General features: G+C 40.7%; 2 protein-coding genes across 2 annotated transcripts in view; both read left to right on the top strand.

The window, feature by feature from the left end:
* Positions 1-7,117, top strand: part of ROR1 (receptor tyrosine kinase like orphan receptor 1) — a gene marked incomplete at both ends in the record, with an annotated part of 410,916 nt that extends 403,799 nt beyond the window's left edge. The window contains one exon of the mRNA XM_080800722.1: positions 5,690-7,117. Within this exon, the coding sequence (XP_080656848.1) occupies positions 5,690-7,117 (1,428 nt within the window). The remainder of the gene's footprint in view (positions 1-5,689) is intronic.
* Positions 7,118-23,446: 16,329 nt separating this feature from the next.
* On the top strand, positions 23,447-81,977 carry UBE2U (ubiquitin conjugating enzyme E2 U; the record flags this gene model as incomplete). Its single annotated transcript, XM_080802256.1, is given in 13 exon segments — positions 23,447-23,512; positions 25,251-25,332; positions 27,620-27,712; positions 32,362-32,459; positions 34,646-34,724; positions 34,727-34,749; positions 37,833-37,953; positions 53,137-53,185; positions 59,182-59,270; positions 66,351-66,432; positions 75,549-75,646; positions 77,500-77,571; positions 81,790-81,977. Coding segments are annotated over 13 exon segments (1,140 nt in total).
* Positions 81,978-144,179: the final 62,202 nt, after the last annotated feature.

The raw sequence follows: 144,179 nt of genomic DNA, 5'->3' as shown, positions 1-144,179 counted from the left end.
GACTGCTGCTTGAAGGGGTTTTATGATTTTTTAACTAGTTCAGGATTTATGTAAAATTTGAAAATGAGTCTGTAGTTAAGACACATTTGTATCGAGTAACTGGAGCATTTAAAAAATGCAAATCACTGTGTAAATTTTTCCCCTGAAACCAAGCTCCGAGCGGTTTTTCTGGGTACTTCTATGCTGGCTGCCGCACAGGTGTTCCAGGGAAAGGTTTTGTGAAGTCTGCTGTAGTCGTTGCCTTCCATGCTTCTTTCCAAAGCAAAATCCCCAAATTTGGGTATGACTCGCTGTACTGAGCTGCGACCACGTGCTGGAGGGCCCACCTGGTACAGCTGGGATCTGACAAGACACACTTGGGGTCAAAATGTCTTCTCCTGTGCCTGAACAGGGGATAAAGAACAGTTATAACTCCGTGGAGTGACCACACACTGAAGGCCTGAAGGCTGGCCTCGCAGCCCCGTAAGGTGTCAGGCCCCCCGGCTAAGCCTCCAGAGACCTCCTGTGTCAAACCGGCCTTGCCAGGCCAGGACGCTTCTCTGGTTTCAGACAGAATGGTGTGGCCCAAAGCAGAAGGCCTTGCAGCAAAGTACAGCTCTTTTTGGCTCTCCTAAAAATTCTTGATACTTCTCAAGTCTTGTTCTCCATCCGTAAAATGGTAAGAGCGAGAGTTCTTTTTTCCAAAGGCGAATAGAAGAGAACTAATTTGCTGACCTCAGTGGAGGGGAATGCAGCCGGGCTTTTTAGCCATGAAGCCCCAGGGGCCATGTGTCAGGTCCGTGCCAAGGTCCTGTCCACCCCTCTTCTCTTCCAGTCCCCAGAAGTTCGGCCAGCTCGCTTCCTTGTCCCATCTGCCACCATCTACTCTTCCACATGGGTTCTTACTCTCTCCACCCGTCTTCATCTCCCAGAATCCTAGAGGAGCAGCCATTCCAATTGGACCCACCTTCGGGATCCAAAACAAATTCTCTATTTTGAGATTGAAGATTTTTAAGATTTCAAGATTTTTGTTTTAAACCAACAACTATAAGAGAACAGGGAAAGATTAGTAGGAGGAGATGCAATTTTTTTTTTTTTTTCAAAAAAACGTAAAGGGAATTATACAAAACTGTCTAGAACTACTTAAGGCTGTAAAAGTATCTAAATCATTCTCGTTTACTCCACTTCCGGGATTACTTCCATAATAAGGATAATAAGATTGATGTGAAGATCACTTACTAGGTGGAAATTACGTTCCAACTTTGTTGAATTTAATCCCTGGTGTCACTGTGGAAGCTGCATATCATATTGTTTCATGGGTTTGGAAATAGAGGTTCAGAGACGTGAAGAAGCTCATCCAAGGTCAACCAACGAAGATATGGGACCTACCTCACAGGATTGTTGTCTTAAATGAGTCATATTTGTTAAGTGCTTAGAACAGTATCTAGCATGTAGTAAATGTTATATAAGTATTAACTAATACTGATAGAATGTAACAGGTCCAAGATGCAAATTCAGATTGGTATGACTCCAGAGATGACATAGTTTGAATATCCTTTACTGGCTGGCTATGCATTATTTTCAGCAGGGGCAGGAAAAAGTAGTCCTAACTTCCCATTACCTCAGTCTAATATTCCTTGAGTGTAGTTACTAATTCTGATTTTCCCTAAGAAAAAATTTTATTACTCAGTCACATAGGCTTCACTCTCAACCAAAGCCTGGGGATCCTACTTAGGTGGAAAGGTAAGTAAATACCTACTATTCCGTTCAAAGGACCCTCACATAAATTGGATTCTTTTAAATCATTAGGAAAAGGACGCTTGGGTGGCTCAGTCGGTTAAGTGTCTGCCTTCGGCTCGGGTCATGATCCCGGGATCCTGGGATCGAGCCCCCCTTAGGGCTCCCTGCTCAGCAAGGAGTCTGCCTCTCCCTCTCCCTTTGCCACTCCTCCTCCACTCGTGCTCTGTCTCTCGCTTTCTCTCAAATAAATAAAATCTTTAAAAAATTATATATATATATGTACATATATGTATATGTATGTATGTATGTATATATATATATATATATAAAATAAATTATTAGGAAATGTTGTGATAGAAATCCCTACCCTAACATCATGCAGGAGAAATTCACCTTGGATTAGTCTTTCCCCAAAATAAAAATCATCTGAGTGCCACAAGAGAAAAAGTAAGTTTGGTTCAATTGTTTCCTTTCCCATCACCTGCACGCAGCTCTCCCTGAGGAACAACGTAGCTCCCATAAGAATCCAATCCCTGTAAGCAAAAGGAAAAATAGTGGATGTACCTATGATTGCAAAAGAAATTTCCATATTCAGTCAGATAGAAAGATTGGTCGTATGTTTTTACTTTTTTATTTTTTCTTGGTTCAAAAAAGTTTAAAGTATAAAAAATCATGAAGTGAAAACTCTCCCAGCTCTGTCTCCTTCCTCCTAGTTTCCATCTCTGTACTCCCCCATAACTACTGCCGTTTCCTGAGTATCCTGTCAGAGTTTCTTTATATATATACAAATAAACATGAATATATTCCTTCTTTTTCACCTCCCCCTTCACACAAAAGCAGCATGCATCATTAACTGTTCTTTTGCTTTTTATTTTTGACTTAGCAGTAGGATTTTGGAGATCTTTCCATGTCGGTACATAGAAAACATCCTCTTTAATACTCTTTTTTTAGTTCTACCATAATTAACATAACAAGTCTCCTCTAGGTAGACCTTTATGTTGTTTCTTTTTTTTTTTTTTTTAAGATTTTATTTATTTATTTGATGGACAGAGATCACAAGTAGGCAGAGAGGCAGGCAGAGAGAGAGGGGGAAGCAGACTCCCTGCTGAGCAGAGAGCCCGATGCGGGGCTCCATCCCAGGACCCTGAGATCATGACCTGAGCCGAAGGCAGAGGCTTTAACCCACTGAGCCACCCAGGCGCCCCTGTTTCTTTTTTATTTTAAAGGAAGTTTTATTTTATTTTATTTTTTTAGAGAGCACAAGCACAGGCAGCAGAGGGGGGAAGGGTGCAGAAGGAGAGAGGGAGAGAGAATCTTAAGCAGGCTCCACTCACCCAGCATGGGGCCCAACACAGGACTCAATCTCACAACCTTGAGATTATGACCTGAGCTGAAATCAAGAGTCAGACGCTCAACCAACTAAACCACCCAGGTGCCCCATTTAGGTTGTTTCTACTCTTTTGCTCCTACAATACTATGATGAATAGGACTCAATCAACAAACTTTAATTTACTGAATGTTTCCTATTTCTAATAGGAAATATTATTTGCATGGAAAAATTAATGTTTCAAATTATCAATTTTATTTTATTTTATTTTTATTTTTTATTTTATCCTTTTAACTATTTTGCTGCATGTTTATTTACACTTATGTAATTAACTTAATGGGCATTTTGTCCTGGAAAATATCAGCCCAGAGCCAATCATCATGAATTTTAAACTAATAGAGTTTGGATTAGAGAAATATTTTACTTAATCTTCTAAACTTGTCTTAAACTCTGTACAGAGAATTCTGAATTCTATATGTATTTACAACATTGTCAGCTTTAATTGGAATAGTCAGAGCAGTATTCTTTTTCTTAAAAAAATTTAAAGTGCAGGGATTATTTTAAAAATTACTTTATGTACTTTATGTACAAATGCATTACTTTTATGATTTGCTTCTTAACAACCTTGTCTAGAATTCAGGCTAGATTTGAGGTGAGTTTCAAAAATTATTGCCAAGATGAAATGTGACAATTTAATATTTATTTTCATTGTGAGCTAGGTACGTTTTCCCATCTGTCTTAACATCAATTAGCAAATAAGCCACTTGTGAAGCTGTAGGGTTATCAGTTGGCATGAAGGGCAATGCCTCCCTTCAAGAAACTGAAATCTGTTTGAGAGGACAAAATATTCATTCAGAGAATGGCAACAGCAAAGTAACAACTAAAAGTTACACAGTACTTACCATGTACAAACCATCATGCTGAGTATTTTACAAATATTACTTTATTGCAAGTTCACAAAGAACCCTACAAGACAAGTACAATTATCCATCATAATCATCCCATTTTATAGATGGGGAAATGAGGCACAGGGTGGTTGAACACTGTAGCTAGAGTTACACAGCTGGAAGTGGCAAAAGCAGGATTCAGATTCAAATTGTCTCACTGTGGAGACCATGCATGTGACCAGCCCTCTTTTTTTTTTTTTTTCTTTTTCTGTTTTTTTTTTTTTTTTTTAGTTTCAATATTAAGGTTTATTTTTTTCCACAGTGAGATTAAGTATCAATTTAAATAATTATCAGGATGTATAAATGAACATTCATTCAGGTAAAATACTACTGCTTTAAAAGTGGCTATCTAATAAATATTTTGTATGTAATCAGCATATTTTATGTTTAGGTTAACAGGCACCATCTTGAGAGCAGAAAAGGTATTTTTAACCAATGAATAAATTACATTCAAGAAAACAAGATATTTATAGCTGAAGTATGATACATCCTTAAATGTTTTTCTTCATATAGCACCCAAACTTCCCAAATGTCTAGGAAGTATCTCCCAAAATATAACTCATACCTTAAGTCATTAAAATAAAGGCCAAGAAAAAGCCAATTTAAAACAAAATATACAGTTTATATTCTTAATTCCCCACTCAATAAAATATCAATTGCCCATTTATTAAATGTAAATGTAAATATATGTGCGATCTGTTAGTGCTGAAAATCTGAAATATAATATTTTTAAAAGTCAATCTTTCTCAAAGTACTTAGAATCTTGCATCTCTGGTTGCAAACCTGAGAACTAGCAAGCATTTTACTTCCGCAGTTTTCATTCTTCCACTCCCAAAACAAAGGATGGCTCACACCGCCCCTTGCGCGTGGTGGCAGTCAGACAGTGAAGCAGAAGGACTCCAGAGAAGGCAAAGACCTTAGCAGACAGGGAGAGTTTCAGAGGGAACAGGATTTGATAAGCATTGGGGAGCACATTCCAAACCTCCTGCCTCTACCATGAGCACCGCAGGAGGACAGCCTTTCAGTTGGGTTTCTCTGGCTTTTTGCACAATAAATACCCCAAAAATAAGAAAAACATTGCAGGAACAGTCGTTAGGCAAGAATGGCCATGGTGTTTAGGGCTGGGCACTGAGGAGACCTATGTCCGTAAAGCGATGCTAACATACAGAGAAGTAGCCAGGGTAGGCGGGTTAGAACCAAATCACACACGCTCTGTGTGCCAGGCTGAGAACTGAGGCTGTATGCTCTCCAGCAGCACCTTTCACACCTTTCACACTGTAATGTTTGCTGAAGTCACTGGGGTCTTGTTAAATGCACGTCCTCATCCAGGTGGTCAGAGGTGGGCCCCTAAGAGCCCTCATCCGTTGTAAGCTCTGAGTGATGTCGATGCTGCTGGTCTTGGGACCACAGCCGGAGTAGCAAGACTCTAGGCTCTGAGCGGCAAACCGGCTTGGAGCAGGGGATGTGGATGGGGGGAGAGGGGAGTGATCGAAAGCACACCACCCCCCCCCCCCCCCCCGCGTGTCACCTCCTCCAAGTCGTGGTGGACAATTTTAAAGACTTCCAGAACTGCGGTATTTTCTTCAGTCTGGTTTATAGAACCTCTCCCTGTATGCCCCACCCCTTCCTTCCGAGGCCAAGACGTCTTGCCTTAAGGAAGGTTTTAACCCACACTTTTCCCTTTTTTTTGATACAGAGCAAGGCTAAAGAGCTGCCCCTCTCGGCTGTACGTTTTATGGAAGAACTGGGTGAATGTGCCTTTGGAAAGATCTATAAGGGCCATCTCTATCTCCCGGGCATGGACCATGCTCAGCTGGTCGCCATAAAGACCTTGAAAGACTACAACAACCCCCAGCAGTGGACAGAGTTTCAGCAGGAAGCCTCCCTGATGGCCGAACTGCAGCACCCCAATATCGTCTGCCTTCTAGGCGCCGTCACTCAGGAGCAACCGGTGTGTATGCTTTTCGAGTACATGAATCAGGGGGATCTCCACGAGTTCCTCATCATGCGATCCCCTCATTCCGATGTCGGCTGTAGCAGCGACGAAGACGGGACCGTCAAATCCAGCCTGGATCACGGAGATTTTCTGCACATCGCAATCCAGATCGCAGCCGGCATGGAGTACCTGTCTAGTCACTTCTTCGTCCATAAGGACCTTGCGGCTCGCAATATCTTAATCGGGGAGCAGCTTCATGTAAAGGTTTCAGACCTCGGGCTTTCCAGAGAGATCTACTCTGCCGATTACTACAGGGTGCAGAGTAAGTCTCTGCTGCCCATTCGCTGGATGCCCCCTGAAGCCATCATGTATGGCAAATTCTCGTCTGATTCAGATATCTGGTCCTTTGGGGTCGTCTTGTGGGAGATTTTCAGTTTCGGACTGCAGCCCTACTACGGATTCAGCAACCAGGAAGTGATCGAGATGGTGAGGAAGCGACAGCTGTTGCCGTGCTCCGAAGACTGCCCGCCCAGAATGTACAGCCTCATGACGGAGTGCTGGAACGAGATTCCCTCCAGGAGACCCAGATTTAAAGACATTCACGTCCGGCTGCGCTCCTGGGAGGGACTGTCCAGTCACACCAGCTCTACGACCCCTTCGGGGGGAAATGCCACCACGCAGACCACCTCCCTCAGCGCCAGCCCAGTGAGTAATCTCAGTAACCCCAGATACCCCAATTACATGTTCCCGAGCCAGGGTATCACGCCACAGGGCCAGATTGCTGGTTTCATTGGCCCACCGATACCTCAGAACCAGCGATTCATCCCCATCAATGGATACCCAATACCTCCTGGATATGCGGCGTTTCCAGCCCCCCACTATCAGCCGGCAGGTCCTCCCAGAGTGATTCAGCATTGCCCGCCTCCCAAGAGTCGGTCCCCGAGCAGCGCCAGTGGGTCCACGAGCACCGGTCATGTGACCAGCTTGCCCTCTTCGGGATCCAACCAGGAAGCCAATATTCCCTTACTACCGCACATGTCCATTCCAAATCATCCCGGTGGAATGGGTATCACCGTTTTTGGCAACAAATCCCAAAAACCCTACAAAATAGACTCAAAGCAACCATCTTTGCTAGGAGATTCCAATATTCATGGACACACCGAATCTATGATTTCCGCAGAACTGTAAGATGCACGACTTTTGTAAATGTGGTATCTAGGAAAAACTAGAAAGCCGTAGGAAAGATTTAAATTCAAAGGTTTTGTTTTGTTTGTTTTGTTTTTTTTATTACAGTGAGGTTCTCATTTAGCAGACATTGCAACAAGTATCTTCTGTGAAGTTTAAGTGTGTCTTACCAAGCAGGGCAGACACCAGCCAGAAAAAAAACCAAACCAAACCAAACAAAAATGTTGTGGGATTCACCCTCCATCAGGGGTACATGACATGGCATTGGGATTGGGACATCTGGTTTCAAGTACTAAAAACTGCCAGCCAGTGAAGAGGAAAAGAATTCTGTGATTAAATATCAAACCAAAAAGGAAAGTCAATGGTGCTTTGTGTATTTGCCTTCGTTCTCCATGACTGGTCTCTCCCCAAAATGTATATACCATAGCATTTGTCTACCTGCTGTCTTATCTCCAGGACAAATGTTCAGGAATTATGTCCATTCAATTTAGACTTTATGCATACATGTATGGAAATGATACTCAGAATCAATGAGGAAACTTTAGGTCAAATTTGAAATCCCAGAGGGAATAGAGCCATAAGACAAGTATTAGATCCCCTGCAGCCTTCTACACGGTGGGGCTTTTTTGGGAAGGTGCAGAGTGTGCCTCTTCATGAATTTCCTCTGCTGATCATGAAGGCCTTGTCCATACTAACCTTTTCCACAGTGTGTTTACACAAACACTTGAAATAATACAGGGCACCAGGCCATAAGAGGGCTAGATGTGGATGCCGGAATTGATTGTTGGTTGATAGTTCAATCCGTTGCATTAGAAATGAGGAACCAAAGAACAGTCAGGAAAATGGCCCCTTGGCCTAGATCAGCACCCATGGGAGAGGAACAAAGGGGGGGCCCATGGGGACAGCCTCAAGGGGCTTCCCTGGACCCATAACATTGAAGAGGAGAGTTGTGGCTGCAGACCAGCACATCAGTGCCTCCAACCTCCTGCAGAGGGGTGCTCACCCTCAGAGAACTCTGGACAAGTAGGAAACTATGACACCAGTATCTAGTTCAAGTTTCTCTTTCACCTTTTCTTTTCTGATCTGGAAATGTTCACAAATGTTATGCCAGCACCAGAAGTTACGGCGATTTATTCATAGAATTGGTTGGAATCCAAAGACTATGAGTTCTAGTTTGCAAAATATCACAGTATTTTTAGAGAACAGGTACTGAGTTCTCATTTCAAAGATTACCGTGAACTGAATTTTTTAAGCTGGTGAATAGAAGGAACGTAATCATTTTTGCCTTAGTTAGGAGGGAGGCATCAAATGTGTATCTCATGCCACTTGCCTGCCCGCCATCTTTGGCCAAGTTTAGAATTCTTATGGTTTCAAGTTCTATATAGGAAGGAACATTATGTTTTTTTTTTTCTCTTGTTAAAAAAATAACTCCTTTATTCTAAGAGCAGTGTCTCAAAGTCTCATTTCTTTTTTTGATTTAACAGCTAAAGAGATTTTTAAAGAGACTTACAGGATATAAAATAATTCCTGGAAATGATATTTAATGAGGAGAATGCAAAGGGATTAGAAGCACATTGATGTTTCAGTTTTGTAAAAAAACAAAAAAAAAAGCAATTAGAATGAGAAGTCAAGGAAATATGTTTACAAAATGTGTTGTAATTTTCCCAAACACTGAATCTTCAAACAATAAACATGGACTTATTGCTACTGTGAACTCAAAGAATTGGCTATATCCAGTTTTATTGGGCGATAAATTAAGAAATATTTTCATGACATAAATAAGCTGATTCAAAAGTTACATTTCTGAACTTTAGGTAGAGGAGAATATTTGTATCCTTTTGTTGCTATGCAACTGTTTAATGATGAAGATTCAAGCCACAATTTTGTATATCATACGACAATCAATTGTTTTCCAAGAATATTTATTATTTTAAGTAAACACAATTTCAGTGAATCTGAGTTTTTCTAGGAGTCCCTTAAAGGGAAATTAGCATTCCATGAGCCAGTAAAATACCTACTCTGGAAAAACATTACTATGGTTAAAAAATAAATTCAAGTTAGTTTTTTATAAAGAACTATAACATTTATTTTAAACATTTTATAATTACTGAGGACATTAAGGTGAGCAAACCAAATTTCAAAACCACTTGTAATAATGTATTTTATAATAGCACTGTGATACTACATAACACAGTCCTTTTGTATTAAATAGTATTTTTTTTCACAAACTGAAAAATATCTTTCGCTTTGTTGGCAATGTTTTGTAAGATGACTTTATTTTCAGCTCTTTTCTTTCCTTTTTTTTTTTGCACAAAATTATGTTTATGGTTTGTATCACAGAAGTGAAAATATATCTCTGCATTTTTATATCCGATCTGTTTCTTTGTTTCCTTTGTTTGTTTCTTTTTAACTCAATATAGATTTTCTTCAAATATATCATGGCAATATTCAACTCTCGCCCTCCCATATCTTTTCTTATTTTCACTGCATGCATTTAATCACTGTATTACTTAATGTTTGATTTGTTATTATGGGCATTTCAAATAGACAAGCATGGATGTAATGACAAAAAGCCTATTTTATATTGAGGATATGTGCATTTGTATTTCACACACCAGAGATGATATTAAACACTGATTACTTTATGCTGCTGTTTATTAAAAATGTTTACCATATAATATTATTTCCTGAATATTACTATCATGGAGGTATTTGGGAATTTTAATATTATTTCTCCTAGTTATTGACATTTCATAGAAAAAGGAATCATAATTCCTATTCACTGCTTTTTCATTGAAGTGATTTTTTTTTTCAAGTAGGTTTTTAACATAGACTTGGGCATTCTTTTGCCAGTGAATACAGGTGGAAGGGAAAAATCCCAATGATTTCATGACCATATACCAACCAACTCTATATGGCAAGATTTTAGTTTTTAAAATCAAAATAATATATTGAATAATTACAACCAAATGGAATGTAAAAATTGGTTTTTCGAAGTTGCATCCTTTTCTGCCTTGTTTCCATGTGAACCTAGACATCAAAAATCATGTCTTAGAACTCTGAAGAAGAAAAAGCTGTGTACATCTTACCGTGTTCAACTTAGATTCCAACCATACTGATAAAATAAAAGAAATGTGGCTGTTTAATTGTCACAGCTTATCTTTATGACCTTCTTTGCCCAAAAGAAAGAGTTCCCCATCTGGCAATTAATACACACTGTCAAGGAAAATGAGTATCATTATGAAAGTTCAAAGAACTTGTCCATTCTGCTATTTAATACAGAAGGGAATACAATAAAACCTTCAGGGCCTTATCCATCTGTTTTAGGTACAGTTCTTGTCACCACCTCAGCAATCAAACTCAATAAAGCAGTCACTTCACATGGCAGCTAGATCGATGTCAGGTTGGGTTTCTTCCTCTCACGTGAATTCTTCAATCTGCCCTTCACTCCTGTTTCCTTCTGCCTCTCCATGCTCTTCCCCTCCCACCATCCGCAGTCCCTCCAGCTCTGTGATTTGGGTCTTACCCTTAGTTCCTTAGTCACCAACATCTGCACCTCAGATAATGCTTACTGCAAACCCCTGACTGCTGATTAAAGGGAGCTCTGTATCTGCCTTTCCCAGTGGTTCACAGATGATGACCCATCCCAGTGGTTCACAAGAGTGTGGTCCTCAGACGAGCAGACTTTGGAACTTGTCAGAAATGCAAATTCCCAGGCCCCTCTTTGAAGCACTGAATCAGAAATTCTGGGATGGAACCCAGCAATTTGTGTTTTAACAAACGCTTCTGGATTCTAAAGACTGAGAATCATGTTAAAGACCTCGGGGTGGATGTGGGGGAATGCTCATTACCTCCTTAGAAATGTATATGTAAGTATTTAATAACATCTTAGCCACTTTAGTTCCCCTAAGGAAAAACAAGTTTTACTTAATGAGAAATTTAGCACTAAAATGCTTTTTGCTTTAACCATTTAACCATTAACAATTTAAATATAACCATTTAACAATTGGTTATATTTTTGTAGTTGTTCTCTTGGATAGAAAACTAATAGCCCTGGCCTTTGACAAGACTACCTTGTCTAGTTCACTCAAGGCCCATATTCTTGGGTAGTAATCAAATAGTAAACCCTTCATGTGGACCAGCTCAAAAGACTTGGTCTCCTGGCAGTGACGATTAACACAACTAAAAGAACTCTGTGTTGCAACTTGCCAAAATTAGGGTCAGGGGTAGGCTGTTCTTTCTTTTTTTCCTTTTTTTTTTTTTTAAATTATGCTCAGTTAGCCACCGTATAGTACATCATTAGTTTTTTATGCAGTGTTCAACGATTGATTAGTGAGATGTTCTTCAACAGATGAATGGATAAAGAAGATGTGGTCCATATATACAGTGGAATATTACTGAGCCATCAGAAAGGATGAATACTCACTATTTGCATTGACATGGATGGAACTGGAGGGGATTATGCCAAGTGAAGTAAGTCAAGCAGAGAAAGACGATTATCATGTGGTTTCACTCATATGTGGAACATAAGCAATAGCACGGAAGGCCATAGGGGAAGGGAGGGAAATCCGAAGGGGGAGAAATCAGATGGGGAGTTGAACCATGAGAGACTATGGACCCTGGGAAACAAACTGAGGGTCTCAGAGGGGAGGGAGATGGGGGGAGGGGATAACAAGATATGCACGAGGCTGGTCTTTCTTGGGAGGAGGAAAGATCCAGCTCCCAGTAAGCATCAAGGAGAAACAGCTGCAGAGGCTCCCCCCGCCCCCCGCTCCAGGAGCTTCCTGTGACAAGCTGACCCAGTTGGCTGGATGCAGTCACCTGTGGCGGTTCCCCTATGTTCCTTTGCCAGAGGCAGTCCATCAGCCCTTGCTGGCTAACTGTGAGGATTCCTCTGCTCAGACTATGCTCCCCACAGCCGTTAGAGACCGAACTCTGAGGGAAGACAGCAAGAAGGATTCAAGGGAGGTGCTGGAGGTGAAGCTCATACTGTTCTTAATTTATACAGCTTTTTTTTTTTTTCAACTAATAGTTCAAATGCTAGGGAGGAAACGCTCTATTAGAGGAGAAGGAGCAAGGGATCGCACACATAAGAGGAAAATGTTTGCAGCCAAAATATGACTGCACCTGAAGCTTGTTACCATAAATGCCAAGAGTATTAATGAGTCTGTTAACTCAGAGGAAGGAGAGCCTTACAAACCATCAAAGTACTCAAGGTCAATGTAATCCCCTGGGAAATTAGGCAGGGGAAGGCTTAAAAAATAGAGACATACAGGGAGAAGGTCTGCTGACATATTTATGACTAGCTGAATCCCAAGCACCTAGGGATTGCTTATTCACAAATGAGGACTCTACCATTTGCTGACCAGGCCTGACACGGTGTGTATTCTCACCAGCATGATCAGGTTAGTAAATACCGTTAGATACTAACCGGGAATGGTTATGTCAGGAGAAAGGCCTTTCTTTAAAATTAGATAGGACGTTCCTTATGCTTTGAAAAAGGCCAGTATCCTGACATGCTGAACACAGATAACTCGGGGAATATTCAGCGTGAAGGAAAGTGGTTCTAAATATCAGTCTTTGTGGACCTGCTCTTGACGGAAATTCAGGTCACGCACAAAACAACAGAACTGATTGCACCCAGCCTAGGTTCGTGCTAAAGCTCTCCCTGACCTCAGAGGCACATGGATTTTGAGGAGAAAGAGGGAGAGGTCAGACTCTGCTCTACAACAGGCGTTCCTTGACCCCTGCAGTTATTGAAATGGTCATCTCGGTTCTCAGTGGGGCTCATTCTAATACAATTCCCTGAAAGGTTTCTTTTGAGTCCACACACCTTAAAAATCACTTGGAAGTAGGGCATCTGGGTGGTTCAACTGACTAAGTGACCAACTCTTGATGGCAGCTCAGGTCATGATTTCAGAGTCGCAGGATTGAGCCTCAGGTCCTGTTCCGTGCCACATGGAGTCTGATTCTTTCTCTAACAAATAAACAAAATCTTCAAAAGAAAAAAAAAAAATCGCTAGAAAGAGACTGAAACTCCCCAATTGCATGATCTAGGTAGTTTACGAAGAGTCAACCTAGTAAGACAAAAACTACTATTCAGGCAAAATGACAGCTTAGGCCCTTTTTGTACTTCCAAAGTTCGCTCTGCAAACAGTGCATGAGTTGTACTGCTCAGCTGGGCTGCAGTATTTACCCACAAAGCTCAGTGGCTGGCCTTAGGTTTACTTCTCACTCATCTCAGCCCCCAGAGATAGGTCTGGTGCTGCAGCCCTGTTCCCAGGTCTCAGAAGGACCAGCTGTTTCCATGGCCCAGAAAAAAGAGCAAGAGACAGAGCTGAAACACGGGCACCTGAAAACCTTCTGCTTGGACGTGCTCTATGTCATGTCCTTCTCGTGTATTCTCTTGACCAACACAAATTCTGAGGATGAACCCGACTGTGGGACATGGATGTATCTCGACCTGCTGAGAGGCGCTGCGGCCACCCCATCAGAGTCACAGGCAGGGAGGGAGGGTCTCCTTGCAGGAAGGGGGCAAATAGTTGGGAACAAGAACACAATCCCCACCCCGCTGAAGCCCTGAGCGAGTCAGAACAGCAAACCCACAGCGCCTGTGCCCTTCTCACGTCTTGCGTTCATGGCAGACCTCCCCAACTGATGCTTTTCCAGCCGACTCAGAGTCAGCCTTAAAATTTTCAATGTATTGTCCTGGATAAGCTACTAATCGGTCAGAAATAACACCGGAGGTGAAACTTATTAGCAATCCCTGCAGGGAGAGCAATAGTGGTCAAATCGGTTTCTCAAGATTCTCTGGGGAGATTCTGCAAATTAAAACCTCAGGACCATCCAAGAATGTCCTGGGAAAGCTACCTTAAAACCTCCTACAAATTCCTCAGAGCAGAAAACACTGTATCTCTAGCCCTCCTTCGGGTGCCCTGGATGAAGAGACGGGCATGACTTTTTAACTGCTCCTGCACTGCCGCGGGCTAACCTTGCGTGAGTAAGGCAATCTCTATTTCCTTATCCATAAAATGCTGTGAATGTAGCATAGAGGTGAGGCGTAAAAGTTCTGATGTTGGGGTGCCTGGGTGGCCCGGTGGGTTAAAGCCTCTGCTTTCGGCTCAGGTCATGATCCCAGGGTCCTGGGATCGAGCCCCACAACGGCCTCTCTGCTCAGTGTGGAGCCTGCTTCCTCTTCTCTCTCTCTCTCTCTCTCTCTGCCTGCCTCTCTGCCTACTTGTGATCTCTGTCAAAAAATAAATAAACAAATAAATAAAAAGTTGTGATGTCATGCTGCCTGGGCTTAAATCCCCTTTTCACCTCTTGGTAACTGTGTAAATGTAGGCAAGTTTCTGAATTGCCTTTTTTATTCATCTGAAAAAGCATCTACTTCATAGAATTGAAGCTAATTAACCTAAATGAGCTAATATTTATGTCAGCTGCAGTGACATGCACCTGACACAGTTACCAAAAAATATAATTTTATGATTTTTCTAGAGTATCTATCTTTCAGAGTTAATACAAGCCTTTAATGAGAACATGTATAAATATGTTAAGAAGTACCTGGCATGCAGTAGGTGCTCAAAAAATGGTAACATTGCTATTATTCAATGTGTTTTAAAGAACCTTCCCAAAAGGATACATTATTTTCTAATATGGTAAAATACTTAGAGCACAAAGTACTGTACCTAATTCTTCATGCACATGCCGTAGTATAAAACACCCAGTACCAGTGCCAATGAGGTGGGGAGGGCTTAGCTCTCCAATAATTTCCATCATTTCCCTTCAAAACAGCCCTAATAAACATACGCTAAATAAAAACAGCTTCAAGACACATCCCTAGACATCCCTCGACCATATGTCATCCCTTAGACCCCCAAGCCGATTGCCACCTCAAAGTTTCTCCCATGATGACATTCTGGAATCATCCCTGGGGGCAACTGAGAGCACCATGAAGAGGTATATTAAATCAATATATGTGAAGGAAGCCTAGAATAATTACATCTTTTAAGCGGTTCCCTACTCCCCCACCACATACACACATACACACTTAGTCACAGTTGTACTTACATAATATGAAATGCGTTATCTCTCAACAATCGGTGTTCCCATGTGGGGAATGAACGAAAGGAAGACCTGATCTTCCTAAAACATTTGAGGGCATGTCAAGTGCCCAGGCAGGTGCTGTGTTTCTTCATCATCAACCAAAATCCACTCCTAATGGGATTCTGAGTACTACGTTTTAGTAGTACTTGGATTATGGGGTTTGGACACCAGCCTGGCAGAGAAAACAAATGGGGTTCCTTTAAATACCGAGCTCCAAAGCAAGTAAACAATTATTACCAAGTTGTCTACATAATTCCCACCCTGAAAATGTCCTCAATGCCCAAGGTAGGGTGACCAACTGTGTCAGTTTGCCAGGGATCATCCCACTGTTAGCACTGAAAGTCCTTTTTCCCAAGAGAGTCCCCATGGGGGAGGGAGGGCCTGGGTGGCTCAGTCAGTTAAGCATCTGCCTTGGGCTCAGGGCCTGATTCCTGGGTCCTGGGATGGAGCCCCACCTTGGTGGGGGAAGGCGGGAAGGTCCCTGCTCAGCAGGGGGTCTGCTTCTCTATTTCCCTCCGCCCTTCCCCTGATCATGCACATGGGCACTCTCTCTCTCTCTCTCTCTCTCTCTCTCTGTATCTCTATCTCTCTCCCATGCTCTCTCTCTCTCAAATTAAATAAATAAAAATCTTTAAAAAAGAGAGAGAGAGACAGAACCCTATGCCTAGGCAAACCCAGACCCTTGGTCATCGTACCTAAAGCAAAGAATGATGTGAAATGAAAGCCAGCATGTATGGGTTCCAAGTTCCTCTCTGTTAGGTAGCCACAAATTCTGATATGAATAGTGTTCAAGTGGCCCCCTGCATCTCAGGTGCCTTAGGGGGAGAGATTGAATTATTCTGTAATTAACACAGTTCTGAAATTGGGGGGAGCCTGCAACCTCAACTTTACAAAGGGGAATGGAGCATTTCTTTGAGCCTAGGCTTTTATAAGCTAAAAAAAATTTTTTAAATGAAAAATTTCAGGAATTCAAGTTGCTGAACTATGCTGCCCACCTCTTTCTTCCTGTTTGATCTTTGAAGATTAGCATTCAGTATTTTTCCTGACATTTATATTGAGGAAGGAATATAAGATTATTAAAAGCAGAGAAACTCAATATTGAGAATGCACATCAAAAGGTCTTCAAGACAAAGAAGGGATCAGATGATTGGAAACCAGAGTTACTAGAAGCATGTGTGCTGCACTTCATTTTCTAGTTAACAGCGTAACATACGTCAAAATATGATTTAAAACACTTCTCACAGCTGAGCTGACATTTGGCGCTCCTCGGCCTTTTTTTGTTCTTGAGGATGGGGGTTCAAATCCAAACGAGGTTAACACTTTGTACTGGTACATATTCCTGGTGGATGAGGAAAACGGTTTTTTAGTTTAAGTAAAATGAAAACATCTGTCCAAGTCCTGAGGGAAAGAATTGTTTTTAAAAAGAGGGGGAGGGGATGCTTGGTTGTTGAAGCTGGAAGTAACCTCAGTAACTTTGCGAATGTTAAATAATCACACTGCTCGTTGTGTCCCTCACCTAAGATGGTGAAAGTTTGTGTATGAGCCTTAGTTCAGTCTTAATTTTTCAGATATCATACTCTTTTTATCCCCTAACTCTGTCTAAAGCCATATGGTAATGTCTAGGAATTGGCTTCAAGTTCTTTCCATACTAATCAGGGTAAACCCGGCTCAGTAAGTGACTGAACTTTTGCCACATAACTTGTCTTGGTCAGTAGTTGGATAAGTTGTATTAATAATAATAATAATTATAATAATAAATAATTGTAATTAATACAACTGTGTAAGTTGTATTAATTAGCCATTATTGGATAACAAAATACCATAGACTTAATGTTTTAAAACGATGCCCATTTATTAGCCCACAGTTTTGGTCAGATCTGGGCATGGTGTGAAGGAATTCCCTGTTCAGGTTCTCATAAAGTGTTGGCCAGACTGAGTTCTGATCTGGAGCTCAGGTTCTCTTCCAATATCGTGCGTCTGTAGCAGAATTCAGTAGCTTCTGGCTGTAGATCGGGGCCCTGATTCTCTTGCTGGACTTTCTGTGAGCAAGAGACCACAGTCAGTTTCTAGAGTCTGCCCACATTCCTTGCCAAATGACCCCCTCAGTTTTCAAAGGTAGCAAAAGAGAATCCCCCTCATAAAGAATCCCTCTCACACTTTCAATTACTGACTTCAGGAAGAGTCCAGTCCTTTTAAGAACTCACCTGATTAGGTCAGCCTCACCCAGAATGACCTCCTTTTCTTAAAGTCAACTATGCCATATAACTTAACTGAAAGAGTACAAAAATGCATCATATTCAGAGTCCTGAGGATTATGAAGGGGGTGGATATCTTGAAGGTAAGGTCATCTTAGAATTCTGCGCACCATAAGAAATAAAATGCAATATTTCTTTTTTCAATCCTTTAGGCTTACTTTTAGGGAGAAAAGACTGAGAGAGAAAGCCCCAAAAAGCATATAAAAGGACTTAATAAAATTTACTCTCCACTTGAAAGTACAAAAGTAATAAAAGTTAATGTAAAAATATTTTTTCTGTAGTTGGTATACTTTCTCTGAGCAGCAGAATTCCACATATTTATCTATAAGTTACAGAAGTCAGACTGAGTTCTTAATGAATATATAATCTAAAAGACAAGTCGAGGGCACCTGGGTGGCTCAGGGGGTTAAAAGACAAGTCAGAATTCACATTCAGTTAACGGATTTATAGTGGGCCTTTATTACATGTCAGGCACTATATTATTGTACAGTAGTGACCTAGCTTTCTTGGGTTTGCATTTTAGGAGAGGAAGACTCAGAAAGCAAACAAGTAGGAACACAGTTGGAAACAGATGCACCCAAAATCACACACACACAAACACACACACAAATAGCAGATATGCCAAAAGAAAAATTTATTGAGAGTAGTGATAATTTTTTAAAGAAGGACAGAGACTTCACTTGGTAGAACATGAGACATTTGTGAGGCTGGGTAGCCAAATGGTTAAAAACATGGGATCTGAAGCTAGATACCCTGGGGCTGCCTCCTGACTCTGCTGCATTCCAGCTCTGTGACTGTGTCCCTCCCTTTTCTGCAAAAATTAGAATCATAATAGTACCTACCTTATAGAGTTGTTTCTGAGTATGAAATGAATTCCCCCAGAGCACTGAGAACCGTGTGCCCAGCACATGGTAAGCACAGGTGTTGACTATCAGTCCGGCCCACCAGTGACTGAGTGGTTGGCAGCCATTACTGCCGTCAGCCTTCACAATGATTCTGAGAAGTGGGTGTCGTTACTGGCCACATCCTACAGGAGAGAAAATGCAGGTACAGGGAGGCTAAGTAACTTCTTCAAGGCTCTGCTGGCTATTAAGACATAAGTATCTTGGGGGGCGCCTGGGTGGCTCAGTGGGTTAAGCCTCTGCCTTCAGCTCAGGTCATGATTTCAGGGTCCTGGGATCGAGCCCCGCGTTGGGCTCTCTGCTCAGCGGGGAGCCTGCTTCCTGCCTCTCTGCCTGCTTCTGATCTCTGTCTGTCAAAATAATAAATAAAATCTTAAAAAAAAAAAAAGACATAAGTATCTTGGGACACAACCAGGTCTGTCCAAGAGCACATATTCTTTACCCAGACTAACTAATGAACTAACACAGTGGAAGGACTACAGATGGGATTTATTTTCCCGAGTGTGTTGGTTTATCTAAAACACAGACCCCCACAACAATGCATCTGATGAACAAGGCAGAGAAGGACATGGCTCAGGAATTAGATGCCAGCAAGGACATACCATCCATGCTATCATGTATGGAGAAATTTTATTAAAACATGTGCCATAATAAATGGAAGGTGAGTCCATACAGAGAAAAACATTTTCAGATAGACCTCTACTTAGAAGTTTGCAATTTCAAGTGACTCGTATGTCCAAACAGCTGATGCTACTAGTCTCCAGCCCCTGCTGTTATTAATCCAAGAAGCAAATCTAGCCCGTTGCTACCCGCGTGCTCCATGCGGGCACATGCACGCACACACATCTCACTGCCACCCTTCTCCAAAGCCCCAGTTCCACTTATCAGCTCGGGAGCCTCTGTAACCAAAGCCCATCTCCCATCCACACAGGAGCTAAGCTAATTGTAAAAACACAGGATGTTGGCCCGCCAGCGAGTACAACTGTGATCCCGTTTACTTAGTACCGCCAAATACAATAGAGCCAAGCCCCCAGAGGCAGACTAGCAGGAAGCTGTCTTTCCCAGCAATTTCATTCCCAAAACGGGTCCAGGAGTTCTAACAGCTTTATCCCTTGAGGCCCAAAGGTTGCAGACCTTTCTAAGTGCCTGCACCTTCTTCTTGGTGCCCTGGGGGTTGTGCTTAAAATCTATGCCCTGCCTGCAGCTCTCTAGCCCCTCTGCTCTGTGGGCTCCTACTGTCCGTGATTCTTTTGCTCTATTGTCTACTTTGTCACTATCCTCCCAACTTGAACCTGCGATGTGGCCATGGAGCAGACAACCGCCTCTAAATCACCCACCGCCCCACATCTCTGCAAATCCCTTCCTCTGCTTATGTCTGGTTCCGTCACAGAAGGGTCACTCTCCTGACCCCCAATTTCTTATCTGCTAAGTTCAATTCAATCAGCATAGACTGATGCCCCTCTGAGCTCAGTGCTTAGTGCTGGGAATGCAGTGATGAAAAAACAAGTGTCCATGCTCCTTGCCCTTAGGAACTTACATTCTGGTAAGGAAGAAAACCCCAGAAGCAGATCACTTCAAAATAATGTGGCAACGATCTACAAAGATGTGTCCAGGTTAAATGAGAACACACCCTAGCCTGGTACTTCAGGAAGACTCTGAGAAGGAATTTATGTCTTTTGACATATGTAAGAGCTGGTTAGCCAGATAAAGAGGAAGAGGAAGAGAGTCCAGATAGAGAGCCTAGGCAAGATGGTAGATACAGGGAGGAGACAAGCAGCCCAGGGATGCTGCTTTTTTCAAGTGTGAAGCAGAGTGAGCATCAGTAAAGAAAAGGTTGATGGGAATAATAACATAGGAGGTTTTGCAGCACCATGTTAAGAAGTTGGATTTAACTCTATAGTTCATGGTTTCTTGAGCTTTTTACATCACAGGCTAGGCTAGACTTAATGCATTCCGTGATCCTGTTCTACCAAAAAAAAAAAAAAGTCTGTGCACACATAAACACATATACACATCTACACACATGTAAGGTTGCTCACGATTTTAGCCCCCCAACACTGCCAGAAGTCAATCTACATTTAAAACCCTGTAGATGGAAGTAAGGTAAACTGGGGTGGTGAGGGGGATCACTTGCACTATTTTCAGCAGAGAATTACATGATCACATGTTAGTTTACATACATTACACGGAGGTATCATGACACAACTCTGGAGTAAAGGAGCGTTGTATAAAGATGTGCTGTGTTCTAGCAAGAAATAACAGGGCTGTGAGCTCAGGCACTGGTGATAAGGCTTGTGAGAAGCTAGAAAAGCATGAGTCATTGAAGTTGAGTCTCGAGGACAGAGTCAGAGGGGCCTTCAGATTTCCAGCTTGAGAAACTGAATGAACAAAATGAAATAGAAGGCTAGTGGAGAGGAGGAAAGGCGATGAGTTTATTTTGGGACATTCTGATTTTGAAATGTCTTTGAAACAGCTGGTGAAGAACTAGGCAATTGAGTTTACTAGGCTGAAGTCCAGAGGAGAGGTCCAGCAGGGGTCATATGAGAGCCTACCAACTTGATTTTCATTGCATTAAAGTGCAATATAAATACCAATTTCTAAAAATTCAGAACAAAGAATGTTTTAATTTTACCTTTTTCTTTGACCTTAACATAATTTCCCCTAGAAGAAAACTTTAATTTTTGTTTGTTTGAGAGAGGGTTGGAGGAGGGAGAGGGGCAGAGGGAGAGAAAATCTCGAGCAGACTCCATGCTGAGTGTGGAGCCCAATGTGGGCTTGATCTTTCAACCCTGAGATCAGAACCTGAGCTGAAATCAAGAGCCCGACGCTTAATGACTGAGCCACCCAGGCGCCCCCAGAACAAGATTTTGAGGAAATAACAAAAGATCCTACATTTACTATCACAGTTTTTCCCTATTAGAATCAAAGGAGCCGCAGGACCACTCTAATATCATCAAGAAATCTAGCTAAAACTCCCAAATTGGATGCATTCTCTTCTCACTGAAGTGCCCGTCTTCACTTTCACCTTACATTCATAGACCTACATAAATCCAAGTTAAAATCTAATGGATATAAAAGGCAGCCAAAAAGATTCACTCTTAGATCCTAGTTGATGTTTTCATAGGAAAAATTCTTTTATAGTCAGTTTTATGAAATATAGACTAAAATCATTTTATTGTGCCAAGATGTTAGTAAAATTAATTTATTGTTGGGAATTTGTAAGCTATCATACCTGGACATGGAATTGAACATGGAACCTTCTAAATGATTTCCCCCACAATCCATTCTCCACGAAGGGAGCCAAAGTAATTTTGTAAATGTAAATCAGAGCAGAACGCTCTCTCTCTCTCTGACTTAAAACCAATCATTGGGTTCCCATTGCTATTCAAATAAAACCTAACCCCCCCCAGTGTGTTGGGCCCCACCCTAATTACATCTCACTACCCTTTCAAGCACTCTGTGATTCCTTTTTTAAGCCTAGCTTTTTCCTGACTAGAACTATTGTGTTTTCATCTTCCTGGAAGTATCTGCCCTCCATTTCATAAAGCTGGCTCCTTTTCATCTTCTCTTTGAGGTACCCCCTCAAACTCCACTCCTGACAGAGGTCTTCCCTGACCACCACATCTAACCTTCAACTACGTGCTGCACTCTCGGTCACATCACTCTTTTATTGTCCAGGTGTCACTGTTCATGCGTTTTTGTTTTGTATGCATGTTTGTTTTGTTTTTGAGTACTTTACTGTATACTGGAACCATAAAGGCAGTCACTTCATTTGAATTGTTTCGCAGTACATAATAAGTCGTTAATATTTGTGGAATGAATGAACTAATTGAACTGACAGTTTCCATAAAATTAGTAAAACAAATAAGTAACCAAAAAGCACTCTTGACCATGTTGCCCATTTCTGCAGTTGGCACTGGTAAATGAACACCTTTCAGTAGCTCCCGCCTGCGGAAGAAGACAATAGGCAATTGTAATCCAGCGTGATAAACGCTAATGAGGAAGTAAAATAGAAGGTCCTTTAGGATCACAAAAGAGAGGAACCTAATCTCGTCTTAGAGGATGTCCAGAGGAATCGTGGGCAAAGTTATCGAAAGATGAGTGAAGAAAAGTGGGGGGTGGGGGGTGGAGAAATGGTGGAAGGGATGTGGTAAATGTCTAGATAGAAGGAACAGCAGGAGCAAAACCCTGTGGCAAAAGATGGGAACCTGAGACATTTTAAGTATTTCTCTGTTCCTGGAACATCCTCCCAAAGTAACTGTAGGGTACGGTGGCATAATAATGTACGCGAACGTATTATGAATGGTAGCTTGCTATATAAGTATGATTAATAAGCTCAGACTTGGACGTAATGATCACTTATTACCCGATCGTTCCTGGTATTCAAAGAAAAAGGAACGCGTTTCAGAGAAGGACTTCTGAAAGAAAGGTCCTGGGACTTCACTTACCCTCTCCACTAGTTGGGTACAGTCTACGGTCTATGTGGATGGACTGAGTCCGCTTGGCTGAGGGTGGGGGGTGTTGCTTTGACAACGGATCCCACGGTCTGTCAAAGTGAAACGGTTGGACGATTGGCTGCGAAGGTTTCCAGAGGCCTGCCCCCCGTCGCTGATTGGATGAGGGGCGACCCAGCTCCGCCGCTTTCCCGCAGGGTCCTGTTGCTTGGCAACCGATTTGCGACCTCCAGCAAGGCGGGCACCCAGTAACACCTTCACACCTGTGAAGCGTAGACTACCCCCGACTAACGACCGCCCTCCGCTGCCTCCGCTTCGACCTCTCGCGGCCGCTTCACGCACGAACAACACGAGTTGTCCCAGGTGCTCCTCCGAGTGCCTGTTTTCCTTCTGGAAGTCTCAGCTGGGAGGAGTCAGAGGAGGAAAGAAAGTCTCAGTTGTAAATCCACCTTAGAGCCGCTTACCTTGGGAGGACAGCGTTCTGGGGCTCTAGAAAACAAGTAGATGAGGTGAGTTTGCTCACCTAACTCGATGTGGAAGAGTGACCCATAAACGCAGACATCTGTCCCAGAGTAGACGCTTGGGGACAAGTGTCAGACCCTTTGCAGCCTTATCATGTACAGCAGAGCTTACTTCTTGCTGGAAAGAGACTTCCAGGAGCTGAAGGAGAACAACCTTAAGGTGAGTACTGGGAACTTGGAGGGATGTGTCTCTTTGGGGTACGAATTTTTAAAAGCATTTCAATCCGTGTTTACTCTATAAGGCATAATTTAGTTAAGCCTCATTTGCCACTGCAGTTTAGTTATTTAATGAATTGATTGCACCATAAAAATCATCTTATAATAATAAGAATTACTATGATTTCATAGTAATAAGAGTTAAAAATATTGAGCATACTGTGCTGAGTAATGTATGTGTATTTAAGCCCTGACTATCAGGTAGTGATGGGTAGGTACAGGGTAGTACTCATTAATTACAACATTATTAAATAAGTAGTGTGGTGTTTGTCCTACCAGAAACCTAAGCCCCAGAAAGGTTCAGCAAATATTCGGCCCCAGGCTTCCATCATAGGTTTTCTTTCTTTCTTTCTTTCTTTTTCTTTCTTTCTTTCTTTTTTTAAGATTTTATTTATTTATTTGACAGAGAAATCACAAGTAGGCAGAAAGGCAAGTAGTGGGTGGGGAGCAGGTCCCCCACTGAGCAGAGAGCCCTATGCGTATCTTGATCCCAGCACCTGAGATCATGGCTTAACCCACTGAGCCACCTAGGTTCCCCATCACAGGCTTTTCGGATTCCAGACCCCTTGCTCTTAAGTCCTAAGTTCTACTACTTACTGTCTACTGCACTTTTCGCCAAATGCTATCATATATAATACAGAAGTGCCTTTCCCTTATAACTTTGACACAGAGGAAGGCTTTACCCGGAATGCCACCACAGTGAGGTCCACAGGTGTCACAGGCTGGTGTATCACTTATTCTACGGAGAATAAAAAATGGAAGGGAGAGGGAGGGAGTCCTTCAGAGAAAGACTAGAGAGAAAGCCACCTTAGAGCTAGGGCGCGCAGGGTTACCAACAGTTACTTCAAGTGTACCTCCATGGCATTGTTCTGTTTCCACCCCTGCTATAGAAGCATTGTCTTCACTGGATGTCAGGAACAATGATTGAGTCCAATAAAAATCCCAGACATACCAACCTAACGTTTGATGTTGTTTGTTTCTGCTCTGCCTGAACTCTGTGGTTCTCTTGTGAAAGAGAATTTGATGAAGAAAGTCATATGTGACTATAAATAATGTAGATAATAGAGATATAATGTTAATCCAGATGAGTATTTAACATACTTAATAACTGTGTAGTTGGTTAAAAATAGTTGTTGACTCTATTTAAGTGTATCCCTCAGCATAAACGATAAACTTTTCCATGAAATACAGTTTTGTCCCTCCATTGGGACAGAACCTCAAGCATAGGAAAATTCTATTATTATATACAACCATAATTTTGGAGTTGTGTTTTTCTCAATGAAAATTTTCTATTTCATGTCTTCCATATGGCATCCATATAGTTTTTTAAAGCTTTGAGGAAATGTATCTTTCCAACTATTTCTGTGTTTTCTATTTGGAATCTTAAATTGCCTATTGATTTATATAAGCCACATCTCAAGCTTGACTTTGTAGTCCCACTTGTGATTTCCATGCTTATGATTTATTTTAAATTTACCATTGTGTGTGTTTTTGGGAATCTACCTTAACTTCTATGTAATTAAATAAAATATAATATATGACATCTCCCCAAATCGACAAATACATAAATTTATTAGGAAAAGAAAATGTGGAGTTTATGGAATTCACTGTAACTTGACATCTGATTTTCAAAGCTGTATATTAAATCTTTTCCTCTGCTTTGATTTTTTTTTTAATTAAAGGGTATTACTGCCTTTCCTATAAGTGAAGATCTAATGGAATGGGGAGCCGATATTGAAGGTCTACAGAATACATTTTGGCATGGTTTGTGTTTTCAAAACCAATTTACTGGGGCGCCTGGGTGGCTCAGTGGGTTAAAGCCTCTGCCTTCGGCTCAGGTCATGATCCCAGGGTCCTGGGATCGAGCCCCGCATCGGGCTCTCTGCTCAGCAGGGAGCCTGCTTCCTCCCTTCTCTCTCTGCCTGCCTCTCCGCCTACTTGTGATCTGTCAAATAAATAAATAAAATCTTAAAAAAAAAAAAAAACCAATTTACTTTTTAAAAGTCTTTATACCATTATTAGCTTATCTTCTTTACATGTATAATAAGGTTACAATATATAAATTCTCTAGAATTCTAAAGGTATTCACATGTTGTTTTTTCATCATGTGGCTTAATTTCTTGCCATTTGTTAATGTAGATGGGAATTTTAGGTTTGAAATTTTTTAAGCCAAATTTTAATGTTATTACACTTTTAAGAAGCAGACACAAGCACATCATTTGGGAATATCATGTAAGTTTTCTATGAAATCAGAGAATAGCTATCAAAATTCCTGCTTGCATAAAAATCCCAGTTATCTCTCTTTTTTTCCTCCATGATTTTTCCCAAAATTTTCATAAATCAAATTCTCAAGAAGACTGGGCCACTATAACCTTTAATGACCATACACTCTTTCTTTATGGATTAAAAATAATCTCAATCATTAAATTAAAATTATTAAAAATAATCTCAACAAAATAGAGTTGTTGAGTGAAGTAGGGGAGAAAAACATAAGTGGCTAATTATAATAAAATCTAATGTGTGCTATTAAGGATCTTGAATGAAATGCTGAGAAGACAGTGATTAGTTAATTTTGCCTTGGAAGGTCAGGAATGCCTGTCTTCTCAAGGAAGTGACATTTGAATTGAATCCTGAGGAATGGGTAAGAGTTTGTCAGATTTGGAAGGAGGGGGAAGAAATTCAGTCTGAGTTAACAGCATGGTAAAAGCTTATAAACAAGAAGACAGTTCTAGAACAGTGAGTTCAGTAAATATGAGCAAAACAGTGAAAGGGGCAGGTGTTAGGGGATGGAAAGGACTGGGGGGAAACAGGCTGAAAACAGTGGAATTAGATTATGAGGAGACTGTCTTTTTTCCACTGTATATTTTTTCCTGCTTTGTCAAAGATTATTTGACCATAGAGTTGAGGGTCTATATCTGGGCTCTCTACTCTGTTTCACTGGTCTATGTGTCTGTTTTTGTGCCAGTACCATGCTGTCTTGGTGATCACAGCTTTGTAGTAAAGCTTGAAATCAGGCAACGTGATGCCGCCAGTTTTGTTTTTCTTTTTCAACATTTCCTTAGCAATTCGGGGTCTCTTCTGATTCCATACAAATTTTAGGATTATTTGCTCCAGCTCTTTGAAAAATACCAGTGGAATTTTGATCGGAATGGCATTAAAGGTATAGATTGCTCTAGGCAGTATAGACATTTTAACAATGTTTATTCTTCCGATCCAAGAGCATGGAATGGTCTTCCATCTTTTTGTGTCTTCTTCGATTTCTTTCATGAGTGTTCTGTAGTTCCTCGAGTACAGATCTTTTACCTCTTTGGTTAGGTTTATTCCCAGGTATCTTATGGTTCTTGGTGCTATAGTAAATGGAATCGATTCTCTAATTTCCCTTTCTGTGTTTTCATTGTTAGTGTATAAGAAAGCAACTGATTTCTGTACATTGACTTTGTATCCTGCCACATTACTGAATTGCTATATGAGTTCTAGTAGTTTGGGGGTGGAGTCTTTTGGGTTTTCCATATAAAGTATCATGTCATCTGGGAAGAGAGAGAGTTTGACTTCTTCATTGCCAATTTGGATACCTTTTATTTCTCTTTGTTGTCTGATTGCTGTTGCTAGGACTTCTAATACTATGTTGAAGAAGAGTGGTGAGAGTGGGAGATGAAGAGGAGAAGGGAGCTGAGGGAAATTGGAGGGGGAAATGAACCATGAGAGACTCTGGACTCTGAAAAACAATCTGAGGGTTTTGAAGGGGCGGGGGGTGGGAGGTTGGGGGAGTCTGGTGGTGGGTATTATGGAGGGCACATATTGCATGGAGCACTGGGTGTGATGCATAAACAATGATTTCTGTTACACTGAAAAGAAATTAAATTTTTAAAATGGGGAAAAAAAGATTATGAGGAGACTGTTAGACTATCTAGAGGACTCTATGTACCGTATGATCCAATTTACTTCTAAAACTCTAGGGACCTCGAGGAATCTAAGCTGAAGAGAAACATCAGATTTTAATTAATCAATACAACATTACACTTTAGCAAAAATGTTTGTCTCTTTATTATAGGATTATTCTTCCAACTGACAATAAACTTTACATCACAGTACAATTGTGTGCCTCCAGTTGTGAAATTCCTAACAATTCCTTTTCATCCAAATGGTAAGCACCAAATGAGATTTTTATCATTGGGGCTCTGTCCCTTTTATCCTTGTTCCTTATAAGTGTTTGATAATGTTTCTAAAAACTTTGTTATGGTTATATTTAGTAAGCATGCCTATTGGGGAAAATACAAAAAGGCAGAAAAGTGTTATCACTTTGGGGGTGCCTGGGTGGCTCAGTGGGTTAAAGCCTCTGCCTTCGGCTCAGGTCATGATCCCAGAGTCCTGGGATCGAGCCCTGCATTGGGCTCTCTGCTCAGCAGGGAGCCTGCTTCCTCCTCTCTCTCTGCCTGCCTCTCTGCCTACTTCTGATCTCTGTCTGCCAAATAAATAAAATCTTAAAAAATATATATATTGTTAAAAAAATGTTATCACTTTGAATCATAATTCAGAGAGCTATTCCTCTCAACATATAAATAAATTTATTTGCTTTTTTACTATGTATATATTTCTTCTACATAGTTGAAGTATTACATATGAAGTTATAAAATGACATTTTTTTAAAGATTTTATTTATTTATTTGACAGAGAGAGGGAGATCACAAGTAGGCAGAGAGGCAGGCAGAGACAGAGGAGGAAGCAGGCTCCCTGCTGAGCAGAGAGCCTGATGCAGGCCTCCATCCCAGGACCCTGAGATCATGACCTGAGCCAAAGGCAGGAACTTAACCCACTGAGCCACCCAGGCACCCTAAAATGACATGTTTATTTCTGGATTATTAAACATTCTTCAAAAGCTCAGTTTTAATGACTAAATGATAAACCTAACTCTTCTTATGTTCAATATTCTCATTGGACCTGATTTTTTTATTATCATAAAAAATAATGCACTGACAAATTAACATTTTAGAAAGAAATGAGTTAGATTGCTATTCAAGTTAATACACAAAATGAATTCTTGATATATCAAAAAGTCTAAAAGTTTTAAATACTAAAAAGAAGAAAAGAGAATTTTTAATCAACTTGGTGAGGAAAGCTTTTCTAAATACGATAAAACCTATAAACTGTGAAAAAAGCATGACACATTAAACTACATAAACTTTTTTTTTTAAGATTTTATGTAATTATTTGATAGAGAGCACAAGTAGGCAGAGAGGCAGGCAGAGATAGAGGGGGGAAGCAGGCTCCTTGCTGAGCAGAGAGCCCAATGCAGGGCTTGATCCCAGGACCCTGAGATCATGACCTGAGCTGAAGGCCACCCAGGTACCCCTAAAGTACATAAACTTTTTAAAACTTCTCTACAGCCAACAATGTGATAAACAGAGACAAAATATGTTGACTTTTGCAAACCAAGGTATAATAATTACAATGTGTAAAACGGAATATCTACAACATATAAAGAACACTTAAAAATCACTAAGAAAAATATAAAGCAATAGAAAAACAGGCAAAGGTTATAAACAAACACTTGATAGAGGAAATATAACAAAAATAAACATAAAAAGATGTTCAGCTTCACTAGTAAGAAAATAAATGCATACTAAAACAAGAATTTATGATTCATTGCTTATGCTTACAAAATGTTAAAAATTTATCCAATTTTAGTAGGGATGGACAAACACTAGGTGGGTGGGTTTTCTGATACAATGATGACCTCAGTGTGACATTTCTGGGAAGCAGTTTGATAGTTTGTAATCAGCTATAAAAGGCAAATAGCCCTAAATCCCTGTAGTACCATGTTTATAAATTATTCCATAGAAATACTAGCACAGGTATGGAAGAGTATGTAAACTATTTAAAGGTGTTTGTTTCCAGTAACGATGTTGGAAATAGGGAAAAGGGGAATAATCCCAGTGTCTGTTAGTATAGGAATTTTTAAGTAAAATATCTTACTGCCGTGTACATAACAAGGAAGAAATAAAAAGCTAGACTTTTTGGTCACTGCTATTCCTAGAATATTCACTACCTGGCACATAGCTGGTACTCAAACATATTTTCATAAACATGTCCAGAAATATGGTGGTAATTTACTATTAAATGAAAAAAAAACCTTCAAAGAATAACACGTAAGATATAATTCTATTTAATTAGAAAAACTACATAAACAGTCACACACACACACACACACACGTGTATATGTACATTTGTATAGACCAACTGGTAGATTTTTTTTTAAAGATTTTATTTATTTATTTTGGAGAGAGAGAACACATGTATGCATGTGCACATAGACGGGGAGGGGGAGGGGGGAGAGGGAGAAAGAGAATCTCTGAAGCAGATTCCATGCTGAGCACAGAGCCTGATGTAGGGATTGATCTCAAGACCCTGAAATCATGACCTGAGCCAAAACTGAGAGTCAGATGCTTAACTGACTGAGCCACCCAGGTGCCCCTAGACCAACTGGTAATAACTCTAAAGAGTGGTATTAGTAGACAAGGAAGCTTTCATATTTTACTTTATATACTTTTATGTACTTTTTTCCAAGTACATTATTACTTTGTAATTAAAACCTATTTTAAGGGATAAAATTAAATTTATGGTACACAATTCATTGTGTACCTTTGCTATTATTTGCTTAACATAAACACAAGTGGAATTACTGGTTAAATGTAGTTGGGGGGGGGGGGTGTTGGTGTTCTTATACCCTACTCACATCTCCCATTTCCAGAATAAAAAGAACCTCTGTCTCTAGGAGGAAAAGTACAGGAAACTTGTGATTGCTCTTTTTTCCCTCCTTCACTCATTGAGTGACTTACCTATTGGAAAAATAGGGAATAAAAATTGAACATGTGTGGCTCAGCACTTTCTCAACACTTTCTTTCCAGTTTCAACAAGTTTTCCTTCAAAATGGGTGTCCTCTTGCTTTCTCCAGGGAGGAGACAGGCAAGCCTTCAGTTTGGGTGTTAAGTTCAAATCAGGGCGCTTTTGTGGAGCTCAAGTAAAGCCATTGATCACATGCATTCTCCATTTCAGTCTTACCTATAGTAGAGTTGATGTTTTACTTCCATCTTTCAACAGTTAGGTCTGTTTCATTATATATGAACGTGGGAGGAGGGGAGTGTTATTTATTAGCCCCAAACTCCAAAGGATGGCTCTGTATGGTTCTAAGTCTTTAGATACGTAAAGCCAAGTTGCCTTTCGGGATGTTTTACACTTCCACCAATAACTGTGTATAAAGTCCTTGTTTTAGCACTCCAAATCTGGGCATTGAAATTTCAGATACATTTTTTTTCCAATTTCATAGAATGTCACTTATTTTAATAAGAACTTCTTTGAATACTTGTGAGTTGAACATTTTTTTCATGTCTGTTGATTGCATTTCTTATTTTGTGAACCGTCAGACTTAACAATGTTATTACATTGTATTAGATATTGCAAATATTTCCCTTTGTCACTAATTTTTAAATTTTTCTTATGCTGGTTTTTTTATATCTGGAATTTAAAATTTTTTATGTAGTCTTATCCTTTGAGATTTTTGCAGTTACCTTTAAACTTAGATGATCCTTTCCCCAAACAAAATCAAATCATCATTTTAATTTTTTTTAGTTATTCCATAGTCTTATTTTTCATATTTAACTCCATTCTTTTTTTTTAATAGGATTTAGTTAATTTGTTAGGGCATAGTTCAAGCTTCTCTATATCTTTCCAATCTGTGTATAACAGAACAAAGCTGTCAGGGTGGTTTCACCATCCTCAATGTGCAAGTGTCATTTCTGGATGTAAGACTTACTCTGGGACCGTTTCCAGAGAGTGGGAACGGAAAAAAGATAAAGAGGGCAAAATAGCTTCCTTCAGGAAGTATGACCTAGAAGTTGCACGCTTTCTTTCTGCTGATATCCCACAATTACAACTTAGTTACATGGCCACATTTTGCTGGGGAAAATATGGGCAACCATGAATTTATCTAAAACCACACATAGGGTGGAGACAGGGGCAGGCATAGTGCTCCTTATTCCAGAAGAGATGGAAGAAAGGAAGCCTAAATACCAAAGGACAATGAGTAATTTGCACAGCACTTGTTAATGCCATTGGTTGATAATCTTCTTTTGCTGCTGAGTCATAATTGCACTTTTAACATACAACAATTTTAATACATAGTAGGATTTTTTTCTAAAGGCTCTTATCACATTAATCTCATGTCCCACCCTGCGGTTCTAATTATTGTAGTTTTATAGTACAGTGTCAAATCGAACACCTCTCTTTTTACCTTTTAAAAATTTCTTTTCAGTTCGTAACTTTTTATTGCAAGATTGTTCTATTAGAGTAGAAATGTTTCTCTTAGTCATTTACAAAAGCTTTTTTTTATATATTAGTAAGACTATTGATAATGATATCTGTCATTTGGGGGGATTTGCTACACATCAGGTACTCTATTAAGTACTTTATTTTTTAATTCTTTTCAGTGAAGGAAGGTACTTTTATGATATCCCCATTTCACAATTTAGGAAAATGAGACCTAGAGAGGTAAAGTTAAATTGTTCAACATAGCAGAGCTGACAGGTGGGGGAGTCAACATGCAGATCTATGTGTGTCTGACACCAAAGTCCATGCTTTTAACAGCTACACTCTATCAGCTGTCAGCCACATTCATTGAAGATACTTTTTCTGCTTTGTCTTTTGCTTTCTGATTTTGCCTGTGCTATTTTGATGTTCATAAATTTTAAATAATAATTGTATTATATGTGTCAATATTCATGTATTACTTTAATACAGTAGACCAAAATACTGGTCGGGCCTGTATAGATTTTTTGGACGACCCCAATAAGTGGAATACAAGCTATACTTTGAGCAGCATCTTACTAACCCTCCAGGTAAGAACAGATTAATATAATGGTCTCTTTAATACTTTCAGTTATCCCAGTTATTTAAAATATAAGGAATGGGATGTGCAATGAATATTTAAATGATTGAAGGATTTGAGTAAACTTATTTAAATCAACAGCATTTTACACCAAGGCTATAAAGTGGAACTTACAAAGATTATTGTTTTAAAGTGAAATTGGTAGTTAATGCCCTTTACAGTGAAGGAATATTTATTTTATTTTAAAAAGAGCTTTATGATTTCAATTGTAGAAATTTAGTTTCAACTTTTCTTTTGGCTTCTAACTTTATAATACTGGATATGATCTTTCCTCATTCATGAATCTTGCCTTCCTCAGAAAGGTGAATCAGATGACTACAACTTAAAATATTCAGCTTTATTCTTTGTTTCTGACAGTGCTAGCTACTTGCTCTTTTATAAACTTTCATATCAAATCCAGTGAACAGTTAAGGCAGGGATTTTTTTCCTCCCTGCAGACTGATGCCTGTTTCTGGAATGGCCCTTTGCCCCCTTGATTCATGGTCCTTAGAAGCATGGCTCAGTGTTCTGTTATTTCTGACCCTCAAAAAAACCTCCTTTCTCAACTGGTGCTAAAATAAATTATTTCAGTGCCACTTGCTTTGACCACCTATAATCAGGCTCAACTATGTTTCTGTGGACCTACTCATCATTAATAGTATCTGAAGATAAACTTTTAAATTTTTGTTATTTGGAATACTTACAGAATGAAATATTCTGACTTAATTGAATTCTTTCAATCACATAGAATTATAATACAAATCCATTTTCTTATTTTTGAAAAAAAATTTTCTGTCTAGTCATCTTAGCGTACTGAGAAAAGCAGTCTTTCTTAGAGATTAAATGTTCAAACTTATTCTTTCATTCACTCTACAAATATGTATTGTGCATGTGCCTGTGCTAGGCCATGTTTGGGGAGAGACATTTGAGCAAAAACTGTAAAGAATTGAGCAAATATCTGGAGTTGATCTTTTTGATTCCTTCAAACTGAGTCATATTCCTGTCTCTTCTACCTGATTGGGATCTTCCTTAAGAATAGTAAAACTGTGGGGCACCTGGGTGGCTCAGTGGGTTAAAGCCTCTGCCTTCAACTCAGGTCATGATCCCAGGGTCCTGGAATTGAGTCCCACATCGGGCTCTCTGCTTGGCAGGGAGCCTGCTTCCCCCTCTCTCTCTGCCTGCCTCTCTGCCTACTTGTGATCTGTCAAATTAAAAAAAAAAAAATAGTAAAACTGTGGGGCTCCTGGGTGGCTCAGTGGGTTAAGAATCTAACTCTTGATTTGGGCTAATAAGGGTCATCATCTCAGTGTGGTGAGATGGAGCCCCACATCAGGCTCTGTGCTCAGCAGGGAGTTTGCTTGAGATTCCCTCTCCTCTCTCCCTCTCCCCCCAACCCCCTCGCTAGCATGTATGTGCCCTCTCAAATAAACAAATCTTACAAAAAAAAAAAAAAAAGGAATAGTAAAACAATGTGTTGAGGCTCAGCAGGGAGTCTGCTTGGAACTCTCTCTCTCTCCTCCCACTGCCCCTCCCCCAACCCCATTAATACAACTTATCCAGAGCATACTCTCTCTCTAAAAAAAGGTGGGGGGGGGGGAATGGAAAGGAAAAGAAAATCACTGATAGTCATAAAGAAAAACCTGAACCCTACTGTGATTACCATTTCCCTCTAATGTTTTCTCCCATGTTTTTGTTTAAAATCTTGTTTTAAAAAAGTTGCACATTGACTGCAGGGTTATCCTCAGTTCTATCGCCTGACAAAGAATCTACTTGTTCTCACACCTGGGCTTCAGACTCTCCCTAACAGCACTGTGGAGCCCCACTCCTATTATATCTTCACGCTGTTCTTCACTCACAGTGCTTGGTTCAATTCAGGTTATAAAACATAGAGGGTTGCCTAGGTCATGATCTCAGGGTCCTGGGATCAAGCCCCACATCTGGCTCCCGGCTCAGCAGGGAGTCTGCTTCTCCCCCTCCCTCTATCTCTCCCCCTGCTCATGCTCTCTATCTCTGTGTCTCCAGTGAATAAATAAAATCTTTTTTAAAAATTATAATAGAGTTCTCAATTCTAAAGTTACCAACCCAAGCAAGTCTTGAACCTTAAAAAGTGCTCAGTCCAGTTTCTGATAGGCAGTCCATTTTCTCCTTCCCTCTTGCTCAGTCTGGGAAGCAGCTGCATACATTGGAAGAGTCAGGGCCAATGAGTCCTCCACTGAAATGCCTTTTCCTGACTTTTTTCAGAGGTAGAATGGATGGCTTTGGTGTTTGAGGGATTTCTTTTGTCTCCCACCCACTTAGTAGTACTCCAGGCAAATTTCTATCAGAGGACTGTAATACTGTAATGCACATACTGTTTTCTTACCTGCCTTCCCCTATTAGACTACAAGCTTCTCAAGGTCAGAGAACAGGTACAATTCATATCTGATTCCCCAGTACCTAACTAGAACAATGCTGACAGTAGATGTCAAGTAACACGAATAAAAGAATGAACCTGAATTTTTTACATTGTTCCAAAATATGGTTTATATGTATAAATTATTTGACCTATTTATTTTCCACTTATCATTTTATCTCAAGTAATTTTCATATTGCTGCAGTTAATATTTTAATGATTATTTAATACTCCTTTCAAGGTCATGCTGCCCAGTAGAACTTTCTACACCAATAGAAATGTCTAATATCTGCAAGGTCCAATATAGTAGGCACTAGCCAGTAGCTAATGTGCACTTGAAATGTGGCTAGTGTAAGTGAGGAGAACTGGGTTTTTCACTTATTTTGTTTAATTTCAATTTAAATGATCACGTATGGCTGATGCCTGCTATAATGGACAGTACACAGACCATAATTTCTGAATATTTCCCTTTGAACAATAGATGAAACATATGTATAATTATCACATTATTATTCAAGGGAGTGGCATTTGAAATAGTGTTTAAAATATTTTAGTCTAAATATACTAATCATCTCCTCCTAAAATTTTTATAATCTTATAAAAGATTATAAGAACACTTGTACTTCAATATATAGTGGAAAGGTAAATAGCAACACCATCCATAAAAGGAATTCCAAATACATGGGCTTTAACTAATTGGAAATTACAAATTGTACCTACTGTTGCAGTTTTATACTGATGCTCCAGTTTTTTTGTCCTTGTCCTCTGGAAAGCTGCTTATGTTGTTCCACACTGTCACATGGCTAATTTAAAGTTGGACCTTGGGACACCTGGGTGGCTCAGTCAGTTAAGTGTCTGCCTTCAGTTCAGGTCATGATCCCAGGGTTCTAGGATCAAGTACCACACCAGGCTCTTTGCTCACTATAGAGTATGCTTCTCCCTTTGTCCCTCCCCCTGCTTCTGTGCACTCTCTTTCTCTCTCTCTTCTCTCTTTCTCTCTGACAAATAAATAAAGTCTTTAAAAAGGTAAAAGTACCTTTTCTTTTTACCATTTTAGTAGGGTGTCTGATTCATTTTAATATATCAAGTTCTTAAAAATCATTAAGTATACTTAGTAGCTTGTATACGCATAATATGAAAAGGTCTTAGACATAGTGTCAATGCAAAGACTATTGAATAAACTTTACCAGATGTGCCTCTCTGAGTAGGATTATCACTCCAGCCAAAGACTAAAGCTTACTCTTGAAGATAAGTTTCATCTGCTTCCTGCCCGCTTTGAGAGGTATAGTGCAATACACACTGAGTCCTTATTTAAGCAACTTAGAATATTCTTGGAGCTATAGCTCAAATGTGTATTCCAAACAGAAAAACTCAATTAACAGCAGTAAATTCTTATTGCCTTTGAAATACCAAATATCAGATTATTGCTTTCATTAGTGATGACTGCCATCATTTCTATGACGCTTAAGTCACAGTTATCCACTTTGACCTTCGTCTACACTTAGGTATTCTGGTAGTTATTATTTTGGCTATATTTTATTATCTAGTTTGTGTGTTATAATATTCAAAATACTGAAATTATTGAACAAATACTTGCAGTTTGGGAAAATAATAGTTTTGAGGTGCTAGATAAACAAGATTGTGGTTTATCAGAACTATTAAGTTTTGGTTACTACTGGTCCCCTATTTTGTCCAGATGCACATATACTCTAGCAGGCAGAATTTTATTTTATTTTAAGATTTTATTTATTTGGGAGAGAGAGAGCACGAGCAGGGGAAGGGGCAGAAGCAGATTCCCTTCTGAGTGAGGAGCCTGATGCAGAGCTCAATCCCAGGACCCCAGGGTCATGACCCAAGCCAAAGACAGATGCTTAACCGACTGAACCACCCAGACAGCAGGCAGAATTTTAAAGATATCTCTCCAAGACTCCCATCCTCTGGTTATTTAATCTAATCTACATACTGCTGTAAAAGGGCTTTGCAGATGGAATTATGGGAAGGTTATCCTGAACTATACAGGTGTACAAAGTAATTATATGACCCCTTAACAATAGAGGAGGAAGGTGGAAAGAGTGGAAGGAGAATGGCTGTGGCAGGAGGGAACATCAGAGAGATTCCAAGCATAAGAAGGATTTTTCATATCTTAACTGCTCTGAAATATAAGGGTCCAGGTGTAATTTGCAAGAGACCTCTTGGAGCTACAGATAGCCCCCGGCTAACAGCCAGCAAAGAAACAGGGACCTCAGTCCTATAAATGCAAGGGACTGAATTCAGCTTACAGACAACACGAATGAGGTTGGAAACAGACTCTTTCAGAATCTCTGATAAGAGCTCAATCGGCTGACACTTTGATTTTAGTCTTACTAAATCTGGAAAAGAGAAACCAGACTGACCACCCCAGACTTGCCACCTACAGCAATGTGAGATGATGAATTCGTATTATTTTAAGCTGCTAAATTTGTGTTAGTCACAGCAGCAATAGAAAACTGTAGATACCAAATTCATTCAATGATCTGGAGAGATGTTGAAGTATACACAGTATACAGAGCCTTATTACATACATTTGTTTATCCATGACCTAAATATGATCTTATGTTAAAAATGAAACTTGTTTTTTAATGGAAATGTTTCAGTGTTTCCTAATGTTTAGTTTCCTTTCTATATAAATTGAATTTAAGTTCACATGATAAAAAGGAATAGGCTAGAGGAAGGAACTTGTAACTTGCTTTGATCCCAGTGTTTGGCTCATGAATGTGTAGAATAAGGCCAAGATAGACCAAGAGTTTCTTGAGAGTAGGGTCTATGTATCACTTGTCTTTGTGTCTGTCTCCAGAAGGATACATAGTAGCCATGCAATAAATGCTTGTTACTGTCGTATGTGTTGGCTTGTCTTTCTGCTCTAGCAAAAGAGTTTACTTTAAAAACTTAAAAGTTTTATTTTTTTTCCTATAGGTTATGCTTTCTAATCCAGTGCTAGAAAATCCAGTGAATTTGGAAGCAGCCCAAATGCTGATTAAAGATAAATCTCTGTATAAACAAGTAGTTCTAAGACTTTTCAACCAACCATCACAATGTAAGATGTGCTTTTTTATTTGTTTTTTTGTCAATTATTAGTTATGCATTTATAGCAAATAAATGACCTAACAAGTAACTATTATAAAAGGGACTATTTTCTGTATCCATTCAAGTAATGAAGTCATACTAAGATTTCTCCTATTGTACCTCTTTGTCAAGCCAGTCAGTTATTACAAAGTCAATCAAAAAGTGGTTCTTCTTTAAAGATTGCCAGTGATCATAAGCTTAGTATTTTTAAATGTTACGGTCATATGGATGGGTGGTGCTGACTGAAACTTATTTACCCATCATAAAGATATGACCTCTGATTTTAACCCTTTGATCTATAAAGGATATTTCCCAGATTTCCCCTTCAGGACCCCAGATCTCACTGAACAGGGACTCCTTTCCTTTTGCTTAACAAAATGTTCAGCTTTTTGTTCTGAAGAGTTCACCCCCAAGATATTCCTTCTAAGAGTCCATGTGGAAATGACATCTGAGGCTCTTCAGTCTTTCTGCTTTACTGATCAGAGCTTTTTTTTTTCTTTTGATACCCTTGTTCTTCTCTCTCTTATCCTGCCAGTGACCTCTTCATGACTTAGCCCAGTGTCTCTACTGCTCCTGTGTGCTTTCTGCAGTTAGCAGGATAATGCTCTTGACTCCCTGTGCCCAGAGGCGTTCATCACAAATGAGGGTTGGGGCCCTAGTGACCCATAGTTCTTTCCTCTCTATCCTGCCCTCCTTCCAGCCATGTGCAGCAGCCAAGCATAGTAGCTGCTATCATTACCTCCCTAACAGCCCTGCTGTTCAGACTCATTCTGCCAAACTCATCTCTCATGTGCTTTTTCTTCAGATGTCCCCTGTTTCTTTTTCCAGTCCCCTTCCAGGGCCTGCCAGTCCATTATCTAGGGCTGTACAGTTGTGACCAAGTTCAAGTGCTCCTCCACAGAGCTTTGCATCTGATGGAAATCAAGCAGTGTTGATCAGGTATCCCTTTTGGTATCTTCAAACATGTCATGATTGTCTTGGAGTCCCTCAAACATTCCCTGACAGTTGTGAAGCTGGTTTGTGCACAGAGGAATCCTATTGCTTCATTCTGACCACATTTCTGACCTCCCAGAATACTGTAGCATCCACTACTCTGTCCTCTGTGCTCAGTTGCTATTTGTAGAATGAAGGAATGAACAATTTATATCACTTAACCCTTCATTGAGCCCTGCAGTACTATCATCATAAAGAACAATTCTATAGCAAAGCTATATTCATAGTCTGGTAAGTGGAAATTTAAAAACTGGTTTTAAAGGATTGGCTGTAGAAAATGATTCTGTGGAATAGATTTTGGGTTTAGCCTGTCAAAAGGAAGGATGAGAAAGAAACTGAAGAGAAGTCAGCCCTTCCTTTGTCCTCCTGCCTAGTAGATGCCATCCTTCACTCCTTTCGGTTCTCCAGTTGTACCATCAAGTCAGACAGAAAAGCTGCCCCAACTGCCAAATCATCCCACAGACGGGCAAGAGCAAATAGTACTTTGGCAGGTTTTCCCTACATTCTTTAGTTATGGTGGTGAAATATGTGGAAATCCAAGACAGCAGTTATCAGCCTGCTTGCCATCTCAGCCTGACTAGGAGTGGTAGCCTTGGGTGCCATGAAGAGAGTGACTTCCTACAGCTTCCCAGGGAAGGAGTGTCCATGATACAGCAGGCGCAACTGCTCAGGGGGCAGGGGAGAAGTTGCAGAAAATGCGTGAACCCTAAATTAGATGGTAGTCTACAACTGTGTGGATTTCTGTGAAAAAATTGCATCCAGTGAGAATTACTTGTAACAACTTGAAAAAAGTTCTCACTAGAATGCTGCAAGAATCATCCTTCATATAATTTCAAAATTTTAACAAAGAGATCTAGAAAAAGCATAAAGGAAATTACCACCTTTTTAAATAACACAAAACTGGAACAGATAGTTAACTGTATAAATGAGAAACTCAAGAGGCAGTGAACTATCATCTCTGTAGGCATCGATTATAGACCAGAACTATGTCCTCAGGGTAGTGTCTGGTTGTAGGCATTGAAAAAAAATTTATAGGATTTATTTATAGAATGACCAAATGAAAAAATATCTGTAAACTTAGATCCTGATTTTACTTCCTAGTTTACACAAGGCTTTCACATACATTTATTCATCTGATCCTCAGCTTCTTCCTCAGTAGGAATTAGTTGGCTCGATGCCACAGAGAGCAAGCCGTAGAACCAGAACGTCAACCTAGGCATGGCCCTTCCCTGTGCCTCCATATTTAATGGGATGAGCATAAAGTTATTCATTTGGGATCAGAGGATTAAAATCTCCAAGTAAAGAATGGGAGAGGCCTGACTTGATAGCAGAACTCTATGAAAAAATTCTTACGGAGCTATTTGATCACCAACTTAATGTTATCCGCTCATAGAAAGTGCCATTCCACGGAGCATGCATTGTACGGTAATTCTGCCCTGCTCTGATGCACTGGGCCTTCACCTGGAACACCAGTTGCTCAGTGTGGAGCATCATGTTTCCTGAGCTGAAGAAACCCTGTATGTTCAGCTCATGGAAGAAATGACACAAGGCAGCTGAAAAGTTGTTTTCAAATATTTGAAGGACTTTCATATAGAAAAGGGCAATTTCTTCTGTCGTCCCAAAAAACCTGACATAGCTACAATCAGCTACACCTTCTCCAGGCCTACTAAGTTGTAGCCACGATAGTCCAGAATCTGTAGGCTTAGCCCTGCCTTGTGTTAGAACCTACCTTGACTATACAGGGGTCTTTTCCCTCATCATCAGTGGTCTACCACTGATGGGTAACCACTTAGGTTACCCCAAGCCTGAGTCCGGTGTTTGGTATGCAGACATGCAAATGCCTCTCATCCCCAAACATTCCATAATGTGTTGTTTGCCTATCCTGAGCAGCTAGGTCTTCTCAACGTTGGTGTTTTGACAAGAACACGCCAAGCTCTGAGCTCAACCCAGCTGGTGGAGGTCCCGATGACCTTCCCAAATCCTGTCATCCTCTTTTGGACCTGGACCCCTCTCCCTTACTGATAGTGAGGGTACTCACATATACCAGACTACCTGGGACAGCCCCGAGATAATTATTTCTAGCACACCCTTTGATGTTGTGCTCCAGTTTGCACAACAAATTACAAAATCCTTTGGGTGCCTGATTGATCTGTTCTAAAGTTGTTGTTTTTTTTTTTTTTTTTAAGATTTTATTTATTTGACAGAGAGAAATCAGAAGTAGGCAGAAAGGCAGGCAGAGAGAGTGGGGAAGCAGGCTCCCCACCGAGCAGAGAGTCTGATGCAGGGCTCGATCCCAGGACCCCGAGATCATGACCTGAGCCGAAGGCAGAGGCTTAAACCACTGAGCCACCCAGGCACCCCATGATTGATCTGTTCTATAAGCAAACGCCATAGTAGTTACAACATCCCTTGTGGTAGCACCCATCCAGGTCCCAGCTGGCCAAACAGGAAGAAGAATTTTCTAAAAATTCAAGTTGCTTAAGAATTGAGAAGGTTGGGGCGCCTGGGTGGCTCAGTCATTATGTGTCTGCCTTTGGCTCAGGTCCTGATCCCAGGGTCCTGGGATCGAGTCCCACGTCACATGGGGCTCCTTGCTGGGCGGGAAGTCTGTTTCTCTCTCTCCCACTCCCCCTGCTTGTGTTCCCTCTCTCACTGTGTCTCCGTCTGTCAAATAAATAAATAAAATCTTTTAATTAAAAAAAGAATTGAGAAGGCTTGGGGCGCCTGGGTGGCTCAGTGGGTTAAGCCTCTGCCTTTGGCTCAGGTCATGATCTCGGGGTCCTGGGATGGAGCCCCGGATGAGTCTCCCTGCTACTCAGGTAACCTGCTTCTCCCTTTCCCTCTGCCTGCTTCTCCCCCTGCTTGTGCTCTCTCTCTCTGTCTGTCAAATAAATGACTAATCTAAAATAAAAAAATAAAGAGAAGAGAAGGCTATCTTGGAAGGTAGTATCACTAACAGCCTGATTTGACTAACTGGTGTTAAGTTAGTCAAGTTTAAGAGCTCTTTTTCACAGATGTTGTAAGAGAGCTTCTTGCTCAATGTCAGGAGCTGGGCTAGGAAATTTTTCAAATACCTTCCAATTTAGGCTTCAGCTTGTTTATAAAACTTGGAAGAAGGAGGTGAAAGATCTAGAGGGAGATAACGCATAACTACTGTCTTGCATCTCAGCTTCTGAGTATTGGTACTTATTTTCTAATGTGTCACGAGGGATTTTATATAAGCCTATATGTCCTTTTTTACCCTAATCTGAGTGAATTTTTATTTCTATGTGGTTATATAGTCAAATAATATTCATTTTGTTTATTGTGATTTTTTTTAAGGCATAAGGTTTATATAATCTTAAAAAATCTTTCGTTGAAAGGAAATAAAAGAGTGTAAAAATGGTAAAACAGTAACAGTGGCCACGCCTAACATAATATTTTTTCTTTTAGCTAGGCATATTCCTGTAGCTTTTGTTAAATAAAAGTCATGCTAATGAGTTTCAGATACTTAACTGAATAAACTCTAATATAATAACTGACAGATATTACGGCAGAATGATAATAAGAATAGAGAAGAATTATAGAAATATCAGGGAGATTATAATACTAATTTACATTATATAGCTTTTAAAATCTGGTCATTGTGCAAGTAAATCCCATTCTTCTTGTGGTTAGGAAGAGGTTGTGATAGGCGTTTTGTTCCTTCAGTTCAAGCTTCCAATTAGTTCATTGGGTTTTTTGTTTGTTTCATCCTCCTAACAGTAGAACAATTTTAAAGACAATTGTTTCTATGCTTAAAGTAGGTGATGACTCAGACTTCTGGTTTTGTTTTGTTTTTCTCTTTAGAGGGATTGCTTTTTGTTGTTAGGTATAGGAATACCCCTTCCCCTGGAAAATATACTTTCTGGATGTCAAAGGAAAACAAATTTAGTCAATAGCACAGCTTGTGAAAGAACATGTGCTTTAGCACCATCATTCAGACCCAGTTTGGTTGTTGATGACTGCAGAGTTGTTTGTAGATAGCCTGTTATGCACAGATGTCATTAGATGTAGAGACCAAGTTTAACCGGATGGTGCATGTGGATCTACTTGGTGGAGTTACAAACCTCTTTTTTTCCTGTTTGTATTTTGTTGTACCAGATAGTTCAGTAACTTTCAGCAAAGTATCTAGTTTGTAGTTTTAACTAAAAATATTGTTTATTTTCTATCAAAGAAATATATGTTCATAGCTTCAAAGAACAAATGATATGAATTATTTCTTTAAATTCATATATTTTTTAAAATTCCAGGATAGTTAAAATACAGTGTTATATTCATTTTGGGCATACAGCATAGTGGTTCAATAATTCTGTACATTATTTAGTGCTCATGATGATAAGTGTACTCTAATCCCCTTCACCTGTTTCACTTATCCCCCACCAACCTCCCCACTGGTATGAACCAATTTGTTCTCTGTAGTTAGGAGTCTGTTTTCAAGTTTGTCCCATTTTTATTTTGTTTGTTTCTTAAATTCCACATATGAGTGAAATCATGTGGTATTTGCCTTTCTCTGACTAACTTATTTCGTTTAGCCTAATACCTTCTAGATTCATGCATGTTGTTATAAGTTGCAAGATTTCACTTTTTTATGGCTGAAATACTCATGTGTGTGTGTGTATTTTACTTCTTTATTCATTCATCTATCAGTGGACACTTAGGTTGCTTCCATATTTTGGCTTTTGTAGATAATGCTGCAGTAAACATAGGTGTTCCTGTATCTTTTTGAATTACTGTTTTCCTATTCTTTGGGTAAACACCCAGTAATGGGATTACTGGATCTTATGGTAATTCTATTTTTTAATTTTTTGAGGAATCTGCATACTATTTTCCATAGAGGCTGCACCACTTTGCATTCCCACTAATAGTGAGGAAGCTTCATTTTTCTTCATATCCTTGCCAGCACTTGTTGTTTCTTGTGTTTTTTATTTTAGCCATTCTGATAGGCATAAGGTGATACCTCATTATGATTTTGATTTGCATTTCCCTGATGATGAGTCATGTTAAGTATCTTTTCATATGTCTGTTGGCCATCTGAATATCTTCTTTGGAGAAATATCTGCTCATGTTTTCAGCCCATTTTTAACTGCATTATTTGGGCTTTTTTAAAAATGTTGAATTGTATTAAGTTTTTTTTATACATTTGGGGTATTAATGCTTTATCAGATAAGTCATTTGCAAGTATCCTTACCCAGGAGTGCCTGGGTGGCTTAGTGGGTTAAAGCCTCTGCCTTTGGCTCAGGTCATGATCTCAGGGTCCTGGGATCGAGCCCTGCATTGGGCTGTCTGCTCAGCGGGGAGCCTGCTTCCCTCTCTCTGCCTACCTGTGATCTCTCTCTCTGTCAAATAAATAAATAAAATCTTTAAAAAAAAAAAAAGTATCTACCCATTCAGTAGGTTGCCTTTTAGTTTTGTTGATTATTTCCTTTGTTATGCAGAAGCTTTTTATTTAGATATAGTCCTAATAGTTTATTTTTGCTTTTGTTTCCCTTGTCTCAGAAGACATATCTGTTAAAGTGTTGCTATGGCCTATGTCAGAGAAATTACTGTCTGTGCTCTCTTATAAGATATTTATGGTTTCAGGTCTCACATTTAGGTTCTTCATCCATTTTGAGTGTATTTTTTTGTATGGTACAAGAAAGTGATCCAGTTTCATTCTTTTACATGTACCTGTCCAGTTTTCCCAGCACCATTGGTCGAAGAGACTTCCAATTGCATATTCTTGCCTCCTTTGACCGTGTAATCAGGGGTTTATTTCTGGGCTCTCTATCCTGTTCTATTGATCTGGGTCTGTTTTTATGCTAATACCACAGTGTTTTGATTACTATGGCTCTATAGTATATTCTGAAATCTGGTATTGTGCCACCTCCAGTTTTGTTCTTCTTTTTCAAGATTGCTTTGGCTATTTGGGGTCATTTGTGTTTCCATACAGATTTTAGGATTATTTGTTCTAGTTCTGCGAAAAATGCTGCTGGTATTTTGATAGGGATTGTATTAAATCTGTAGATTGGTTTGGTTAGGATGGACACTTTTACAATATTTGTTCTTCCAATCCATGAGCATGGAATATTGTTCTTTTTTTGTATGTGATCTTCAATTTCTTTCATCAATGTTTTATAGTTTCCAGAATATAGGTCTCTTACCTCCTTGGTTAAATTTATTACTAGGTATTTTATAATTTTTGGTGCATTTGCAGATGGGATTGTTTTCTTAATTTCTCTTTCTGCTACTTCATTACTAACGTATAGAAATTCAGTGGATTTCTGTATATTGACTTTTGTATCCTGCGACTTTACTGAATTTTTCAGTTCTAATAGTTTTTTGGTAGAGTCTTTAGGGTTTTCTATATGTAGTATCATGTCATCTGCAAATAGTAGAAGTGTTACTGGCTCCATATCATGTCATCTGCAAATAGTAGAAGTGTTACTGGCTCCATATCAGTTCGGATGCCTTTTATTTCTTTGTCTTGTCAGATTGCTGAGACTAGGACTTCCAACACTATGTTGAATAAAAGTGGTGAGAACGGACATTCATGTCTTTGTTCCCATCTTAGAGGAAAAGTTCTCAGTTTTTCACCATTGACTATAATGTTAGTTTTGGGTTTTCATATATGGCCTATATTATGTTTAGGCTTGTCCCCTCTAAACCTACTTTGTTGAGGGCTTTGATCATGAACAGATCTTGTACTTTATCAAATGCTTTTCCTGAATCTATCCTTTCTCTTGTTAATGTGATGTGTCATGTTGATTGATTTGCAAATTTTGAACCAGTCATGCATCCCAGGAACAAATCTCCCTTGATTGTGGTGAATGATTTTTTTAATGTATTGTTAGATTCCGTTTGCTAATATTTTGTTGAGGATTTTTGCTTGTATGTTTATCAGAGATAGTGGCCTCTAATTCTCATTCTCTCTCTCTTTTTTTTTTTGGTAGTGGCTTTCTCTGCTTTTAGTATCAGGGTAACAGTAGCCTAATAGAATGAATTTGAAAGCTTTCCTTCCTCTTCTATTTTTTGTAATAGTTTGAGAATAGGTGTTAACTCTTCTTTAAATATTTGGTAGAATTCACCTGTGTACCATCTGGTCCTGGATTTTTGTTTGTTGGGAGTTTTTTGATTATTGATTCAGTTTCATTGCTGGTAATCAGTCAGTCTCCTCAAATTTTCTATTTCTTCCTGCTTCAGTTTTGGGAGGTTATATGTTTCAAGGAGGTTATCCATTTCTTCTAGGTTGTCCAATTTGTTAGTATGTAATTTTTCATAATATCCTCTTATAATCCTCTGTATTTCTGTTGTATCAGTTGTTATTCTCCTCTTTCATTTTTGATTTTGAAATTCCCCCTTCCTACCTTCCTTCTTTCCTTTCCTATCCTATCCTAGCGAATCCTTTCCTTTCCTTCCTTTCTTTCTGTTCTTTCCTTTCTTTTCTTCCTTTCTTCCTTCTTTCTTTCTTTCTTTCTCTGGCTAAAGTTTTATCAATTTTGTTGATATTTTTAAAGAAACAGCTCCTGATTTCATTGAGCTGTTCTATTTTAAAAGTTTTCTGTTTTGTTTATTTCTGCTCTAATCTTTATTATTTCCTTCCTTCAACTGGTTTTACGTTTTGTGGTTCTTCTTTTTTCTAGCTCCTTTAGGTGTAAGGTTAGGTTGTTTGAGATTCTTTTCCCTTAAGGTAGTCCTGTATTGCTACAAACTTCCTTCATAGAACAGGTTTTGCTGCACCCCCCAAATTTTGGACCATTGTGTTTTCACTTTCATTTATCTCCATATATTTTTTGATATCCTCTTTGATTTCCTGGTTGACCCATTCATTGTTTAGTAACATATTACTTAACGTCCATGTATTTGTGTTCTTTCCAGAGTTTTTCTTGCAGTTGATTTGTAGATTCATAGTGTTGTGGTTGGAAAAGATGTGTAGTGTGAATTTAGTCTTTCTGAATTGGTTGACTTGTCTTGTGGCTGAACATATGATCTGTTCTGAAGAATGTTCCATGTGCACCTGAAAAAAATATATATTCTGCTGTTTTAGAAAGGAATGTTGTAAATATATCTGTTCAATCCATCTGATCCAATGTGTCCTTGAAAGCCACTGTTTCCTTATTGAATTTCTGTTTGGATGATCTATCCATTGATGTGAGTGGGGTGTTAAAGTTCCCTGCTATTATTGTATTTCTATCAATTTCTTCCTATATGCTTGTTATTAGCTGCTTTATATATTTGGGTTCTCCTATGTTGGTGCATAAATATATACAATTGTTATATCTTCTTGTTGGATTATTCCCTTTATGATTATATAGTGTCCTTCTTTGTCTCTTATTACCATTTTTGTTTAAAATCTATTTTGTCCAATATCAGTATTGCTACTCCAACTTTCTTTTTACTTCCATTTGCATGATAAATGCTTTCCCATTCCTTTACTTTCAATATGCATGTGTCTTTAGATCTGAAATGAGTCTCTTTTAGGCAGCATATAGTTGGGTCTTGCTCTTTTATCCATTCCATCATCCTATGTCATTTGATTGGAATGTTTAGTCCATTTACATTCAAATTAATTATTGATAGGTATGTACTTATTGCCATTTTGTTATTTGTTTTGTGATTGTTTTTGTAGTTCTCTGTTGCTGTCTTCTCTTGGCTGTCTTCTCTTATGATTTGCTGGTTTTCTTTAGTAATATACTTGGATTCCTTTCTCTCTGTTTAATTTTGCATATCTATTACCAGTTTTTGATTTGTAGTTACCATTAGCTTTATATATAACATCTTATGCATATAGCAGTTTATATTAAGTTGATGGTCATTTAGGCTTAACCCATTCTTTCCCCTTTCTCGTCTGTTATGGTGTCATACTTTACATTCTTTTAATTTGTGAATCCCGTGACTGATTTCTATAGATATACTTAATTGTAGTGCTCTTGTGCTTCCTACTTTCCTTACTCCCACTTACGGTCTTTCCATTCCACTCAAAGATAGATCTTTAACACTTCTTGTTGGGCTAATTTAGTGGTGATGAATTCCTTTAACTTTTGTATGTCTGGGAAATTCTTTATCTCTTCTTCTTTTCTGAATGATAGCCTTGCTGGATAGAGTATTGGATAGCTGGATATAGTGCAGCTTTTTTTCCTTCAGCATTTTGAATGTATCATGCTACTTCCTCTGGCCTGCAAAGTTTCTGCTGAAAAATCAGCTGATAGCCTTATGAGATTTCCCTTGTATATAACTGTTTTTTTTCTCTTATTGCTTTAAAAATTCTTTTTCACTATTTTTTTGCCATTTTACTGTGTATCCTTGTGTGGGACTCCTGGGGTTGATTTTCTTGGGGGCTCTCTGTGCCTCCTGGATCTGGATTTCAGCTTCCTTCCCCGTATTCAGGAAGTTTTCAGTTATTATTTCTTCAAATAAGTTTTCTCTTCCCTCCTCTCTCTCTTCTTCTGGGATGCCTATGATGCAAATGTTATTATGCTTGGTGGTGTCACTGAGTTCCCTTAGTCTATTTTCATTGTTTATTATTTTTTCTCTCTCTTATTCAGTTTGATTTCTTTCTATTACTCTGTCCTCCAGGGCACTGATCCATTTTTCTGCTTCTTCTAGTCTGCTATTTATTCCATTTAGTATATTTCTAATTTTAGTTAATTTTAGTTTTTGAGGTCTTCATTTCTGATTGGTTCTTTTTGTTTTCCATCTTTTTGTTGAGGTTCTCCTTGAGGTCCTCCAGTCTTTTCTGAGGTCCAGTGAATATCTTTTTGGCCATTACTTTAAATTTTCTATCAAGCATATTACCTAATCTCCGTTTTGTTTAGCTCTCTTGCTGTGATTTTGTCCTGTTCTTTTACTTGAGGCCTATTCTTCTGTCTCCTCGTTTTGTCTAACTCTCTCTGTCTGTGTCTTTGTGTTAGAAAGGCAAAGTAGTGACCTCATGAAGAGGTCCTATAGTGCCCTGCAGTCCAATATCCTCTGTTCACCAGAACTTGATGATTCAGGGGTATCTCCTATGTGTTTTGCATGTGTCCTGCTGTTGTGGATGAGCCCCTTTTTTCTTCCGTCCAGTCATTTGCAGTGGCTCTCTTTTCCTATTGTGAGCAGGCTTTTGTCCTTATGATATTAGTGGATCAGTCTGCGGCCACTTTGGACTCGAGTTGAGTCAGACCTGGTATTTACCAGAGATGCAGTAGAATCAAATTGCTGGGCACATTCCATGTGTTGTTTCCTGAGAAGCTTTTGTGGCCCACTGCTGGGGCCACACAGTGTATGGTTCTCTTCCCCTCTCCCCAGTTCAGGAGTCACTTTGGGGTGGTGCTGGCCCCCGTTGGGGCTGTTTGCATGCTGCCAGGCTTGTAGTACCACTTTGGGTGGGCTCCCACCAAGGGTGTATTTGAGATGGCAGATCAGTAGGAGAAAGCAAGGTCAGGGATTATGGTTTTAGCAAGGTTTGTGTGGGTCTGTTGTGGGAGAGAATCTGCAGTTGCCTAGGAAAACTAACCAGGCTTGGATGGCATTTCCACAGAAGAACAGGGAAACAGGGAAAGCTATTAGCCAGCTAGGTGGACTGTTGGTGCTGTACTGGTTCCTGCAGATGTCCATGTGTTTAGTTTTGGTGGCAGAGGAGGCAAGTGGCATGCAATAGCTCTTTTGTTCTTGGAGAAGCCTCTCAAAGTTCCTTGCCCATCCAGCACATGCTCTGAGATTGGTAAATAAATTTTCTTCCCATATACTCCAGGTACTTTTCAAACTGCTGCTTCTGTGCAGTATCTCAGCAGGGCTCTTTGTTGTGTTGTCTCTTTAAGGGCAGGGACTCAGTTTCCTGTCACCCTCCTGGCTCTCCTAAAGCAGAGCTTGCTGATTTTTAAAGTGTTAAGCTCCACCAATTAATTGTTAGGCCTCTCTGGTTTTCAAAGCCAAATGTCATGGGGATTCATCTTCCTCATCCAGGTTCCTTGTCCTTGCAGTGCCTGGTGTGAGGGTCTATTTCCTTTCTGTCTCTGCAATTGTGGTTTCCCTCCCTCCTGTAGACAGTCTACAGGTCTGTTTGGCTCCTGACCAAGTCTCTGCCCCTTCTACCCTTTTTGATATGGCCCCTTCACTGTCTTTAGCTGTGAAGAATCTGTTTTGCCAATCTTTGGGTTGTTTTCTGGGTTATTTACACTGATGTGGGTATTATCTAATTGTATCCATGGGATAAGGTGAGCTTAGGATCCTACTCTACCATCTTCTCTGGAAGCGCACAAATTGGTTTTTAATGAAACATAGCAGACCTTGGTACCCCACACCTTCCATTGTTGAGTGCTGTCCCACCTACACAAACTACCAACAGCTTTCAACACATATTTCTCCTGGAACTTATGACTATATTTCCAAGGTTTTTAATACTAATATTTCCGGGGTGTTCAGTTTTAGATATTATTTATAGGCTTCATCTGAAATACAGAGATTTAGATTTATACTCCTTCCACCCATATTTCTCTCCCTGTCTTCCTAATATAGTTTGGTTACATTAATACTTACTCTGGCTTAATAATTATTTGTCACAAAAGAACCATGAATGATTCTTTTTCTTTCCTTGTACAAATGGCCCAATTTTTCATTCCCTTCCTCTTTTTTTAATATATCTACTATCTGTTCTTCCCCTAAAATTTGTGACAAATCTGTAAAACAACTCCCTGGTAGTCCATCAGTTGCATTTCACTCCCTTGGAGACCTCTTTTCTCTGGCATTCCAGCCTCCTCCAGTTCTAAGTTGACAGTTCTCCGGCAGGTATCCTGGGATGAAGCTTTGCCTGTTTCTTAAATTGGAGCTCCTGCTTGATCCCCTGCTTTTGTCTTGCTTGGTTTACTCCCTCATTTTATTGGAGCACTTCTTCTAGGAGCTTGCTAGTACATGAGAGCTAAATCTTTTATTACTTTATGTGCCTACTAATGTATTTATTCCACTGTCTTATGTTCACAATTTAGTTAAATTTTAGTTTGGAAATTTATTTCAGAATTGTAAAGATCCTATTACCTGGTAGTTTCTAGTATTGCTCTTGACAAGTTTGATTTCACTCATATGTCCAATTCTTCACACGTGATTTTTTTCCTTCTAAAACTTTTCAAATTTCCTCTTTATCCCTATGGAACTGAAATTTTTTAAAGATTTTATTTGAGGGGGCGCCTGGGTGGCTCAGTGGTTAAAGCCTATGCCTTCGGCTCGGGTCGTGATCCCGGGGTCCTGGGATCGAGCCCCGCATCGGGCTCTCTGCTCGGCGGGGAGCCTGCTTCCTCCTCTCTCTCTGCCTGCCTCTCTGCCTACTTGTGTCTGTCAAATAAATAAATAAAATCTTTAAAAAAAAAAAAAAGATTTTATTTGAGGTGCCTGGGTGACTCAGCGGGTTGAGTGTTTATTTAGTGTCTTAGGTCATGATCCTGGGATCCTGGGGTCGAGCCCCACAACAGGCTCCCTGCTCAGCAGGGAGTCTGCTTCTCCCTTTCACTCTGCTATTCTCTGTTTCTCTCTCTGTGTGTCTGTGTGTGTGCGAGTGAAATAAATAAATTAAAATCTTTTAAAAAAATCTTTTAAAAAATAAATAAATGAAGGTTTTTTTAAATGTATTTGATGAAGAGAAAGCAAGCAAGGGGAACAGCAGGCAGAGGGAGAGGAAGAAGCAGGCTCCTTGCTGAGCAGGGACCCTGAGGCAGGAGCTTGATCCCAGGACCCTGGGATCATGACCTGAGCTGACACTTAAGTGACTGAGCCACCCAGGTTCCCCTCAAATTTTTGGATGTTTTTTGATGTAGTTTTGTGTGTGTCTGTTTTTTTCCTTCCTCGCTCATCATATAGGACATTTGCTTGGATGTTTAAATCTCAAATTTGAATGCTTTAGTTCTGAAATTTTTTCTTATGTGATTTCTTTTATCATTTCCCTCCTCCGGTTTCACTATTGTGTTTTGAACATCCGCATATTTGGATGTAGGATCTACTGATCCAATCCTCTAATTTTGAAACTTGTATTTTTCCCTATTGTCCATCTCTTCGTTTTTTGTTCTATATTCTGGAAAATTTCCAGCAAAGTATGTTTCTATTTCCTGCTTTCCTCCCTGCTTATTTGTTTTGGTTGTTATCTTTCATGATACTGACTTTACACAAACATGTAGTGATCCTCATCCATTGATGGACACATGAAGAATGGAAATCAATCATTAAAAATATTAGAAATATTTGAATACAGACTAGACTTGTTGATGGTTTTATATCTTTCTTTATTAGTTTATTTAGTGAAAACCTATCCATGTCAATAGTCAGGCCTGACTATTTCTCCTGAAAACAATCCTCCAGTCTTGTGCCTGGAGAGAGAGACACTAGTTGCTTAAACTCTGAGAACTGGACAGTGGGAAAGAATAAGGAGTCTTTTCTATCCAATAAGATTTATGTGATTTAATCCCTGCTTCCAGTCCCTCACCATTCTTTTATCTTGCTTTGTACCTAATAACCTTCAGTTCTGAGTCTGTCTGATTCAGTTTCTCCAGGAAGTATCTTTCCTCCTGCCTCAGTAGTGGTGATCATCTGCTTGACTGGGTGAGGATATAAGTATTTGATATCTGTTCTATACCTCCTACCTTTCAAAGGCATCTAACATCTCCAATTCCTGAATTGTTTCTCAAGTTCTGAAGTATGAATACACATGCTTTTGATTAGTGTCCCCTCCTCATGTCATTAGGTTTCAAATTCCTGGCTAAGACAGTTACCACTTAACATCTTTCCTCTTGGGAAAAAAAAAATTAAAGATTTATTTATTTATTTGAGAGAGGGAGAGAAGATATGCAAATAGAGGGAGGGGCAGAGGGGGAGGGAGAGAAGCAGACTTCCTGCTGAGCGTGGAGCCCAGTGCAGGACTCCACATAGGGCTAGATGCAGGGCTCATCACTGGGCTCAATCTCACGACCTGAGATCATGACCTGAGCTGAAATCACAAGCCAGATGCTTAACTGACTGAGCCTTCCACACATCCCTCATCTTGAACATTTTTCTTACCATTTTTCTTTACCTCTCCTTGAAGTTCTATACTTTATTTTTATTCTTTTATTACCATTTTATTTAGGTTTTGGGAAGAGTTTACATAAAACTATATATTCATTCTTCCAAGTCAACCAGAATCCTTTTATGTTTTTCTTTACAGTGAGAGATAATGGCCCTGAGTTTCCTAAAGATCCAGATAAAGTTATCAGGTAAGTTTTTCTTTATTAATTCCATGTCCGTTTCTTTCTTTCTTTCTCTCTCCTGTTCTCTCTCTTTCTTTCCTTTTCATCTCTACACCCAAAATGGGGCTCAAACTCACAGGTCAGCTCAACAGTCGCATGTCCTACCAACTGAGCCAGCCAAGAGCCCTTAAATCAATAGGGCTGATTTAAATCTTGATATTGATTTAAACCATTTATATATATATTTTATCATAATTGAATTTTCATTTTTTTAATTTAGAAAAGGAAATAAATCTCTTTAAAAATGCTTTTTTAAAATGTTTTCAGGAAGAATGTGAGAAGTTATTGAATTCTTTTTAGATGGTTGAATTAAAATTGAATGTAATTATTATGTAATGTAATTATATGAACTTGCCTATTCTTTTAATTTTTTTTTATTGAAAAGGAAAAAAAATGTTGGCAACATAATCAGTACAAACCACTATAGATCACAAAAAGCTAAGTAGTTTAGGAAAAGATAAGGTTCTAGAGGAAAATGGTGAGATAAGGATGAAGCCATTGTATCTTTTAGGAGACAACATGAAAATGCGGCATCAATTTAGCTATGGACACCCGAACAAGGGATAGGTCAGTATTCTCATAATGGTTCTGCAGCATTTAGTTTCTTGAACATTTCCATCAGCCTTAATTTGATAATCAGTCAGATGTAGAAAACAGCCAGTTAACTAGTGTTGAAATAATGTGCTTCAGCTTCGGTCTCCTTGACTGGCCCTGTATAAAAGATGAACAAATTATGTAACACAAGTGGCTTTGGTTTGTGAAGGTATTGGAAAATTTCAGAAAGACAAGCATAGTCTAGTGGGTAGTGCACCAGGCTGGCATTGAGTAAAGGACATTGCTGCCCCTTAAACTCGTCAATGTGGAGAGAAGCAACTGACCTTCTTGACACAGAATAGACCTTTGGTAAATAGTTGTTGAATGCATAAACACTGTTTTATCCCCCATAACGCATGAAGGTTCCTAGAATATTACAAAGTTCTTTCTCTTTGTCGTATAATTATTTGCAATGAATAAAGTTACAGTGCTAGCATTTACTGAGAAGGCAGTAAGAGGAGGCCAGAAGAACTTCTGTGGTTCTAGCTTTGGCAGTTCCTCTGAATGAAACCAAGGATAAATGAAGCCAGAATCAGGTCTTATTTGTGGTGTTCACCTAGTGCTAGCCTGAAAACTCTAGAGAAATCTTAGGATTCAGTCAAAGCAATACATTTGCTTTGTAGATTTCAGTGATACTCTATCCTCCTAGTGTAGAGAAGGTTGCAATTTATTATGTATCTGTGAATCCAAATGTTTACTCCTAGTACATTTGTTATGAGATAAAGCTCAGTTATGTCTAGCTTTTAGTTTTTTGTAAAATTTTTTGTAAAATGAGGCCCTGCAGAAATTATTCCAAGAGAGATTCTGCTATTAGCCTTGTCAGTCTAGCACCGTATACTAGAACTTTACGCTCCTTCATGAGCTAAAAGAATTAACCTGATTATAGGAATGGATTCCAGAGGCCTAGCCAGACAGTTAAACCCTGTTTCCAAAAGATATAACAAAACATAGGCAAAGTCTAGTGAACTGAGTAGAATATAGTCAGGGGAATCCAGTTGATATTCAGTAATTAAAAGTGATTTAAGCTTGTGCTTGTCCTCTGGAATGTTTGTACCAGGGCTGCAGATTACCACTTAACAAGATATAGAGCAGCTTCTGAGAGAACACCTACTTACTCATTTGTTTAAAATGTATTCGCTGAGCATTTCCTCTCTGCCAGGCACCGTGCTCCCATCCTGGGGACACACATCTGAATAATATGTGATCTTTGATCTCACGTGATTTATAATCTAAGATTGGAAGCTGCTCTCTGAAAGGGAGATAGCACAGAAGTATGCCTGACTATCAGTCCTATAGGACCATATAGGGAGCAGCTTCTACCAGAGGATGTAGTTGGAAGGCCACATAGCAAGTGCCAGGATCACGACTGAGGGGAATGCCAAGGTCAGATGAAATCATATTTAAAATGAGTCATATTGGGTAGAAACTTCTTCCCCTATGGTTTTTTCTCCCCTCCTTAGATGCTTGTACTTTTTTTACTAAGTCATCTGTCACTGGTTCCACCGCTGTCAAATGCAATCCAACATTTCATTGAGCCATATCTAGTAATTATTTTATTACATTATTACTTCTAGTAAGTGGTGTTATACAGACAAGATCTAGATGCTGGAGGAACTTGGAGGGAGAAATATCTTCCTAAAGCTTGGAGTCCCAGAGTAGGGGAAGGGACATATAAAGGCCAGCTTCCAGGAGAAGGTGTTGCCCGAAGTGATTTCTAAAGGTAGAATAGGAATTCACCTGCAAGCAATGGAAGAAGGACATTTAGGCAGCGGCAATAGCACACTCAAAAGCATGGAGATATGAGAGAGCGTATTTTCCACAGCCTGACCCAAGGGAAAGTAAGTTGTCATCCAGAATAAAAAGTGAATCCAGATGCCAGTGACAACGAAAGTGTATCAGGAGCTGAGATACAAAACCAAAGGGAGGGGGGGAGAAGGGGATTGGTTGCCAGATAGCAAGAGAAGAGAAGCATCTTTTGGACATGATTCTACAGACTTTTACTTACTAACAATAAACGGAGGTGAAGGATGGGTTATGAAATATTACATGTGTTATCTGAGCTAGATCTCCTGGATAACTCATGCAGCTTCTCCATCAGCACTTGCTCCTTCGCTTTGCACTTTCATGTTATAGAGACAGCTTCTTTCCTTAAACCTCATGAGCCAACCTCTTCTAGCTTCAGCCTTTCCTCCGGCAGCTTCCTCACCTCTCTTAGCCTTCACAGAATGAGAGAGTTCGGGCCCTGCTCTGGATTAGGCTTTGTCTTGAGGGGATGTTGCAGCTGGTCTGATTTCTATCCAGGCCACTCAAACTATCTCATCTTAGCAATAAGGCTGTTTTGCTTTCTGTCATTCATGTGTTCACTGGAGTTGCACTTTTAATTTCCTTTGAGTGGTATTCCTTTGCCTTCACGACTTGACTGGTTTACGAGACCTTGTTTTCGGCCTATCTCTGCTTTTCATAAGCCTTCCTTACTCTTAATCATGATATCATGTGACTATATATCCAGAGATTTGTAAGGGCTTAATCAGGAGGCTTGGGTAATGACTGGGAGGTTGCTTCCATGACCTGGCACTACCCTGACTCTCTGCTTCCCTTAATGATCCTTTTTGTTTCCTTCACTGGCTCCTCTTAACTATGAATTGGTTTCTGATCTTTCTTTTCTAAACACTTACTTACTCTTTCTGTGTTTGTTTCCCCTAATGGCATCATCTATCAACCTTTTTGTTGATTTGACCCAAATCTCCTATTTCCAGTCTCAATTTCTCAATCACACTTCTAAAGTTCATCACCTAAAACCCATGTTTAAATTTAAACTCATATTTTACTTCAGAGTCTCTAGATGCTTTCTGTTACTAGCAAAACTAAATGGTCTTGTGGGCTTTAGAAGAATATCTGACCCCAGATTCCTTCACCTTTCACACCCTATCAGAAAACCAGTCCTGGCATTTCATTAGCTTGTCAGAGATTCATCTCCTCCCTTCATAGTCTCTGCTCCTACCTTCTGTTAGCTCTGCATTTCTTGCCTGAATTACTGCATCTGTTTCCTAACTTGTCTCCCTGCATTTAATCTCTCATATACTCCACCCTGCATCCTGAGGCCAGAAAAAACTCTTACTCACATACTCGGTTCATAATTTACTTGCCTTATTCAAGAACTTCTGATTGCTCTCTATCACCTAATAAATCATTCCTAAGTCAACTCTAACCCATTCTCTGCCTAAATCTGAAGACCTGCATTGCCCAGTTTCACTTATTTTGTCAAATTCGAATTCCTCTGAAATTGGAACTCTCCACCTTAGTCAATTACCTCGTTACTATCGTCTCTCCCCCCAACATGCTCTTTACACATGCACCATGCTCTTTTCCATCTAAGCTATTGCTAATACTGTTCTCACCCAGATTGCCTCCTCCATCTGTTCCAGATCCATATCCCAAGTTAGTCCTTCCCTAAAGCCTCCAAGACAAAGTTACATCTCTCTCTTCCAACTTTTTTAGTTTACTGCCCCTGCCAAAGAAGTATCTGTCGTCATCTCCAAATGTCTGTTTAAATGATGTAACACTTCACATGTTAATATGTAAAACCATTCTACTTGCTAATTTGGGTATATATCTTATTTTCCCAATAGGATAATAAACTCTAAAGTTCAGTTTTGGATTAGCTTCTACTTTTTCTTATTCATAATGGCAATGACAGTATGCGGTAAATTCCTGTTAATGTTTCAAAGTATAAACACATGTATTTTTTATACTTCCCTGTAAACTTAGTAGCTTATCTGAATAATCGTAAAAATTGTTACTGTTTTGTTGTTGTATCTTGTATTGTTCTTATTTTAAGGCACTGTTTCTTTTACAGAATTGAAAATGCAGTATTCTCAAATGTTTAAGACATTCTGCTTTGTATATTCAAACTCTATAAAGTTATACCTTTTAGGGTAATATTTTTAATTATTCTGGGGAAGAAAAGAAAACCCCTGAAGGCTAACAGTTTGAAATTGAACAGGACACCGCTGGGAAGGGAGAGGGTCATGGGTCATCGTCAAACAGACAAAAAAACAATGGAGACGATTGTGCCTAAAGATGGTGTATTTTTTTTCACGAGACAGTGTGTTGACAGTTTCCTTCCTCTTGGGTCATTGTTGTCTGCTAAATGATCTGTGACAGCAAATTGATCACAAGCTTTTTCATGCAGGAGATATAATGCAGCCTTTCATTTTGCTACCTCTGTTGCCAAATGCCGAAACATTTCGTTGGCAAAATTAATGTTAGTTTAATATATCATTTAGTGGTGTAAAGCACCGCACATAGCTCTGGAAGCAATAATAGTACTGATTAATTTATTGTCACCCCGTTTCAGATTTCTACTGGTGTGACTGCAAAAGCAATAATACATTTGAAAAATGTTACTTTTAAAATTAGACATGTGTAATTATCATTTAAATAAATGATGCGTTCAAGAATTTAGATGTTGTCCCATTCATTTCCAAAATGAGTCCAATATTTAAGGTACCTGCAGTTCACCTATAAAATTAATGCTGGTGTACTTTTTTTTAATTGAAAAGTTGCTGCTTCCTCTGAAGAGCTAAGAACTTCAAATGGAAAACAGACATAAGGTCTTTTATGTCTGATGTTTCAGCATCTATTTAAGCCAGCTGATTGGTGATTTCACATGTCTGAAAAACATCCCAAAGGAAAATTTTATTTCTAGAGTGTTGAGAATCTCTGCAATTAAGTTGTTTGTAGGAAAAAAAAAATTAGAAATGTAGTTATTTAAGTGCCTGTTAAGCAGATCCCATTCCATATTTTACAACAATATTTGCTCTCCCATTAGGATAGAGTAATATTAGCACAGGGAAGGATAAGTGCAGGCAGGACTGTTAGAAGAGTTGTTTTTTTCCCTGTATGAAAATGGCCAGATTCTGTGTGAAAATGAAACTGATCTCAGTTCTGGTGTTTTACTTCTCCTCACAATAAAAAGGAAATAAAGGTGATCTTACTGAAATTTAGCATAGATATTTAAGAAAACAGTTTACTGTAGAAAGAAAAAATGTGCAAGTATGATGCTTTTCTTAAAATCCTTTTTTAAAGTTAATCTGAAAGGCAGATATCTTAAACTTTTTTTCTTTTTATAATATGCACATGGGTGTACATTTTTTACTTTTATTTTGAAATATGTTTTGGAGAGTTTTTCTTTTTTGTGATTTGTATGTATTAGTGGAGAAATTGATATATTAGATCATTTGTTAGAAATTACAAATCTGTTCAATGTCTTATGGCAGGATATTATCTGAAACAGTCTACTCTGATAAAATAATTTTAAAAAGGAAACTTGCAAATACTCATTGTCTGATTTTAATGTATATTTTCAGATCAATTAAAGAAATCTCATTTAATGATTACTACAAGACATGGTCTACAATAGCCACATCAAAAGCCACAGAACACTACAGAAGTTCATGTAAGGTGATCTAGCCTTATCTTATGTCCTTTTGGTATATATTAATCTCTTAATTATTCTCAACTTATCTTGCTTTCAAAGACTAATTGGCATATATTTATAATCTGAAGGTGATAAACTTCCCTGTTACCTCTATATAAGAATCATTCAACAACTATTAATTTAGTTCCTCTTTGGTATAGAGTCTTGGACTGAAGTCTCATTAAAAGTCAGAAGAAGATAGACAATTGGAGGAATAAAAGACGAAGCTATCAATCTTATGAGACTTAACTTTACTCCACCCCAAAATGTGGAGCCTTCATAGCAAGAGGAGACTTTTTGATTCTAAACACAATTATCCTCAAAGCCAGAGAAAGTACTAAGTAGAAAAATAGTGAGAAAACATATGAACCTAAGGCTTTCAATTCTATCAGTGTAAGGAAAAATCACCTTGTTGCCATCATATGTTAGGAGCTAAAAAGATGGAAGGGGAGAGCTGGACAACTTTCTAGTCCCATCTGATCGAATCTTTAGTGTGCTGTTTCATAATTTAGATCCAAGTAGGTTATCCAGTTTGCTGCCCTGCTATCCTGCTGAAATGGAGCATTCAGAAGTGACCCATGACTTCCTAACTTCCAGGTTCAGTGATAACTTTTTAGCCTTTATCTTACTTGTGCTCTTGTTCACTATGCCTATCTGCCAGTAATTCCCAAAGCCTCATATCTAATCAGGCCCTCTTCTGAATTCTGCATGCATATTTACAACTGTGCCTTGGACATTTGCCCACATGGGTTACAGGCATCTCCTACTTAAGATATGCCAAAGTGAATTCATCATCTTGCCCCAAAACCTATCCTCCCATCGTTATCACCTCCCATTTAGTTGTGGATCACCATTATTGAGTTTACTTGCCTAAACCAAAATCATAGGCATTTCTTGGAGCTCTTTACTGCCCAAATTAAGCCTTGTTTACTTGATCTCCTACAACATTAAGAATGTTTGTCTCTCCACTCCACGCTGAGACCACAGTCTTAATCTGTGGTCTCACTGAATTTCATCTCACTATTGTGATAGTCTCATATTTGGTTTCAATAGACCAAAAGATCACCAAAACAGTTTGTAGTTTTAAGGCACAAATTAGAGCAGAAAGTAATACCAAGCTTAACAAATATTTAAAATAAATTAGATGAGTAACTTCTAAGAAATTACATGTTCTTTCAGGATGTTGGTTATTATTTTGTGATCACCATTACCTTCCTCACTAATCATAGATTAAGATTAAGAACAATAATTAAGGTGCTTAAAGAAACACAATCTTTGGCAACACTATGAGTATAAAGAATTTTATACTTTTGATGCCAGAGTACATGAATAGTTACTTCTTTTCAAAGATTTGTGGTTGGGTACTGCTAGTCAACTCGCAAACACATCTTGAGTACCTCCTATGTGGAAACACTGAGGAACTCAGATGGGATCCAGGAGGCAGGAACCCTTAACAGACAAGGCATCCAGAAACAGTTGGCACAATCCAGGGAAAGACTCAGCATCCAGCTCCTTCAACCGTAAAACAAAACAACTGGTAGAAAATGGTGTCTTATGGAATAACATGTAAATATATAGAAGCAGTTGGGAACTTCAAACTGTTAAGGAAAAAAAAATAGAAGCACATGCCAGAAGTTCAGGGAATGTAGAAATGATTCTCTTGCAACAAAGAATAATTAAAAAAGGAAGGAAATAATGCAGTTTCTTCTTCAAAAGAGTTAACATGAAAATGTTTAATTTGGTTCTCATTTCCATGGCTATCACTACTTAGTATGTAATTCATCCCTTTTTGTGAAGGCAATAGCTTTAGTGGCTGTCTCTAGCCCAGAAGAATTTCTGCAACTGATTCTAGCCCTTGGTGCAAGATTTCACAATCACCCTGCCTGTTCTTCCCCTAGGACTTGTTATAAGAATGTTTTAGGAGTTTTCCTTTAATAATAACGAACACTCATTTTTTAAAAATTAAATTTAAACCTTACATGTGCTGCTGGCCATTTTATCTTTGGGTAATTCAGCTGGATAAGATCCAATACTATTTTTTAAACAGCCTAATTGCCTGGCAATAATAAAGATGAAGCTTTGAGATTATAGAATGCTTCTTCAGCTACTGAGAAATAAAAGGGAAACTTCTAATAACTTCAGTTTCTACAGTTACATTCTTTTTTTAAAATTTAATTTAATTTATCTTCTTAGAGAGGAGTAGGAGCAGAGGAAGAGAGAATGTTAAGCAGACTGCGCTCCCAGCACAGTCCAACTTGGGGCTCAGTGTCATGACTCTGAGATTGTGACCTGAGCCAAAATCAAGAGTTGGACGCTTAACCAACTGAGCCACCCAGGTTCCCCTCTACGGTTACATTCTTTTTTTTTTTTTTTAGATTTTATTTATTTATTTGAGAGACAGAGATCACAAGTAGGCAGAGAAGCAGAGAGAGAGGAGGAAGCAGGCTCCCCGCCAAGCAGAGAACCCGATGCAGGACTCGATCTCAGGACCCCGGGATCAAGACCTGAGCCGAAGGCAGAGGCTTTAACCCACTGAGCCACCCAGATGCCCCTACAGTTACATTTTTATCACTGCAAAGATTATGAAACTCATGCATATTTGTAAAAGCTTTTTTATTCATATTGATGAGTGGTTTTATTTCGATTTGGGGTATTAACTCTTTTCCATATCTTTATGTTACAAATCTACCCATAGTCATGTGTACCATAGTAATAGTAAGTTTATTCATGTACAATACAGTTTACCTGGTACACTCTGTTGTTTGTTTTTTAATCATCCCCATCTTATTCTTTTATTCATTTGTCAACCAGTATTTACCGAATGCCTAATATATGTCATACTTAGTATATCAAGTCGATGAACCAGGCATTATGATTATTACTCTGTCTTACAGATGAGAAAACCAAGATCAAGAGAAGCTAAGTGGGTGGCTCAGTGGATTAAAGCCTCTACCTTCGGCTCAGGTCATGATCCCAGGGTCCCTGCATTGGGCTCTCTGCTCGGCAGGGAGCCGCTTCTCCCCATCTCTGCCTGCCTCTCTACCTGCTTGTGATGTCTGTCAAATAAATAAATAAAATCTTTTTTTAAAAAAAAGAGAGAAGCTAAGTAATTTACCTAAGGTCACACAGGTAGGAGGAAATATTATACAGTGGTAAAGAGTGTAGATTCCAGAGCCAGATTGCTGAGATTTAATCCTGGCTCTGCTACTTATTAGCTGTGTGATCTCGGGTGGGTTTCTTAACCTCTCTGTGCAAGTTCCCTTCCTGTCTGTAAAATGAGAATAATTAGAGCACATGCCTCATAGCATTGAAGGACTTAAAATAGTGCCTAGCACATAGTGAGTGCTCAGTGAAGGTGGCTGTTATTAATTAGTACCAGTAGGCTGTGGCTCTAAGGACTTGAACCAGATTCTCTGATTCCCCATCTGTTGCTCTTTTTATCATGCTATACTGCCTCTATAAGGTGGTACAAAAATGCTGTCTCTATATAGCCTGAGTTTTAAATCCAAACTCTGAAGTATATGCAGTACATTTTTCAAAAATTATTAGTTTATAATCATAGGCAATCATATGGGGAAACGTACTGATGATCCACTGTTCCCTGTCCATCAGTATAGAATGGCAAATAAAAGTCTGGCAGAGAATGAACCAATACATATGGTTGTGGGCAACAGCACCCTAATGACTGAATATGATCTCCATAAGGAAATGTTTATGTTAAAGGAAAGAAATCCTTCAGACCAGTAATACTGAGTGGAGGCATCCTGGTGTTTGTTTGCTGTCATCAGACAGACCAGACACCCTGAAACATCAGGGGGATGCTTGCTTTCACCCTAAAAGACTTCCATTCTTTGAGTCTTTGAGCCAGAAATAAGGACAAGTATCTCCAGAATGCATTCAGATGCAAGAGGCAGCATCATCTCATTGTGATGCAGGGGCTCTCAGTCTTGACTGCTTCTTAGAACCACCAGAGGAGCTTGTAAAAACTTCCATGTAAAAGGCACACCCCCCAGACTAATTACATCAGGATCTCTGGGAGCAAGACCTGGCAGTAGCCATTTTTAAAGCTCCCCAGGTGATTACAATGTGCAACCAAGGTTGGAAAGGCTGCCGTGGGAAGAGCACGATGTTGGAAGTTAGAGACTCCATAGCTCTGTCCTGGTTCTGCCACATACAGTTAAATGAATTTAGATTAGTCATTTAACTCTTTGTGCCTCGTTTTTCATTTCTTTCCACTGATAGAAGCATCCCACTGTATTTTAAGTTGTTCTATGGTTAGTATGAGATAATATGTGTGGAAGATAAAACGTGCTAAGGCAAGTTGATCCTACTACGTTTCTTTGGATGTGACAGTCCCAGCCATGGAAAAAAAAATTAGATCAACCTATACAGATGTTGGACAAGAGATGTGTCATGGAAAAAACAAAGTAAAGGTGATGTACAGTGATCTTTAGAAGGAAGGGAAGAAATAAGTATATTATGGAGCCAATAGAAGATGATTTTCTACCACAGACTACAAAACTGTCACAAGGACAAGATATGGTCATAATGGGGAATTTCAGCTTCAAAAACTTCTGACAAAATTTCACTGGTCCTTTCCTCCTACTTGCTCTCATGTGCCCCTTCCGCCTGCATTATTTTCCTCCTGTCACCATCACTCGTTGAGCATCTTCCATGTCTAGACAATGGACTGTGTATTAGAGACAACGTACATATTATGAGATTTTTAAGAAGTTTATAGTTGCATGGTAGAATGCCGAATGAAAAAATTATAGGGATAAAATAGGAAGCATTAAAATAAAAGTTTGTATAAATACTGTGGCATTTTTTGTCTCTCAGATAGTAGAGAAAGTAATGAAGAAAATGAGTCAGTGATATAAGATTAATGGAAATATTCAGGAAGGATGACCATGCCATTTGGGGATTCATAACATATAAGGAAGAGACTAATGTATATATTCAAATAGAAAATGTGGGAAAGGTGATTTCAAAAAAAAAGTAAGGAAATACATGAATCATCCTTGAATAGAAACCTAATATTTAAATTATGTCTAATTGGTAATGAATAGCCCCAATGAGAAGACATTACTCAATTTTCTATTTGTTCCTCTGTAAAATGTATATTGTAATGGTAGTCACCTACTTTACAGGTGCCCAATGTGTAGGAAGAACTCTTACTATTAGTTATTATAATCATCTAAAGGAAATAATGAGACCTCACTAAGAACCCTGCAGAGCTCAGATTGCCTTCCTTAATGAGGGGAGGAGCATAAGTCTAAATACCAACAAAAAGAATATTAATAAAGGATATTAACATGTATGTTCTTAATAGGGGTGCCTGGGTGATTCAGTTGGTTAAGCATCTGCCTTCGGTTCAGGACATGATTCTGGGGCCTTAGGATTGAGCCCCACCCAGTGCTCCCTGCTCAGCAGGAGTCTGCTTTTCTCCTTCCCTCTGCCCCTTCCCCTACTTGTGCTCTCTCAAATAAAATAAATAAAATCTTAAAAAAAAAAAAAAGAATGTATGTGTATTTGTGTGTGTGTGAAGGAAGAAAAAAAAAGTCAAAGCCAGGAACTCACTGTAGCTAGTGAAAATTATGTAATATTAATAGAAGAAAAGGAAAACTATTCAGTTTAATTGTTTCTATCATTGACATATTTCATCAGGCTAGCAGAGATTAATGAATCATTGTTTGAGGGAAGCTCCAGATAAAGGTAAGACTAGTGGAAAGCATCTGGTCAGTTAAATTGTTCAAGACTAAACCAGGACAATTACAAGAAATAGGGAGATGATAGAGAGATAGATAGATAAGGTATATGTGTGTGTGTGTGTGTGTGTGTGTGTGTGTGTCTGTGTCTGTGTGTCTGTGTGTGTCTGTGTATGATCTGGCTTTTTTTTTTTTTTAAAGATTTGATTATTTGATAGACACAGAGAGAGAGGGAACACAAGCAGGGGAGTGGGAGAAGGAGAAGCAGGTTTCCCGCTGAGCAGGGAGCCCAATGTGGGGCTTGATTCCAGGACCCTGGGACCATGACCCGAGCCGAAGGCAGATGCCTAATGACTGAGCCACCCAGGCACCCCGTACGATCTGGCTTTCAATAAATTTTATGTTAATTTGATTGAAGGCATAAGGCTTATAATTAACAATGAAAGTATATGCCAGTGGTGTAATGTTGTTTCCAGAAAATACTACTGCAGATCTGAGATGAATTGATAGAAGTGTAGCACACAGGTCAAGGGAGGCAGTAACCTGCTTACACCTTTGCTATTCAAAAGAAATCAAGATCCTGAGCCAGTTCTGGATGTGAACTTCAACAGGAACATTAACAGAGTTCACTACCAGGATGTTTAGGTCTCTAGAAGCCATATCTTAAGATAAAGTTGAGGGAACTGAGGCTGCTCTGAGAGCTATCTTCAATATTAGAAAGAATCTTTCCTATGGGGAAAGGATGAACCTGGTTAGTATTGCTCCAGAGGTCAGAACTAGGACCAGTGGAAACTCAGCACTCAGATTAAGAAAGACATTATGAAAAAAAAAAAAAGAAAGAAAGAAAGACATTATGACCTACTATCTGGCAATGGAATAGGCAGTTTCCCAACCACAGGGAGGGGAGTTTTCTGTCATTGGCAAGGGATTGATTCATTCAGAGGCTGGACTGAGTGATCATCCATTGACAAACCTTGCTTTGTAGAAGATCAAGACCTATGTAATGTCACTTCCAACTCCAAGATTTTATTTTTTTACTCATAGTGCTGAATTAGAACTTTGTTAAACTATGGTGTCTGTAGTTTCTGTATGAGTTATTTTAATGCCTTTTTCATTACTATAAATGGTATATAAACAAGTGTTGTTATAATGAAAACTTTAAAGAAAAATCTACTTATTTCAAAGTTCAAGGCAAAGGAAGAAATTTGTAAAGTGAGCATTGTAGTGTGACTTGGACTATATAGGGTGTATCATTGCCATATATCAACTTAATGAAAAGTAAATTATTTTAAACTTTGAGCTATTATTAAAGAATGCATACACAGCTCCTTTTTCAAAACTCTAATTTCAGTGCTTGAAGATCCAAATTTTATTGTAGAGTATTATAAATGGAAGAAAGCTGAATTAAAACATCCTGAAGAATGGAATTTAAAGTAAGTACTTTGTATTGAAATATATATCATTCTACTTTCTACTGTCTAACTGAATCATCAGAAGAAATCTTTGGAAGTAACAACGGATGTCATTTTCTAAACATAAGAACAAGAATTAGACATGCCATTTTTTCCTTTCCTATGAACCCAGGTGGGAAACATCTTTGCTACTATTAACCTTAGAAATGTAAGTTCTTTGACCAGCAAAAGGAGGTTTATTTAGGAATAGCAGAGAATAGCAATTGGGGATTTGCAAGTTAGGTCTAAACCACAGGGCAAGTCCAAGAAATAGAGGATGAGGAATGTCACTTTATAGAGAAGGAGGAAGTTGGGTGGAGTTTGAAAGGAAGTCCTTTGGAGAAAAGCAAGTGTTCACAATGATGCCTGTTGGTCATTGGCTGAATTGCTGGAGTGGTCAGTTTCTTACAGTAGATGGAATGTATATCCTTCCCTCAATCTGTGATTGAGGATTTTGAGGATTTTTTTCTGTTGGTGCTTCTTCTGTTGGCGTCTGTAATGGACAGTTGTTATCGTTGATGTGGGTCGTAGAGCTCCACCTTCTGGCCCCCAACTCCGTTTTAGTGAGGGTTCCCTTCATCAGTTTTCACCTATTTTTTTAAGATTTTATTTATTCATTTGACAGATAGAGATCACAAGTAGGCAGAGAGGCATAGAGAGAGGAGGAAGCAGGCTCCCGGCCAAGCAGAGAGCCAGATGCGGGTCTTGATCCCAGAACCCTGGGATCAGGACCTGAGCCGAAGGCAGAGGTTTTAACCCACTGAGCCACCCAGGACCCCCAAGTTTTCACCTATTGACTGCCAAAAATAGAGATGGGCATGAGTGACGCACTCTCACAGTACTCTCTGCATTAATTCTCTTACTCCTGTTCCCATTATCCTTATCAATACATGACTTAGAACTAGGAAAAGGGCGCCTTGGTGATTCCCTCTTCCACAGATTTTTCATTCAGGAACCAAATTATTTCATCTAACAAGGAAGTATATAGTAAAATATGAAAATAAACTATTACAGTATCTCCAGAGATCAATGACTATTAGACCACACTGAAAGGATCTTAATCTCATCTTTGGTCACTTGAGTCCTAAAGGCAGTTTTTCTTTTTTGTCATGGTAGAGGAAACATTGCATCTCAGCTCTCTGATGTTGGCTAGGCTATAGTACTTATTTATTCTAGTATGCTTATTTCAAAGTACTCAGTAAATATTCTACACAATGCAAGGAGAATTAAAGATCCCTCCTATTTTTTTATGGCATTTGCATCATTTACCTTAGTTTTTAGCTCTTTGCCTTGCTAACAAATGGAAATACAGGATTAATAAAAATAATGTGCTGTATTTTGGATGTATGTAGAAACTGAAGTTCTTAAGAAAATACACTTTCCTACCCTCTAACATCATAACTCAGATTGAGTTTTTCAGTTGGATATTCTTTTTTCAGTTGACTTCTGTGACAACTTCCCTTCAAGTCTAAGTGGAGAAAAGCTTTTGTATTCGATACTTTTCTGCTTTCAGAATAAATTATAGGCAGTAGAGAAGTTTTTTAAAGCAGAATTTGAAGGAGTACAAGCATTTTTTTTTTCTTGAAGCTGTGTTTCAAGTTTCATTTAGAGTTAAAGAAAGCTACTTAGAATATAAGGTTAATTTTGCTTTGACATGACTTCCTTTTTTATTTCCTTTAACAGAATGGCTTTGTTTTATTCATTTGATCACTGATTCATTATGTAATGCCAGCGTCCCACAGAACCCCACATTTAGAAATAGTAGGGCCGTGTCATTTTCAACTTATCCATCCACTTCTACATATGGCTGAAATAATTGTGAGCTGTTTGAGTGCTAGAACATTTTTCCAAATACATTATTTTGAAGTTACAGGTCAAATTATCATGTGCGTGGTTGACCCTGTCAGAATAAAACTCTCACACCTTATGCCATCTGGTGGTTGATGAGAATATATTTAGATCAAATGATACCTCTTTTAAATTTTGAAATTGATTAATATAAAAACACTAAAGTTTTTAAAAGATATTGCATTTAGCTGAATTTTATTGTGGCATAAATATACAACAATATGTTGTAAAAATCTAAAGTGTGGGGAATCTACTTCTTTTTCAAATAATTATTAGATGTCTTATGTTCTGTCAAGATACAATATAATAAAGTGATCAACTTTTTAGACATCTTTGCAAGTGACTGGTGTACACATTCAATATAATACCATTATGCATTTCTCTTTTTTAATATTGAAAATGCTTTTTTTTTGCACAGAAATTTCCTATTTTAAAAAAAAGCCAGAAAATGCAAATCAACAACCTTTCATCTGCATAGCATTAAGGAAAAAGACCAGTCTTTCCTGCTTCTTATCCCTCCTCCTACTGTTCTCCCATCTCCTCATCAATCAAGACTTGATTCTTAAGCCACACTAAGTTCTTTTTTCTCACTATTATTTTGGGACATAAGATCTCTTCACCACTTTGTGCCTTCTGCCTGGGATATCTTTCCCAGCAGGGTCTTTGCTGGTGGTCTAGAGTTAGGCTTTGGTCTGAATAAAAAGGTGGAATGTGGAGTCCTTAAGCTCAGGGACATGGGAGCCAGACGATCTGAATTTCAGTCCTGGCTCTGCCAGTTACCAACACCTTGACAGAGCAAGGGCAAGTTATTAGATTTTTTTGTGCCTCAGTTTCCTTACCTGTTAAATGGCAGTGATAAATGTACCTACCTCTCAAGGAGATTATGAGGATTAATACATTAATACATGTAAAATTCTTCAAATAGTATCTAGTATATAGCAAGTACTCAGAAGGTTCACTATTATTCATCCTTTTCCTACTGTGGCCCTAGTTCCGTTTTCAGACAGAACACTTTGGAGATAGCTTGGGGAGGAGGGGGAAAGCATGGGCTTCAGGGTCAGATGGATCTTAGAGAAATTCGTACCCACTCTCAGCTTGTTTCCTTATCTGCTAATTAGAGATAAACATGACTTACCTTGCAAAGTTGTTTTGCATTTGATCTCTTGAGATCATAGATATATAGTCATAGAGTGTTGACTTAGAGACAGTCAATAAATATTAGTTCCGAGGAGAGGAGGAGACAAAAACCCACACTCCCCAACTTTTCAGAGAATAAATATAGTCTCTGTCAGAAACAGGTTAGAACTGTCACATTTTCTCCAGTTAGAACACAAGCACGGCTGCCTGTCACAACCACATTTCTTTTAATTCCAGCATACACGTGGTTCTTATCCCTATTCTGCCGCTGTGCTCTCTCCTGCTTGGCAAAGTGCATCACAAGGATGGCATGACAATCCAGCCCAACATTTCTTTGTGACAGGATCCCTGAGTCAGGCTTCCACATCCCCGCATGCTCTCCTTCCAGAGCACTCAGTCCCTATCTCTTTCAGCACCTGTGGTGTAGAAATTGATCGGTTCATGGAGAGGGACCAGGGCAAGACATTATTGTGGCTTTCTATTCTCAGCACTTAGCATGGCACCTGGCACCTAGCAGGCACTCAGTCGTGTTTGTTGAATGGTGCATACTTACCCCGTTTTCTCACTTAATAGTTGAATTAGATGTGAAGGCAGTTAACTTTTAGAAAAATTAAGCGTAGACGCTGACTTGAAATAAGGCCAATTCTAATAGAAAGATAATGGTTCTATTTGGGGAATTCTAAGGGTGTAGTTATAGAACAATGATTGAAAACTGGAGATATAAATGACTGTTATGAATATTTTATGCAAATTCTTAAGTTGTACACATGTTTTTAGTTAGTATTAATAGGAACCTATTGTCATTATAAGCAGCTCATAAATATTCATGAATCGATCATTTGGTTTGGTCATTTGATCATTTCTAAGGCCTTTTTTCCTCCCCTGTTACCTTGCCTGTCTCTTGACTATTCATGCAAATGCTTTATTTCTACTAAGATATGGGAAAGAATATGAATCTAGAGATGAATCAGTAGTTTGTATTTATTTTCTCTGGAGAAAGAGTGAAAGATTAAAAACCAGAAGGCAGTGCAAGCTGTTCCTTAAATATTCTTCCTTATGCACATGTAAAACTGTTTATGTCATACTCTGTGGCTAATGAGTGCTTATGTAGTAATGGAAATACTGTGCCAGGATCCTAAGCTTTGTCGGACAGCAAGTTATCTAAATAGAAGTTATCAGTTTTGGAGTTTTACATTGTTTGCTGCTTTGGAGAAGAGTTTCGCTCTTGTCTACGCATCGGAGGTACAGAAGGGACAGAAGCTAAATGGTGAAGTACCTCCTATGTGCCAGACATTCTTTCATTTTCTAATGGCATACTGGCCATGCTGCGGAGTTGATGGTTATACCTCTAAGTGTAAGCCCACAGTTGCACCCCTCAGCCTCGCACAAAGCCGTAGCCAGCCAACCCACAGGTCAAGTCAAACCACGTCCTTGTTATACACAGACACAGCTTTGAGACAAAATCCTCAGCCTCCCTCTTCATCTGGGTTGTCACCGCTACGTTTCTCTACAGAGAGTCTGGAAACATTGATATATCAACAGTGTATTAATGAGAGAAACATGAGATTAGCCAGCTTGCCCAAAGTTACTGATAAATGCATTTTGTATTTGAAAACTAAAACTAAGTTATTTCCTAATTTCCTATTAATATATGCTTATTAAAAGCTTAAATTTTTTAGGTAATGTGAAAATATGATTTACCCAACTGCAAGCACAAACCAAGTCTACCTTTTGTGGAAAAAGTTTTTTTGGTCAATCTCAAATTCTATTATTAAACAATATTAGCTCTTTTCTCCTTCATAAAACACTCATATATTTATAAAATATACTATGGACATAGTTGTACTATATTTTAAATTAAGGGGTTAGCATATATTATTTCTAAGTTCCTGTATCTGATTTTGTAAAGTGTTTTAACTCGCAAAAATATAGGATTACTATGTTTGATTCCCTTTTCTCCAGTTATATAGAAAATATTTATACTGAATACATTAATTTAATGTGTGTTTGTGCTGTCCTTTCAGGGTTTTTCAAGTTAAATGTTATTTTTATAGATTTACATAATTATATATTTAATGCAGATTTTTAAGGAGGAATGCTGGCTTTATTTTATTCCCCAAAGATTGAACCTTGAATGCCATCTTGTGGTTAAAGAGAGAAGCATTAGAATTGGCACTGGAAACATCCCTTTAAAATAGAGACACAGAGAAAATATATAGACAGAGGGGAAAAAATCCCATTAAAAAAATAATTTCTGTCAAGCAACTACTTCATCTCTGCTTGGATGGTTTTAGAGACAGGGAGTTCAGTACTTCAAGAACCACTTAAATAGCTGTAATCTCCCGTATTTCTAGCTCAAATCTAATACCTTACAATAATTCAATAATTCTAGGTTTCTTTCATTCACTTAATATTTTTATTGAGTCCTTACTATGTGTTTTATACATTTGTCTGCAAAACCATCCAGGAAATGAGAAAATATCTCCATTTTATAAAGAGAATGTACAGGAAAAAAGTTTTAAAAAAAAAATGCCCTAAGTTTGCACATTATGAAAGTGACCAAGCTGATATTCAAATCCAGGCCTGCAGATGCTACAACCCACACCTTTGTCTACTAGATCCATTCTCAGACACTGAGAATGGCTTTGGATATGAGTAGTAGGCGTGGCTCGAGCAGTGATGCTGTCCAGAAAAGAAAGTGTCTCCACTTGTCCTTGGAAGCAACACAAATAAGGCTCTTCTTTTTTGTGGAATTATCCTTTAAGTCTCAGAAAATAGCTATTTTGTCTTTTTCCTAAATCCCCTTAAGTTTTCTCTTTTTTCAGAATAAAAACATCCAGTTCTTTCAACTGTTTTTTTTAAATGAATTCCACATTTTTTTATTGTTCACCTTTGATGGGTTCAATTCATTTAATCAACTTTTCTCTCAGAATGTACCCTAAAACTTTATCATGGATTTCTGGTTGTAGCACAGAATCTGGTGGGGCATTCTATATTATAAACACCGTGACTTAAAGCTACTTCCTCCTTTACCTCTCCAAAAAAAAAAGGGATTTTGATAGGAGTCAAAAAGACATACTAGGTTGGTTGGTTGGTTTTTTTTTAAGAGAATTGTTCCTTTGGTTCTGCACTTACATAGAACACCCTTGTGAAAGGTCTCTGTTTCTCTTTCTCTCCCCACCTTCCTCTCTCCATCAGCACCCTACCCCACCCGTCCCCAACTGTGGCCAGAGAAATACGATACGTAGTTTAGCTTGGGCCTTCGTCTGAGCAGGGGTGAATTTAAGAGGGGCTGTGGTTTCCCAGAGGCATATTAGATTGTGTGCCACCTGAAGGGAGAAACAGGCAGGAAACCGAGAAGTATCCTTAGAACATGTTACAAAAAGTCAGATCACTAGATGGAAGGGATACAGTTAAGTTTTATGACCCTCGTTACATACGTAAAGCTACTTTTCAAGAATAGGTAACAACTTACAGTGCCCACAAAATTATTAAGAATTCAAGATGAACACGCATTTGGGTTGCTAGTTATACTTTTTTACTTAATAGATATGATGTCTTCCTTTATAGTCATTTAATTTGTATTTCTTTAGTGACACTAAACCTTTTTTTGTCATTTATGTTTTCAGTTATATAAAGGCAAACGGTTAAATAAAAAAGAAAATACTAATACTTGTATAGCTTTTTGAAGACAGATCTATCAGTGAGGTATATAAAAGGCATAAATCAAGTTATGTTTGTTTGTTTTTAAGGGAGGGTGGGAGGATTAGTTGGGGAGGGAGAGAGACTCCATGCCCAGCATGAAGCCCAATGCGGGGTTTGACCTCACGACCCTGAGATGATGACCTGGGCTGAAATCAGGAGTCAGACGCTTAGCTGACTGAGCCACTGAGGTGCCCCAGTTGTTATTTTCCAAAATCATATCTGTCCTGAGGAAAATAAGATTCCAAATTTTGTGTGTGTGTGTGTGTGTGTGTGTGTGTGTGTGTGTGTGTTTGTTTTCATACTCACACAACAGTTGCAGAGGGCTAAAATCAGTGTGTGTTCTTGCTAGTTAAAGTGTAAGACCTCTTAATTCAAGGGGACTTTGAAGAGAGACTTCAGAAGGGTCCTGCATTAGGGCTATTTTAGCCCCCCAGTAATAGCTGTTCTAGACCCATAAGAAAGCTTAAATACAACCCTTGAATATATCAGGCTGATGTGTAAGATACTGAACTGCATGCTGGAACAATTAACAACCATATGTAAAAGAATATACAAAATTCCCCAGCAAAGTAGAATTTAAACATCCAGAATCCCATCCTAAATGACCAGCCATGCAAATAAGCAGGAAAATAGAATCCATAACCAAAATAAAAATCTATCAATATAAATACATCCTCAAGTAATAGAGATGGAATTAGTAGGTAAGGATTTTAAAGCAGCTATTATTCATCTTATAAAATGTACTCAAGGGTAATAAAAATTAATTAAAACACAAGAAACAAGTGTTGACAAGGGTGAGGACGAAAAGGAACTCTTCATCCACTACTGGTGGGAATGTAAGGTGGTGCGGCTACAGTGGAAAACAGTATGGAAGTTCTTCAAAAAATTAAAAATAGGATTACACTATGATCCAGTAGTTCCACTACTGGGTATTTACCCAAAGAATAGGAAAAGAGTAATTCAAAAAGATATCTGCATCAATATGTTTACTGCAACATAATTTACAATAACCAAACTATGGAAGAAGCCCAAGTAGCCATTGACTCATAAATGGATAAAGAAGAAGTGAGATACACACACACACACACACACACACAGTCGTATATTACTCAGCCATGAAAAAGAAAGAAACCTTGCCATTTGAAACAATGTAGATGGCTGTAGAGAGCACAGGGGTAAGCAAAAGAAGTCGGTTCAAGAAAGACAAATACCACAGAATTTCAGTCATATGTTGAATTTAAGAAACAAAACAAATGAACAAAGAAAAATAAAGAGACAAACCAAGAAACAGACTCTTACCTATAGAGAACAAATTTGGTTCCCAGAGGGCGGGTGTGTGGGGGAGTGGGTAAAACAGGTGAAAGAGGTTAAGAGTACACTAATCACAAGGAGCACTGAGTAGTGTATAGAATTGTTGAATCACTATATTGTATACCTGGTACTAATACAACACTATATATTAATTATACCTGAATTTAAAAAGGTAAAATAAAAAGAAACAAAATGACTATTTTGTTATCACCTCAATAACAAAGCCAAAGAGTACCAGAAAGAAAATAAAAACCCCATTACAGATAAATACACCTCATATACATTGATGTAAAGATTTTAGCTAATTGGATCCCGTATGTATAATTACAATAAATAACAAATTTAATAATAAGATAATAAATAATTGTGATAATTATACATGACCATGCAGGGTTCATGTCAGGAATGCAACCTTGGTTTAATATTTGAAAAATTCAAATAATATAGAGTAAGAAAGAAGAATCATATGATCATCTCAATAGGTGAAGAAAATTTCAACACCAGTTCCAATTAAACAAATTGACAAAATTAAACAAACAAGCCTCTGGGGGCACCTGGGTGGCTCAGTGGGTTAAGCCTCTGACTTTGGCTCAGGTCATGATCCCAGGGTCCTGGGATCGAGCCCCACATCGGGCTCTCTGCTCAGCAGGGAGCCTCCTTCCTCCTCTCTCTCTGCCTGCCTCTCTGCCTACTTGTGATCTCTCTCTGTGTGTCAAATAAATAAATAAAATCTTTTTAAAAGAAAAGCCTCCAGAGCTGTGAGAGAATAAACTTGTTAAGGAAGCCCTAGGAAACAAATGCACCTTGCCTTATGTTTTATTATTTATTATTTATTATTGCCTGATGTTTTATTACTTTTACAGTGTTCATCTTACACCATATTTGTTTGTTTTCCTAATGATTAGTCTGCTAGGAAACATAATGGAATAATTTCTGTTGACCATTGCACTAGTGAACACTCAAAATGGCATCACAGTCAAACCCCGCTGTTCTGCTTGTCTGTCCATTTTAATATGTTTTCTTTATCTTTCTCAAAAGTCATGTACACTTCCCAGAATTCATTTGGAAATTTAGATGACTTCTTTTTCTCATTCTAGGTATGCGGCTACCGTGGCTCGGCTGGCTAGAGAAAGTAGAAGAAAGCCTTCCAGAGCCAAATATCTAACTGAAAGAGTTCGACTCTGCCCAACTCCAAGTACATGCAGTTCAGCCTATTTTTTTGCTTTGTTTTTAGAACTAAAATATTAGTTATAATAATAAATGTAAATTTTTTTCAGTTCAGGTAAATGTAAATCTGTGAGGCCTAATCTTGTGTTCTCCTTTTAAGGTTGCTTTAAGTCTTTCTGACTAACAAAATAAATTCAGTAAATTACTTACATAGGAATTGGAGCTTGGAAAAAAAATTGAATTACTTACCCATTGAAGCTCACCATCCTTTAATAGGTTAATGTACAATTTGGAAATCTAAGGCTAAGTTTCAAGGTGTGTAAAAGCATTCAAAACAAGAAAAACGCCAAATAAACCAATCCCTAAGGGTCACTGTAGATTCAGAGATATATGCAATATGGCTGAAAAGAAAGGAATAATGGTGATTGAATTGTTTTTGGTGATCTTTTTAAAAATTAATGTTTTTTAAAGAAATATTTTTTGGGGGGCACCTGGGTGGCTCAGTCACATAAATGTCTGCCTTTGGCTCAGGTCATGATCCTGGGGTCCTGGGATTGAGCTCCACATCAGGGGGAGCCTGCTTCTCCCTCTCCCTCTGCCACTCCCCCTTCTTGTGTTCCCTTGCTCGCGTGCGCTCTCTCTCTCTCTCTCTCTCAAATAAATAAATAAAATCTTAAAAGAAAAAAAGAAATACTTGGGATAAGTTGAGGGAGGGTCTTGATCAGGAAAAGAGTTGGTAACTTATAATAAAAATCAACTAGTATAGAGGGGAAAGCAAAACATTTGGGGTCAGAGAACTTGTGTTTAGATAACAGGTCTGTGCAGTTATGAGAAAGGCATTTAACCTCTGAGTTTCATTTTCTACAACTTCAGCCATCACTGAATACATAGAAGATGTTCAGTAAATACTTGTTCCTCATATTCTGGTCTAACACAAAGTATTCTTGTGACTAAGTGACTCCATGTATGCAAACATTCTTTGTGAACAGGAAAGTACTAGAAGTCTTAGTTATCACATTTCACTGACCCCTGTCCTTCAAACACAACAGCATAGGCATGCCAGGCACAGGCAGCAAACTTCATCCAGTGGTTTTCTAAGAGCCCAGTTTCCATACATCTGACTTGCATTTCTTTGGCTCAGCTTCCACTTCTCTTTCTCCTTCCTGTTTTGGCATACCACTCAGATTCCTTCATCCGACTTGCCAGCCTCAATCTTCTCTATTCCACTCTGCCTTCTGCATTTCAGGGTACCTGCAAGCCTTGGTAATAAATGTTGCCTTTTCCAGCCAGACTGCTTCCTCCATGAACTCTCTGCTCTCTGCAACCTTTGTCTTCCCCACACCCCCACATCTGCTTCAGTGGAAGAGATCTTTTGGTTCATTTGATGATGACAGTAATTCCTGTTCATGCTTTGTCAGACTTCTTTCTACAGCTCACATCTGCTTATGTTTTTCTGAATCTAAAATCCTTTGTTCTCCATTTCATTCAGGATAAAATTTATACTCTTTGACATGGAAAAGTCCTTAATGCCCTTATATCTGTCTGCTTTTTCAGTGACATCTCTTCCCACTCTCCCACTCATACCCTAAACACCACACTGACCTAGTGGTTTATGACTATTTCCTTCCTCATTGCAAAAAAATTTGACAAGTATGCTGCTGTGTTTCTTCATATCCTCATGCCAAAGACCCTTTCTTCCTTTCCTTTCCATTACCTACCCATCCTTTGAAATTCAGCTCGGGTATTACCTTCTATAGAAAGCTTTCCCTGTGCGCTATTAAGTACTTCTGTCATAATATCATTCTATATTAGTTTTCTATATCTGTGTAACAAATCACCACACATAATGGCTTAAAACAACACATATTTATTGTTCCACCATTTCTTTGTGCCCAGAGTCCAGGCATGGTGTGGCTAGATCCTCACCTTGGGATCCCATAAGCTGTGATCAAAGTGTGAGCTGGGCTGCAGTCTCATCTGGAGGCTTGCACAGGGAAGGGCTGCTTCCAAGCTCACTACGGTTGTTAGTGGAATTCACTTCCTTCTGTCCTTAAGACTGTGGGCCCAGATTCTTTCTGGCTGTGTGCTGAAGACCTCCTTTAGCTCCTAGAAACTGCAGGCAGTTTATTGCCATGTGGGCTTTTCCAGCATAGCCCCCTACCTCATCTAGCCAGCAAGGAAGGTCATTAGAGAGTGTCTGATGGCCAAATGGAGTCATATAATGTAACATAATCATGGAAGTGAGAATCCATCCCCACTGTCATATTTTATTGATTAGAAATAAGTAATAGGTCCCAACCACATTTAAAATGTAAGGATTTACATAAAGATGTGAACACTGGAATGTGGATCATGATGATCACCTTAGATTTTGTCCTCCAGATATGCAATGTCATATAAGTGTCTTTATGGCCAGTCTCCTTAGAAAATGACCTCCCAAGGAAAGAGACTCTTACCTCTCAATCTGCCACAGCACAGCACTTCATCTAGTAGCCATTTAGTGCTCATAAATGAATGAGTGAATGAATACTAGAGTGAAGTAGAGTTGTTATGCTTTTATCAGCTCTGATCCTAGAAGAAGGTAAATAAACCCTTGATAAACGAGAATAGTAAGAAAGGTGAGCTGGAAGAGAAAACACTTTAAGGAATGTTTAGAAACTGTTAGATCTCCAGTGCTGAGCCTGTCATCTTTGAAAATGGGATAAAATATATTTTGTGTCTAATCTTATAGCTAAGAGGAGAGACTATCCATAAGAGGTTATAGTAAGTTAGATTATCGTTCAGAAATAGTCACTATCCATAGGGCATCCGGGTGGCTCAGTCAGTTAAGCATCTGACTCTTGATTTCAGCTCAGGTCATGATCTCAGGGTTGTAATATTGAGCCCTGCATCAGGCTCCACAGTCAACTCGGAGTCTGCTTGAGTTTCTCTGTCTCCCTCCCACTCTGCTCCCAACCCCATGCTCTCGCTCTCTCTCTCTCTCCCCCCCGCCAAAATAAATAAATAAATCTTAAAAAAAAAAAAAAGAGAGAAATATTCACTATCCTGCTGTACCTCCATAGGCAAAATGTACTCCCTTGACCCTCGACTTTGAATTTTGCCATGTGACTTGATCAGTGGGATATTGGTGGGTGTGGTATGCCCAGAGTTTGGAAACAGCTTGTGCTATTTGGCTTGCTCTTTTTTGCTTCTGCTACCATCACAAGAACATGCCTGGAGTAGCCTTCTGGTCATGGAGAAAGATGTAAGCCATAGAGCCGAGCTTCCCTGACAGCTTTCCCAGCCATCCCCTGCCCAGATAAGCCAATCTCTAGTGGACCTACAGATGGGTGATCTGAACAAATGCTCATTGTTGTATGCCACTGAGATTTTGTGGTTGCCTATTATGTAGCAGTCATGAACTTAAAGTGCATATGAAAAGGAAGCATGACTCAGCTGAAAAAGAAATGAACTGTGTGCTCCTCTTTTGTAGAGGTGGTTAGCATGGTTTGTTATTGAGAAAAATTCATCAGAGGTTTAGGAGGTGGGAGGGAGGAAGAGGCCATTAATTCCCGAGAAATTGGCAGTTTCCTCAGACTGCAGTTTCATGCAACTCTTCACAAACTCTCACTTTACAGATATGATGGATTCAGAAATATCTCCATGAACTCTCAATTTTTGTCCCACTTTGGGCTGGATGTGTACAGCTCCTTGTAATGCCCCATGAACTCCTGGTTTTCCCACATCAGGCTAAAGTAGGCAGTGACTGCTTTTCCAGTTCTCCAACTATAATTTTTCAGACCTTCACACCCCCATGTCTCCCCATACCTGTGTAATCCCTATTTTCTATATTAAACTCCTCATTCTTGTATTAGCTATAGTGTCTCTGTTTTCCTAACTTGAACCCAGGCTGACACAGAAGTGAATGGATCTGATTATTTGGCAATAATCAGAGCTCACCAGTCACAACAAATTTTAATATCTTTACCAATTAAATTATTTTCGTATTTAAAAATATATATGAGTTTCCAGGATCCATCCCTAGAGAGGCAAACAAACTATATGGCAATTAGCATTTGTGCTTTCATAAGTTATTTTGTTAACATAGTAACAGAGTTCTGACCTTTAATATTGATTCCAACTAGTAAATCCAAGGTTTCTTGGAGGGATTTGTAATACTTAAGATTTTCTGGAGGAAGGAAGTTGAAAATAATATTTTTTCTGTGTCAAAATGAAACATTTTTATATTTGTTTTACATTATGCTCAGCTACTCTAGCCAGAATTTCTTGCTTTGGGTTTTTGTTTTGTTTGGGTTTTTTTTGTTTTGTTTGCTTTTGGTTTGGTTTGCTTTTGGTTTTAGTTTGTTAGTTCTTGTTTTTAACAGAGCTAGGACTAGAGGACAAATGGTCAGAGTGATTGACTCTCAGCATTCATTCCTGGCCAACAACTGGCGTCAGCCCGCCATGGTAATCTCATTTCCCTTACCAGGAACTCGCTTAGGAGCAGTGTGTGACACAATTCTGCCTGAGAAGAAGTATGCTGAGGGTTTCAGGGGATGGTTTTCCTACTCTTAAAAAATGAAACTCTGGAGAGAAAGACCCCTTTTTTTCTCTGGATGTTGCCATATCTGATGTGAGTACTAGAACGGCTACAGCTGTCTTGCTGTGAGTTTGAAGATGAAAACAACACTAAAGATGGGAAAGTAGAGCAGCAGAAAGAACTGGTCCCTCATGATATTGTTGAATCACTGGCTCATCCAATCCTGTCCTACCTCTGACTTCCCTCTTCTGTAAGAGATGAGACATTTGCCTATTGTTTAAACTGGTTTGAATTGGGCTCTGAATCTCTCATACCCCAAAACATGTAAATTCAGAACAGCCCAAACATGGTTAGAAAGAACTGGAGTTAGTCCATCAATGATGAGTTCACAGAAAATAAAGTAGGTTTTCTCAAGGGAAAGACAGAATTTACATTTAAACTAATGAAAGCTAGAGATTAATACTAAGATACAAAACAAAAAACTCAATCATTGGAGACTTCAAGATTCTCCCAGGATAATGGCAGTTTTCTAAACCCATAGCTCTCTACAAATCTTTCTATAAAACAAAGAGATCAAGAGAACAATTCACTCATAACCCTTGTCCATAGCACAACTAGAAGGCAATGAATATTACAAGGTTTATTTGGTATGCAGTTAGGGAAATAAACATATGAGACAACAGAAAATTTGTCCTGGATCCCTTACTAAGCAATGAATTAGGTGGCTACTGTAGTAAAACATAAATAACACTACTACGGTTAAACATTCCTGGAAAACAGGTTCCCCGTGCTGGGTAGAAATATTGAGCAATATAAACACTGTATCTATATTCTTCCTTTAAATGTAATTAGTTTATTTCCCCGTTTACAAGACCTGTAGAAAAAGATGAATCATCTTTGCATGATATAGCAGCCTTTCCTAATCTGGCCTCAGTTTAACTAGCCAGCTCTACCCAACTCTCCACTGTAACCCAGGGATTTGGGATCTGAATGACCTGGAATCAATTCTTACTAGCTGAGTGTCCTTGGACAAGTTACTGTAGGTCACTCAGTCTCGATTTCCTCATCTGTAAAATAAGGATAATAATACCTACCTGTCACAAGGGTCATATCTAAGTTAAATAATATTATCTATATAGACTGCTTAGCAGAGCAGTTGGCTTAGCATAAACGTTGATGTGTCAACTCTGATTACCTCCAAATCTGTCAAGTACTCTTAACACCTCTGTGCCTTGGCATGTGCTGTGTTCTCAGTCTAGTGTGCTCATACCTTCCTTCTTTGTCCTTCTCTGTTCAGCAAACTGCCCTTCCTCTGTCAAATCCAAGCCTATTTTCACTTAGACACAACGATTCCACCATTGTGTTCTGAAGCCTTCACAGACATGGTTTCCCTTCTATGCCTACCAGTGGTTGGTGGGGACTCAGTAAATACATGTTAAATGAATGAATTAATAAAGCATAAAGAAGATTGACGAGAATGGGAGGAATGATTTATGAAAAATTGATTGCAAAATGTAAAATTCAGAGAGTTTTAAAAGGTTGCTTGCCTTCACTACACAATCTGAGGCACTATCCCATAAATGCAGAACACATCTCTTTTTATCGTGTTCTCTGCCATGTCTATTAATTTTTTTTAATATTTCCTCTTACAGTTCAAAATTTTGCTGACTCACAGACTGAAATGGCTATTGTCATGAAGACTGGTAGAACAAAGGAGAGGTGGAGGAGTGTAGCTTTACCAGATGATCATAGTGCAAATGAGCCGTGGGAAGAAGAAGTGGAAGACCTGGTCACCTGGACCAACACTCTTGATACAGACATTTTAGAAGATTCAGCATGATGATCCAGGATTTAGGAAATGAACAGCCTCAACCACAGCTCGGCTTCATGAGGCAACTTTGGAACTTGGATTCCATTTTTTTTTTTCAAGTTGGTCTCATGCTCTCACATCAAGTACAATTAGAAATATAAGTATAAATCAGTGAATATGTTTCTTTGAATTTTTTGAGCTCAACTTCATTGCTTGAAGCTAAGTTAACTGAATTAGGGGTATTCATTGTGGCATTTCAATCAATGGTATTACACCCACAGTTCTTAGGCTATGGGATGCAAGTTTTTGTAGACAGGGACAAGATATGAGTCAGGAAGAGGCTGGGATCAGAGGGGAGCTCTCAGGACCTTCAGAGCCTGGACATTAACCAAAGAGAGGGATTTTTACGGATGTCTACATCTGCCTGGTTTAGTGTCATGTTTTCTCCATATTCAAAGGATGAGATGTCATCCATCCACCAGTGTTCCTCTTCTCTTTTCTTCCAGAAAACATGTTGTGTTTCCTCTTTGACCTTATCTCCTCATATTCTCATATCTTTATTTTCTTCCTCTTTTTTTTGCTGCATTGCCTCAACCTGCAAATGCACTCAGGTCTCTCCTATTTTAAAATATGTCTCTACCTTTGACCCTACATTTCTATTTGCCTCAGCACTGAATTATTCAGGGGTACCTGGCTGGCTCAGTTAGTGGAGTGTGGGACTCTTGATCTCGGGGTTGTAAGTTTAAGCCACATGCTGGGTGTAGAGATTAAAAATAAAATCTTCAAAAAACAAACACTATATTATTTGTATTTTCTCAGCTATGCTTATTGATAAGTCTATCGTTTGCCATCTTTATTTCTTAGATTCACTTCCCATTTGCATTCCACTGCACAATAAAATCAGTCTTCTGCTTATATTACTTGATTAAAATTCACCAGGATCACCAAAGTCTTCCATATTGCCTAAATCCAATAGCTTCCTTATCTTACTGGACCGCTAGGATGGATTTGATATTATCGATCACTTCTATCTTTTTTAATCTTTATTGCCTCACCTTTGAAGAGGCTTGTTTTGAGGCCCACAAACACCATAAATATGTATACATATAAATATGTATATCTGCATAGAGACCTAGGTAGATGCCTGACCTTGGGTCTAGTTAAATAGGTCTCTCCCTCACTTCTGAGGAAACGGATTTTACTTCCTATGAAAAAAGAAAAAAGTTGTTATATGTACTCTAGAGTCTGGGCTAGCTAGCTGCTTTCAAGTCTGCCTATGGTAGTTCAGACAATAAGGCCCCAAGTGACTGTAGTGCCTAACACTTTTATTATCCTCCTCAACCAGAACCAGAAAATTCTAGCAGCTATCCCAGATCTTCTCCTCCTTTTATCAATGCCAAAGTACAATGAAATTGGAAAGCCAACTTCATGATCCTGCCCAACTTGATAACAATCAGAGTTATTTTTATACCCAGTGAAAAGTGCCATTGTGAATGGCCTATCCCATACCTCAGTGAAATTATAGAATGTAGTAAAAAAATGCATTTGCTGATGGTCACACTGATGGAGGATGGGCCTCTGACTCTTCTCTGGTTTTCTAGGAGAACAAATGCAGATTGTCAACAGATATAAAGCAGTCACCAAGAAATTAAAACCAAAAGGACTATGTTAGTCAACCAAAAATATTTCCTTGATATCTGCTGTCTTATATTTTATTCTTTCCATTTAATCTCTTTCTTTCAGGACAAAGAAGTTACATTTGTTGCTTTCTTTTCCTGCAACCAGAAGACCTGGGGGTAAGAGTGGGTGATGGGGGAAGGAGGGATAGGGAACAGAGACACTCTTTTGGAACAGAGACTTTAATCAGTAGAACAGGACAGTTTATTTAATTACCTTCACTATAACTCTGGCTATTCATTCTGGGTCTTCAATAGAAATTTCCCTTCTACCTCTGGCCCTTGGTGAGAGGTTCTTTTGGGTTCCAGCCCAGTGCTCTTCTTTACACATTTTTTTTAAAATGTTGCCACTGTCAGAGTTTTACCTCCCACACATATTGTCATTCTCTGACCTTTTTTCTATCTGCCTTAAAAAGCATCTTCAGTTCAATGTCCCCCATGCATCTGAAACTCAACAAGCCTGGTTTAAACTCATTTCTCCTCCTCCTCCACCTTCTGCCTCTTGTGTTTCTTTTTCAGTTAATGGAACAATCACGGGATAAAAACTCGGAGATCACTATAGACTTCTCTCTTTCATTTATGGCCAACTGATCACCAAGACTTGCAATATTATCTTTTAGATATCTCAAATCTATCTTCTCATTCCTGTTCTTACTATTACTTTACATTATGAAGCCCTTTTAATCAGTAGGTGGGATTATACTTTTTTTTTTTTTAAAGATTTTATTTATTTATTAGAGAGAGAGCGAGAGCGAGCGCACAGGCAGGCAGAGTGGCAAGCAGAGGCAGAGGGTGAAGCAGGCTCCCCGCCGAGCAAGGAGCCCAATGTGGGACTCGATCCCAGGACGCTGGGATCACGACCCGAGCCGAAGGCAGCCGCTTAACCCACTGAGCCACCCAGGTGTCCCGTGGGATTATACTTTAATGATATCATTCGCTTTCCTAAAGTTCTTCAGACCATCTCTGCTTATGAGAGAATGTCCAAATCACAATGGCCTTCATGTCAGCCCTCACCCACCCTCTCCAACCTCATCCACCACAACTTCCCACATCGTGCCCCATGTTACCGAACTCCAAATGCTTCTCCAAATGTAACATGCTCTTTCCTGCCCTTGCTTATGCCATTTTCTTTATCTGGAATGGCTTTTCCCTTCTTCACTTGACTAACTCCTATTCATCTCCTAAAGCTCAATTCATCATTTCCACAAAATTTTCTTGGCATGCCTCAGACACACCCCAGGCTGGGCTAAGTCTCAGTCTGTCTCTCTCTCCCTCTCTCTGCATATGTGTATGTGCATGTGCAGCTATATTATACTGAAACTTTCTGTTTGCCCATATGACTCTTACACAAAACCTGGAAAGTGCAATCCAATCAGACTCCATCTCAGAGATATTTCGTAGTGTAGGACCCACATACCAACTGTTGCCTCAATTTCTTCACCTCATACAAAAGCTCCTGTTTCACAGTCATAGAATCTGCTGTTAAAAAATGAACTTGGAAAATTTAGCAAATTGGTGAATTTCAAAGTGACAAAGAGAGAAGCTGTTACTAATAAGCAGGAGTACCTTGAAAGAGTTGATTCTGGAAAAAGATGCTAGATTTTTTTAAAACAACTTTAGTGAGATATGATTGACATACAATAGATTGAACTACTTTAAGTGTACAATTTGATAACTGACACTCACGTAACCATCACTGCTATTAACATTGTGAAGCCATCTGTCACTCCCCCCTCAAAGTTTCCTCATACCTCTTTGTAATATCACTCCCCTGCCCAGGCACTTTCTGCCTTCACTTCTCATTCCCAGGCAATCATTGATATGCTTTCCATCATTATAGATTACTGTGAATTTTCTACATTTTCATGTAAATGGAATCATACTGTAAATACTTGTTTTTGCCTAGCTTCTTTCACTCAGCATTATTTTGAGATTGATTCGTGTTTTGTGTATGTCATTCATTTATCCTTATTGCCAAGTAGTATTCCACTCTATAGGTATACCACAATTTATTTATTCTTTTGCTTATTGATGGGGAATTTGAGTTGTTTCCAACTTGAGACTACTACAAATATAAAAGCTGGTGTGGCTGATCCACCTGCCGATGACCAACAGTGAGTCGTGCATGCCCTTGTATGATCCCCTCCCCATGAGTGTGAAGAAAACCCAGGACTTATTTCTAGCCAATGGAATATGACAAAGGTGATTGGATGGTCACCACTGTCATTATGTTACATTAGCTAAGACTCCATCCTAGCAGACAGAGATTCTTCTGCTGGGTTTGAGGACATAAGCTGTCATGTAAAAAAGGCTGCATGGCCAGGGACTGCCTGCAACCTCTAGGGGCTGAAAGCAGGCCCTATGTGGCAGGCAGCAAAATAAAATAGGGGCTTTGGCCCTACAACCAGAAGAAATTGAATCTTTCGGTAACTGTGTGAGTTTGGAAAAGGCCTGACTCCCCAAGAGGAATACAACATGGCTAACGTCTTGACTTCAGCTTTGTGAGATCCTGAGCACCCAGGCCAAGCCTGGACTACAAAATTACAAATGTGTGTTGTTTTTAAGCTGTTAAATTTGTGGGACTTTATTATGCAATGATAGAAGATTCATCTAGATGATACGAACATTTGTGTAAATGGCTGGATCACATGGTGCATAAATTTTTAAGAGATTGGCAAACTGTTTTTCAAAGGAATTTTACAGTTTTACATTCCCACCAATAATGTACAAGAATTCCAATTCCTTCATATTTTGGCCAACACCTGGTATGATCAGTCCTTTAAGTGTTGGTCATGCTAAAGGATGTGAAGCGGCATCTCATTTTTTTTTTTAAGATTTTATTTATTTATTTGACAGACAAAGATCACAAGTAGGCAGAGCAGCAGGCAGAGAGAGGAAGCAGGTTCACTGCTGAGCCGAGAGCCCGATGTGGGGCTCGATCCCGGGACCCTGGGATCATGACCTGAGCCAAAGGCAGAGGCTTTAACCCACTGAGCCACCCTGGTGCCCCATGGCATCTCATTTTAATTTGCATTTCCCTAAAGCCTGTGATGATGAGCACCTTATTATGTACTTACTTGTCATCCTTCTATGTTTTCTGATGAAATATCTGTTGAAATCTTTTGTCCGTTTGTTATTGGGTTGGTTAGTTTTGTACTAGTTAGTTTTGAGAGTTCTTTCTGTACTCTGGATACAAATCCTTTATCAGATAAATGATTTACAGATAGAAAATTTGCAAACCAGTGGCAAGTTTGCCACTTGTCTTTTCATTGTCTTAATAGTTTTTTTCAAAGAATGGAAGTTTTTAATTTTCATCAACTCCAACTTACTGATTTTTTCCCCCTTGTATAGATTGTATTTTTGGTGTTGTATCCAAGAAATTCTTGCCTAATTCAAGATTACAAAGATTTTCTTTTATTATTTCTTATAGAAATTTTATAATTTTAGATTATCTTTTAGGTCATTTTGAGTTTATGTTTGTATATGGTAAAAGGAATAGATCTTATATCTTGATACATAGGTAATCTCATTTATTACTTCTAGGAGCTATTTTGTAGATTCTCTCAGATTTTCTATGATTGTCTAATCATACTGTTGTCAGATAAAAACAGTTTTGCTTCTTCCTTTTAAATCTAGATGCATTTAGTTCTTTTTCTTGCCTTAGTGTACTGGTCAAACTCCCAGTACAACATTGAAAAATAGTGGTAATAAGTGGATACCATTTCGTCTTGTTCCTGAACATAGGAGGAAAGCAATCAGTCTTTGTCAGAAAGTGTAATGTTAGCCGTATATTTTTCAAAGATGCCCTTTATCCAACTACATTCCTGCCCTTCCCAATTTGCAATGAGCTTTTCATCAGAAATAGAAGCTAGATTTTGTCAGATGCTTTTTTGTGTCTATTGAGATGAGCACGATTTTTCTTCTTCTTCTTTTTTTTTTTTTTTTTTTAAGCATGGTAAACTACATTGACTTACTAACTTTTGATACCAGTTGAGACCTGATTTATGACCCAGGATGTGGTCTATTCTGGAGAATGTTCCATGTGCACTAGAGAAGAATGTATATTCTGTTGCTTTGGGATAGAATGTTCTGAATATATCTGTGATGTCCATCTGGTCCAGTGTGTCATTTAAGGCCTTTATTTCCTTGTTGATCTTTTGCTTAGATGATCTGTCCATTTCAGTGAGGGGGGTGTTAAAGTCCCCTGCTATTATTGTATTACTGTTGATGTATTTCTTTGATTTTGTTATTAATTGGTTTATATATTTGGCTGCTCCCACGTTAGGGGCATAGATATTTAAGATTGTTAGGTCTTCTTGTTGGACAGACCCTTTGAGTATGATATAGTGTCCTTCCTCATCTCTTATTATAGTCTTTGGGTTAAAATCTAATTGATCTGATAGAAGGATTGCCACCCCAGCTTTCTTCTGATGTCCATTAGCATGGTACATTGTTTTCCACCCCCTCACTTTAAATCTGGAGGTGTCTTCGGGTCTAAAATGAGTTTCTTGTAGGCAGCATATTGATGGGTTTTGTTTTTTTATCCATTCTGATACCCTGTGTCTTTTGATGGGGGCATTTAGCCCATTAATATTCAGGGTAACTATTGAGAGATATGAATTGAGTGCCATTGTATTGCCTGTAAGGTGACTGTTACTGTATATTGTCTCTGTTTCTTTCTGATCTACTACTTTTAGGGTCTCTCTTTGCTTAGAGGACCCCTTTCAATATTTCCTGTAGAGCTGGTTTGGTGTTTGCAAATTCTTTCAGCTTTTGTTTGTCCTGGAGGCTCTTTATCTCTCCTTCTATTTTCAATGATAGCCTAGCCAGATATAGTGTTCTTGGCTGCATGTTTTTCTCGTTTAGTGCTCTGAATATATCATGCCAGTTCTTTCTGGCCTGCCAGGTCTCTGTGGATAGGTCCGCTGCCAATCTAATGTTTTTGCCCTTGTATGTTATTGACTTCTTTTCCCGGGCTGCTTTCAGGATTTTCTCTTTGTTGCTAAGACTTGTGAATTTTACTATCAGGTGACGAGGTGTGGACCTATTTTTATTGATTTTGAGGGGCGTTCTTAGCATCTCCTGGATTTTGATGTTTGTTCCCTTTGCCATATTAGGGAAATTCTCTCCAATAATTGTCTCCAATATACCTTCTGCTCCCCTCTCTCTTCTTCTTCTGGAATCCCAATTATTCTAATGTTGTGTCATCTTATGGTGTCGCTTATCTCTCGAATTCTCCCCTCGTGGTCCAGTATTTGTTTGTCTCTCTTTTGCTCAGCTTCTTTATTCTCTGTCATTTGGTCTTCTATGTCACTAATTCTTTCTTCTGCCTCATTTATCCTAGCAGTGAGAGCTTCCATTTTTGATTGCACCTCATTAATAGCTTTTTTTATTTCAACTTGGTTAGATTTTAGTTCTTTTATTTCTCCGGAAAGGGCTGTTATCTCTCCAGAGAGGGTTTCTCTAATATCTTCTATGCCTTTTTCGAGCCCGGCTAGAACCTTGAGAATCGTCATTCTGAACTCTAGATCTGTCATATTACCAATGTCCATATTGATTAGGTCCCCAGCCTTCAGTACTGCCTCTTGTTCTTTTTTTTGTGGTGAGTTTTTCCGCCTTGTCATTTTGTCCAGATAAGATTTGCTTTCTCCTCCTCTAGAATCCCGCTGTTCTTGGTTAGTGAAGTTGGTCTTGGCTGGGTTTCTTGTTGATCTTCTGGGGGAGGGGCCTGTTGTAGTGATTCTTAAGTGTCTTTGCCGCAGGCGGAATTGCACCGCCCTTGCCAGGGGCCGGGCTAAGTAATCCGCTCGGGTTTGCTTTCGGGAGCTTTTGTTCCCTGAGCACTTTCCGTAGAGTTCCGGAGGACGGGAATGAAGATGGTGGCCTCCCAATCTCCGGCCCAGAGGAGCCGAGAGCTTGGGGTCCCCCTCCTCAGTGTGCCCTCAGAGAAAAGCATCCAACCGCCTCTACCTCCCTGACCTCCGGTCGCACCTGGAGTAAAGCAGTCAATTGCTGGCACTTGGAGAAAAGCGCCCTTTCGCTTCCATCTCCGTGGCCTCCGGCCGCTCCGAGCCCACCCAGCCTGCGACCGGCACAAGGTAACCCCGGGCTGAGAGCTCACACCTCGGCTTTGTCGCTGTAGCCAGCTTTCCCGCTCTAATACCTGCAAGCTCTGTGGCACTCAGACACCCCTGGTCCTTCTGTGACCCCGCGGGACCTGGGGTTATGCTGGCCCCGCGTGGGCTTCACCCCGGTTTAGTCTCTGGAGCGATGTCCCTCAGTGGAGCAGACTTTTAAAAGTCCCGATTTTGTGCTCCGTTGCTCCACCGCTTGCCAGGAGCCGGCCCCTCCCCCCGCGGTCTGTCTTCCCTTTGCTTTGGATTCACTTCTCCGCAGGTCCTACCTTTCAGAAAGTGATCAATTTTCTGTTTCTAGAATTGTTGCTCTTCTTTTCTTCGATTTCCCGTTGGATTTGTAGGTGTTTGCAATGGTTTGATAAGCTATCTAGCTGATCTCCTGCTACCTGATGTTGTCTCAGCCTGCTACTTCTCCGCCATCTTGACTCCTCCCTCTGACTTACTAACTTTTAATATTAAAACAACTTTGCATTCCTGGGACAAACCCAGCTTGCTCATGGCATATCATCCTTTCATATGTTGTTAATTTGATTCATTAATGTTTTGTTTAGAATTTTGACATCATTTCTTGAGGGAAATCAGTTACAGTTTCCTTCAAGTGTCTTTATATAGATTTGGTATTAGAGTAATGCCAGGTTTATAGAACGAATTGGGAAGAATCCTCTTTATAGTTTTCTGGAAGAGTTTTTTTAGAATTGGTATTATTGCTTCATTGTATGTTTGGTAGAATTCACCAGTATAGCCATTTGGGCCTGGAGTTTCCTTTGTGGGATGGCATTAAATTACACTTTTCTTTACTTTGAATGGCCTCATAGTTATTTAGCTTATGCATTTCTTCTTTAGTGACCTTTGGTGGTTTATATCTTTCAAGGAATTTGTTCATTTTGTCTAGGTGGTCTAATTTTTTGGCATAAAGAGATTCATAGTATTTCTTTATTGTCCTTTTAATATCTATAAATTCTGTAGTTATACCACTTATATTTTCTCTTGCTTTTCCAGATTAGTCTGGCTAGAGGTTTATCAATTTTATTGATTATAAAGAATGAGCTTTCGGGTTAATTTATGTTCTCTGTTGTTTCCTGTAACCTATTTTACTGCTTTCTACTATAATATTTATCATTTTCTGTCTCTTGCCTACTTTTGTTTTAATTTACCTTCATTCTCCCTTAATTTGTTAAAATGAAAACTGAGGTCATGGATTTGATACTTTTCTTCTTTTCTTTTAAGGTTTTATTTATTTATTTATTTATTTGAGAGAAGTGTGAACAAGAGAGACAGAGAGAGAACACGCATTGATGTGCACGCATGTGCTCAAGCACAGGGGAGGGGCAGCGGGAGAGGGAGTCTGGGGAGGGGCTCAATCCCAGGACCCTGGGATAATGACCTGAACTGAAGGCAGATGCTTAATCAACTGAGCCACCCAGGTGCCCCCTTTTCATCTTTTCTAATAAAAGAATTTAGTACTGCCAGTTTCCTTCAAAGTACCATGCTGGCAGATTGCCACTAATTTTAAATGTGTTATATTTTCATTTTTACTCAAAATATTTCTAATTTCCTTTTTGGTTCTTCTTTGACCCATATGTTATTTATTTTTTAATTGTTTTCTGTAACTTTAAAAGTAGTTATCTTCCCAAATGTTTATAGCAGCAGTGTCCACATTAGCCAAACTATGGAAAGAACCTAGATGTCCATCAACAGATGAATGGATAAAGAAGATGTGGTATATATACACACAATGGAATACTATGCAGCCATCAAAAGAAATGAAATCTTGCCATTTGCGACGATGTGGATGGAACTAGAGGGTATTATGCTTAGCAAAATAAGTCAATCGGAGAAAGACAACTATCGTATGATCTCCCTGATATGAGGAAGTGGAGATGCAATGTGGGGGGTTTGGGAGGTATGAAAAGAAAAAATGAAAAGATGGGATTGGGAGGGAGAGAAACCATAAAAGACTCAATCTCAAAAAACAGACTGAGGGTTGCTGGGGGGAGGGGGGACGGGAGAGGGTGGTGGGGAAATGGACATTAGGGAGGGTATGTGCTATGATGAGTGCTGTGAAATGTGTAAACCTGGCGATTCACAGACCTGTAACCCTGGGGATAAAAATACATTATAAATAAATAAATAAACGTAGTTATCTTTCTATTGTTGATTTCTACTATAATTCCATATGGGAAGAGAAGATGCTGTGTATGATTTTAATTCTTTTAAACTTATTGGTGCATGTTTAATGGTTCATAGTATAATCTAGCTAAGCAAATATTCCATATACATTTGAAAAAATGTATATTTTGCTATTGTTGAATGGATAGTTCTATGAATGTCAATTAGGCCAGGGCACCTGGGTGGCTCAGTTGGTTAAGCATCTGCCTTTGGCTCAGGTCATGATCCCAGAGTCTTGGGATGCAGCCCCACATAGAGCCCCACATTGGGCTCCCTGCTCAGCAGGGAACCTGCTTCTCTTTCTCCTCCCCACCCCTGCTCTCTCAGTCTCTCTTATTTTCAAATAAATAAAATCTTTTTTTAAAAATGTCAATTAGGTCAAGCTGGTTGATTGTATTGTTCAAGTTTTCTGCATCTTCATGGATTTTCTGTCTGCTTGCTCTATCAGTTATTGAGAGAGATGTGTTCGATTCTCTGAAACTGTAGGTTAACTGATTTCTCCCATCAGTTCTATCAGTTTTTGCTTTGTGTATTTTGAATCTTTGTTGTTGGGTTTGAAAACATTTAAGGTTATTGTGTCTTCTTGATGAATGGGCCCATTTATCATTATGAAATGATCTTCTTTGCTTTGAAATCTACTTTGTCTGAAAATCATATAGCCAATCCAGTTTTCTTCTGATTAATATTAACATGATATATCTTTTTCTATTCTTTTGTTTAAAAAAAAAAGATTTTATTTGACAGAGAGAGAGAGTGAGAGAGCACAACCAGGGGGAACTGCAGAGGGAGAGGAAGAAGTAGGCTCCCCACTGAGCAGGGAGCCCCACATGGGACTCAATCCCAGGACTGCAGGATCATGACGTGAGCTGAAGGCAGATGCTTAACCAACTGAACCACCCAGGTGCCCCTATTCTTTTGCTTTTAACCTATTTGTTACAGTTTTACCTATCTCTGGAGTTTTCAAAAGAATTAAATAAGATGTATTACTTACAACAGAGCATAGGACATAGTGAATATTTAGTATCTGTTAATTACTGTGACTATTTGCTATTTCTCTTTATTCAAAGCAATGAGAACATTTCCTAACATGTCAGACTGCATTCATTACCTGGTTATAGTTATATTTATATTTTCTACTTTAGGATGTAAACAGAAAAAAAAATACTAAAAATACATGAAGGCCAAAATAGAAATGTTTTCTTTAATCAAAGAAAAAAAAAGAGCTTCAATCTGTCATATGCTTACTAGCCATATAACCTTGGGCAAATTACTTAACCTTCCTACATCTTGGTTTCCTAATCAGTCAAAGATGGATAACAATGACACCTAAGTTCCTATAGTTGTTGAGAAAATCTAATGCATCAGTACATTAATATTTGTAAAGTGCTAGGAACAGTGCCTAACCCATAATAAGTGCCATATATATGTTTGACAAAATAAAAAACAATTACTTCCTCCCAGTAATTGTTCTAATGAAGTGTGAAAGAAATTCATATTCAGAAAGCCTAATAAATTGCAGTTTTATGAAATACGCAGGTGATTTTGGTGGAAATTATCAGTGGTTGACAATTTGTGACACAATATCATTCCAAGATTCATTTCCAATATGATTAACATGGTGCAGGTAGTACCATTGAGGGTTGGGAGTGTCACTTTATAAGGAAGCCCCATGACTGAGTGCATAGCCTAATTTGGAGAGAGATGTCAAAGTCTAAATTTGAAGTCCCGTGTGAACATGAGTCCCAGCCACCTTGTGATAAGCCCAGGTGCTTTCAGAGAAGACAGGAGAAAAGGAGCAGGAAATTCCATTCTTTGAAAACTTCCTATAATGTTTGGATTTGTCTTTAGAACCTTAGAGTTAGGTTTTTAGATTTTGCCTTTTTGTTTAGACTCTTCTTTCCCTCCAGATGGCACCAGTTAGCTGCTGTTTTCTGTACTGTAGTCAAGGTGCACTGCCTTTCCCTGGAAGCCAGGCACCGGCTTACTATGCTTAAATTTTAAAGGCTTGCATGGCACATTGACATTTTATAAGGGCAGAAGTATTTTGCTTTCCCTTCCCAGGAAGATGTTTACTCAGTGCTGGGAAAGGTTTACTAAGAGGAAAATAACCCAGAGCTTTCACATTATGCACATTGATAAAATCACCGAACCAACCTCCTGAAGAAATCTGTCAGTCCTCACCACTGCCTTCAGGCAGGACCACACAGACACCACCCTCTTGTAGATGAGAATGAGTACAAAGAGAGAACAGTAAAGCTCAGGTTTTTGTTTAATGACTTCCAGATATTGTGCATCCACTGAGAGCGGCTTTGCCTCCTACCTGAGGGAGGGAGGAAGTTCTCCAGAGGCTGGCAGAAAGCCAGAAGGCTCCAGGGCCAGTACACCTAAGAGAGCTCTTTGCTTTCCCCTTCTCACCTACAGGCCACAGTTATCCCTAGAGATTAAATGCCAAGCATCGCTGGGTGGGGGTGGGGGGGTCACAGGAGACCCTGTCCTAGGCATCTCTGTTTATTTATTAACAAAGTATACACAGAGGCCCAGAATTTAATTATCTTTTTGTTTTGTTTTGTTTTGTTTTTGGAGTCCCACAATTAAATTTAAGCCACTGTCTCCAGAGAGTGAGACCTAAATCTTACCCAAATATTCAATCCAGGAGGAATATTCAATATTCACCTTCCAAGAGGGAGTTCTTTTTGCTAATCTGATTCCCAGATGCAAAACCATAGACCCACTTGATTTGAGGTTTTCATCAAAAAAGATGGAGAGCAGCTGGCTTTCATTTTCTGAACAGTATCCCTTAATACATCTGAAGGTTAATTTTAAGTGTTCCATACTCTCCCACTATCCGTACTAACCCCAGACTTTTTTGCTTTTCGCCATGGCCTGAATGTCCAAACCCTCTTTCCAACTCCTCGTCTCACTTTTAAGTTCTGGATACTAGACTAGAATTGAAATGAAAAGTAATCACTCTAATGACCAAGGATAATTATATTTGCAAGTCGAATTCTGTTTCAACAATACTGTTGCGATATCCAATCTGACCCCCTGAGGCTTTTTATGTGTCTCAACAGCTAGCTCGTGTTAATGATGCTCTACTGATAGAGACAAATGTTTCCTCTAGAGCGAAAGTCATATATAGCAAATGTGTCCACAAGCTGCTATCCATTTCGAAGTCAAGCTACATAATTAAGGTGATGTTCTGGCTAAGTGTATATATAATAATTAATGTATAAGTCTAAAATAAACTTCAGTCCATGTCACCAATAAAGGCTATTAATAAGATATTACTTTAATGTTAAAAAACGTTCAGGTTATAACTCTGAGTTCTCATATCATGTGACCACAGATGAAAACTTCTTTCCACATTCAGCTGTGACTCACAAAAGACCTAATGGAGGATTAAAGAAATAGAGACTTATTTTTCTCAAAAAACAAGGAGCCCTGAGGTGGGAAGTTACTGGCACTGGTCCAGATACATATGCAATGATGCTATCAAAGAACAAGCTTTTTCTGTATTTCCCCTCTCACGGTTTTAGAGCATTGGCTTTTGTCTTCAGATGTTTTGCTTCATGATTACAACATAGCTGCTGAAGCTCCAGGCTTCACCCCTGTGTTTTACCTCTGTGTGGAAGGAGAAAACAGGAAAGGGGAGTGATGCTGGCTGCTATTCCTCTGTTCCAGAGCAAATGCCTACCTCAAAGAGATTGAATGTCTTCAGTGTTAGAAACCAAAACTGCTAGCAAATTTAAAGTCAGCCCTGTTAACAATTTATCCATACATTCACTGTTTTAATTCATTGCTGATTCAATAGGAAGTTTTCAATATCTTTTGCCATATTTTAAAGTGCATTTAATAATTGATAAGGGAGAAAATGGATAAATATGTATACATTAATTGATAGATATATCAGTTATATATTATATATATATATATATCATACATATATATATATCAATTTGTATTTTATATTTTTTTACTTGCAAAATGTCCAGGTTCCTTTGACACAGATGGGAAACAGGAAATTGAGACTATAGGAAGTCTAGGCATTTTCATCTTGTTTGGGTTACCAAATATCCTGGCTGGCCTAGGACACAGGCTTTTAACATTTCCCATGAAACGAGTAGATATAAAAAGTCATGATACAGAGCCCTCCTTGAAGAAATTTCTTTTCAATCATAAAATAGCTTATAATTAGTAACAGGATGATTAGGCCCATTCTGTATTTCAGAATTTGTAGACTTCAGTAATGTAAGCCGTCCATTGATATACCGTAAACAAAGGGAGGCTTAGACCACAGCAGCAGTCAGGGCTGGTCAGGCCCAGGGTGGCCCCGGAAAGAGACGGTTTAATGTTAGCATCCAGCACAAACTGCAGGTTTAGATCCAAGAGACCTTGATGGGAGAACAAGGTACTCCATGATTAAGAGCAACTTAGGGGCACCTGGGTGGCTCAGTGGGTTAAAGCCTTTGCCTTTGGCTCATGTCATGGTCCCAGGGTCCTGGGATCGAGCCCCGCATTGGGCTGTCTGCTCAGCGGGGAGTCTGCTTCTCCCTCTCTCTCTGCCTGCCTTTCTGCCTACTTGTGATCTCTATCAAATAAATAAATAAAATCTTAAAAAAAAAAAAAAAGAGCAACTTAGATCATTAAGAGTGGTAAAGCATAGTATCCTGGAGTTGGGGGGTGGGGTGGGGAGACTCAGCATTCAAGACTAACGTGTCAGAAAAGCTAGGAGATGTAGAACTGCTTTCACTCTATTAATAAGAACATTTTGAGACATATCTAAGTCTCCCAGACTTGGGCCCTCCGTTGATTGCCTAAGTGATAAAATAAGTCCAGAGCCATGGTCCCATATTACGAAATCTGATTTGTACCAAGAGAGAACCAAAAAATCTCAAGAATTCTTTTTTACCTTTATCTTAATTTTGCCAAAAAAGTTAAAAGAATCTTTGCAAAGAATGTTTAGACTCGCAAGATAGCTACATGAAAGTGAACATTTACTTACCCTACAAAGAAGTAAACCTCCAGAACATGCTACCTTGTTTTGGTCAGAGCAGCTAAAAGATACCCTATCTCACTTTGCCAAAAATAATAAACACACAATTAGTACTAAAGTAAAAGACTTGGAAATGGAAAAAAAAATCTGAATTTCATCAAAGAGCTTGGGAAGTTCAGATTTGAATAGATACAATCTTTCAAATTCACTTTGCCTTCCAATTTAAAAAGTGATACATGAACTTTAAGAAAAAAATATGAATCTCTGCATTTTAAAACACCAGCTCACAATTTTACCAAAATCTGTTAGTCCCTTTTGTTCTAAAGTCAAGTCATAGGTATGATCTTTCTATGGACTAGGGTTATCTCTTTTTGCATACAGATGGTATCCCTATTGTGTCTATCCTGACATCTATAAGGGTGTGGTAGTTGATTTCTTGCTCACAAAAGGAAGGGATCAAATAGTGTATCAGTTAACTTTTGCTGTGTAACAAACTACCTTAAAACTCTGTACCTCGGGGTACGTAGGTAGCTAAGACAGTTAAACATCTGCCTTTGGCTCAGGTCATGATCCCAGGGTCCTAGGATTGAGCTCTGTGTCGGGCTTCCAGCTCAGCGAGGAGTCTGCTTCTCCTTCTCCCTCAGTCCCTCCTTCCTGCTTCTGTTTTCTCTCTCTCTCTCAAAAAAATAAAATCTTTAAAAAAAAATTATAATAAGAGAGGTTGGACCAATTGCTGGTCCCAGTAGGCCTTCAATAAATTTAGCCATTGCTACAGGGTTAGAGGAGAGCTGGGGAGCAAGGCCAGTGCCACCGCAGGCCCATGGGCCCTGTGTTGAAGCAGTGTCCAAATACAGTGGGTGATTAGAGAGGGCCAGTCATCCCGTGCAGCCCGTGCTGGGGTGGGAGGAGGGAACAATGGCAGTCCTTATCAGTTACTGGGCATTATTTCACTGATGTTCACAATTCACTGGATGGATATTTTCCTCATTGTAGGGATGAGGTCACTGGGGCTCAGAAGTTAAGGAACTCTGTTGAGATTAGAATCCAAGATTCCATAAAAGTCTTAAAATTTTATTCTGCTGGGGAAAACCTGCAAGTAGATCAGATTTCAGTTGAAATGTAGCTTGGGAGCCCGTGAATGTCCAGAATCCCCAAATGGCGCCTTTTAGACAACCTGGGAATTAAAGCAAGGAGAAGACCCAAATTCTGGTGTCCTAGGTGGAACCATCAGGCTCTTTTGTGTGGTGGGCAGATGCGTCTCCAGGCCCCTGCAGTGCCCCAAGCCTGCCCTGAGTCAGGCCTGGGAGATCACATCACAGGTCTCCTTCCCTCCCAGCCCAGCTGATTTGGCAGGCTGCCAGCCTAACAGCCCGGGCATTTGCAGAGGTCTGAATTTAATAAATTTCTACTTCCTGTAGAAAACCGGTTTTCTCAGTGGCTTTGTAACCCAACCGTTCTTGATCACATCAGGACTAAACCTGGCAGCCAGCTTGGCAGCCTGTGTGCAAATTATACACAATGGCAGATTGTTTGGTCTTTACTGCAACCCAAAGCAACTTAAGGAAAAGGGAGGGGAAGACAAGAAAACCAAAGAAAGAAATCCAAACCTCATCTACAATTACATAATACAGTGAAGTCCCAACTCTGTTTAAGGAAAATAGAGAATTAATGAGTCAGTTTCTCTCTCTCTCTCTCACACACACACATATCAACTACAAAACAGACAAATGCGTTCTTCGTTGAAGTCTCTCCCCCCCAACTTTTTTTTGTGTCTTTCCAGTTTTGTTTTGTTTTTTTTTTTTAAGAGAGAGAGCTTATGCCCACGAGAGAGCAGGGGAGGGGCAGAGGGAGAGGGAGAGAGACAATCTCAAGCAGACTGCATGCCTGGGACAGAGCCCAATCCCATGACCCTGAGGTCATGACCTGAGCCGAAGAGTTGGTTGCTTCACTGACTGAGCCACCCAGGTGCTCCCTGTTTTCCTCTTCTTTACCAGCACATCTCACATTCGAGGAGAACTGGAAGAGTGAAAATTAAGGCCTGAGGGAAAGTAGCATGTTTAAGGGATCTTAGAGACAGGAAGAGAACCAAGAGTGAGAGAGAGGGCAAATGAGAAGGTGAGAACACCAAACGAGTAACAAGTATCAGCCTACTGATACTGTGTTGAGGGAGGATATGAGGTTAGAAACTGAATCGAGGGGCACCTGGGTGGCTCAGTGGGTTAAAGCCTCTGCCTTCAGCTCAGATCATGATCCCAGGGTCCTGGGATCGAGCCCCACATTGGGCTATCTGCTTGGTGGAGAGCCTGCTTCCTCCCTCTCTCTCTGCCTGCCTCTCTGCCTACTTGTGATCTCTGTCTGTCAAATATATAAATAAAATCTTAAAAAAAAAAAAAGAAAGAAAAAAAGAAACTGAATCGAGTGATCAGTATCCTATTTCATTCCTGTGTCTTCAGACAAAGCATTACACGATGAGTTCCCAGCTTCATCAAGCATCTTTGCCCTTGGCAACACCTGTCTTGGGTCACAAATACACGGATCTCACAGAGCCTTAGTAGAGTCCCTTAGCCCTCTCCTCTCCCATCTATCAAAGCCAACTCCACCCACGTTCTACTCTCATGGTCTTCTTCTGAGCTAACTGGACAAACTAGTAAGAGTTTATGGATGTTAATATGCCTTCTTGTTATGTTTGCATTGTTCTGATGGCCAGAAACTGTATAGTTGTCATACTAGAAATTCTAAGTACCTGGGCAGGTCTGTTGGGGAGATGTTTTCTGGGTGAGCAGTCCTCATTGGTCCAGTCAGTCACATCGCCGCGAGACCCATGATTCATCTGCAGTAGAATTGGTCTTATGCACATATATCATTACCAAGGACAAGGGCAGAGGTTCATTGGCTGCCAGCATGTGCTTCAAATGTGATGTAGGGCTAATGTCAATAGCCTGAATAAATCAGAATGTATTGATTCCAGTGAGGATAAGTTTTGAAGTAACTTAACATGGATTCCTGTGTAAGAAGATGCCTAAGTGGGCAAATGAAAAGAAATTCAGTAAATTCAACCAAAAGTAGGTTTGGATAATGGTAGAGTCAAAATCTAGTTGGGTGGGAGATGGGGTATGGATAGGGAATTTTTAATTCAACTGAATAATTTGTCATTGAAGACCAGTATGCCTTGGCATCGTGTTGGATTCAAAGTTATAGGACACCATGCTCATCACCAATATTTTAGCCTCTTCCGTGGTTGGGTGGGGGCTGGTCGTGGGGGATTACAGATCGCAGTGCTTATACATGAAGCAATAAAAATGGGTTCTTAACCAGGCAGGGATGGAAAGGCAAGGAAACGTAAGAATCACCTAAGAAGCCTTTCTAAAAATATCCTAGATTTCATGAATTTGAAACAGGTGGAGGTGAAAATGACCTTGCTTGCTTTGGAAGCTTCCTAGGAGATTCAGGTGTATACCCTGTTTACCAACCATTGAATTAGACCAGTACCTCCCAGCCTTACCTGACCACAACAATCACCTGTGGAGCTTGTTAACTATATGTTTCTGGGCTTCACCCACCACTAGAGTTGCCTACTTAGTGGGTCCAGCCTAGGGCACAAAAATGTATTTTTAACAGTCGCTCTAAGTGATTCATATAAAAGCATCTGAAGAATAGTTTGAACAATAGTAAATTAGATAATACTAATTTAACCAAGTAGTCACTGAGCAACTTCTGGCATGCTGAATGCTGAAAAACGCGGGAATTAGATCCTTCTGGCCCCCCGGAAGCCCATTGGAGGACGCAAATACATGGTAGGTGCAACCAAGGACTGGGTGAGATTTGCTGATGAGAAATGGACAGAGGTTTTAATGGGTTCTGCAGGCAAGGGAGATTTGCTGAAAGGGGTGGGAGTTGCACTGGGCAGTGAAGGATGTGGCTCTGTGGAAGGGAAGAAAGGGGGTTTCGTGTGGGCAGGAGGTAGGGATGAGCGTGGCGTGTTCTGAAACACTGAGAAGGGGGAACAGGCATGGGAGCCCAAATGGATGCCCCTTTGTCAGGATCAGACTGTCATCCTGTCTGGGGGAAAGCACGAGCTCGAGGGCCATACAGAGAACGCAACTCTGCCACGGCTGCTGTGTGACTCAGCAGCATTGTTTAGTCCACGTGTACCTCCGTCGTGTTATTGCCAAGGTGGAAACTGTAATAGGCTTTCTGGGTGCTGTGAGATCCGGGTAAGTCTACTACCTGGCATTTCACACTCTTATTCACTCCATGTTTGTGCTGTTATTCCGTGGTACGGTGTCTATGGAGTGTTTTCACCAGCACGAATTCATCTGATCCCCAGAACAATTTTGAGAGGTATGTGTTATTATTTATCCCGTTTTACAAATGCGAGAATTGAAGCTAACAGAGGTCAAGAAATCCAAATAAGCTAAACAGCTTGAACTTGAACCTAAGTCTCTTAATGTCACGTGATCTACTCTTTCTCTTATGGCAAAAGGAGGGGATCAGATTACTGAGGAGTCCCTGAGTACCAATTTAAGAATGGCTTGTTTCTGCACGTATTAGGAAGCATTTCAGCAGAGGAGGGACATGTCAAAAACAGTGCTGTGGAAAGCTGACTTCTGGTTGAGATGGAAAATGGATGCCAGTGAGGGCGGGAAGAGAGGAAACAGTAACTAAGGTGTGGTGTGGGCAAACAGAGCCTGAGCTCAGTGAGGCGGGTATGGGAAGGAGGAGCAGGGACCCAGCACCTGAGAAGAAATGCACCCTAACAAGCAGTGACAATTGACAGAGAAAATGCTTGGAAGGGGACGGACCAACATTCAACATCGTAGCTGCGGTTTTCACTTCTAATTGCTGGGATCAAAAGCTGGAAGCATTACGTTCTGTTTCACGCGTTCCTTCCGCATGCTTGAGCCTTCTTTCTACGACTTTGCACAGAGTGTTAGATTTGCCAAGAGCTGCAGTCATGATTATTTATTGTTTCTCACATCAAGGGTCCAAGGTCTCAGCACTTAACTCCAGAAAGTGTATTAGAATGCCCTGCGGACCTGACTGTGGGGAAAGCTTTTCAGCATTCTAAACATAAATATCTTCCAAGTAAAAGCATTGATTGGGAAGCCTGGATGAATAAAATTAACTGCCGCAATCTTAAAGACGTCTGGTTCACATCCTGGGTAAAAAGGGGGAAAAGCTTTATGGAGCCCATTAATGTCAATATCAAATGACATGAAACAGTGTTATGCTAACCTCTTCCCCAAATCCCATCCATTCCGTTATCTGCTGCTCCCTCCTTAGTGTGGTTTGGTGTCTCGGAGGGTCCCCTATCATACAGCCAGGTGGGAATCCTATGCTGCCTGCTTCTCTGTCAAGTGAGGGATTTGATTTCTGAAAAGATTAAATTGATTGCTGAAGGTCACCTAGCTAGTAAATTGCAGAGCCAATATTCAAACAAGGCGTCTTATCTATCTTCATTGCTCTTTTAGGCTTTCTGAGAAATGTGGCATTTAAAAATAATTTTTTAAATAAAATAGCACAGAAATACGTAAATAAGCAAAGCCCCCTTCCCACCCCCTCTCAGAGATAAACATAGCTCCTGTTTGATGACCCCCTACCAGGGACCCGCTAGTGCAGAAGCATGTGTACATGTAAATCTCTATCACCCCTTCTTCTAGAATGTAAGCTGGCTCATTCTATTCATACAGTTCTGTAACCTACCCTTCTCCCGCCCGACCCCACCACCCCCCTCAACAGTACCTCCCATTGGAGTCTTCCTCGCTTGCTTTCAAAGCTGTTTTCCAAGGCACCAAAACCTATTTAACAAATTCCTTATGGATGGTCATGAGGGTTGTTTTGACTTATTTTATTAAAAAAAATACTTCTTAAGCTATTTTTTGGCCATGTATCTTTGTGAACTAGTACTGTTATGAGAGCGAGTCCTAGAAATTGGATTGCTGGAGCAAAAGGAATATCTAATTTTGATTCAAATAGGTATTTGAAAATGATTGTTCCAGTTTCTCTCTCCCGCCCCTCAAACAGAATATGATGCTATTGTCCCATATCCTCACCACCACTAAATATTATGATCTTTTCAATTTTAATGGATGTGATTCATTCATTTAGTCAGTCAGTCAGTCAACACATAACGTTCTGAGAGCCTGCCATGTGCCAGGTATCATTCTAGTTCCTGGAGATACTTCACTGCAAGACATGAAGTCTCTTTCCACACAACAGTCAACTTTGTTTTAGAGGTGAAAGAGGTAATAAATGGACTAACAAACATATACTATGGACTAACAAACATATACTAACAAACAAATAAACATGTCCTAACAAACATATACTATGTATATATAACAACAGGCCAGGTAGCAATAAGTGGAGAAAATACAGCTGGGAAAGGTGCCAGAGAGTGTAGGAGAGAGGGTTAGAATTTAAATTCTTTTTTTTTTTTTTGAAGATTTTATTTATTTGACAGAGATGACAAGCAGGCAGAGAGAGAGAAGCAGGCTCCCTGCTGAGCAGAGAGCCTGATGTGGGGCTTGATCCCAGGACCCCAAGATCATGACCTGAGCCGAAGGCAGAGGCTTAACCCACTGAGCCACCCAGGCGCCCCTAAATTCTTTTTTTTTTTTTTTAAGATTTTATTTGTCAGAGAAAGAGAGCACAAGCAGGGGGAGTGGCAGGGAGAGAGAGAAGGAGGCCCCCCATTGAGCAAGGAGCTCGATGCAGGACTCTATCCCAGGATGCTGGGATCATAACCTGAGCCAAAGGCAGACGCTTAACCAACTCTTGCCACCCAGGGAGGGTTAGAATTTAGTAGACTGTGCACAGGGTAGGCCCCTCCCATCAGAGGCTCTTGAGCAGAAACCTGAATGAAATATGGGAACCAACCAAGCATTTGTCTAAGGGAAGAGCCTCCCTGGCTCAGAGCAGAGCAAATGCTACTAGTGGCCATAGGGTGGGAGCCTACTTAGTGTTTGAAAACAGAAAGCAGGCCCATGGGGCTGGAGCAGAGCATGTGAGGTTGGAGGTGGCAAGAGGTAGTGGGGGGCCAGGCATGTAAAAGCCTCGTGAAGTCTTTGGTTTTAACTCCGGATGAAATGAAAACCCTCGGAGGTGTTTTAAAGGACCCCCCAGCTGTTGGGTGGTGACTAGACTGGAGAGGCAAGGGGGAAACTGTGAGATGAGTTTGGGGGACTAATATAGAGCTCTGAGGGAAGCATGGGGTGGCAGAGAGCAGGAGGGGATAGGGAAGGAGGGGCCAACTGATCAGTAACTCTGAATATAGAATTTACAAGATTTGCTGATGGTTTGGATACAGGGTGTGAGAAAACTAGGGAAGTCAAGAACGCCCACAAATTTTTCAGCCTGAACAACTCAAAAAAAATAGTACTGTCATTTACTGAAACAGGGGTGATTGTGGGAGCAGCGGGTTTGGGGTTGGAGGAGAATTCATAAGCTGAATTTTGGTCATGGTAAGTTTGTGAAGAGACAAGACAGTGTGCCAGATGACCCCAGAGGTTCTCTTTGGGTTGCCTGGAGATGAGCTAGCTGGGATGGGTGGCTCCCCATTCCCCCCATCAGGAGGGCCAGGGTTCCAGGTGTGTACAACACCCCTTTCCTCTACGAAGCAGGATACAATAACAGGAAAAGAAAGTGCTAATTGGCCACCTAGTAGAGTGGAAGAGTGACTAGAGTGAGAGATGTGGGAGTGGGATATTTCTCTCTTACCCTTACTTGCATTCCTAGTGAAGTTCAACCTTGTGTGTGTGTGATGAATACACATTAGGGCTGGCTCAGACAATCCTCTGGGTTTCATCTCCTTGTAATGATCTGCTTCTAGGATCTTTGAGTGAAACTTTATGATATTACTGTTCTCTTTTGGTAAAAGTAGAATTTACTTATTTCAATATTTTAAGCTGTCTTTACTTAGTTGTCTCCTCTGTGCTAAGAAAATTTTACTGCATTTTCCCTTTAGTATAGCCTCTAGTCTAGGCTAAGAAGCACTGTGGGGGCGCCTGGGTGGCTCAGTGGGTTAAGCCTCTGACTTTGGCTCAGGTCATGATCTCAGGGTCCTGGGATCGATCCCCACATCAGGCTCTCTGCTCTGTCTGCCTCTCTGCCTACTTGTGATCTCTCTCTCTCTCTCTCTCTCTCTCTCAAATAAATAAAATCTTTAAAAAAGAAGCAGCAGCGGGAGCAGCACTGTGGACATCCCAGTGCTGACCATTCATCCACCAGTGGCATCCTAAAGAATGTGAGAGAAGGCACCTCCAGTAGCTTGCCACTGAAATGCTTGGTGGTTTGTGCTGAGCCTCACTGCAGGGGCACTTAGGTATTCAACAAAGTCACTCATTCAAACAGCCCTCATTTATTGAGCACTCTCTATGTGTCAGGCACCAGAGAAGAAGAAGTCCTAGGTCCCATTCTCACCGGGCTCACACTTCAATGGAGGAGAAAGGCTCACGGACATAATGATAACAAAGTGAGGAAAATGTCATTAAGGATATTGGAGGAACACAGAGAATGAAAACCGAGCCAACCTTGATAGAGTTTGGAAAACTTCCAATGGGAAGTAGAATAGCCAAGCCTTCAAGATGATAGGAGGTTGTCAGTTTCAATGGGGAGAAAGTCTATTCCAGGTAGAGGGCATTGCTTGGGTAGAGATGAGAAACCATGTGAGTGCATGGGGAATTAACTACAGGAGTTCAGGGGCCAAAATGGCAAGCAATGAGGCTGAAGACTCCAGCAAAAGCACCAGTGATGAGGGACCTTCGATACTAGGTCCAGGAGCTTGGACTTCACCCAGGGCTTGGGAAGTCAGTGAAGGATTTGGATATGACATGGGCAAGTCAGTCTTTGCTGACAGTTACTAGACTTAACGTTATTTGTGGAGAACACACTAATGCCTTGCCTGTTCATATTATATATGAAAAGCAGAATAATACTGCCAATCAAGCAAAGAACTTAGAGCCTGACTCGTTTTCCTGTTTGCCATATGAACTTGGGCTAGTCAACAACTCTGAACCACCATTTTTTCGTCTTTAAAACTGGGATAATGATCTTCATATAATTTATGGAATTTTTGTGGGATCCAAATGAATAATAATATACATGAAAGACTTTTGTAAGCCATAAAAGTACAATTCAAATGAAACTTGCTGTATTTCCTCAATACATGGTACTCTCTAATAGCAGCTTTCATACAGTCCCATATATGTCCCATGTATGCTTTTGTGTTCTCTCTTATGCTTCGAGATCCTAGGAATGTTTATTCATCTTTATGTCCTCATAATGTGTTGCATCTTGTTTGTATTAAGCACCTGTGTAGGTACGTAAATAATGTTTATTGAATTGAATTGATGGTGGTCATTTATCTTCCTTGTGTATACGTGTTATAATGTGTATATCAGAAAAACCCCTGGCATATGGAAGGAGGAATCTAAGTAGCGGTATAAGCAACAGTTCTCAGAGGTTTTCAGGGGAAACAAGTCTTATGCATTTGTTTGCCCTTCTGTTTAGAAGTAATTCTCTCCCTCCTTCCTTTCAAAAAACACATGAGGCATCTCCCACGATTAAGCAAAACTTAAAGGACAAAGAAAATCAAAACAAAATTAATCCCATTAAAATGAACAAAGTAATTCAAAGGGCAGAGGAATATTATCAAGCACCTGGAATGGGTTAGTTACCCTGTTTGAGGCAATGAGTGCTGAAAGCCTCAGTGTGTCTCTTTTCTTTATTTCTTCCTTAGTGGACAGGAAAAGAACACTGTTTCATTTCACAGGCCAGACTCTCAGAGTTTTGTGCTAAGGGCTCATCCCTTAATTTCCATCTTCCACAACAACTGTGTGGAAAGTATTTTGGGGACCTGCCCATCACTGGCCCTGAAAATGTCCTCTCCTTTGGTGTTGAACTGTATCCATTCTTGAGACAATTATGCCTTAAAATCATGGTACACTAATTGTTACAGCAGAATTCCCTCGGAAAAGCATATTACAGCCTCATTAAAACCACATTACTTTATCACGATTTACATAGAGAGGTCTAGGGAATGAATTATTGAGGAACTTCTTATTAACACAAAAGACATCTGTCACACTAAATTACATACTGTAATTTAAGGCATCAGTTACTGGCTTCAGAAGCAGAGTAGACAAAGATGCTCTTCAATCCACATATCTCCACTACCCAAGAATGGTCATTGGCTTCCTGTGCAAAGACGGGCTTCCCAGTTAGGCTCTTCACAAATGATTGATACAAAAATGGGTACCTACTAGCAGTCAACACAGCATACACATCTTATTTACTCTTCACAACTATTTGCTCAGCAACCCATTTTTACAGATGAAGAAACTGAGGCTCAGTAGAGTTTAAGAATCTGCCCAAGTCATTGAGGGTAAGTAGAGATTAAATCTGATCTGATACATCCTTTTTCCACTTCATCATACAGCTTTTATATCCATCATTGAAACGTCATGTTTGGGAGCAGAAATACACAAGATAACTAAGTTTTCACTTCAGGTGTAGGGAATTTAAAATGGAAATAAATTTCTAAAATATGTTGTTTTGCTACCTGCTACACAGGAATATTCAGAATCTAGCTTAATTCTTTTTTGGAAATAGAAGACCATCATATAATAATTCACTTTTTGTGCTATAAAAGTAGATTGACTGGAATTTACATGATTCCTTCCCAGGGGCTATAATACAGCCCTAATGGTGAGCCATCTTCTAGTATGCAGACAGGATGAACATCTAGGGAAGGTCAAATGATAAGACTGAAAGCTCCTGAGCTCTTGAAGACTTCACAGAACAGAGCCATCATAACTGCTCATATAGTTACACAAAAGAGAAATTGCAATAGCAGGGGTTGGCAAGATTTTTTTTCTGTAAAGGATCAAATGGTAGAGATGCCTGGCTGGCTCAGTTGGAAGAGTGTGTGACTCTTGATCTCTGGATCATGAGTTTGAGCCACGTGTTGGGTGTAAAGAGTACTTAAATTAAAAAAAAATACTTTTAATTAAAAAAATTGATCAGATAGTAAATATTTTAGACTTCACAGGCCATATGATTCATGCTACAACTACTAACTCTGCCATTGTAGCTCAAAAACAGCTATAGACAATTCATAAATGAAGGGTATGTTGATGTTCTAATAAAACTTTATTTACAAAAACAGGCAAGGGGCCAGGTTTGACCCAAGGCCATAGCTTGAGGACTCCTGATGTATATAATTAAAAACATGTTATTTTAAGTCTGTCAGAACAGCTGAACCTCTATCCTAAGTTATTTAAGTGCTAACCTGAAACTTGTTAAACCTGGTTTCCTTACCATCTGGTTGCTATCTTCCTGGTTTTCTTTTTTCTTATAAAAGTAGAGAGAAAATATTTCAGTTGCATGACCTCTTTGGTAGAGTAATACGACCATCTTTCCATAAAATTATTCACTGCATGAAAGATCAAAGTAGCTGTCTCTTCACTCAAAAGAACCATCATCTTCACAGTCTTTATCAATTTCTTATTTTATTTTGGTAGAACTCAAGCATTATGTTTTTTCAGTAAAAGAATCCCCTTTACAACCTTGTCAGCTTCAACCCATTTTCTTTTATTTATTTTATAAATATTCTTACATTTATAATGTATGTCTCAGGCACAGAGCTACTTTTCTTTACTTATTGCTCTGTAAAGTGGAAAGTTTACATGGGTAAAAATTTATTTCTTAGGGAATTTTTAAAAGATTACGTTGAAGCCATACAACCTTTTTTGGAGCTATAGCACTGATAGATTTCCCATTGTGGTTTCCATTTATAAGCCTAGTTCTTTGAGCCTCTATGGTTACATCCAAGTTCATTGTAGTAAGCTTAGAGTCTATGAGTTTTACATGTACAACAGATTTTATTACAAAACATAACTAATATATGGCCTTATGAGAAAATGTACAAGTTCTGTACATGAGATCATTTTATATTTGAAAATAAATAATTAACAGCAGCTATGCTGGAGTAACTTGCAGCAGAACATTGAGGTGAGTAGAAAAGCTAGATAAAACACAACAACAAAACAGGCAACAAAAACCTGCAGGAAGCCACAGAGATACAGAGGAAATCAGGATGTGAGGGATCAAGATTTTAGAAGAGAATGTTACTGGTTTAAGCCTGACAAATGGATCATGACTTTCTCCTCTGACTATTTATCAAATATTAAAGAGTGAGATGAGAGGCTGAGAAGAGGGATGGAAGACAGCTGACGTTAGAAGACAAGAGAGCTTTCAGCAACCTCATGAGACTGGGGAGGCAAAAGTTGCGTTTGGATATGTTATGGCTGCTGTGAATCGAGGGACCAAACTCCAAAAAGAAAAGAGATGCAAGAAACGGAGATCAATGCTCCACTCCCGTTTTACTTCAAGGAATTTGTTGTTTCATAGGACAGATAAAATGAGAGACTAAAAAAATGAGAAGAGTATGGCTGGGAATCCAAGAACAAATTTGGAAAGTTTTGTGATGCTGAGAAGTTAAAATTAGAGTTTAGGATCTGCCAAGGGCAGGCACTCTGGTAAGTACTCCATTCTCTTGGTTCAGACTCTACTTTAGAGCTTGGGGCAAATCAAAGGGAGAGTGAATCATGCAAATTCTGCAACTAAGCTTTGCAAAGGATGTACCCCAATTTCAAGTGAGCTCAGTCCCTGATTCGGTTAAGACAGTTTGCCTCCATCCTAGCCGCCTGAAAGAAGATAGGACAAATTTTCCCTGGAGAAACATAACATCATTCAGGGCCTCACAGTTTTTCTTAGATAGTTTCTGGCATTCAAAATTAACAGGCTCACCAACAAATAAAGAGAAAAAGCAGAGGATAAAAACAGACTTACAGGCAATATAAACATTCATGTTATTAGGCACAGAGTTTTAAATTGCTAATTATTATGGTCCAAGAAACTGATGACAATATGGAGAATTTCATTTTTAAGATGTGTTCCATTAAAAAAAATCAAATGCGTGCAGATGTAAACTGAAAGAAAGCTGTTTTCATCATACTAATATGAGGAGACATACAGACTTTTAGTCAAGAAGTCTTACCACAGAAAAGGAAGATATTTCATAAAGATAAAAATCTTCCAGGATGATATAGCAATTCTAAATTTGCATGCATTATTAGCATACTTTCAAAAATTAAGAAGCAAAAATTGGCAGGTCTACAAGAAATAGGCAAACCTATAATTGTAGGATGGGTGTGTATGTATTTGTGTGGGGGTTTTGCTTTAAAACACCACTCTCAGGAACTGACAAAACAGCATACAAAAACAAAAATCAATAAAGACATAGAAACTCTGAATAACACAGTAAAACAACTTGACCTAATTGACATATATGAAACACTGCAGCAAGGACAATATATACATTATTTTCAAATGCACATGAAACATTACCAAGATTGACCATATGCAGTGCCATAAAGCAAATTTCAGTGAATTCCAAAGAATGTGATTTATTCATGATAATGTCTTTTGACCACAACAGAATTAAGCATAGAAAATATTCTAACCACAGTGGAATTATAGAAAACATTTGAATTATTCAAATGTTGGGAAATTAGGCAATATATTTCTAAGTAAGACATGAATCAAAGAATAAACTCAAAATCAGAATAAATTTTGAACTGAGTGATAATGAAAATGTGACCTATTAAAACCTTTTGGATGCAGCTGTAGTTGAGATATTATTAGAGCCTTAAATGCATATTTAGAAATAAAGGCTGAAAAGAAATCAATGATCGTGTCAATTTCAAGAATATAAGAAGACAGGCGCCTGGGTGGCTCAGTGAGTTAAAGCCTCTGCCTTTGGCTCAGGTCATGATCCCAGGGTCCTGGGATCAAGGCCTGCATTGGGCTGTCTGCTCAGCGGGGAGCCTGCTTCCCCCCCACCCCCGCCTGCCTCTCTGCCTACTTGTGATCTCTGTCTGTCAAATAAATAAATAAAAAATCTAAAAAAAAAAATATAAAAAGACAACAATACAAACCTAAGGAAAATAGAAGACAATAATGTCCTAAGAGAATAAACAAATGAATTAGAAAACAAATGCAAAATAGAGAAAATCAAGAGTTGGCTCTTTGAAAACCTTTAGCAATATAATCAAGAAAAGAAACAGAAAAGTCACCAAAATCTGAAATGGAAAGGGAATCATTAGAGATCCAAAAGACATTAAAAAGATAATAAGATATTACAAGTAAATTGGTGCCAACAAATTTTTGAAATTTTAAATAAAATGGCCAGTCTTTGAAAAACCTAACTTAGCAAACTAACACAAGAGGAAATAAAAAATCTGCATTGTCCTATTACCAACAAAAACAAGTTTTCTAACAGGAAACAACTATTGTGTTTCAACATAATAGAAAAACAATTTATTTAAAGGAATTAATTTTCTAGCTAATAATCTTCCCATAAGGAAATCTTCAGGCCCAGGTGATTTTGCTGGTGAACTTCTCCAATCTTTTAAGGAGGGAATTATCCCAGTCTTGCATAAACTCATATCTATCTATCTATCTATCTATATAAATAAGTTCAGGCCAATCACTCTCATGAACTTAATGTGAAATAAATATCCTACTGGATTAGCAAATCATTTGGGTTTATTCCAGGATGGTAAAGGTGATTTAATATTGAATATCAATCAATAAAATTAACTACAGTAACAGAATAAAGGAGAAAAATCATATGTTCATAAAGAAAGAAGCATTTAACAATTCTACATGCATTCAAGATTAAATCTATATTGATAAATATAAAGAAATTTCCTTAATCTCTCATAGGTTTTACCAAAGAACCCCCCAAAACAAGAAACAAAACCCCCCAAGACCACCTCCTACAATATTTACATTTTACCCTGAGATTAGCATAAAACAAGGGTGTCTGCTATTCCTACTCCTAGTCAATATTTCCATGTCAGAAGCAAAGGCTGGAAGAGAAAAAAAGGTAGCAAAATCTCTAGAACCATGACTGACATAATCATTTTCTATCCCTACCTTACGTCACCCAACATTGTTTCATACATCTATCACAGCACCTGAAACATATGATTATGCTAATATTTATTTGCAAGTCAGCTTCTATTAAGTGATCAACAAATTCTTTGAGAATAGGGACCTCTTTGACTCTTTGCTCTAATCCCTAGAACCTTGTACAGTGCATCAGGCATAGAAGTTGAATTTTTTGTTAAATTGTAATGTTTCCCCAAAGCTCCTTGTCCAAGTTACTAAAGGTGTGGAAAAACCTATTTCAAAAGCTAGAGGATGAAAACTTTAACTGTTTTGTTGTATGTTGTGAATTCTTTTTTTTTTTTTTAAACATTTTATTTATTTATTTGAAAGACAGAGATCACAAGCAGGCAGAGAGACAGGCAGAGGGAGAGGAAGGGAAGCAGGCTCCCTGCTGAGCAGAGGGCCCAATGCAGGGCTCCATCCCAGAACCCTGGGATCATGACCTGAGCCAAAGGCAGAGGCTTTAACCCACTGAGCCACCCAGGCGCCCCCTATGTTGTAAATTCTGTGGGCAAGGAATTTCAGTAGGGTTTAGTCAGGTGACTGTTCTGTTCTTTAACTGTGGTACTCAGCTGGCAGATGGGCTAGTGTGGAGAGTCTGGAACTATTTCATTACCATATCTGTGTCTTAGTGGAGATGGCTGAAAGATTTGGTTTGTCTGTGACTGTCAACTGGTTATCCACACATGGTATCCCAACATAGAGATCCTGAGGTGATTGGGCTCTCTTCTCCAGGGCTGGCTCCCCCTAGAAACACCCAAGAAAGCCAGGTGGAAGATACAGCTCTTTTTCTAACTTAGCCTCAGAAATCACACAGCAGCACTTCTGCGGCGTTCTTTGGTTATCAGTCACTCCAAGGACAGCTTCAGATTCAAAGTGAGAGAGATTAGCCTCTACCTCTTGATGCGGGGCATGACAAGGTCACTTGGCAAAATAGGATGTGGGATGGGAGATACTGTTGGAGCCATCTTCACAAGTCTGCTACCCCCATCTTGTCTCAAGTGGTTTCCCTAACAACTGACCAAGGTGTATGACATTCCATCATTAAAATATATTTAAATAAAATATTAATAATGTGTGTTAATAATAAGAATAATAGAGGACATACTGGGAATTAACTAACTAATTAAGTCATACCCTTAAAAAGCAGATAAGCTTTCCCTCTAAGAATTAGACCATGAAATCAGCACATCTTCATGACTGCCCCATCTGTACTAGGAATTTGATAGCACCAGTGAAGTGGAAGTCTGTGAAAGCCTAATTCCTTTCCTTTGCTGTTTTCAAAATCAGTCTTCTGTTGTACCTGGTATCTAGCTGGGAACCTGGGAATTTTGGTTTTGACTTAACATTGTGGAGGCTGAACTCATAATACAGGAATTTCTCCAACTGTAAAAAAAAGTTGTCTAAACTGACGGACAACCAAAATTATAAGCACAGATGCTCATTGCTTAGAGCTAGGATCTGAATCATTTTTCTGCCACATATTTTGAAAATGCTTTTCCTAGTTTGCCTTTTCCTTCTTTATTGCATTCATTTGTTGGTTTGGGGGTTTGTTTTTTTTATTTTTTTTATTTATTAATTTATTTATTTATTTGACAGACAGAGATCACAAGTAGGCAGAGAGGCAGGCAGTGAGAGAGGACGGGAAGCAGGCTTCCCGCTGAGTAGAGAGCCCAATGTGGGGCTCGATCCCAGGACCCTGGGATCATGACCTGAGCCGAAGGCAGAGGCTTTAACCCACTGAGCCACCCAGGTGCCCCTTGGGTTTTTTTACCTAAAGAAATTCCTATCTTTCTCCAGTCCTATTTATTTACTATTTCTTTGTGGTTTCTTACTGGGGAAATCTAGATTATGTTTGAATTCCTAAATGGTCTCTCTATAGAGAGAAACACCTCATCATGCCCGTGGGAGCATTCTGACCCATACTCCCCAGTGTTTTCTTCTTATTTTTCTTTTTTTCTTTTTTTGCCTTTTGCTAATTTTATTAATCTTGTTTTTCATTAAATAAATTTCACTTAAATTTCTTTAATTTTTTCCCTCCCTTTTCTGATACCTTTTTTTTGAGATTTTATTTTATTTCTTTTCAGTGTTCCAGAATTCATTGTTTATGCACCACACCCAGTGCTGCATGCAATACGTGCCCTCCTTAATACCCACCACCAGGCTTACCAACCCCCCGCCCCCCGCCCGCAAAGCCTTCAGTTTGTCCCCAGTGTTTTCTTTCCAGTGGTTAACCCCATACTGATAACGCCATTGCTGTTCTTCAGTGTGTGGAAAAAAATCACAAACTTACAATCTTTGTTTCAGCTTTCATTAAAATTAATGGAAATATAGGCCATAAGGCACAAGGGTGTTTAATCGGAAGGCCTGAGAGGAAATAATCTCGTTGACATAAGTACTTTGACAATTCAGAGCACTAGGCTAGTCATTTTTTTTTCCTCATGAGATAAGAAAAGGAAACTGGAAAACATTTACATTTCTGTGCTCTCAGGTTGATGTTCAAGGTTTTAAAAAATTCTTCTGGGACTATTCAATTCAGACTTCCTGTTTAATCTCCTAGGAATGTAATCTCCAACTATAAAACAAGGGATGACCACAAAAGCTTATAAATATCTTACTGTTCATTTAACCTCTAGCAAGTTTGTTGTAGGAAAGAGAACATGTTCTCTTAAATTGCAAATCAACCATCCAGTCTTGTGTTAAACTAACCCATCCCTAAGTAAATCAGGTAAGCCCCCCCGTTCACCAGAAGAGACCTTAGACTCTTGGGATACATTTTCTCCTCTTTTTTGTTTTGTTGGTTTTTTTTTTTTTTTTAACAAGTGAGGCAGTTATGTATCTCTCACTCAAAAAATTGATTTGGATTTGTATTTCAGCCTTCCATGAGTTTGATTAATATAAATAAATTCTTAGGAGACTGAAAATGTCCCCCTAGTACTTGGCAGCTGGGTGGTCACAGTCTTCTTGTGGCCAAAATTTAGTCCAAAATTTTGTAAGTAAGTCAACTATTCCTTTACCTATATAAAAATTTAGATATCTGTAAGCAAGGGCTGAGAAAGAAATATAATAACGATAATGATCTTAATAGCTACCACTAATTGAGAACATACTCTGTGCCAAGCATCACACAAAGACCTTTAAACATTTTCTCAGTTTCAAACAACATGATGTAGGAATTGTCACTTTCTAGGTAGGGAAATGAGGCTTGGAAAGGTTGTGGAATTGGCCCGTGGTCATAGAGCCAGCAAGTGCCAGGGCTGGGATTCAGACCTGTGCCTGTCCAAAAACTATCATCTCAACCAAGAACTACTTCTGACAGGAAAGAATAGGTTAAAATGATGGATCTATAGGACATTTTTTGCTGTTTAGAAAGACTTTGAAGTTTTTAGGTGGGGAAGGGCCGAGGGAGAGAGAGAGACTTAAGCAGGCTCTACACCCAGCATCGAGCCCAATGCAAGGCTTGATCTCAATGACCCTGAAATTATGACCTCAGCAGAAATAAAGAGTTGGATGCTTATTCATTTGACTGAGCCACCCAGGTGCCCCTAATTTTTTTTTTTTAAGATTTTATTTATTTGATGGAGAGAGACACAGTGAGAGAGGGAACACAAGCAGGGGGAGTGGGAGAGGGAGAAGCAGGCTTCCCGCTGAGCAGGGAGCCCAATGCAAGGATCGATCCCGGGACTCCGGGATCATGACCTGAGTCGAAGGCAAATGCTTAATGAATGAGCCACCCAGGCATCCCTAAAAATGTTTAAAATATCTTTTCAAGTTTGAAATTCAGAAGAAAAGAAATATATTCTCCTAGGCTCCTGGTAAAACTATAAATGCAGGAGCTGTAATAGACTATTCTGGTATTTCAGTAACTGTTGACATCAGAAGCCAGGGTGGGGCCTCGAGGGTCTGGAGCCCCATGAGGTCACTACTGAATCAGGAGGTGAGTAAAGAGACCCAAATCAGGGGACCGTGCCCAGGGCTGGCTTCTTCTTCTGGGGACTTCTGCACGCATGAGAGGCGGGTGGGAACGGAGAAATGAGGTAGCCCAGAAATCAAATTGCAGCCTTCAGGAGTGTGACCAGTGAGTCTTGCTTTTCTCCAGGCCACCTGCATTCCCCAGGGCACGACCGCTGCTGACACAGGGGTGGCCACAGCCCCGCAGCATCGGCCCAGCTGAGGCTTCCAATGGGGAGAAGTGAGAAGAGGACTCGAGGTCTGTGTGCACCCGCAGCTGGGGTCTCTAGCCTTAGGATACTTTTTCTTTCATTCTTCCAGGGATTAAATATTTAATATGATGAAAGACATCAAAACATACACCAAAGTGATACAATGTTTCAGTGAACACCCACACACCCGCCACCTAGAGTCTGTCCTCTACATGTTGGTATACTCGCTTCTTACCTACCTATTCATCCTTCTACTCACCCCGATTCAACCTTGACTCTGGAAGTTCAGGATGGAGCAGAAGAGGGGCATCCTCAGGGATGAAGCAGCGCCCAGGGGTTCTATCCTGGTGTAATCTTCCTGATTACTTGCTTGTCTTGGGGTGCTATCCCCTCCCCAGTTGCCCGGCTGGAGCTCCTCTCTCTCTGTCTTCCTTCTCTCACCATCAGCACTAGTTCTCACCATCTTCATTTGTAAGATGTTGGCTCCACAAATCTTAAGTAAGGAAAGGGATTTTAAAGGCTAATGAGGTCCAGCTCTTACAAAGTAAACCTCTCTCTTGGGCATTTACATCCTCTGAGGGATGAGTTCTGTGTAATAATGGCTTTCATTTGCATGATAGCTTGGAGTTACAAAAAGGCCTCTCGTGTAATGTGGTCACAGAGAAAAGTGATGACATCTACGAACCACACTGGGATAAGCCAAGACAAGAAGTCCATGAGTTTGGGTACCCCAAATCCTGCTTGCTGCGCCTGGTTTGAGGGAGCTGGTACCTCAGCCTACCATAACCTGTTCCAGGCATGGTTGGAAGGTTCCCTTCCCTAGGAATTAATGACACAAACCACTTCCTAATCAAGGAAGTTGCCTAACATCCCTCAGTCAGGACAATTTTCAGTCCAGAAAAATGAGTTTATTGATACTATCTACTTCATTTTTAAAACAGATATATCCATATATTTTTTAGAGGGTGCACGTGCAGGAGAGTTGGGGGAGGGGCAGAGGCAGAGGGAGACAGACAGACTCCTGACTGAGTGGGAGCCAGATGCCAGGCTTGATCCTGTGACCCTGAGATCATGACCTGAACTGAAATCAAGAGTCAGACACAACCGACTGAGTCACTCAGGTGCCCCAATAGTATCTACCTCAAATAATTATTGTGAAAAACAAAATTAGATAATTCACTGATCCCTTTGCTGTTTCTTTCCCTTGGATTATTTAATCCTCTCACTAACCTGCTTGTGGTAGGTACTGTTACTTTTCCATCGTAAAGATGAGAAAACTGAGGAGCAAAACTATTAAAAATAACTTTCCTAAGGTGACACAGTAAAGTAGGGTCAGTGCCAGTGATGTGGTTTGGAGTGGTGTTGGGGTTGGGATCTGGAGCCAACAGACAAGAAAAATTCTTGAGACGTCTTTGGGCAAAATGGTGGTTTTATTAAAGCCCAGGGACAGGACCTGTGGGCAGAAAGAGCTGCTGCCTTGAGATTGTGAGAGGCAACTGATTATATACTTCGGGGTGGGGGGAGGTAAAGATAAGGGAGGTTCTAAAAGAATTTTAATATGCCAAAAATCCTGTGGGCCTCCCCACTCAGCAGGGAGTCTGCTTGAAGTTTCTCTCCCTCTGCCTCTCCCCCCACTCATGCTTGTGTGCTCTCAAAATACATGCATACATACATACATACATACATACATACATATTCTACAGGGCACATGATAGCCCTTTCAGAGCAAGTAGTATCCAGCCCAAACGTCAATAGTGCCCAGTTGAGAAGTTAAGAAACCATGTCCTCTGTTTAATGCCTCCAATTAGAGGAAAAACAAAATCTAAAGGTGAAGTATAGGTTCGTAAGCCTTGACTGTTTTTTTAGGATAAGCGACTGAGGAGTGGGGCAGGTTCCCATCAGGATGAACATTCCAGGGGGACGCCAGTGGCAAGCACACCCACTGGACATCATTCCTCTGAATCAGGCACCGTCCCTGTTGCCTGCGAAGCCACAAGTCTCCTTTGGCAAGAGTCTAATGGATCCACAGCCGCATTCGACTTTTCTATAGTGTCCTTTGTGCCAAAGATCCTAAGCTCCGTTGACAAATTATTTGAAGCATGGCGTCCTCTCAGCCACAGCCTTGTTCAGAGGCTCTGGGTGCTAGAAAAAGACAAACCAAGAATTCCGGTAAGGAGGAATGAGACAAGCCAGTCAAGGAGCCAAAAGATAGTTCCATTGTCGCTTTCTTGGGTGATTGTCCCAGCAGCTGCTCTTTCCAAAGCCTCAGTGGGAAGGTTGTGGCTGAGCAGAGACGGGGTGGGGGTGGGCCGGGGGGGAGTGGCGGCCAGGGGGTGGCAGCTGGGGTGCCCGGCCCTGAGTCTGCTGAGGCTTTCGTTCAATTATTGATTCCTGGGGAGGGAAGCCAGCCGGGATGGCAGGGCTGAGAGGGCTGCCAAAATCCGAAAGGAGCAGGGAACGCTCCCAGAAGGAAGAAGAGGGGGCCTCAGAAGCTTGGTCCATGTTTGTGGACAGGAACACCTGTGTGGGAGGGTGATTCCCTGAGAAGCAGTTTGTAGAGTGGCTCAGAGGAGGAGAGCTTTATATTAGAGCGAGTGTATGGCACAGATGGGCTAGACGCTCACCAAAAAAGTGACTGGTGTTTACTTCTGAGTGATGGGATTTTGACTAATTCCTATTTTCTTGAGGCTTTCTGGATTCCCTCACTAATAAGGAATTATCAGTGGTGTTCAGAGCCCGAAACACCAGTTACATCTGTGGCGGGGTGGGGGCGGGAGGAGGAGGCACGGGCAGGGTGTGCGGAGGAAGAGAAGGCCATGGTCAGGCTTTCCCACACTGCCTGAGTTTTAATTGCTGCTCAGGGGCCCTGTGCCTGGGGCCTTGGCCAGGGAGAGGCCCATTAACGTGCCCCAGGAACTGGCTGGCCCACTGGGACAGGTGAGGGGACGAAACACTGTTTATTGAGACCAGAAAGGCGCTGGCTCCTGCCTCAGCCTTCCCAGAGCAGGGCCGTAGGACACCAGCTGTCTCGTCACAGCGGCTCTCCCCCGGAAGCAACTGTTTCCTGAAGTGGCTGGTACAACTGTGCGTTCTAAGCCGGGAATGCCTCCTGACAGAAACAAAGTCCTGACAGAAACCCATCTAGGCCCTAGTCCAGACTCACAGAATCACAAATTGCAGGGTAGAAGGAACCGGGGAACTCATCACCCTGTCCAACTCCTGCCCCTCCTGACGTTTGAATTCCCTCTGTCATGTGGTGGATTATTCTGGGCTTGTGCCCCCCAGGTGCCAGCCCCACTGTGGGGTTCACACCGCTTCGTTTTCGGACTGTGCCAATGTCGGGAAATTCTTCATTCTTCTGAGCTCCAGTTGGTCTCCCTTGAGCCTCCACGCCTCAGTACAGACACAACAATTCTATGCCCCCTCCTTTTCTCTGTTTTTAAGTAGTTCTGAGGGTTTCCATCACCTTCCACTAAGTTTAAACTTTTTTTTTTTTTCTGGTTGTGCAAAATCCCTCAGACCTTGGGCTTTAAGTACCATTGGTTGATGGGCCCTAATGGAGCAGGAAATGGTGGAAATGGGGGAGACTCACGGACCAAAAGAGCAGGAGTACAGGGAGCTCCTGGGACTGAGGACACAGGGCAGCTCAGGGACCTGCCAGCCATCTCTTCTGCTCTCGCTTGCATCTAGAATTTCTTTTCCTCAGTCTCTCAAGGACACATGGTAGGCAGAAGTTGCCCCCACCGACCCCAAGCTCCTGAGTTTGCTTCTTCAAGTTACAACAGTCAAATCTAGACCCATCTGGCATCTCTCAGTCCCATTTCCAAACTCCTGCAAGACTATTATTGTCCCAGATTAGATCCAGTTCAACCGACTGGAGTCAAAGAAAAGGGGTAAAATGCGTTCATATGTAGCTCCTGACAGTGTCTGGTGGGAAGAAGCACTTGAAAAGGTTATATGACCTGTACACATACCCCTCAAAGTGCCTACTTTGTCACGCAGGATTTGTTATGATCTGGGCCCTGCCGACCTCTCTCTCTCTCTTTTTTTTTTAATTTCTTTTCAGTGTAACAGTATTCTTTGTTTTTGCACCACACCCAGTGCTCCATGCAATACGTGCCTTCCCCAATACCCACCACCTGGTTCCCCCAACCTCCCACCCCCCGCCCCTTCAAAACCCTCAGGTTGTTTTTCAGTGTCCATAGTTTCTCACGGTTCTCCTCCCCTTCCAATTTCCCTCAACTCCCTTCTCCTCTCCATCTCCCCATGTCCTCCATGTTATTTGTTATGCTCCACAAATAAGTAAAACCATATGATAATTGGCTCTCTCTGCTTGACTTATTTCACTCAGCATAATCTCTTCCAGTCCCATCCATGTTGCTACAAAAGTTGGATATTCATCCTTTCTGATGGAGGCATCATACTCCATAGTATATATGGACCACATCTTCCTTATCCATTCGTCCATTGAAGGGCATCTTGGTTCTTTCCACAGTTTGGCGACCGTGGCCATTGCTGCTATAAACATTGGGGTACAGATGGCCCTTCTTTTCACTACATCTGTATCTTTGGGGTAAATACCCAGTAGTGCAATTGCAGGGTCATAGGGAAGCTCTATTTTTAATTTCTTGAGGAATCTCCACACTGTTCTCCAAAGTGGCTGCACCAACTTGCATTCCCACCAACAGTGTAAGAGGGTTCCCCTTTCTCCACATCCTCTCCAGCACATGTTGTTTCCTGTCTTGCTAATTTTCCTGCCAACCTCTCTTACATCATCCCTTAGCTCCTTTCCTCTTGTGGCCTCTTCTCCAACTCTTACTCCTTCCTCCAATGCTTCCCTTTCTTCTTAGAACGTTAGTAAAGTGCAGTGGTTAGGTCAGAAGTTCTACAACCACATGGGCTGCTCCCAAACCCGGTCTTGTCATTGGTGGCTATGTGTCCTTGGGCACATTACTTCCCTTCTCTGTATCTCCTATTTATCTTTTATAGATGATTATCTATACAGGTGCCTGGGTGGGTCTGATAAAAGGGAAAACAAAATTAATAACATTAAGTATTGAGGAGTCTGGGTGGCTCAGTCCTTAAGTGTCTGCCTTTGGCTCAGGTCATGATCCCAGGGTTCTGAGATTGAGCCCTGCATTGGGCTCTCTGCTCAGGGGGAAGCCTGCTTCCCCCTCTCCCTCTTCCTCTGCTGTGTTCCCTTTCTCACTGTGTCTCTCTCTGTCAAATAAATAAATGAAATATTTAAAATATATATATGTGTGTGTATACATATATATATATATAAATGAGTACATTAAAAATGTCTATCTCATAGATTGTCAATTAAATAAGTTAATAAAGGTAAAGCACTTAGAACAGTACCTGGAGTCTAACAGTCACTTGATCAGTGTTATGTGTGTTGTATGTTGATGATTCCCCATACCCACCCCACAAGCCTGGGGACACTGGCTGTATCTAGTCAGGATTCTCCAGATAAACAGAACATACAGATACAATTATTTTTATTAAATTTATGTTTATAAAGAGATTTATTGTCAGGAATTGGCTCACACAATTAATGAAGGCTGAGAAGTCCAAAGCCTAGAGTTGGGTAGTGAAGTTCTAGTCCTGCTCTGAAGGAAGACCGAGAACTAGAGAGCTGAGGACAAGAGAAGACCAGTCTGAGCTCAAGCAATCAGACAGAATCCCTCTTACCCAATTTTTTTTTTCTCTGTAAGTCTTCAATGGATTGGATGAAGCCCACGCACATATGGAAGGCAACCAGCTTTACTCAGTATACCGATCCTACCAGATTTCACCGGACTCCCGTCAGATACGCTGTCACAGACACACCCAGTTTCATGTTATCTGGGCATTCTGTGACCCAGTCAAGTTGACGCATAACATTATCCACCACGCTTGACAGCAAGCGGTCCCCTAAGCATGCATGAAAGAATTCCGCAAAACAATGCTTACTTTAGATTATAGATTTTCCGAATGGCCACATATTTTCCAGTTCCCACTGAGGTAGTTTTTGAATATATGTGAGGTTCTATGGGGTCCAGAGGCGACGGCCACGAAAGAATTGGAGATGCCTTTGGTGCAAATTGGTGGTTTTATGAAAGCATGGGGACAGGAAGCGCAAAAAGAGCGGCTGTTGCTTTCTGCTGCCCCAAGGTTATAAGGAGCAAGTGATTATAAACTTTGGGGTAGGGGGACATAAAGATAAGAGAGGTTCCAGAAGGATTTTCATATGCTAAAGAAGACGCACGGGGTACAGGAGGCCCTGCTGTTGTCAAACTAAGGTTGCTTTTCCCTCTAGCAAGGCATGAACATTAAGACAGGAGCTCCCTGGAGGAACATAGTACCCTGCCTGCCTCAAGTATTTGTCAATGGGGGACAGGTTGCAAGGGTGTTTAATTTTATCTACATTTCCCTTTGCCTTTGTTTCCCACCTCACCATCATCAATTTCATTTGCCCACTGGTGAATCTGGGTTTGACCGCAGGACTCGGTTTGAACACTGGGCAAGTAACAAATGAAACACCAACAGATAACAGGAAAGGGCTTGCTCTCTATCAGCTGCTTGTGGAACCCAGCCTCGGTGGGAGGAAGCCTGGGCTCGCAGGAGATAAGCGGCCCGGCTGTCCTGCTCACGCTCACCCTCAGATATGTGCCTGGGCCCTCACTGCTCCTCCAGCTCTAGTCCAGCCAGCCCTGATCAGAAAACCCCGTCAGCCAAACCACAGAAACTTAAGGAATAAAAAGAAAACAAGAAAAAAGCTTATTTTTTTTTAAGCCAGTAAGTTTTCTGGGTGGTTTGTTGTGCAACATTAGTTAAGTGATGCCTAATCGGTACCAGAAGTGGAGTTGCTGTAACCAACACTTAGAAAGAATGAAGTTAGGCATTGCTGATAGGACTGGTTGAGAAGATGCTGGAAAAGCAGTGAGGAAAATGTTAGCAAAGACTGGGGAAGTGATCAAGACAACCTTAGTGGAGACTCCGATGGCGACTTGGAAGAATGATGACCAACGTTATCAGTAGCAAAACAACTGACCAAGCGTTGTCTAGAGTAAAGGGAAAGATGGAAAACAGCAAATGTCTGGACCTGGCTAAAATCTCCCAACACATGTCGGAAAAGTACATCGGGTGCTCTCAGCTGCTGCAGAGAGTTGAGCCGGAGAAAGAACTCATGTGTTTGCAAGCAGAATTTAGAGGAAAGGTTGAGGACCCGGGACTTGCTAGATTGGAAAATAACACTGTTTCACATTTTAGTCTCTTGTCTTAAATTAAGAAATAGCTCAAATCAAAGATCTGGCTTAAGACCCTTTGTTAAGGTTTTTGAAATGTTTAAGGTGATACTGGTGTGAAATAATAGAAAACGTACATATATTGGTGTCTGCCCTGCATTCCTGGCCCAGAGTTCCTAAAACCCTCGTGAGATTTCCTAAGTGGTAAGAGCACTAGAAGCATCTTTTAGTCTAACATTTGGTCTTTGACCCCCATTCCTGACAAAGAGTTCCTAAATCCCTTGGAATTTCCTGGGTGATAGTAGGGTCTTTTGTTCTAATGAGGTGACTTTGGGTGGGCTCCTAGATGTGGGCTGGTCACCAGAAGACCAAGCCAGGGTTAGGAGCTTAAGAGTATCAGTCCTACCTCTCATCTGCCAGAGAGGGGAGAGGGGCTGGAGACAAAGTTAATGTTCCATCAGGCCTACGTAATGAAGTCTCCATAAAAATACCCAAAGAATGGAGTTCAGAGAGCTTCTGGGTGGGTAAGCACATCCAAATAACTGAGGTCAAAGTACCCCAGTTTCACAGAGACAAAAGCTCTTATGCTTGGGACTCTCCTGGACCTTGCCCTATGTATCATCTGGCTGTTCCTCTGTGCCCTTTATCATATCCTTTAATAAACTGGTAACCATAAGGAGGTGTTTCCCTGAGTTCTGTGAGCTGGTGAAGCAAATACTTGAATCTGAGGGGAGAAGGTCATGTGAACCTCCAATTTGTAGCCGAACCAGAGAACTTGTGGGAAACCGGGGGACCTCCGACTTGTGCTTGGCATGTGTGTTGGGGGCTGGGGGGCTAGTCTTGTGGGACTGAGCCCTTAACCTGTGGGATCGGATGTTGTCTCCAGGTTGATAATGTCCGAACTGACTTAAATTATAGGACACCCAGATGGTGTCACAGAATTGCTTGATGTGGGAACCCCCCCCACCCCAAGTCTGGGGTAAGAGGTGCTGGAGTGTGGTAGTCGTGCGAAAGGAAAGGAGAAATGCAGGAGGAAGACTGAGGTTTTCCTTAAACCCGTAAACCCGCCCCGCTAGACAAAAGAACTAGCTGCCAGTACGTCAGGAAAGAAAGGCCTGTCTGGGAAAGAAGGCTGGGTGTGTAGCTTCTGTCTAATGGAGGGGACTTTAATTCAGTGTAAAGCCTTCAAGGGAGTTGAATGAGTATGAGCTAAAACCGACTGAGACAATCAAAATGGAAAGGGGTCTCTTTGCTCTCGAGTGTTTAGGAGCAGGAAGGAGGCTGAGAAAACTACCCAGCTGGACACATGGCTATTTTTTTTTTAAAGATTTTATTTATTTATTTGACAGACAGAGATCACAAGTAGGCAGAGAGGCAGGCAGAGAGAGAGGAGGAAGCAGGCTCCCTGCGGAGCAGAGAGCCCGATGCGGGGCTCGATCCCAGGACCCCGGGATCATGACCTGAGCTGAAGGCAGAGGCTTTAACCCACTGAGCCACTCAGGCGCCCCACATGGCTATTTCTTGAAGAAAAGAACATCTCAGAGGGTTCTGCTGGAAACACACGGTCAGCCTCTGAGAGTGAGGCCCTCCTTAAGTTGTTCCTCCTCCTAGGCCTGGCCCTGGGTTCTCGAATCATCGCTCGCCACCAGTAACAGAGTGGCCCTAGGCAAGTGACTGAGTACCTGGGTCTCTGCCTCGTCCGTGGTAAAATGAGGAACTTGGGCTAGAGAATCTGAAAGTTCTCTGAGGCGTGTTTTCAATAATGGGGTCCTCTTTGCTACAGTTTGACTCAAGAGCTCTGTGATGGTGGAAATGTAGACATACACAAAGGAGAATAGAGCATGTGGGCCCGGAGCAGGAGGATGAGGTGGAGCTGTCCTTTCTAAGCTGGAGTGGAGAGATGCTGGCTGTACGCCGGAAACAAACCGTTTCTCTGACAACAGAGCGGAGATCACGTCAAGCAAAATGTCCCGAGTCTTGACGTACAGGTTTCTGAAGTCAGGGACCAGGCGTCGGAATATTATGATGTGAGTCTCCTGTGGGAAGCAAGGCCTGCGTCAGACAGGAGTCTGCGGGGTGAGAAAGTGAAGGACCGGGCTCTGAGGTGGTCCCCTTCACCTCTGCTGCCTCGTGTACGTCAGAACTCAGTCACCTGGTCACTGGAAGGGCCAGGAGGACTAGGAAAGGTGATCTATCTTTAGTATTGGAGATTTTTTTCCTCAAAATAATACGGTCCCAGGGCACCTGGGTGGCTCAGTCATTAAGCATCTGCCTTCGGCTCAGGACATGATCCTGGGGTCCTGGGATTGACCCCCACATCAGGTTCCCTGCTCAGAAGAGAGCCTGCTTCTCCCTCTCCCTCTGCTGCTCTCCCAGCTTGTGTGTGCATGCACGCTCTCTCTCTCTCTCTCAAATAAATAAATAAAATCTTCTAATAAAATGTTATGGTCCCTAGAACCCAAACACATACAGCAGAATGCTCTCTTTGACGTGCAGGCTTTGGAACAAGGCCAAATCGGGTTCATACCCAGCTTCAGCCACTTGGTGTCCAACCCAGGCTTAGGAGACCCCAAGCCCCAGGACCAAGAGCTTGCTCTTTGCAGTCAAGCAAATCTAGGTTATATGCCAGTTCTGCCATTTATTTACTATGGAACATTACTTTTCTGAGCCTCAGTAGTACTATCTAAAAAAAAGAAAGATTATATTACCTATCTCATAGGATTTGGGAGAATTAAATGAATAGTATTATGTATATTTACTCCCTGTCAGACTCATTGTCGGATAATCAATCAATGATAGAGTGTTTATCATTGCTCTTCCCCAGGGAACGCCCCCCCAGGGATGAAAGCAGAAAGCCACCTGCAGGTTTGTACAAACACTAACACTAGCAAGTGAACCAAGAGCCTGACCTATGCCAGTAGAAGGAATAAAAGGCATTCCTGCCATTTCAGCTACAGAGGGCCACTCTGGCAGGTGCTGCAGGCAGCCAGGGAGCGGAGTTCTCCCCGAAACTTCAGCCAGGTCCTCAGATCCCCAGACCCCCTCCCAGGTGGCCTCCAGAGCGAGCCTGGTGCTTCTCATTAAAGACACAGCCAGGAGGTGTTTCTCCAGCCTTCCTCTTTTCATTGTGAACTTCCTCCTTCCTCTCTACTCTCCCTGCTTCCAAATGAAATGCATTTTTGACAGCTAAGATGAGACCCTATATGTTGTGGTTTTAAAAAGTGCAGCATCTTATTGGCCATATCGCAATTCAAAGCTAAAACTGTGAAGGAGATGGAAATAATTAGCGAGAAGCGCTGGGATGGGGGAGTTTCTGAAAACACCATGATATTAATATTCTTGGACTGGTTAATATTAGGACCAGAAGGATTCTTAGCAATGATCCGGTTGGGTGCTTGTATTTCGAGCCAGAGTAATTAAATATGAATTCTGATTCCCCCACTTAATAGCCGTGTGACCTTGGGCTTGCCTCATTTTCCTCAATTAGAAGATGGAGGAAATAATAATACTGCTCGAAGTTGTTGTGAGGGTCAGATGAGATCACATATGGGAAAACTATGATGCAAGCTGTAAAGATCTATGTGGACATTAGATGGAGGCTTTATTATGTGTCATTGCAGTTCCACAAATCCTGTCAATCTTTGAGACCCTCCAGTGGTCAAGGGGATGCAAAGAATGCTGAGGAATTCAGTCTGGCATGGGAGAGATGGAACTCACTTGACCCAATGCCAGGAAAGGATGAGTAGCAGAATGGCTTTCCCATCTGCCCTGACCATGCTCCAGCCTAAGGAGAGGAACTGGCCTCCACTGTAGGATCATTACTCATAGTTGGTAAGACCAAGGAACATCCCGGGACCACAGCTGGACCAGTCAGATTTCCTGAATTAGGCCAATTGCGTCCCTGGGCTGTAGGGGCTGTGCCTCTGAGGTCCTGGATGCTCGGGAGCCAAGGGAGGCATTTGGGTGGGGGCTGCCCATTTGGGGACTTTGTGTGCAGAAATGCAAGCAGAATACTTGTTTGCAAAGAGAAATAAGAGAAGGGAGCAGATATGCAGCAAGAAATAAAAAGACAAACAAGCATGTCAGAGAGAGAGAGAGAGAATTCCCCTTTGGTCTTTACTGTCATGAGGCCTGAATGCCTTCATCCTCTTGGGTCAAAGTGAGGCATTCCTAGAGTCTTCTGTTCCTTCTGTTCCTTCATGTTCTCAATGGATGTTGATGGGGTTTCTCTCCAAATCTACAATCCAAAGTAAAACATGATAACTCTACAAAATAAAAGCAGAGCACTGCCTTCTTCCAGAACAAGTGGATGGCGAGAGGAGTCTAATTCCCTTGTTTCATTGAACTGGAGACCAAAGTCCAGATTGAGGTAAAGGGAGCTCCCCAAGCTGACACAGCTGCTAAGTGTAAAACCAGGACTTCACCTTAAGTCTGAACTCCTCACTCCAGAGAAAGACCTGATGGTCAATCCAATGGATAAAGACAAACAAGAAGCCACCCACCCTCCTTCTTCTATCAGCTTAGCAAGTCTCAATTCAAACCTAATGGAAGCCTCCACTCATCTCTGTGCTATCCCAGTACATCCTTTTTCTTCTGATTTGGCCACACAGCACATACTTCCTTTCATTGCTCTTTTTTTGTTTCACTCCTTTCCCTGACCGGCCCGTTAGGAAACCACCAAGTCTAGAGCGTCTACTCGACTGGGAAGCAGAATTCTAGAGTGAAAAGTACAGAGGGTTGCTGAGTCTTATCTGGGGTCAAATCTGGACTCTGCCTTTTCTTAATAGCATGACCTTGGGACTAATGCTAGTTAATGACCATGATCATTATTTACTGAGCATACCCTATGTGCCCAATACTACTCTATGTGTTTCATCGTACTTAACATAATATTGACAACAATGCCAGCAATAGAGGTGGTTATTCTGCTTTTACAGAAGACACTGAGGTTGGCAGATGTGGCAAAGCTAACAAGAGGCAGAGCTGTAGTTAATAGCACCCAGTGCCGCAGTCGCCAGTCAGGAGAAGGGGTTACAGCCTGGCTGTGCAGTGGTGCTTGCAAACTTGATCTAAATCAAACTTTGTAGAACAATACTTCAAGTTAGAATGCGTTACATATTTTTTTAAAAGATTTTGTTTGTGAGAGAGAGTGCGTAAGCATGAGTGGGGAGAAGGACAGAGGGAAAGGGGGGAAATAGTCACTCCACTGAGTGTGGAGCCCGATGCGGGACTCGATCCCAGGACTCTGGGATCATGACCTGAGCAGAAGTCAGATGCTTAACTGACTGAGAAACACAGGTGCCTTAAATGTGTTACATCTTAATAGAAATGGCAAAAAAAACCAAAAAACAAAAAACAAAAAAACCCACTACAAATGTTTGACTCTTTTTTCTTTTTTTTTTTTTTAGATTTTATTTATTTATTTATTTGACACAGAGAGAAAGAAAGAGAGAGCGAGAGCGCGCAGAAGCAGGGAGGCGGCAGGCATAGAGAGAGAGTAAGAAGCAGACTCCCCACAGAGCAGGGGGAGCCCTATGTGGGCCTCAATCTCAGAACCCTGGTATCATGACCTGAGCCTAAGGCAGTTGCCCAAAGAACTGAGTTACTCAGGTGCCCATGACTCATTTTTATAGATTGAGAAAAGATCAGGTGTCCTATAAAAAACTAAGGGCCCCCAAAGTGGTAGCTTCGGCGATGGTAATGACCAAGGAGCATCCCTCCTGGGAGTGTGGCCATGAATTCCCGCTCTCCTCAGGGCAGCACCATGCGTCTCCAGCCCTGCTTGAGCTGTGTGTCCTGGAGCTGCTGTCCTCAAAGGAAAGGATAGGAACAGAAAAGTGTATAAAGATCTGAGCATGCCTCCTGCAGTATCAGTAAAGAGAAAAATCATAAAAATCAGTTGAATAGTTCATCTGTGATTCATTTCTGGGTTAAAACAAACAAACAAAAAAGGCCCAGAATAATTAGATGAAGTTAATGGGTACAGCAAAGCCCATAGTCTCTGTTCTTCATCTGTTTGTTATAAATGGAGCCACAGAACCCTCAGGGGCTGGAGCTAGGGCAGATGAAAAGCCTTGGCATTTATATTTTCTGTTTTAATATTTGGTGGAAAAAAGTATTTTGATCCATGGTCATCATTTACAGGCTTTATAGACTCTTAGCACGTGTTTGTATTTCCTATGCTCTGGTTTAAACAGAATCATTGAAAAAGGACTGTTGACAAGATGGTGGGTTTGGCAACTCTGAACCCAGCATTCCCCCCTGACCAGAGTCAGCCAGCCATCTCCCTGTTCCTCTTGACCCTGGGCTCCTGCATCTGGGACTCTCCCATTGCCTTCTGGACCCTCTCTTGAGTTCATGTCTCCCACTCTCCCTTCTCTTCCTCCTCCTGTGTTCCTTTTAAACAGGGTTTGTCTTATGAGGTCACGCGTGTTGAGGCGTTCTATAAATAGTAGTGTGTTCTGTTAGATACAAATAGTTCCCACTTCGTAAGCATCTACTGGGTTCCCAGCCTGGTGCTGAGAATTTTGTATGTTTAGCTTCATTTAAACTTTACAACAAGCCTATGAGGGAGAGTCTAATATCCCCATTCTACAGATGAGAAACTGAGACATTGGGAGGTTCAATGATGTCCTCAAGGTCACAGACCAGATATTGACACAGAGTTTTAGAATTCTGAAGCTCGTACCCATAATGATTTTGCTGTTATTGCTGTTATGAATAATAATTACTGCTGCTAGTAATGCCATTGAAGTTAAGACCAATAATTCTTTTTCAGACTTTAGCTACCTGTCTCTTGAGTTGTCAGCCCTCCAAAGAACACCATATAATAGTAAGCAATGCCATGGGCCATGACCATCTGAAAGCAGTGAGGCCCATACCAGATAATGTCTTTTGATGCCCACTACATGGCTCACCCTTTCTAACTCCCCTTTGTATCATAGAGGTTGAAAACAGAAATTACATTTCCTAGGGCCCCTGGACAGCAGAGGTTTGGCTAGACTTGGCCGATGAGATCTGGAAGACAGAGGAGAAGGAGAGACGTTGTTTTCTGGAGTAGCTAGTAGTAGACCTCTGATGTTGCCAACAATGGGGGTCCTCGTGACAGCTTCACTGGGATTCCTACATACACAGGTTCCTTGATGGCGAGCAGCCAGCTGCCTTCCCCATCCTTGCCGCCAGCCCTCCCAATGGTGGTATAGGCCTCTATCTCCCTCTATCACATTTAATTCCAACCTGAAATACCTAGAGTGGTTTCTGTTTTCCTGACAGAACCCTGGCTGATAGATCTTCCAAAGTAATGAAACTTTAATAACAAAATTAAAGCAACAGATTAATATATATTTATTACCGGCTACATTTAAGACACTGTTTTTGATGTTGGAATAACAATGTAACTAAGAAATGATTCTTTCCCTTGAAGAATGTCTGCTATTATATTTTGTAAATGCTCATTGAAAATGAATATAAATAATGAAAAGGGAGAAATTTAGGAACAATAGACTAGCTAGAACAATGGAATGAGTTCGAATTGGCAGGCAAGATGTACCTGCCTTGTTAATTTTTTAAAAGATTTTATTCATTCATTCGTTTATTCATTCATTCATTTAAGAGAGAGAGCCTGTGCGTGTGCTTGTGTGCAGTCATAAGTGCGGAAGTGGTAGTTGGGGGGGGGGGTGGGAAGCAGAAGGAGAGAAAATCTGAAGCAGACTTGACTCTGAGCTCTGAGCCCAACTTGGGGCTTGATCTCGTGATTGCGAGATCATGACCTGAGCCAAAACCAAGAGTCAGACACCCCCCTGCAGAACCTCAACACATCTTCCTAAATTTTGTTTTACCCTGGGGAAGCAACATGGATTTTGGATTTGGGTGGACCAAGATGGCTATTGACCTTAGTGTAATATTTTCCATCTGTCAAATGGGTTTTAAAGTACCAAAACTAGCACATAAAGCCAGGACTCAAAATTGTTCAGTTTTCTGCCCGAGCTACAAAACGTTTAATGAATGTGGCCCAGCATGGGATTTTTCATCTTTTCTTCATGTCTTCCTCAAACATAAAAGGATGTCTGTAGTAGCTGGGCCTCCAAGATGGCCCCCAGTGATTTTCCAGTTTTCATGCCCTTGTTTAGGCCCTTCCCACACCAAATAGGGTCGACCTGTGTAATGGGTTACTGCTGAAACAACTGTGTGTGGGACACACTATGAAGTCCATTCTTTCCCTCTTGGATTGCTCACCCTGGGGCAAGCCAGTTATCACATCATGAGGACATTCAGTGGAAAGCCCCATGATGGGCCATCACATAAGTGGCTCTTCAAGGCCTTGTCATGCCTTCAGCGGACACCTTGATTGACACCTCATATGGACCCTGAGCCAGAACAAGCCTACTAAGCCACTCCCAAATTCTTGACCCACTGAACTTGTGTGAGATAAGTGCTTATGGTTGTTTTAAGCCACTAAGTTTTGAGTTAGTTTGTTTATTGAGTTATACAGCAATAGAAAATGAATAGAGAGCCCTAAAATTTAAGATTCAAAAATTCAAGATTCCCTGAAATGCATCAGATCTCTTGCCCTCTCCTCTCTTCCAACACTCTAACCTCCTGGGACTCTTCCCTTTCCACTTTAATGGAAACATCTCACCAGCCTTCCCTGTTCCTTCAGGTTACACCCGCATCCCCCTTCTCCTCACCACAGTCCCCGGCCCCCACAACATGTTGCTGACGTGTCGTGTCTTCACACAGAGAACAGCCCTTCAGGGATTCTACTTCTTCTGTTCTCATTGCTTTTCTCCTGAAAATCTGTCTCTGCCATTTTTATCTTTTCTGTCTTCAGAGATGAGGAGAAGAGGGAATGGAGAGATACTAAGTAGAAAAAGAGAAAGGATGGCTGGCTGTAAGTTCATCCCGTCCTAGAACACACAGGACTGACGTTAGAATTAATCACGGTGATGGATGTGCGAGGCCCAGAGGAGTGGATGACAGATCAACAATCTCAGTCCCCTGCTTTCTCTTCCATGCCCCACTCCACCTCTCTTCCAGGCTCATGGAGCCCCTTGAGGTTCCCCTCAGCCCTTCATATCTATTTACTTTCAGATTTTCTCTCCTGTCGGATAGGAATACCGTGTCTCTTCTTGACTCTTTAGTGACCTCTCATTCAATCTACTAAATCAGCTCACATTTTAACAGTTCTGGAAAGTTTCCTGTGTCCTCCCCAGGCCAGTAGCACTGTCCAGGTTCTTCCTCTGTGTTCCCATCTCAGTATCACTAACATTTGTCCGTTGCTATAATTATTGCTCTCCGTTACCACTCGCTGCCCTGTCTTGAGGGCCTGAAGGGCAGAAAATATGTTCTCGTGTGTGTTGCCTCTGCCATGGCCCAGAATTTGCCAGAGAGAGAGAAGAAAAGAAGGTGAGAACAAGAAAGGAAAGAAGGGAAGGAGGTAGTGAACACGATTGGTTGCTTCTCAGATTCCATTTGCCACTTTTCTGACTTCTTGTGAGGGAACCACTGTTCCCAGTGCTCATTTCGGTATTGGGGTCTAACTGACCCCACCACAAACCTGATTGGCCCAGAGAAATCACAGAATTCCAATTCTCTGACTACAGATTGGTTCAGAGATGGTGTAAAACCCAAGCAGAGACATTTCCTGGGTCTTCAGAGGAAGACAAGCCTCCTTCTCGATGAGAGGTACCAAAGATGCTCTTCTCTTCCTGACAGATGCAAGGAAGGGTTCGGCCCTGGGATTTGCTGACACTCTCTTGTACTTCAAAGGGAAAAGTCTGTCTGGGAATGAAGCAAATATTTAAGACAGAGGCCAGAAATGGGGAGAGGAAACCAAAAAGCAAAAAACTACATCCTGATCACATTCTCTGAGCCTTGGATCAAGCCCCAGCTGAAAGTGTGAACCTCCGGTTTTCAGATCAGAAAATTCTATTATCAAAGTCAATTTCAATTCCGCCACAAGCAGCATAAAGCGTAATAACTACTGGAAGAAGAAAGGAAAGAAAGAAGTTAAATTTTCTCATCTAAATTGTCCAAGATAAACACAATTTGATAGTTTCATTTATCTAGAAAATGTATCTAGAATTTTTTTTACTCCCCAGTGGTGTCAGGTGAGAAAGACGTTGCTGTACCTGTCTGCCTGACTAGATGACAGGCTTGTTAAAGGCAGAAACTATTTCTTCACTTGTTTAGTCATTCATCTGACAAATACTGAGATCTTCCAAAAGTCAGGCACTGTGCTAACACAAGGAGAAGATAAGGTCCTTGTCGAGTGGAGGAGACAGACACATCTGTTCATCCTCTATGGTCTCTAGCACCGAGCCCCGCACATCAAGGGTGGGCAATAAAAATCGATGAATTATTTCATGACTTTTCAAGTGCAGCTGCACAGCAGCTGAGAGCTGGTTACCAGGGATAAGAAGAGGATAGAAAACTGGAGCCTGGAAAGAATGCTAATTTGGTCCAGGTTGAAGGAACTGGAGAGGGAGTTATATAAGAGAATGTCATCTGAGAGACCAGCTCAAACAGAGAAGACGAGTTCAGGACCAGCTGAACGACAAGCTGACCAGTTTCAGGCTTGCTGGCAAAGTGGGAGGAGCCTGGGAGAAAGCACCTTAGTTCCCTGGGTCCGAGGGAATACATCATGAGCCAACCTAGGGAGGAGAGAGCCGGAAATACACATCCTGACCATCCTGATATGCCAAGTCCGGTGGCCTGTATCTGCAATCCTTCCCCACCTCCCCTCAAAGTGGCCTCCTGGCCCCTGGCTGTGGCCAAGCCCTTCCTACAGAGCCCTCTCTGCAAGCCTCCTGAGCCGAGTACTGAGCCTAGCTTCAGTGCCTTTGCCCACACCAGTCTGCAGCCAGATTCTAGATTCATGTTTTACCTTTAATCCATGTAGAACTTGGATACTTATATTATTACTTTTTTTTAGAGATGTCCTTCTTTTTTTTTTTCTTTTTTTAAAAAGAGTTTATTTATTTTTTTATTTAAGAGAGAACAGGAGCAGCGGGGAGGGGCAGAGGGAGAGGGAGAAGCAGACTCCCGGCTGAGCAGAGAGCCCAATGCGGGGCTCAATCCCAGGACCTGGGATCATGACCTGAGCCGAAGGCAGAGGCTTAACCGACTGAGCCCCCCAGGCACCCCGGACACTCACATGAATCTACTTTGCTCACATTTTCCCTCGCCCCTGCTTCTGGGCACAGACTGTATTGTATTCACCCCTACAGCCCCAGCCCCTGGCTCCGTTTCTGGCTTCTAAGCTCTTGTGAACTGATGGGCCCGGGGTTGTGGTCAAATGAGCAAGTGGCTAGGCAGGGCCCCCTGTCCAGCACTGGCGTCCACACTAAACTCACTGTGGAATTTGGGGCAAGTTATAGGACTTCCCTGCACTCAAAATTTCTCATCCCGACACAGCAACTGTAGTTATAGGTGCTCCTGGTCATTAAGAAGGTTCCGTGAACTCACACATGAAAAGCAGAGAGACCAGTACCACGCACAAAGGGCTTAATTTAAAGCTAGCTATTATCACTGCCTGAACTTGGGAAATTCAAAGTTCAACTCTGACAGCTTCTCAAATCACAGCCCAATCTGAAGAGTCAATTCTAAGAAATCCATCATCATAGCAGCTAATGATACACATTTGTATGTAGAGCACTTTGTGGTTAACAAAGCTTTCTCCTTTCTTGGCGTCCCCTAGCCCAGCGCCAGCAAGTGAGGATGTGCCTAGTAAACGTCCGTATGGGATGCGAAGCTGCTGGCCTCTTCTCCGTGCACGCGTGTACCAGGTATCAGCTTCCTAGGGCTGTTGTAACAGATTGCTGCCAACTAGGTGACTTAAAACAACAGAAATTTTTCTGTCACAATCCTGGAGACCAGACATCCTCAGTCAAGCTGTCAGCAGGGCTACCACGTCTCCCGAGGCTCTGGAAGAGAATCCTCCCTGCCTCTTCCACTTCTGGTGGCTCTGGGTATTTCTAGCTGGGGGTGACCTAACTCCAGTCTCTGCCTGACTTCACGTGGCCGCCTCCCCTCCCATGTCTGTGTCCTCCTCTCTTCCGTCTCCTGTAGAACACCTGACATTGGATCTCAGGTCCATTCAGGTCATCAGGATGATTTCATCTCAAGATCCTCAAATTAATTAGAGCTTCTTAAGACCCTTTTTCCAGATAGGATCCCAGGTGGACGTCCGTGTTGGGCAGGCCACGCTCCCCTCACCCTACCCCGTGTGACTTCATAGTAGACCGCACCTGCTCTGTCAAGAGCCGTGGGGTCTCCTTACATATACGAACAAGGGGAACAGGCGTTCCTTGCCATAGGGAAGCGTGTAGGAAGGCCATCCCACCCTGACAGACTGGGTCTGCCAGGGTGAGGGGAAGAAGACTGCTGAGAACCCAAACCTGTATCCTGGAAAGTCAAAATTAGAGCTCTGACCAAGGCCAGCAGGCAGGAGAGCACAGCAGGGGTTCCCACCGGGAAGGCAGCCCACCTCTGGGTTCAACACCGGGGCTCTGGTTCTCTTGGGGCTGGACCGGCCCTGGACTTGACCCTGCTTTCCAGCATGGGGTTCTGATTTGAGCAGCTTTGGGAGCATGAGCTAAGAGAGAGCGGCTTTGGAGCCCAGCCAAGGGGCCCTGCTGAAGTACTGGCCAGGGTGTCACTGGACTGGACAAGCATCTGGGTGTTGGTGCAGGACCAGACACAATCTGGTGAGAGTGGGACGCAAGAGCAACTAGAGCCTAGTCAGATTGTCCTGTTCATTCTGGGTGTTGGGCATCTGGAAGCATGCCTGAGGAAATTCCAAGCTCATTGGGCAACTTGACTGAGAGTTAGGTGGGAGAGCATATGTTAGGAAGGGCCCTTGAAGGGGGGGCCTGGGTGGTTCAGTCAGTTAAGCGTCTGCCTTTGGCTCAGGTCATGATCTCAGGGTCCCGGGATCGAGCCCCACATTGGGCTCCCTGCTGAGTGGGGAGTCTGCTTCTTCCTCTGCCCCTCCCCCTTGCTTGTGCTCTCACTCTCTCTCTCAAATAAATTAATAAAATCTTAAAAAAAAAAAAAAAGTTAGGGCCCCTGATGGGGAAAACAGACTCCTGCAAATGAGGCCATGTCAGAATTTAAGTTGGAAAAAGGTTACCCCCTAAGCTATAGTCATTCAAGCTGGCATTTAATTGGGCACGCAGTGTTAGACACTGTTCTAAAAATACCACGAGGATCAATTCTTTAAGTCTTCAGTTGTAATCTTATGAGGTAGTAGTATCACCCCCATTTTACAGATGAGGAAAGTGAGGCCAGAGAGACTAAATTATGGCCAAGGTTCCACAGTTAGTAGGTAAGCATTTGGGCTCCATATGAACCCAGGCAGTCTGGCTGCGGAGTCCAGGCCCGTCTCTCCCATGCACTGACTACCAATCATGCAGGTTATGTGGGAGAGAATGGAGGTCTCTCATTCAGTCTCCAAACCTTCCCTGTAAAGTAGGCAAGGCAGGGATTGTGGTTCATTTTGCTGATGAGAAAACTGATCTTCAGAGAAAGTGAATGGCGTGGTCTATTTCAAGCAGCTAGACTGTGGCAGAGTCGCTGTGTAGACCTAGATCCACTGGGGCCAGTCCAGTGCCATTTCTACTTCTCCATGCTGACTCGGCTGGAGGGATTCTGCATCTAAGGGTCTGTATGAGCAAATATTCCTGGGCCATGGGGCGTGCCCAGGAAAAAGAGAGTAAGCTGGGTTGAAAGTATCTGGCATCTTCCTACGGACATCGGAAGTCGTTGATTCAATTTAGCCATCATTTAGTGAGCCCCTGCTCTACCCCAGGAATGTGAAGCCTCATCTTTGGAGAAGTCCTGGTCACTAGAACCTCCTTCCCACCACAGAGCCGGAACCTTCTCAAAAGCCTGTAAATGTTCGGTCCTGGCTCTGGGCTTCTTACCAATGGAGAACGACGCCAGAACGAGCAAGAAAGCCCAGGGATGCTGGATTCCGGCTGTGGTCCTGATCTAATAAACACTGTCACCTCTCCGGGCCTCAGTTTCCTTCTCTGTAAAATGAGAACACTGAGTGGACCAGTTCTTAGATGTCACCATACACTAGTTTTCTAGGAGCTGATTTCTGATTCCTCACTTTGCCTCCGTGACTTCATCTGTGATGGAAATTGATCTGTTCAGAAAATCACACCTGTGGGGCTGTGACTCAGGTCTCATCCACGCATTCTCACCATCACCTGGGAGCCGGGAGGAACTCTACCCATTTTGCAAGGGAGGAAACTGAGGCCTGGAGGATTAAGTTCTGGCCCCGGAACCCAATAGCTAGCAAGATTTGAACTCAGGTCTGACAGATGCCGCAGCCCTTGCGTTAGCTCAGAATAATCCCATTCTGTCCACGCACCCCTGGGGGACCCACAGCAGCCTGGCTGGGCTCAGCCTGCCTTCTCACTGAGCTAGGAAAACAAGACAGCTCTGTGGTCACTTGTCAGGACTGTGGCAGCTCAGGTTGCTGGAAGAGAGCTCGGTGCATTCTAAAAGTGAGGGCTTCCATTCCTGACTTCGGCTGGGCTGGAACCCCGCAGTGGACCCAGCCTAATGGCTGTCTGGCTGCCAGGTCCTTGGCAGCTGCCGGTTCCGGGGGGCAACCCATGACCAGGTTTTTGAGGTTTGCTCAGCTTTCAAGTCTGGCCACATTCAAACCCTTGCCAGGCCTTGCGCCAGCCTCAGGAAATGCCTCGGGCCGTTGCAGCTGCATCCAAATAAAAACAACTCCACCATGACTGGCAAGGGCCTGTTCTACATGACTGGGCTCCAGGGGTGCGGGCCATCCAGACCCCTTGGAAACCCCACAGCCCAAGGTGCCGCTCATCAGTGAGGATGCCGAAAGCCAGGCTCACGCTTTGTCTACAGGAAACTCAGAGCCAGAATTGTGTACACACAGACCTGGAACCACGTACTGCCCTGTGACCCCCCTTCCTTCACCATTTTCCACAAGGTCCATCCAGTTTACTTGTACCTCATCAGCCTTCTACTGTGCTGGGTATGTCTGCCTGGGGAAGGAAGCCACATAGTCAAGTAGTGAGCTCCCCATGGCACCACCACTGATCGCCAGCAAGGTACAATCCATTCTATTTATTCATGCCTGTCCTGCCACCTGCTAGTTGTATGGCTTTCAGGAACTCATTTGACCTCTCTGTGCCTCAGTTTCTCATCTATAAAATGAGGGTAATAGTTGTACCTCACAAGGTGGCTATGGGATTAAATGAGGGGTGCCTGGGTGACTCAGTTGGTTAAGCGTCTCCCTTCAGCTCAGGTCATGATCTCCAGGGTCCTGGGATCGAGCCAGGATCCCTGCATCAGGCTCCCTGCTCAGCGGAAAGCCTGCTTCTCTCTCTCCCTCTGCTGCTCCCCTGCTTGTGTTCTCTCTCTCTGTGTCAAATATATAAAATCTTTTTTAAAAAGCATTCAATGAGTGAATGTATATAAAGTGCTGAACACAGTGCCTGACACAAAATCGTATAGCCTACGCTGTCAGCTCTGAGTAATCCTCAGAGAACAAGTCGATCATTCGATAACTAAACACAAACCTTCTCTATACGTGAGCATTGACAAGCCTACTGTGAGCCAGACTCGGTGCTGGGTGTGGGAGGGGAGCGTGACAGTCGCTTCTGTACCAGTTGCTAGTTCCTGTGGTGTAAATCCTCCCACCCTGGCAAATTTCAAGCTGCGATGTCATGTCACTGAACACGGTGCTGGGAAGACAGGCACACGCACGGGCTCTCGTGAGCCAGGGCGAGCTCCTGCCAGCACACCCCTGCTTCTGGTGAGCATCCCCACTGGGCCTCCCAGGGGCTGGAACTGGAAGAAGAGACATCAGGAACAGAGGCTTCTTCTTCTGCCTCTGGGAGCTGCTTCTCCCTGCTGCTTCTACTTTTCTCTACATCCTTTCTAGAAAGATCTCCTCTCCTCACTCATGTCACATTTGGCCCCATCTACAGGTTTCAGCTCTTAAGAGGGTTTCGAGCTTCCGGACTTAGCTTCCCAGTGCACAATTCCAGAAATCTGAACACCCATCTTTTCCTCCTGCTCGGGCTAACGAGGCACTCTCTACTTTCATGCCTTGCTTCATACTCTTCATGACACTTAACATCTATTTCTTATCTGTCTTCCGTTTTGAACGTGAGGTTCATAAAAGCAGAGACACTATATGCCTGGTGCCTGGAATAGTGCCTACCCTTTGATGAATATTTGTTGAATCGAGAGATTGACGCGTGAATGAATTCACAGACCACTGACAAGGCTTGTGGGCCCCGCCTGGCCCGCTCAGTCACGGTGAGACAGGGCCATGTGGCTCAAAGGGCGGGCTGCCTCCGTTCTATCTGGTTAAATCATCACTTAGATTAGACTAACGCTCTCCATGAAAATAACATACACCTCTGGCATCTTGCACCCCTGCAATTTGGATTTGTCTATATGCCAGCCCATGAAGATTCCAACAGGACGTCTCACCTGTGAAGTGTAGCCATTTCCTGGTCTGAGAAATTCCAGCCTGAATGTGACTGATCTAGCATAACCTTGTGGGATTTACACTGTCTGTAGAAGACATCTATTGCTTTATCTGTCTGGCACCCCTCCTTTTCATTCTAGGAACAGAAGTCCCTTTGGGATGTGTGGGCAATCTTTCAATTTCAACTCTGTCCATTTATTTTGAGTACGTGTCCACATGTGCTTGCAAACCCCCTTCCAAGTCACTGTTGGTTGCACCCAGGGTAAGCAAATACCTCAAGCGCAGCCCCCCGTGTTTATTCTTGACACCAATGAGAGAGGGTGGTTTGGTCTTTCTCTGGTTGTGGGAAGAAGCTACAAGCTGTGAAATTTAAAAACTGTTCACAGCCGGGATCTCCAGAAGCCGATCCGTAGGGAAAGGTAATGATTCGGTGTGCAGAAAACTGGAGACTATGGAGGGCAAGAGTGCTGACGGCATTTGGTGGAGATCCAGTGGATGCCTGTTCTTCCTGTCCTTTGTCAGTTCCTCCCCCAGTCCTTTGTGGCGGACCTTCCCCAGCCCCATCATGATTCCCTTTTCAGCTCAAAGGTGTTCTAAGCTTGCTTTTCTGCCACTTTTGCTGGTTTTTTGCAGACTCAGATTTTCATCATATCTTCCTCCCTTCCCATGTATACAGTTGCAGACCCCTGAGGGCAGACAGGAACGTCCCTTGCAGTCAGCCAGCCTTGAACCTGAAAGCCTGAAATTCGAGAGCTAGATGCAGCCTTGGAGCCGGTATTTGAGGTAGAGATTGTGGCAGGGAGGAATATTCTGGGGGACAGAATATGAGAGGAAAAGGAAGGGAAACCACTCACAGAAAACTTACTTATGTTTATTTATTATGTAACCCTCATAATAACCATAAGAGGAACCCCATCTTAGAAAAGATAAAACTGAGGGTTGGATAGATTCAGTAATTTGCTTAAGGTCAATTCATAGTTGTGGTGGAGCTAGGATCTCATCTCAGTCCACTCCACTCTCCCCACCCCTGGAGTTGACCCAACAGTGACTAATCGAGAGTCTCTGAAGTCAGAAATTCCTCTCCATATCCCCTTTAACACCGTGATTTCCCCTGATTCTGCCTGACAAAGGAGGAGGCAGTGTCCTGACTCTCTCTGCCCTTGTCCTTCTTTCCATGTGTTACCCTGTCTCCTCACTATTTTTTTTAATCTCTATCATTTTATTGGGAAAATTCTAAATATCAAGTCAAGGTATTCTGCTATATATGTACAATGATTGTTGTTTCTTCTAACTTTCAGTCTGGAAAATAAAATAGCTGCTTAACATCATGGCTCATCTGGAATTTTCACTGAAAACTTCTTCAACAGAATATTCCAAAGATACCCTCTGTTTCCTCTTACTAGGTAATTTTTTTCCAGTTTTACTGAGAAACAAATGACTTACATCTTGTACAAGTTTAAGGCATATAGAGTGACGGTTTGATTTACATAAATTGTAAAGTGATCACCAACAGTAGGTTCAGCTAACATCCATCTTCTCATAGAGATAGAGTAAAAAAGGGGAAAAAAAAGGTTTTGTCTCTTTGGAACTCTTGGGATTTACTTTTTTAACAACATTCCTGTACATTCCCCACTTTCTGAAGTTCTCATTAAGCCACTTCATTTATATGAAAGACCTATATTAGTACCTGTTCTCACTAAGCAAAAAAAAAGCTGAAGAGGATTTTCACTCACATGAAAAAATGCCATTGCCTTACTAATGTAGGTGGTTCCAAAAGGTGACGTGGCCTAACACGAACTTTCAGAAAGGAGAGGATATTTTCATTCTGAGCCACTTTGGCTTATGAGAGGTTTCATAGCAACACCTGCTTTCAAATAGTGGGGGAGATCTCTATATCACGTGGGACTGGTAACTATAGTCATCATATTGTACGTTACATCCCTAGGGCTTATTTACCTTATAACCGGAAGTTCATATCTTTCGACAACCTTCCTCCAACTCTCCCTCCCATCCCCCTACTTCCCACCTCACGTAACTGTAAATCTGATCTCTTTTTCTATGAGTTTGTTTGTTTAGATTCCACACAGAAGAGAGATCATACCGTATTTGTCAGTATTGCTCCCTCCTCGATGGTTCAGCTCAAATGTGGGTCCAGGCAAGAGTCATCCCATAGGTCTCACTAGCAAAGCCTGCCACATTTAAACACACCTTTCCTTAAGACTGGGAAGAGTACGGGGCACCTGGGTGGCTCAGTTATTGAGAATCTGTCTTTGGCTCAGGTCATGATCCCAGGGTCCTGGAATCGAGCCCTGCATTGGGCTCCCTGCTCAGGGGGATCCTGCTTCTCCCTCTCCCCCTGCCTGTGTTCCCTCTCTCGCTGTGTCTCTCTCTGTCAAATAAATAAACAAAATCTTAAAAAAAAATAAAAAAGAAGACTGGTAAGCATAAGAAATCAAAACAAGAGAATGGCATATAGTTTTATAACCTGGCTTATAACACATGACTCTCTCATCCCAGTTGAGAACCCCTCTGGCCATCTCTGCCTTCCTTTCAGCCTGCTCCTCAGAGCAGAAACCATCTCTCCTTCACTACTTCGAAACTCTTCAACATCTAGACCCTGGAGAATAAGAACCAAAGAGCATCAACTACTCCCATTTGTTATCCTCCTGACTGTCTAAAACCTACCTCTTAAGTTCTGATTTCCTGTCTCATGCTCTGTTTCTACCCAAAAATTATAGAGGCTAGTCCTTCTCATATAGCCACAGAGTAAAAAAGTAAAAAGAAGCCATGTCCAGATAAAACTCAGAATGTCAGCATTACACAGAAGCTGTACTACACATACACATTATTGAGTTTGAATTGGGATGGGGTTGATAAAAGCATCTTCAGCGATACGATATTGACAACAGTGTTGTTGTGTATTGTTATTTGACCTCTAGATTGTATCTATGCTGACTCTGAGTCCTTTCTTTTCCACTTAAGAGCTGGGAAAATTGGCTTGGGTAATATGCTTAGTGTTTTTTTTTTTTTTCTGTTTTCTCATCTGTAAAATAAATCTATGTATGTTATTGCCCTTGAAGGATCATTGTGAGGCTTGAGATAATGCCCATGAAGCCCCTAATGCAGGGCCTGATACATGGTACATACTAGAAATCGCAGAGCTAGATTAAGGTTGGTCCCTTCTGTTTCCATCTTTTCTCCATCACCCAATATGTTTGTCAACATAAGCCAAGTGGTTAACAGCTAAGATAACCATACGGTCTGTCACCCAGATCAGGATGTTTGTACCCGTGATAAATGCTAAACCAGGATACAGGGACAGTCAGCCCTGGGGAAACCTGGATCTATGCTCACTTTAGTAGTATCAAGAATGCATTTTGGACAGCAACATTTTCCAGGGAGGGTCATCAACCTAAGACAGGACTGCTGAGTTCAGTAAATTCTCAGAGTATCCAGAAGTGTAAAATTGTGGCCGGTGATGAATGAGCATTCTTCACAAGGAGACCACTCCTAGAAGAGCTGGGCTATGACACAGAGCTAACTCTAGCATATTTCCTCTCTGTGTTTATAACAACGGAAACTTTTTACAAGCTCTTTGCAAACAGTACTCAGCTTTTCTCTAAGCCCATATCTGTACTGCATTTCAAAGAGTTGGTGAGAAGACAGCCTTTGAGGAACCATCTTAATGTAATTATAGGAGATGGATTGTTAACCCAAGTTGAAAAGATGACTCCCTTTTTCTTTATTCTGGGCCAGAGCAAATTTCAGGAAATGAGTTCAAGCTGAATCTTTCTTGCTGCCTCCTCAGCACGTGACAGAGTGATAGAGTCTCAGGACCCAAGAACACATGCCCCAGGGTCCGCACGGCCGGGCTAACGTTGGCCCTAAGAAATCCTTTAGACTATGTGATGACTCTAAGAAATCCTTTAGACTTCAGTAAGGCCCTTCGTGTGTGTGTGTGTGTGTGTGTGTGTGTATGCACTATATGTGTATGTATATAGTATGTGTGTGTGTGTGTGTGTGTGTGTGTGTGTATATACATATACACACACATACTAATCTTGGCACCCAACATGGGGGCTTGAACTTACAACCCTAAGATCAAGAGTCGCATGTTCATTGGACAGAAGAAGCCAGATGCGCTGAGGTCCTTTGTTTTTAAGATGATGGCAGCCATTTTCACATCATGAGGGAAGTCAGCTTGAGGATGAAGCTGCCTCACTGAGGAGACCAGAGTTGAGGAATGAAATCAAATTCCTGAACAAACCTAGCCTCCATACCACAGGTATTTCAATTTCATGTGCCTGGAAGTTTGATTAAATGTTAACTCGGTTTGAATTAGATTTCCTCTTACCTGC

This window comes from Martes martes, assembly GCF_963455335.1.
Source record: "Martes martes genome assembly, chromosome: 4".
NCBI classification, from domain to species: Eukaryota; Metazoa; Chordata; class Mammalia; order Carnivora; family Mustelidae; genus Martes; species Martes martes.
This window is presented reverse-complemented; position numbering and strand designations above follow the sequence as displayed.